We start from the raw sequence: 136,397 nt of genomic DNA, 5'->3' as shown, positions 1-136,397 counted from the left end.
GTATCGGAATTCCGATACTGAATTCCGATACTTCCCGCGTATCGGATACCGGAATCGGAAGTTCCCAGAATTCAAATTGAACGCAGCAGCCAATGAGGAATGAATGAAAGTGTGGGCACATCCTGTTTAGCATGGTGGGCATGTAAGTACTGGCAAGGCTTGGATTGGCTGCTGAAATGATGTCACTCTGCACTATAAAAAAGCGCTGCCGCCATTTTGCGCTCACTCTGCTGTGATTTCAGTTAGGGACAGGACGCTGTGTTCTAACTGAGGGCCAGTTGAGCTAGCTAATTGCTTTATTTTCCTTTCCAAAGGCTAATTTAGCAAAACGCTGTGTGTTCTTCACTGTTCACCTTGCTCTTGCCTTGCAGCGCTGTTTTAACAGCGTTCTGCAAGGTCTCTGTGTGTGTGTGTGTGCAGCTCACTCTGTAGTCTGTGTGCAGCCATATACCCGGTTGTATTCAGCTCAGGGGGGGTTCACACTGCCTCACACAGTTGTTCTTTTTTGCTCTTAGTGCAGCCTGCTGCACATTTTTTCTCAAATTTCCTATTAGTGTTTTTCCACCAGTCTCCAGCTCTATTGTGGAAAAACACTACATAGGATAACCTAGAGGGGGGTTTTTGGGCCTTGCAGCGCCGTTTACGGCTGTCTGCACGGTCTCCGTGTGAGCCCAGCTCGCCCTGTAGTCTGTGTGCAGCCATAGCCGGTTGGATTCAGCTCAGGGTTCGTTACTGGCTCATACCTTGAGAAAAATTTTCCTTTTTTTCAAATAGTGCAGCCTGTTTAAAATTTGAAAAAAAAAATTCCTATTAGTGTCTTTCCACTCGTATCCAGCTAAATAGTGGAAAAACACTATATAGGATAACCTAGAGGAGGGTTTTTTGGCCTTGCAGCGCCGTTTACGGCTGTCTGCACGGTCTCCGTGTGAGCCCAGCTCGCCCTGTAGTCTGTGTGCAGCCATAGCCGGTTGGATTCAGCTCAGGGTTCGTTACTGGCTCATACCTTGAGAAAAATTTTCCTTTTTTTCAAATAGTGCAGCCTGTTTAAAATTTGAAAAAAAAAATTCCTATTAGTGTCTTTCCACTCGTATCCAGCTAAATAGTGGAAAAACACTATATAGGATAACCTAGAGGAGGGTTTTTTGGCCTTGCAGCGCCGTTTACGGCTGTCTGCACGGTCTCCGTGTGAGCCCAGCTCGCCCTGTAGTCTGTGTGCAGCCATAGCCGGTTGGATTCAGCTCAGGGTGCGTTACTGCCTCATACCTTGAAAAACAATTTCCTTTTTTTCAAATAGTGCAGCCAGTTTAAAATTTGAAAAAAAAAATTCCTATTAGTGTCTTTCCACTTGTATCCAGCTAAATAGTGGAAAAACACTATATAGGATAACCTAGAGGAGGGTTTCTTGGCCTTGCAGCGCCGTTTACGGCTGTCTGCACGGTCTCCGTGTGATTTAAACTAGCTCTGTAGCCCGATCTGCACCAAAAAAAAGGTTAAGTTCACCAAACACAACTTACACTTGTGTAGGCCACATTTGAAAAATAATAAAGTTTAGTCCACAATTTACAACATTAGTGTTTCTTACACCTGTTAGGAGGAGCATTACAGGAATAAGCACACTAAGGCCTTAGTACTTTTCTGCTTATCTTTATCTGTCAACCAAGATGAAGAGGGCAGGGAGTAAGGCACGTGGGCGTGGGCGCGGAGCAGGGAGAGGAGCAGGGAGAGGACGTGGTGATTCTGTGCCTGCTGCGGGCGCCGGTGACTCGTCGTCACTCAGTTTCAGCAGGGAACAGTCCTTCATGCGCAGCTTTGTCGGAGAGCGCCGTGCACCGCTGCTGCGTGAAGACCAAATTGAAGCCGTTGTCGGGTGGATGGCAGCTAACGCCTCGGCATCGACTTCAGTTAGTGCCACATCCTCTCAGGCACAGAGCACTGGAGAGCAGCCATCTGTCTCTTCACCACCTGCCAAATTGGCCAGGCAGTCAGAGAGCCCAGGACAGGAGCCGTCTCTACTTCTGTTCTCTGAATCTCTTGGCTTGGAAACAGGGGGCCAGCCAAGCAGCATTGGAGAAATGGAAGAAGAGGCAGTGTGCAGTGATGCCCAACACCTTTTTCTCTCTGACTCTGAAGAGGCAGGTGGGCCAGTGCCTCCGGTGACCACAGCGCAGTACGCATCTGATGATGAAACTCAGGTGCCGCTTTCTCGTGCGTACTGTGCTGCTGAGACTACCCAGGAGGAGCAGTTGGTGGCAGAGGGTAGTGGAGATGATGAGGTCCTTGACCCATCGTGGCGTGAGGAACAGGAAGGTGGTGGGAGCAGCTCAGAGGAAGAGCTTCCTCTTACGGGCCAAAGAGGGAGAGGGAGGGGGAAGACTGCGGAGCCTGTAGCCTCCACTTTGGCACCCGTTAGGAGCCTGTCTCTTTCCAAAGCCAAAAAGGGCGCTCCCAAGACTTGCAGTGCCTGGTCCTTTTTTGACACAGTTGCAGATGACATTTGTTTTGTCAAATGCAAGCTGTGTCATCATAAAGTAAAAAGAGGGAAAAATGTCAGCAACCTCAATACCACAAATATGTGGAAACATGTGCGGACCAGGCACGCGGTGGAGTTACAGAAACACACTGAAGATGTAGGCCAACCAACAGCGGCAGCTACCACCTCTTCAGCTCGTGTTGCCTCTTCCTCCAGCTCACGCACAGCTGGTTTGGCTTCCTCCCAGAGACCTTGTGTAATTCCACCCACAGCACCACCTTCCCAGTCATCCTCACACTCCCAGTCTACTCTACAGCCATCGGTAGTACAGGCATGGGAGAAAAGGCGGGCATTCTCGGCCAACCACCCCCGAGCACAGGCTCTGAATGCAGGCATTGCCAAACTGTTGTCCCTGGAAATGCTCTCGTTCAGGCTGGTGGAGACTGACAGCTTCCGTGACTTGATGGCATTGGCAGTCCCACAGTACAAGGTGCCCAGCCGCTTTTACTTCAGCAGGCAGGCTGTCCCTGCCCTGCACAGGCATGTTGAGGCAAACATAAAACATGCGCTACTGAACGCCGTCAGTAGCAAGGTCCACCTCACCACCGATGCGTGGACCAGTCAGCATGGACAGGGGCGATATGTTTCCCTCACTGCCCATTGGGTTAATGTTGTTGAGCCAGGTACAGATCGTGCGAGTGGCGCAGGACGTGTCCTGCCCACTCCAAGGATTGCAGGAATCCAGTCTGTACGCATCGACTCCTCCTCTTACACCAGTTCCTCTGATTCCTCTCTGCAGGATCCGTCACAGTCCACCCCCACATGGACCCGTGAACGTTTACCTATGACCGACATGAGCACAGCCGTGGCCAAACGTCAGCAGGCCGTCTTGAAACTAGTTTCATTGGGGCATCGAAGCCACACAGCGCAGGAGCTCTGGAATGCCATAAAGCAGGAGAGCGATGTGTGGTTACTGCCAGCGAATCTCCAGCCAGGCATGGTAGTGTGTGACAATGGCCGAAATCTGGTGGCAGCTTTGGCCCTTGGCAACCTCACTCACATCCCATGTCTGGCACATGTGCTCAATTTGGTTGTGCAGAGTTTTCTGAGGGACTATCCGGATCTTGATGCCCTGCTGCACAAGGTCCGCCTAGAGTGTGCTCACTTGCGGCGTTCCAGCTTGGCCAGATCCCGCATTGCTGCTCTGCAGCGCCGATTCCGCCTTCCGGAACACCGCATCATATGTGACCTACCTACCCGGTGGAATTCCACGTTACATATGTTGGAGCGGTTGTGTGAGCAGCAGCAAGCAGTTATGGAGTACCAGCTGCATCAGGCGCAAAGAAGTCGCAGTCAGCGCCGATCAGACTTCACAACCACAGAGTGGGCCACTATGAAGGACGTCTGCCAGGTTTTGCGTCCTTTTGATTATTCCACGCGGATGGCAAGTGCAGATGATGCACTAGTCAGCATGACTGTCCCCCTTATCTGCCTGCTTCAGCAAACTTTGCAAGGGTTAAGGGATGATGTGGTGGAAGAGGTGGAGGATGAGGAGTCACCTTTTCCATCAGCTTCTGGAGAGTCAGCGCCACGTGGTTCCTCACAAAGGGGTACGCAGGGGCCAATTTGTGAGGAGGATGAGGAGGAGTCAATGGAGGAGGAAGAGCTCCGTCCAGAGGAGGGAGCGACACAATTGTCCAGTGGTCAGTGTGTACAGCGAGGGTGGGGTGATGACGAGCGGGCAGAGATCATGTCTCAAGCAGGGGACAGCGTTTCTGGGCCGGTTGGCACTCTGCAGCACATGGTGGATTTCATGCTGCAGTGCCTGAGAAACGACCGCCGCATCGACCACATTCTCAACATGCCTGATTATTGGGTGTTCACCCTCCTCGATCCTCGCTACCGGGACAACGTCCAAAACCTCATCCCTGCGTTGACCCGGGAGCGTAAATTGCGGGAGTACCACGACACACTGGTGAATTCCATCATCTTCTCCTGTCCAACTGAGAGGAGTGCTGCTAGTGCTTTACAAAGCAGCTCAGTGCGTCGAGGCAGTGGGGGAGGCTCTGCCCAAAGAGGGAGCAGAAGCAGTGCCTCTGCCCAAGGCAAGCCCAGTATGGCACAACTCTGGCACACTTTTGTGTGCCCGCCCCAAATGTCTACACCATCACCGGCGGCTCCAGTCAGCAGGAGGCAACGGTTCCGTCAGATGGTGACAGACTACATGGCTTGCCCTCTTACTGTACTCCCAGACGGCTCTTCCCCGTTCAAGTTTTGGGTCTCTAAGCTGGATACATGGCCAGAGCTAAGCCAGTATGCATTGGAGGTGCTGGCTTGCCCTGCGGCTAGTGTCTTATCGGAACGTGTCTTTAGTGCCGCAGGTGGTGTACTAACAGACCGTCGCATGCGACTATCCTCCGATAACGTTGACCGGCTTACTTTCCTGAAAATGAACCAGGCCTGGATCTCGCAGGAATTTGCCACTCCTCTGCCTGATTAAGTAATTGGGTGTCATCCAGGTCTCCTGCTGTGTTCATCTTTCTACCACCTGAACTGCTATTCCTGGGCTCCAACACCGCCAGTTGCGGCTCAGAAGTGCAGGCTGCACAGTAAAAACATACGACCCAGTGTTATTGGGTTTCAGTAACGTCAGCTGATCCCCAGCTGTGTAGCCGGCAATGTGTCCTGCGACCGCCACGCTGGCACAACAACCTAAATGTAAGGGAACCTGTCCCCCCCCCCCCCCCCCCGTCGTTTGTTACTGAAAGAGCCATCTTGTGCAGCAGTAATGCTGCACAAGGAAAAGGTAGCTCTTTTTTTTTAGCTCTTTGCACACGCAGAACTTAACACTTATAAAATGTGTTCACTGATACCGTTATACCGTCCCGGAGCTGGGACTTTCCTTCGTAATGTGACGCAGCACAGCCGTCATTCCTACCCCCTTGGTGCCATGCGCTGCCTCCTCAGCGTTGTTTTAAGCTGTCACGGAGCCTGCGCTGTTCTGTTATCCCTTGGGCATGCCCTATTTGCGCTGCCTGTCTTCTGACATAATTTGGTGTCAGGCTGGCTGCGCCTGTGCGGCCGCGGTGCCCGAGATCCCGCCTCGCAGTGTCTTCTGATTGAGTCACACTGCGGGCCTGGGATCCATGGGCATGCGCAGTGCATATCTTCCCCTCGGGCTCTCGCTCATTTCCCTCCGCCTTCTTTAGACTGTGCGCCGTCAGCTGATCCCTAGCATGCCACGGCCGTGACACCGCACAGTCTGAAGAAGAGGGAAGGAGGGGAGTGAGAGTCGAGGTTATGCACTGTGCATGCCCATGGTTCCAAGGCCCGCAGTGGGATTACGTTAGATGAGACTGCGAGGTGGGATCTGGAGCAGCGTGGACGCACAGGCACTGACAGCCTGACACCAAATTATGTCAGAAGACAGGCAGCGCTAATTGGGCATGGCCAAGGGCTAACAGAACAGCGCAGGCTCCGTGGCAGCTTAAAACAACGCTGAGGAGGCAGCGCACGGCATCAAGGGGATAGGAATGACAGCTGTGCTGTGTCCCATTACGAAGGAAATTCGCACCTCCGGAACGGTTTAACGGTATAAAGGGACACATTTTTAGTGTTTACTTCGGTGTTTGCAAGGAGCATAATTAAAAGAGCAACCTTTTCCTTTTGCATCCTTAGTGCTGCACAACATGGCTCTTTCAGCTACAAACGTCTTGGGGGGGGGGGTTAAAGGTTTCCTTTCAACTTGCTCCAATCAGGCTTCGGCCTACACTCTGTTCCTCTGCTCCTCCTGCTGTCCCTGGGCTCTAACACCGCCAGTTGGTGCCTGGAAGTGCTGTGTGCACAGTCAACAGTCGCTCCTCTGTTATTGGGGTTCAGTAACGTCAGCTGATCCCCAGCTGTGTGTGCGGCAATACCTCCAATCTGCTCCTCCTGCTGTCCCTGGGCTCTAACACCGCCAGTTGGTGCCTGGAAGTGCTGTGTGCACAGTCAACAGTCGCTCCTCTGTTATTGGGGTTCAGTAACGTCAGCTGATCCCCAGCTGTGTATCCGGCAACGTGTCATGCGACCGCCACGCTGGCACAACTAAAATGTAAGGGGACCTGTCCCCCCCCCCCCCTAGGCGTTTGTTACTGAAAGAGCCACCATGTGCAGCACTAATACTGCACAAGGGAAAGGTCGCTCTTGAAATTATGCTCCTTGCAAACGCTGAACTACACACTCATGTAATGTGTCCCCTCACACCGTCCAACCGTCCCGGAGGTGGGACTTTCCTTTGTAATGTGACACAGCACAGCCGTCATTGCTACCCCCTTGGCACCGTGCGCTGCCTCCTTAGCGTTGTTTGATTCCGTCATGGACCCTGCGCTGTTATGTTATCCCTTGGCCATGCACAGTTTGCGCTGCCCGTCCTCTGACATCATTTGTTGTCGTCCTGGCTGCGCCTGTGCGTCCACGCTGCCCGAAATCACACCTCGCAGTGTCGTCTAATGTGATCCCACAGTGGGCCTGGTATCCATGGCCATGCGCAGTGCATATACTAGCCTCTCACTCCCCTTCTTCACGCTTCTTCAGACTAGGCGGCGTCAGCTGATCCCTAATAGCATGCCACGGCCGTGACGCCGCACAGTCTGAAGAAGCAGGAAGGAGGTGAGTGAGAGGCGATGATATGCACTGCGCATGCCCATGGATCCCTGGCCCGCAGTGGGACTACATTAGATGACACTGCAAGGTTGGATCTCGGGCAGCTTGGACGCACAGGCACTGCCAGCCTGACACCTACATGATGTCAGAAGACGGGCACCGCTAACTGTGCATGGCCAAGGGATAACATTACAGTGCGGGCTCCGTGACAGAACCAAACAACGTTGAGGAGGTGGTGCCCGGCACCAAGGGGGTTGGAATGACGGCTGTGCTGTGTCACATTACAAAGGAAAGTCCCACTTCCGGGATGGTTTGACGGTGTGAGGGGACACATTATATGAGTGTGTACTTCAGCGTTTGCAAGGAGCATAATTTTCGGAGCCACCATTTTCCATGTGCAGTATTACTGCTGTACAAGATGGCTCTTTCAGCAACAAATGCCTGGGGGGGGGGTTAAAGGTTCCCTTTCAACTTGCTCCACTGCAGGCTTCGGCCTACACTCTGCTCCTCTTTGATTCCCTGGGTTTCAACACTGTCAGTTGCCACCTGGAAGTGTTGTCTACACAGAAAAAAACACTAGGTGATGTGTCAGTGGGGTTCAGCACCGCCAGCTGTTCCCCTGCTGTGTAGTCGGCAACGTGTCCAGCACAAGCCACGCTGGCACAACAGAACAAAAGCTGCCACCAGTGCAGGCTTCGGCCTACACTCTGCTCCTCTCCTCCTCCTGCTGACCCTGGGCTCAAACACCGCTAGTTTTTGCCCGGAAGTGCTAGCTGCACAGAGAAAAACACCAGCCAATGTGTTAGTGGGGTTCAGCAACGCCAGCTGTTCCCCTGCTGTGTAGCCGGCAACGTGACCTGCAAACGCCATGCAGGCACAGGAACTGAAATTAAAAGGGAACCTGGCCCCACCCCCCCAGGTGTTTCTATGTATAACAGCCACCTAGTACAGCAGTACTGCTGCATTTGTACAAGGTGGCTGACTTTTTCTCCTTGCCCACGTGGAACTCAACACGTACAAAATGTGTCTCATTGAGACCATTCCACTGTCCCTGAGGTGTGACTTTCCTTTGTAATGATACGCAGCACCCCCCTTGGTAGCGTTTCCCGTCTTTTGTCATCATGGTTAGCTGGCTGCGCCTGTGCATCCGCCCTGCTAGAAACAACGCCCCTCGTTGTCATATTTATTTTGTCAGCGAGGGTGTGGTTTATGGGCACGAGCAGTGCATATGTTCGCCTGTCTTAACTCATCTCCTTCCGCCTTCTTCAGACTGTGCGGCCTCCTGGCCGTGGTAGGCGATAAGGGATCAGCTGAGGCCGCCCAGTCTGGAGCCGGTGTAAGGACATGTGTAAGCGGCAAACCTATTTACTGCACAAGGCCACGAATCCCAGCCACGTAGTGTGATTGTTTGAAAACACACTGTGGGTCTGGGATTCATGTCCATCGCTAACCGCAACGGCCGACATGAAATGAGGTCAGAAGACAGGAAGCGCTCACAGCGCATGGCCAAGGGATCACAATAGCGCAGACTCCTGTACAGCAAATAACAACGCTCAGGAATCTGCGCCCAGTACCTAGGTGCAAATTTTGACACCTGTGCTGCGTCTCGTTAAAAAGACAAGTCACGCCTCCACAACTGTTTGACAGTATAATGGGCTAAATAGTGTACGTGTTTTAGTCAGCGTGTGCAAGGAGCAAAACAAATAGAGCAACCTTTTACTTGTGCAGCATTAATGCTGCACAAGGTGTGGCTCTTGTACCTTGCAACACCTGAGGGGGGGGTTAAAGGTAACCTTTGAAATTGGTTCAACTAGGCTTCGGCCTACACTCTGCTCCTCTACTCCTCCTGCTGACCCTGGGCTCAAACACCGCTAGTTTTTGCCCGGAAATGCTAGCTGCACAGAGAAAAACACCAGCCAATGTGTTAGTGGGGTTCAGCACCGCCTGCTGTTCCCCCGCTGTGTAGCCGGCATCGTGTCCAGCACAAGCCACGCTGGCACAACCGACCAAAAGCTGCCACCAGTGCAGGCTTCGGCCTACACTTTGCTCCTCTCCTCCTCCTCCTGCTGACCCTGGGCTCTAACACCGCTAGTTTTTGCCCGGACATGCAATCTGCACAGAGAAAAACACCAGTCAATGTGTCAGTGGGGTTCAGCAACGCCAGCTGTTCCCCTGCTGTGTAGCTTGCAACGTGACCTGCAAACGCCACGCAGGCACATGAACTGAAATTGAAGGGAGCCTGCCCCCCACCCACAGGTGTTTCTATGTATATCAGCCACCTTGTACAGCAGTACTGCTGCATTTGTACGAGGTGGCTGACTTTTTCTCCTTGCCCACGTGGAACTCAACACGTACAAAATGTGTCTCATTAGAGACCATTACAATGTCCCTGAGGTGTGACTTTCCTTTGTAATGACACGCAGCACCACCCTTGTTAGCGCTGCCCGTCTTTTGACATCATTGGTTAGCTGGCTGCGCCTGTGCATCTCCCCTGCTCGAAACAACGGCCCTCGGTGTCTTATTTTTTTGGACAGCGAGGGTGTGATTGATGGGCATGTGCAGTGCATATGTTTGCCTGTGTTCACTCATCTCCTTCCGCCTTCTTCAGACTGGGTGTCCTCATGGCCGCGGCAGGCGATAAGGGATCAGATGAGGCCGCCCAGTCTGAAGCAGGTGTAAGGACATGTGTGAGCGGCAAACATATTTAGTGCACCAGGGCACGAATCCCAGCACCGCAGTGTGATTTTTTAAAAACACACTGTGGGTCTGGGATTCATGTCCATCGCTAACCGCAACGGCCGACATGAAATGAGGTCAGAAGACAGGAAGCGCTCACAGCGCATGGCCAAGGGATCACAATAGCGCAGACTCCTGTACAGCAAATAACAACGCTCAGGAATCTGCGCCCAGTACCTAGGTGCAAATTTTGACACCTGTGCTGCGTCTCGTTAAAAAGACAAGTCACGCCTCCACAACTGTTTGACAGTATAATGGGCTAAATAGTGTACGTGTTTTAGTCAGCGTGTGCAAGGAGCAAAACAAATAGAGCAACCTTTTACTTGTGCAGCATTAATGCTGCACAAGGTGTGGCTCTTGTACCTTGCAACACCTGAGGGGGGGGTTAAAGGTAACCTTTGAAATTGGTTCAACTAGGCTTCGGCCTACACTCTGCTCCTCTACTCCTCCTGCTGACCCTGGGCTCAAACACCGCTAGTTTTTGCCCGGAAATGCTAGCTGCACAGAGAAAAACACCAGCCAATGTGTTAGTGGGGTTCAGCACCGCCAGCTGTTCCCCTGCTGTGTAGTCGGCAACGTGTCCAGCACAAGCCACGCTGGCACAACCGACCAAAAGCTGCCACCAGTGCAGGCTTCGGCCTACACTTTGCTCCTCTCCTCCTCCTGCTGACCCTGGGCTCAAACAACGCCAGTTTCTGCCCGGACATGCTAGCTGCACAGAGAAAAACACCAGCCAATGTGTTAGTGGGGTTCAGCACCGCCTGCTGTTCCCCCGCTGTGTAGCCGGCATCGTGTCCAGCACAAGCCACGCTGGCACAACCGACCAAAAGCTGCCACCAGTGCAGGCTTCGGCCTACACTTTGCTCCTCTCCTCCTCCTGCTGACCCTGGGCTCAAACAACGCCAGTTTCTGCCCGGACATGCTAGCTGCACAGAGAAAAACACCAGCCAATGTGTTAGTGGGGTTCAGCAACGCCAGCTGTTCCCCTGCTGTGTAGCTTGCAACGTGACCTGCAAACGCCACGCAGGCACATGAACTGAAATTGAAGGGAGCCTGCCCCCCACCCACAGGTGTTTCTATGTATATCAGCCACCTTGTACAGCAGTACTGCTGCATTTGTACGAGGTGGCTGACTTTTTCTCCTTGCCCACGTGGAACTCAACACGTACAAAATGTGTCTCATTAGAGACCATTACAATGTCCCTGAGGTGTGACTTTCCTTTGTAATGACACGCAGCACCCCCATTGTTAGCGCTGCCCGTCTCCTGACATCATTGGTTGGCTGGCTGTGCCTGTGCGTCCCCCCTGCCCGACACAACGCCCCCCGTTGTCTCATATATTTTGACTGCGAGGGTGTGATTGATGGGCACGAGCAGTGCATATGTTCCCCTGTTTTCACTCCCCTCCTTCCGCCTTCTTCTGACTGTGCGGCCTCATGGCCGCGGCATGCGATAAGGGATCAGCTGAGGCCGCCCAGTCTGAAGCAGGTGTAAGGACATGTGTGAGCGGCGAACATATTTACTGCACAAGGCCACGAATCCCAGCACCGCAGTGTGACTTTAGGAAAAGCCACTGTGGGTCTGGGATTTATGGCCATCGTTAACCGCACCGGCCAACATGAAATGAGGTCATGAGACGGCCTGCACTAACAGGGTATTGCCAAGGGATAACACAAGAGCGCAGACTCCTGTACAGCAAATAACAACGCTCAGGAATCTGCGCCCAGTACCTAGGTGCAAATTTTGACACCTGTGCTGCGTCTCGTTAAAAAGACAAGTCACGCCTCCACAACTGTTTGACAGTATAATGGGCTAAATAGTGTACGTGTTTAATTCAGCGTGTGCAAGGAGCAAAATTAAATAGAGCAACCTTTGACTTGTGCATCATTAATGCTGTTCAAGGTGTGGCTCTTGTACCTTGCAACACCTGAGGGGGGGGTTAAAGGTAACCTTTGAAATTGGTTCAACTAGGCTTCGGCCTACACTCTGCTCCTCTACTCCTCCTGCTGACCCTGGGCTCAAACACCGCTAGTTTTTGCCCGGAAATGCTAGCTGCACAGAGAAAAACACCAGCCAATGTGTTAGTGGGGTTCAGCACCGCCAGCTGTTCCCCTGCTGTGTAGTCGGCAACGTGTCCAGCACAAGCCACGCTGGCACAACAGAACAAAAGCTGCCACCAGTGCAGGCTTCGGCCTACACTTTGCTCCTCTCCTCCTCCTCCTGCTGACCCTGGGCTCTAACACCGCTAGTTTTTGCCCGGACATGCAATCTGCACAGAGAAAAACACCAGTCAATGTGTCAGTGGGGTTCAGCAACGCCAGCTGTTCCCCTGCTGTGTAGCTTGCAACGTGACCTGCAAACGCCACGCAGGCACATGAACTGAAATTGAAGGGAGCCTGCCCCCCACCCCCCCAGGTGTTTCTATGTATAACAGCCACCTTGTACAGCAGTACTGCTGCATTTGTACAAGGTGGCTGACTTTTTCTCCTTGCACACGTGGAACTCAACAAGTACAAAATGTGTCTCATTACAGACCATTACAATGTCCCTGAGGTGTGACTTTCCTTTTTAATGACACGCAGCACCCCCATTGTTAGCGCTGCCCGTCTCCTGACATCATTGGTTGGCTGGCTGTGCCTGTGCGTCCCCCCTGCCCGACACAACGCCCCCCGTTGTCTCATATATTTTGACTGCGAGGGTGTGATTGATGGGCACGAGCAGTGCATATGTTCCCCTGTTTTCACTCCCCTCCTTCCGCCTTCTTCTGACTGTGCGGCCTCATGGCCGCGGCATGCGATAAGGGATCAGCTGAGGCCGCCCAGTCTGAAGCAGGTGTAAGGACATGTGTGAGCGGCGAACATATTTACTGCACAAGGCCACGAATCCCAGCACCGCAGTGTGACTTTAGGAAAAGCCACTGTGGGTCTGGGATTTATGGCCATCGTTAACCGCACCGGCCAACATGAAATGAGGTCATGAGACGGCCTGCACTAACAGGGTATTGCCAAGGGATAACACAAGAGCGCAGTTTCCTGTACTGCAAATAACAACGGTAAGGAATCTGCGCACAGCACCTAGGTGTAAATTTGTACACCTGTGCTGCGTCTCCTTAAAAAGACTAGTAGTCACGCCTCCACTACTGTTTGACAGTATAATGGGCTAAATAGTGTACGTGTTTAATTCAGCGTGTGCAAGGAGCAAAATTAAATAGAGCAACCTTTGACTTGTGCATCATTAATGCTGTTCAAGGTGTGGCTCTTGTACCTTGCAACACCTGAGGGGGGGGGTTAAAGGTAACCTTTGAAATTGGTTCAACTAGGCTTCGGCCTACACTCTGCTCCTCTACTCCTCCTGCTGACCCTGGGCTCAAACACCGCTAGTTTTTGCCCGGAAATGCTAGCTGCACAGAGAAAAACACCAGCCAATGTGTTAGTGGGGTTCAGCACCGCCAGCTGTTCCCCCGCTGTGTAGCCGGCATCGTGTCCAGCACAAGCCACGCTGGCACAACCGACCAAAAGCTGCCACCAGTGCAGGCTTCGGCCTACACTTTGCTCCTCTCCTCCTCCTCCTGCTGACCCTGGGCTCTAACACCGCTAGTTTTTGCCCGGACATGCAATCTGCACAGAGAAAAACACCAGTCAATGTGTCAGTGGGGTTCAGCAACGCCAGCTGTTCCCCTGCTGTGTAGCTTGCAACGTGACCTGCAAACGCCACGCAGGCACATGAACTGAAATTGAAGGGAGCCTGCCCCCCACCCACAGGTGTTTCTATGTATAACAGCCACCTTGTACAGCAGTACTGCTGCATTTGTACGAGGTGGCTGACTTTTTCTCCTTGCCCACGTGGAACTCAACACGTACAAAATGTGTCTCATTAGAGACCATTACAATGTCCCTGAGGTGTGACTTTCCTTTGTAATGACACGCAGCACCACCCGTGTTAGCGCTGCCCGTCTTTTGACATCATTGGTTAGCTGGCTGCGCCTGTGCATCTCCCCTGCTCGAAACAACGCCCCTCGGTGTCTTATTTTTTTGGACAGCGAGGGTGTGATTGATGGGCATGTGCAGTGCATATGTTTGCCTGTGTTCACTCATCTCCTTCCGCCTTCTTCAGACTGGGTGTCCTCATGGCCTCGGCAGGCGATAAGGGATCAGATGAGGCCGTCCAGTCTGAAGCAGGTGTAAGGACATGTGTGAGCGGCAAACATATTTACTGCACCAGGGCACGAATCCCAGCACCGCAGTGTGATTTTTTAAAAACACACTGTGGGTCTGGGATTCATGTCCATCGCTAACCGCAACGGCCAACATGAAATGAGGTCATAAGACAGGAAGCGCTCACAGCGCATGGCCAAAGGATCACAAGAGCGCAGACTCCTGTACAGCAACTAACAACGCTCAGGAAGCTGCGCCCATGCAAAAAGGTGTTTTCGACACCTGTGCTGCTTTTCTTTAAAAAGACAAGTCACGCCTCCACTACTGTTAAACAGTATAATGGGCTAAATAGTCTACGTGTTGCATTCAGCTTGTGCAAGTAGACAAATTAATAGAGCAACCTTTTACTTGTGCAGCATTAATGCTGCAGAAGGAGTGGCTCTTGTTCTTTGTAACACCTGAGGGGGGGTTAAAGGTAACCTTTGAAATTGGTTCAACTAGGCTTCGGCCTACACTCTGCTCCTCTCCTCCTCCTGCTGACCCTGGGCTCTAACAACGCTAGTTTTTGCCCGGAAATGCTAGCTGCACAGAGAAAAACACCAGCCAATGTGTTAGTGGGGTTCAGCAACGCCAGCTGTTCCCCCGCTGTGTAGCCGGCATCGTGTCCAGCACAAGCCACGCTGGCACAACCGACCAAAAGCTGCCACCAGTGCAGGCTTCGGCCTACACTTTGCTCCTCTCCTCCTCCTCCTGCTGACCCTGGGCTCAAACACCGCTAGTTTTTGCCCGGAAATGCTAGCTGCACAGAGAAAAACACCAGCCAATGTGTTAGTGGGGTTCAGCAACGCCAGCTGTTCCCCCGCTGTGTAGCCGGCATCGTGTCCAGCACAAGCCACGCTGGCACAACCGACCAAAAGCTGCCACCAGTGCAGGCTTCGGCCTACACTTTGCTCCTCTCCTCCTCCTCCTGCTGACCCTGGGCTCAAACACCGCTAGTTTTTGCCCGGAAATGCTAGCTGCACAGAGAAAAACACCAGCCAATGTGTTAGTGGGGTTCAGCACCGCCAGCTGTTCCCCTGCTGTGCAGCTTGCAACGTGACCTGCAAACGCCACGCAGGCACATGAACTGAAATTGAAGGGAGCCTGGCCCCCACCCCCAGGTGTTTCTATGTATAACAGCCACCTTGTACAGCAGTACTGCTGCATTTGTACAAGGTGGCTGATGTTTTCTCCTTGCCCACGTGGAACTCAACACGTACAAAATGTGTCTCTTTGAGACCATTCCACTGTCCCTGAGGTGTGACTTTCCTTTCTAATGATACGCAGCACCCCCCTTGGTAGCGCTTCCCGTCTTCTGACATCATTGGTTGGCTACTTGCGCCTGTTCGTCCGCCCTGCCTGAATAAAATGCTCCTCGTTGTCTTAATTATTTTGACTGCGAGGGTGTGATTGATGGGCACGAGCAGTGCATATCTTCGCCTGTCTTAACTCATCTCCTTCAGCCTTCTTCAGACTGTGCAGCCTCATGGCCGCGGCATGCAAGAAGGGATCAGCAGAGGCCGCCCAGTCTGAAGCAGGTGTAAGGACGTGTGTGAGCGGCCAAAATATTTACTGCTCAAGGCCACGAATACCAGCACCGCAGTGTGGCTTTATGAAAAGACACTGTGGGTCTGGGATTTATGGCCATCGTTAACCGCACCGGCCAACATGAAATGATGTCATAAGATGGGCAGCGCTAAGGCTACGTTCACATTAGCGTTGCGCCGCCCTGCGTCGGCGACGCAACGCGCGACGCATGTTAAAACGCGCGCAAACGCGCGCAAAAACGCGCGCGTTTTGCGACGCGTGCGTCGTTTTTGACAAAAATCGGACGCACAGAAAATGCAACTTGTTGCATTTTCTTGCGTCCGACGCTAGCGTCGGAAACGACGCACGTGGCGAAAAACGCCACCCAAAAAACGCACGCGTCCCCTATGTTAAACATAGGGGCGCGTCGCCGCTGCGTCGCCGCTGCGTCGCCGACGCAACAGCGGCGCAACGCTAATGTGAACGTAGCCTAACAGGGCATTGCCAAGGGATAACACAAGAGCGCAGACTCCTGTACAGCAAATAACAACGCTCAGGAAGCTGCTCCAAGCACCAAGGCGTTATTTTGGACACCTGTGCTGCGTCTCATCAAAAAACCAAGTCACGCATCCACTACAGTTTGACTGTAGAATGGGGTAAATTGTGTATGTCTTTCATTCAGCGTGTGCAAGTAGACAAATTAATAGAGCAACCTTTCACTTGTGCAGCATTAATACTGCACAAGGTGTGTCTCTTGTACTTTGTAACACCTGAGGGGGGGGTTAAAGGTTTCCTTTGAAATTGGTTCAACTAAGCTTCGGCCTACACTCTGCTCCTCTCCTCCTCCTCCTGCTTCAACACGGGCTCTAACATCGCTAGTTTTTGCCCGCAAGTGCTAGCTGCACAGAGAAAAACACACGCCATTGTGTTAGTGGGGTTCAGCAACGCCAGCTGTTCCCCCAGTGTGTAGCCGGCAAAGTGTCCTGCAAACGCAACGCAGACACAAAGCTGCCTCCAGTGCAGGCTTCGGCCTACACTCATCTCCCCCTGCTTACCCTTTGCTCCAACACCGCTAGTTGGGGCTCTAGGAAGACAATCTTTAATAGGCAAGGCAACGCATCCGGGTTCCAGCACCGCCAGCTGGTTCTCGGCAGTGTTCTTGTCACAGGTACTCCCTCGTGCCAAGCCTGGTTTCAGCACCGTCAGCTGTTTCCGGGTTGTGTCAACTTCACTGAGACGCCTATGCTTGCCCCGTCGTGGTGCGGTCGAGTTAGCCAACTCCAGGGTGCCTCCAGTTTAGGAGCTTCCTATGTGGGCTGCGTGAACTGGTAGTCAAGGCTGGTTCTGTAGTGCCAGTAGGCCCAGCTCCCCCTGTAGGACTGTTGGGGTTCGGTAACTGCGGCTGCCTCGCGGCCTAGCTGTTCTCTCCTCTCCTGTGGGCCTTGGGGTCCACCACCTGGTTCCAGCACCGTCAGCTGGTTCCGGGCCGAGCCTTTGGCTTAGGTGCCTCCTCCTGGGTATCCGAGTTCCGCCAACGTCAGGCGGTCCTTGGTAGTGCTTTTAAGCGCGGGCACCTACAGCTTAGTAACCGGGTTCCAGCACCGTCAGCTGGTCCTCGGTCGTGCCATTGGCTCTTGCACACTGGGGCAACGCATCCGGGTTCCAGCACCGCCAGCTGGTTCTCGGCAGTGTTTTTGTCACAGGTACTCCCTCGTGCCAAGCCTGGTTTCAGCACCGTCAGCTGTTTCCGGGTTGTGTCAAGCTCACTGAGACACCTATGCTTGCCTCGTCGTGGTGCGGTCGGGTTAGCCAACTCCAGGGTGCCTCCAGTTTAGGAGCTTCCTATGTGGGCTGCGTGAACTGGTAGTCAAGGCTGGTTCTGTAGTGCCAGTAGGCCCAGCTCCCCCTGTAGGACTGTTGGGGTTCGGTAACTGCGGCTGCCTCGCGGCCTAGCTGTTCTCTCCTCTCCTGTGGACCTTCGGGTCCACCACCTGGTTCCAGCACCGTCAGCTGGTTCCGGGCCGAGCCTTTGGCTTAGGTGCCTCCTCCTGGGTATCCGAGTTCCGCCAACGCCAGGCGGTCCTTGGTAGTGCTTTTAAGCGCGGGCACCTACAGCTTAGTAACCGGGTTCCAGCACCGTCAGCTGGTCCTCGGTCGTGCCATTGGCTCTTGCACACTGGGGCAACGCATCCGGGTTCCAGCACCGCCAGCTGGTTCTCGGCAGTGTTTTTGTCACAGGTACTCCCTCGTGCCAAGCCTGGTTTCAGCACCGTCAGCTGTTTCCGGGTTGTGTCAAGCTCACTGAGACACCTATGCTTGCCTCGTCGTGGTGCGGTCGGGTTAGCCAACTCCAGGGTGCCTCCAGTTTAGGAGCTTCCTATGTGGGCTGCGTGAACTGGTAGTCAAGGCTGGTTCTGTAGTGCCAGTAGGCCCAGCTCCCCCTGTAGGACTGTTGGGGTTCGGTAACTGCGGCTGCCTCGCGGCCTAGCTGTTCTCTCCTCTCCTGTGGGCCTTGGGGTCCACCACCTGGTTCCAGCACCGTCAGCTGGTTCCGGGCCGAGCCTTTGGCTTAGGTGCCTCCTCCTGGGTATCCGAGTTCCGCCAACGCCAGGCGGTCCTTGGTAGTGCTTTTAAGCGCGGGCACCTACAGCTTAGTAACCGGGTTCCAGCACCGTCAGCTGGTCCTCGGTCGTGCCATTGGCTCTTGCACACTGGGGCAACGCATCCGGGTTCCAGCACCGCCAGCTGGTTCTCGGCAGTGTTTTTGTCACAGGTACTCCCTCGTGCCAAGCCTGGTTTCAGCACCGTCAGCTGTTTCCGGGTTGTGTCAAGCTCACTGAGACACCTATGCTTGCCTCGTCGTGGTGCGGTCGGGTTAGCCAACTCCAGGGTGCCTCCAGTTTAGGAGCTTCCTATGTGGGCTGCGTGAACTGGTAGTCAAGGCTGGTTCTGTAGTGCCAGTAGGCCCAGCTCCCCCTGTAGGACTGTTGGGGTTCGGTAACTGCGGCTGCCTCGCGGCCTAGCTGTTCTCTCCTCTCCTGTGGACCTTCGGGTCCACCACCTGGTTCCAGCACCGTCAGCTGGTTCCGGGCCGAGCCTTTGGCTTAGGTGCCTCCTCCTGGGTATCCGAGTTCCGCCAACGCCAGGCGGTCCTTGGTAGTGCTTTTAAGCGCGGGCACCTACAGCTTAGTAACCGGGTTCCAGCACCGTCAGCTGGTCCTCGGTCGTGCCATTGGCTCTTGCACACTGGGGCAACGCATCCGGGTTCCAGCACCGCCAGCTGGTTCTCGGCAGTGTTTTTGTCACAGGTACTCCCTCGTGCCAAGCCTGGTTTCAGCACCGTCAGCTGTTTCCGGGTTGTGTCAAGCTCACTGAGACACCTATGCTTGCCTCGTCGTGGTGCGGTCGGGTTAGCCAACTCCAGGGTGCCTCCAGTTTAGGAGCTTCCTATGTGGGCTGCGTGAACTGGTAGTCAAGGCTGGTTCTGTAGTGCCAGTAGGCCCAGCTCCCCCTGTAGGACTGTTGGGGTTCGGTAACTGCGGCTGCCTCGCGGCCTAGCTGTTCTCTCCTCTCCTGTGGGCCTTGGGGTCCACCACCTGGTTCCAGCACCGTCAGCTGGTTCCGGGCCGAGCCTTTGGCTTAGGTGCCTCCTCCTGGGTATCCGAGTTCCGCCAACGCCAGGCGGTCCTTGGTAGTGCTTTTAAGCGCGGGCACCTACAGCTTAGTAACCGGGTTCCAGCACCGTCAGCTGGTCCTCGGTCGTGCCATTGGCTCTTGCACACTGGGGCAACGCATCCGGGTTCCAGCACCGCCAGCTGGTTCTCGGCAGTGTTTTTGTCACAGGTACTCCCTCGTGCCAAGCCTGGTTTCAGCACCGTCAGCTGTTTCCGGGTTGTGTCAAGCTCACTGAGACACCTATGCTTGCCTCGTCGTGGTGCGGTCGGGTTAGCCAACTCCAGGGTGCCTCCAGTTTAGGAGCTTCCTATGTGGGCTGCGTGAACTGGTAGTCAAGGCTGGTTCTGTAGTGCCAGTAGGCCCAGCTCCCCCTGTAGGACTGTTGGGGTTCGGTAACTGCGGCTGCCTCGCGGCCTAGCTGTTCTCTCCTCTCCTGTGGACCTTCGGGTCCACCACCTGGTTCCAGCACCGTCAGCTGGTTCCGGGCCGAGCCTTTGGCTTAGGTGCCTCCTCCTGGGTATCCGAGTTCCGCCAACGCCAGGCGGTCCTTGGTAGTGCTTTTAAGCGCGGGCACCTACAGCTTAGTAACCGGGTTCCAGCACCGTCAGCTGGTCCTCGGTCGTGCCATTGGCTCTTGCACACTGGGGCAACGCATCCGGGTTCCAGCACCGCCAGCTGGTTCTCGGCAGTGTTTTTGTCACAGGTACTCCCTCGTGCCAAGCCTGGTTTCAGCACCGTCAGCTGTTTCCGGGTTGTGTCAAGCTCACTGAGACACCTATGCTTGCCTCGTCGTGGTGCGGTCGGGTTAGCCAACTCCAGGGTGCCTCCAGTTTAGGAGCTTCCTATGTGGGCTGCGTGAACTGGTAGTCAAGGCTGGTTCTGTAGTGCCAGTAGGCCCAGCTCCCCCTGTAGGACTGTTGGGGTTCGGTAACTGCGGCTGCCTCGCGGCCTAGCTGTTCTCTCCTCTCCTGTGGACCTTCGGGTCCACCACCTGGTTCCAGCACCGTCAGCTGGTTCCGGGCCGAGCCTTTGGCTTAGGTGCCTCCTCCTGGGTATCCGAGTTCCGCCAACGCCAGGCGGTCCTTGGTAGTGCTTTTAAGCGCGGGCACCTACAGCTTAGTAACCGGGTTCCAGCACCGTCAGCTGGTCCTCGGTCGTGCCATTGGCTCTTGCACACTGGGGCAACGCATCCGGGTTCCAGCACCGCCAGCTGGTTCTCGGCAGTGTTTTTGTCACAGGTACTCCCTCGTGCCAAGCCTGGTTTCAGCACCGTCAGCTGTTTCCGGGTTGTGTCAAGCTCACTGAGACACCTATGCTTGCCTCGTCGTGGTGCGGTCGGGTTAGCCAACTCCAGGGTGCCTCCAGTTTAGGAGCTTCCTATGTGGGCTGCGTGAACTGGTAGTCAAGGCTGGTTCTGTAGTGCCAGTAGGCCCAGCTCCCCCTGTAGGACTGTTGGGGTTCGGTAACTGCGGCTGCCTCGCGGCCTAGCTGTTCTCTCCTCTCCTGTGGGCCTTGGGGTCCACCACCTGGTTCCAGCACCGTCAGCTGGTTCCGGGCCGAGCCTTTGGCTTAGGTGCCTCCTCCTGGGTATCCGAGTTCCGCCAACGCCAGGCGGTCCTTGGTAGTGCTTTTAAGCGCGGGCACCTACAGCTTAGTAACCGGGTTCCAGCACCGTCAGCTGGTCCTCGGTCGTGCCATTGGCTCTTGCACACTGGGGCAACGCATCCGGGTTCCAGCACCGCCAGCTGGTTCTCGGCAGTGTTTTTGTCACAGGTACTCCCTCGTGCCAAGCCTGGTTTCAGCACCGTCAGCTGTTTCCGGGTTGTGTCAAGCTCACTGAGACACCTATGCTTGCCTCGTCGTGGTGCGGTCGGGTTAGCCAACTCCAGGGTGCCTCCAGTTTAGGAGCTTCCTATGTGGGCTGCGTGAACTGGTAGTCAAGGCTGGTTCTGTAGTGCCAGTAGGCCCAGCTCCCCCTGTAGGACTGTTGGGGTTCGGTAACTGCGGCTGCCTCGCGGCCTAGCTGTTCTCTCCTCTCCTGTGGACCTTCGGGTCCACCACCTGGTTCCAGCACCGTCAGCTGGTTCCGGGCCGAGCCTTTGGCTTAGGTGCCTCCTCCTGGGTATCCGAGTTCCGCCAACGCCAGGCGGTCCTTGGTAGTGCTTTTAAGCGCGGGCACCTACAGCTTAGTAACCGGGTTCCAGCACCGTCAGCTGGTCCTCGGTCGTGCCATTGGCTCTTGCACACTGGGGCAACGCATCCGGGTTCCAGCACCGCCAGCTGGTTCTCGGCAGTGTTTTTGTCACAGGTACTCCCTCGTGCCAAGCCTGGTTTCAGCACCGTCAGCTGTTTCCGGGTTGTGTCAAGCTCACTGAGACACCTATGCTTGCCTCGTCGTGGTGCGGTCGGGTTAGCCAACTCCAGGGTGCCTCCAGTTTAGGAGCTTCCTATGTGGGCTGCGTGAACTGGTAGTCAAGGCTGGTTCTGTAGTGCCAGTAGGCCCAGCTCCCCCTGTAGGACTGTTGGGGTTCGGTAACTGCGGCTGCCTCGCGGCCTAGCTGTTCTCTCCTCTCCTGTGGACCTTCGGGTCCACCACCTGGTTCCAGCACCGTCAGCTGGTTCCGGGCCGAGCCTTTGGCTTAGGTGCCTCCTCCTGGGTATCCGAGTTCCGCCAACGCCAGGCGGTCCTTGGTAGTGCTTTTAAGCGCGGGCACCTACAGCTTAGTAACCGGGTTCCAGCACCGTCAGCTGGTCCTCGGTCGTGCCATTGGCTCTTGCACACTGGGGCAACGCATCCGGGTTCCAGCACCGCCAGCTGGTTCTCGGCAGTGTTTTTGTCACAGGTACTCCCTCGTGCCAAGCCTGGTTTCAGCACCGTCAGCTGTTTCCGGGTTGTGTCAAGCTCACTCAGACACCTATGCTTGCCTCGTCGTGGTGCGGTCGGGTTAGCCAACTCCAGGGTGCCTCCAGTTTAGGAGCTTCCTATGTGGGCTGCGTGAACTGGTAGTCAAGGCTGGTTCTGTAGTGCCAGTAGGCCCAGCTCCCCCTGTAGGACTGTTGGGGTTCGGTAACTGCGGCTGCCTCGCGGCCTAGCTGTTCTCTCCTCTCCTGTGGACCTTCGGGTCCACCACCTGGTTCCAGCACCGTCAGCTGGTTCCGGGCCGAGCCTTTGGCTTAGGTGCCTCCTCCTGGGTATCCGAGTTCCGCCAACGCCAGGCGGTCCTTGGTAGTGCTTTTAAGCGCGGGCACCTACAGCTTAGTAACCGGGTTCCAGCACCGTCAGCTGGTCCTCGGTCGTGCCATTGGCTCTTGCACACTGGGGCAACGCATCCGGGTTCCAGCACCGCCAGCTGGTTCTCGGCAGTGTTTTTGTCACAGGTACTCCCTCGTGCCAAGCCTGGTTTCAGCACCGTCAGCTGTTTCCGGGTTGTGTCAAGCTCACTCAGACACCTATGCTTGCCTCGTCGTGGTGCGGTCGGGTTAGCCAACTCCAGGGTGCCTCCAGTTTAGGAGCTTCCTATGTGGGCTGCGTGAACTGGTAGTCAAGGCTGGTTCTGTAGTGCCAGTAGGCCCAGCTCCCCCTGTAGGACTGTTGGGGTTCGGTAACTGCGGCTGCCTCGCGGCCTAGCTGTTCTCTCCTCTCCTGTGGACCTTCGGGTCCACCACCTGGTTCCAGCACCGTCAGCTGGTTCCGGGCCGAGCCTTTGGCTTAGGTGCCTCCTCCTGGGTATCCGAGTTCCGCCAACGCCAGGCGGTCCTTGGTAGTGCTTTTAAGCGCGGGCACCTACAGCTTAGTAACCGGGTTCCAGCACCGTCAGCTGGTCCTCGGTCGTGCCATTGGCTCTTGCACACTGGGGCAACGCATCCGGGTTCCAGCACCGCCAGCTGGTTCTCGGCAGTGTTTTTGTCACAGGTACTCCCTCGTGCCAAGCCTGGTTTCAGCACCGTCAGCTGTTTCCGGGTTGTGTCAAGCTCACTGAGACACCTATGCTTGCCTCGTCGTGGTGCGGTCGGGTTAGCCAACTCCAGGGTGCCTCCAGTTTAGGAGCTTCCTATGTGGGCTGCGTGAACTGGTAGTCAAGGCTGGTTCTGTAGTGCCAGTAGGCCCAGCTCCCCCTGTAGGACTGTTGGGGTTCGGTAACTGCGGCTGCCTCGCGGCCTAGCTGTTCTCTCCTCTCCTGTGGACCTTCGGGTCCACCACCTGGTTCCAGCACCGTCAGCTGGTTCCGGGCCGAGCCTTTGGCTTAGGTGCCTCCTCCTGGGTATCCGAGTTCCGCCAACGCCAGGCGGTCCTTGGTAGTGCTTTTAAGCGCGGGCACCTACAGCTTAGTAACCGGGTTCCAGCACCGTCAGCTGGTCCTCGGTCGTGCCATTGGCTCTTGCACACTGGGGCAACGCATCCGGGTTCCAGCACCGCCAGCTGGTTCTCGGCAGTGTTCTTGTCACAGGTACTCCCTCGTGCCAAGCCTGGTTTCAGCACCGTCAGCTGTTTCCGGGTTGTGTCAACTTCACTGAGACGCCTATGCTTGCCCCGTCGTGGTGCGGTCGAGTTAGCCAACTCCAGGGTGCCTCCAGTTTAGGAGCTTCCTATGTGGGCTGCGTGAACTGGTAGTCAAGGCTGGTTATGTAGTGCCAGTAGGCCCAGCTCCCCCTGTAGGACTGTTGGGGTTCGGTAACTGCGGCTGCCTCGCGGCCTAGCTGTTCTCTCCTCTCCTGTGGGCCTTCGGGTCCACCACCTGGTTCCAGCACCGTCAGCTGGTTCTCGGCAGTGTCTTTTGCTCTTGTACCTTCTGCTCCCCATCCTGGTTCCAGTACCGTCAGCTGGTTCCGGGCAGAGCCTTTGGCTTAGGTGCCTCCTTCTGGGTATCCAAGTTCCACCAACGTCAGGTGGTCCTTGGTAGTGCTTTCAGGCACGGGTACCTCCTGCTTAGTAACCGGGTTCCAGTAACGTCAGCTGGTCCTCGGTAGTTCCATTGGCTCTTGGACCTTCGGCTACCCATCCGGGTTCCAGTACCGTCAGCTGGTTCTCGGCAGTGTCTTTTGCTCTTGTACCTTCTGCTCCCCATCCTGGTTCCAGTAACGTCAGCTGGTTCCGGGCAGAGCCTTTGGCTTAGGTGCCTCCTTCTGGGTATCCGAGTTCCGTCAACGTCAGGCGGTCCTTGGTAGTGCTTTTTAGCACGGGTACCTCCTGCTTAGTAACCGGGTTCCAGTAACGTCAGCTGGTCCTCGGTAGTTCCATAGGCTCTTGAACCTTCGGGTAGCCATCCGAGTTCCAGTTCCATCAGCTGGTTCTTGGCATTTTCTCAGCCTTCTTGTACCTTCTGCTACATTTCCAAGTTGAAGACCCTAACGTCGACGACCCGGAAGACCACCACGATGACGACGACACGGAAGACCACCCCGATGACGACGACGACGACGGCGGAGATGACGACACTGGAGACGACGACCCTGGAGACGACAACATGGAAGACCGAGAAGCAGAAGAACAAGAGGCTGCAGAACAAAGAGCAGAAGAACATTAAGCATAAGACTTAATATCAGAGCAAAAGATATTATCTAAATTATATGCAGAAGAAGACTAAGCAGTGTATGGGGGTGAGTCCGTTCCTCCTCGTGGTGCCCCTGGATAAAGCCTGATGCTGCAGGCCAAACTGAACGCGGACAAATGTAACTTTTGTGACTGGCAGAACGGAAGGTGTAATCTTCAAACTTTTATAGATAACAACTACGGGAATGCCTGTCACAAATGAGAATATGATGAAGAAGTAGAATAGGAAGAATAATAACAGTGGAATAAAAAGAATATGTAGAATAAGAAGAATAATAATAGTTGAATAAAATGAATATGAAGAATGTAATAAAAAAAAAAAAATAGGTAGAAGATGAAGAAGAAGATGAATAAGGTGAAGAAGTTGATGTCAAAGATGCTGATGATGATGAAGATGAAAGTGTGGGAAAAGAAAAAAAAAAAGAAAAAAAAGAAGGGGAAGGGCGTGGAATAGTGAAACATCAATATCTGACAAAATAAAAAAAAAATTTACATAGTCAATATCTTTGTCACTCCGAACGTCTTAAAAAAAAACAAAAAACATGCTATTCTATTTGATTGGGATAAACCTCTATGACTTTAATGTCTCCGCCACCTCCCCAAATACATCCGGCATTATTCTTAGTTGTTTTCCTTCATGTAGAATGAACCTACAAGGAAAGAAAGGGTTTATTTTAATTCCGATATTTTGGTCCCATTGACTTGCATTGGGATCGGGTATCGGTATCGGCGATATCCGATATTTTTTGAATATCGGCCGATCCAAACCGATACCGATACTTTCCGATATCGGAAGGTATCGCTCAACACTAGTTATAAGTATAACAGGCTGTGCTGAAGGCGTCCCGGCTCTCACTGCTGCCACCCTGTGGTTATAAGTATAACAGGCAGTGTTGAATGTGTCCCGGCTCTCACTGCTGCCACCCTGTGGTTATAAGTATAACGGGCTGTGCAGAAGATGTCCCGGCGCTCACTGCTGCCACCCTGTGGTTATAAGTATAACAGGCTGTGCTGAAGATGTCCCGGCGCTCACTGCTGCCACCCTGTGGTTATAAGTATAACGGGCTGTGCTGAATGTGTCCCGGCGCTCACTGCTGCCACCGTGTGGTTATTAGTATAACAGGCTGTGCTGAAGGCGTCCCGGCGCTCACTGCTGCCACCCTGTGGTTATTAGTATAACAGGCTGTGCTGAAGATGTCCCGGCGCTCACTGCTGCCACCCTGTGGTTATAAGTATAACGGGCTGTGCTGAATGTGTCCCGGTGCTCACTGCTGCCACCCTGTGGTTATAAGTATAACGGGCTGTGCTGAAGACGTCCCGGCGCTCACTGCTGCCACCCTGTGGTTATAAGTATAACGGGCTGTGCTGAAGGTGTCCCGGCGCTCACTGCTGCCACCCTGTGGTTATAAGTATAACGGGCTGTGCTGAAGGTGTCCCGGCGCTCACTGCTGCCACCCTGTGGTTATAAGTATAACGGGCTGTGCTGAAGACGTCCCGGTGCTCACTGCTGCCACCCTGTGGTTATAAGTATAACAGGCTGTGCTGAAGATGTCCCGACTCTCAGTGCTGCCACCCTGTGGTTATAAGTATAACAGGCTGTGCTGAAGACGTCCCGGCGCTCACTGCTGCCACCCTGTGGTTATAAGTATAACAGGCTGTGCTGAAGGTGTCCCGGTGCTCACTGCTGCCGTCCTGTGGTTATAAGTATAACAGGCTGTGCTGAAGGTGTCCCGGTGCTCACTGCTGCCACCCTGTGGTTATAAGTATAACAGGCTGTGCTGAAGGTGTCCCGGTGCTCACTGCTGCCGTCCTGTGGTTATAAGTATAACAGGCTGTGCTGAATGTGTCCCGACTCTCACTGCTGCCACCCTGTGGTTATAAGTATAACGGGCTGTGCTGAAGATGTCCCGACTCTCACTGCTGCCATCCTGTGGTTATAAGTATAACAGGCTGTGCTGAAGATGTCCCGGCGCTCACTGCTGCCACCCTGTGGTTATAAGTATAACAGGCTGTGCTGAAGACGTCCCGGTGCTCACTGCTGCCACCCTGTGGTTATAAGTATAACGGGCTGTGCTGAAGACGTCCCGGTGCTCACTGCTGCCACCCTGTGGTTATAAGTATAACAGGCTGTGCTGAAGATGTCCCGACTCTCAGTGCTGCCACCCTGTGGTTATAAGTATAACAGGCAGTGCTGAAGACGTCCCGGCGCTCACTGCTGCCATCCTGTGGTTATAAGTATAACAGGCTGTGCTGAAGGTGTCCCGGTGCTCACTGCTGCCGTCCTGTGGTTATAAGTATAACAGGCTGTGCTGAATGTGTCCCGACTCTCACTGCTGCCACCCTGTGGTTATAAGTATAACGGGCTGTGCAGAAGACGTCCCGGCGCTCACTGCTGCCACCCTGTGGTTATAAGTATAACGGGCTGTGCAGAAGATGTCCCGGCGCTCACTGCTGCCACCCTGTGGTTATAAGTATAACAGGCTGTGCTGAAGATGTCCCGACTCTCACTGCTGCCTCCCTGTGGTTATAAGTATAACAGGCTGTGCAGAAGACGTCCCGGCGCTCACTGCTGCCACCCTGTGGTTATAAGTATAACGGGCTGTGCTGAATGTGTCCCGGTGCTCACTGCTGCCACCCTGTGGTTATAAGTATAACGGGCTGTGCTGAAGACGTCCCGGCGCTCACTGCTGCCACCCTGTGGTTATAAGTATAACGGGCTGTGCTGAAGGTGTCCCGGCGCTCACTGCTGCCACCCTGTGGTTATAAGTATAACGGGCTGTGCTGAAGGTGTCCCGGCGCTCACTGCTGCCACCCTGTGGTTATAAGTATAACGGGCTGTGCTGAAGACGTCCCGGCGCTCACTGCTGCCACCCTGTGGTTATAAGTATAACGGGCTGTGCTGAAGGTGTCCCGGCGCTCACTGCTGCCACCCTGTGGTTATAAGTATAACGGGCTGTGCTGAAGACGTCCCGGTGCTCACTGCTGCCACCCTGTGGTTATAAGTATAACAGGCTGTGCTGAAGATGTCCCGACTCTCAGTGCTGCCACCCTGTGGTTATAAGTATAACAGGCAGTGCTGAAGACGTCCCGGCGCTCACTGCTGCCATCCTGTGGTTATAAGTATAACAGGCTGTGCTGAATGTGTCCCGACTCTCACTGCTGCCACCCTGTGGTTATAAGTATAACGGGCTGTGCTGAAGATGTCCCGACTCTCACTGCTGCCATCCTGTGGTTATAAGTATAACAGGCTGTGCTGAATGTGTCCCGGCGCTCACTGCTGCCACCCTGTGGTTATAAGTATAACAGGCTGTGCTGAAGACGTCCCGGTGCTCACTGCTGCAACCCTGTGGTTATAAGTATAACGGGCTGTGCTGACGGTGTCCCGGTGCTCACTGCTGCCACCCTGTGGTTATAAGTATAACGGGCTGTGCTGAAGATGTCCCGGCTCTCACTGCTGCCACCCTGTGGTTATAAGTATAACAGGCTGTGCTGAAGATGTCCCGACTCTCACTGCTGCCACCCTGTGGTTATAAGTATAACAGGCTGTGCTGAAGATGTCCCGACTCTCACTGCTGCCACCCTGTGGTTATAAGTATAACAGGCTGTGTTGAAGGTGTCCCGGCTCTCACTGCTGCCACCCTGTGGTTATAAGTATAACAGGCTGTGCTGAAGATGTCCCGACTCTCACTGCTGCCACCCTGTGGTTATAAGTATAACAGGCTGTGCTGAAGATGTCCCGGCTCTCACTGCTGCCACCCTGTGGTTATAAGTATAACAGGCTGTGCTGAAGATGTCCCGACTCTCAGTGCTGCCACCCTGTGGTTATAAGTATAACAGGCTGTGCTGAATGTGTCCCGGCTCTCACTGCTGCCACCCTGTGGTTATAAGTATAACGGGCTGTGCTGAAGACGTCCCGGTGCTCACTGCTGCCACCCTGTGGTTATAAGTATAACAGGCTGTGCTGAAGATGTCCCGACTCTCACTGCTGCCACCCTGTGGTTATAAGTATAACAGGCTGTGCTGAAGACGTCCCGGTGCTCACTGCTGCCACCCTGTGGTTATAAGTATAACGGGATGTGCTGAATGTGTCCCGGTGCTCACTGCTGCCACCCTGTGGTTATAAGTATAACAGGCTGTGCTGAATGTGTCCCGGTGCTCACTGCTGCCACCCTGTGGTTATAAGTGCTGCCATCCTGTGGTTATAAGTATAACAGGCAGTGCTGAAGACGTCCCGGCGCTCACTGCTGCCACCCTGTGGTTATAAGTATAACAGGCTGTGCTGAAGACGTCCCGGTGCTCACTGCTGCCACCCTGTGGTTATAAGTATAACAGGCTGTGCTGAATGTGTCCCGGTGCTCACTGCTGCCACCCTGTGGTTATAAGTATAACGGGCTGTGCTGACGGTGTCCCGGTGCTCACTGCTGCCACCCTGTGGTTATAAGTATAACAGGCTGTGCTGAATGTGTCCCGGTGCTCACTGCTGCCACCCTGTGGTTATAAGTATAACGGGCTGTGCTGACGGTGTCCCGGTGCTCACTGCTGCCACCCTGTGGTTATAAGTATAACGGGCTGTGCTGACGGTGTCCCGGTGCTCACTGCTGCCACCCTGTGGTTATAAGTATAACGGGCTGTGCTGACGGTGTCCCGGTGCTCACTGCTGCCACCCTGTGGTTATAAGTATAACGGGCTGTGCTGACGGTGTCCCGGTGCTCACTGCTGCCACCCTGTGGTTATAAGTATAACAAGCTGTGCTGAAAGTGTCCCGGCTCTCACTGCTGCCACCCTGTGGTGATAAATATAACAGGCTGTGGTGAAGACGTCGCGGCGCTCACTGCTGCCACCCAGTGGTGAGAAGCAGAACAGGCTGTGCGGAAGATGTCCGGGGTTCACTGCTGCCACCTTGTGGTTAGATAGAAACGGAACAGGCTGTATTGAAAACATCTGGGGTTCACTGCTGCCACCCTGTGGTTAGAAACAGAATAGGTTTTGCTGAAGACGTCCGGGGTTCACTGCTGCCACCCTCTGGTTAGAAACGGAGCAGGCTGTTCTGAAGACGTCCTGGGGTCATTTTCTTTGTAAAATAAGAGTTTTTACATCTATATTGAGCTATTCCTTTTATGTTGTTTTTTTCATGTCTGGTTGTGGGTATAAAATACATGGTGGGAGCGCCCCTTAGTGGAGGCTTCAGAAAGTCAGAATTGTATCGTTTAACCCCTTCATTACTGGGCCTTTTTTTTTTTCTTTTCTTCATTTTTGTGCTTTTATTTTTTCCTCTCTTTCTTCCAAGAGTCATAACTTTTTATTTTTCCGACTCCATAGCTCTATATGAGGTTTAGGTTTTTTTTTCAGGATTAATTGTAGCTCCAAATGACACCATTAATTTTATCAAATAATAATTAACTGAAAATTAGTTAAAAAAATGTGATTTTGCTTTTACAGTATTCACTTTATGGTAAAAATGAGCTGGTCACTTTCTTCTATAAGTTGGTACATTTATGGCGATACTAAATTCATGTTTTAGAGGTCTGTTTTAATTTTTTTTTTTTAAATAAAAAAAGATATTGCAAATATGCCAGCCGCTGCCATAAATATATATTTGAGGTCAACACAATTATATCAGGAGATATTTTTTGTGATACCAGCTGTAGTTTTTATCAGCACTGTTTTAGGGTCCATACTGTTTCTGGTCTCCTTTTAATTTATTGCTTTTTTTGGGGGGGGGGGAATCACCATTGCAATCTATTTTTATGGTTCGATGCTCACTGTATGGGATAAATATTAACAATAATAGTTTATTAGTTCAGGCAAAGACTTACGCAGAAATACTTACGTTTTGTTTTTTTCTGACTATTTACAATTGGGGAGAAGGGCGGTGATTTAAACGTTTATACATTTTTTACAAATATTATTGATGGTTTCTACATGTAATTAGTCCTTTTATGGGATATGATCCTGTGATCACTTATTCAATACATATAAAGCAGGGGCGGACATATCATGGTGCAAACTGTGAAGCCGCACAGGGGCCCAAGAGGTAATGGGGCCCAACTCCACCTCAAAAACGTGGAATTGTTCCTTATGATGAGCTACTGGACTACAAAGGGCCCTTTTTACTGTTCTTGCTCAGGGGCCCTTTTCTGTCTGTGTCCGCCAATAATGTAAAGTATCGGTAAACTGACGATCTCCTATGAAGCTCAGCCGCAGATATGGGGGTCTTCAGTGGGCCTCCAGCTACCATGATAACCCATCAGCATCCGATCATTCCTTCACAGCAAGAAGGGGGCAATGGGCATCTGAATCGACCCCCCACCTTCCCTCCTGCTTTCTTAACCTCAATCTTAATTTACAGTAGTATCTAAGAGGTTAAACTACTGCGATCAAAGCTAAATCAACCACAATAATTATTCTCGGGGGCCGGCTGTGAGCCATCGCCATATAGCGAGTCCACACTTCCATACGTGGATGGAGAGCATCACGAGAGGGTCAATCAAGCCATTTATTTCAGGGGGATTTTCCACTTTTCTTTGCCTGTATAAGTCCGTGCTCACACAACACTTTCCCAATGGAGTTTTTTTTTTCGCCCACAATTTTCTAAAACTGCGCTAAAATCAACACAATTTTACTGCTTTCTTCAAAGTCGCAGCAATAAAAACTCCTCGCGAGAACAAGGCCTAATAATAAATAAATAATAACATTCTGTGTTTGAGTCTTTTCCACGGATAGCAGACAAAATCGCGCAACACACTGTAGTATTTCGTGAGGACACCATGACAAACCCAGACAGACCCCATTATAGTCAATGAGGTCCATCCGTTGCTGCGGGGGCCTGGCGCTTCTATGGTACATTGGAATTAGGAAAGAAAGGCGTGAAAAGAGCAATGGACATGTTAAACAAGTTGGTGTGAAAGGGTTAATAACTATGGCCTTCTAAGATCTGGGCTGATGAAGCTGGGGGGAGTTGTGGCGCTAGCGGCAAGTGGACAGGTGTCGGGATCTCGCCACGCCTGGCCGCATCCATAATTGTTCCACACACCAGATTTGTTTCCCACCATGTAAGGAATGGGACCATTAAGATGTGGAAAGTACCTAAGTCTTTGACATTTTGGGTTTTGCGATATTGTCATCTCATGTATCACGAGGCGTTGTCCATGCCATGACCACAGGATCATCAATCTTCATTCCCGCTGACAGGTTAGACGCTGGTGAAGCGATGATTACGGGGCAGATGGAGCGGCACTGCCGAAACCCATTTTATCCTTGTAATTAAGCATGTGGCGGCTCAGCAAGGTGGCACTTTATCAATTTTATAGAAAATGTAAATCTTCAACGAAACAGGATTTCAGTTTTGGCCAAATGTTTGGATCCTGCAGTACAAACCCCAATATTTTTCAGTGTTCGGTGACTGTGAAACTGGGCGATGGCATAATAAAGAGACAATTGTGCCCCCTTACACTACTTTGAGAGACATTTGGATATGTGTTGCCCGTTGGCGCAGGTTAAAGAGCCTGGAGATCCACTGTTATGACCCCTTCATAGTTTAGCCTCCATTGTGATAAAGTTGCCATCATGGTTGATCTAGTTTTGGGGGGACATCCCTGCCAGTCCATCTTACAAGATCATCCGTGATGACCCAGTGATTCATTGAAAATAATTTAAATTGATGTTTTATTCACCACCCCTAGAGATCTAGTGGTCACTACTGGTGATCAATTAGTTGGGTGATCTTCCCCGAAGGACAGCGTCATTGTGCGAGATCTTCAAGTCCAGTAATTTACTGAAACGTCAGCGATTATTATTTCGGTTTATTCACAATCCCTAAAGATCTAGTGGTCATTCCTGGTGATCATTCCTGGTTTGGTGATCAACAATGATGGTTCGTGGCCACGTCAGGAGATGGGATTTGTGAAGGTGGCAAATAGTCAACTCATCATAGATAAATACGGTCAACAAATTTATATTAAAATGTCTTCAACGCTTTATTCCAAATTGTTTAAAGTAGGTAAAGCAAACTGATAAGAAATCCGTACGACCAACGCGTTTCCAGCATCACCCTGATGATCTACTGACCATCATGTCCTTGACAAACTGTAAAAAGTTTTGTTCTTGTCCACCCAAAGACCAAGCATTCATAGTGGTTCAGTTGCCATTCCGGGTGATCTAGTGACCTTCCCTGGTGGTCTCCTGGTTTGGTGAGAGAGAAGGGCCTCCTGTGAAGTCCAATGATCATCTCAGATCACAGTTTAGTGACCTTCCCTGCAGATATTGTCATCTTTGATTCCTGGTTTATTGGCAGTCACTAGTAATCCGGTGGTCATCCTATAATTCCCTGATTCCAAGGGCAAAATATAAACAAATATAAGATATAACCTACAGCAACCGCACGGCTCCACAAAGCAATGGATGTAGAGTCACATGCATAATGAAGATGAAAAAAAACATGGCCTCCTTCTTCTCCATACAGCGCTACCTCTGTCCATAGAGGGAGTCTGGTATTGGAGCTCAGCTTCATAGAACTGAATAGGGTTAGGTTGCAATACCACAAACAACCTGTGGACTATTGTGGCGCTCTATGTGAACGTGAACATGGGTTTTATTCTGGGAAAACCCTTGGTGACAACCTATGTGACAGCTAATGGTGGTCATATTAGTTGTCATCCAGGTTTCCATCAAGGAAATAGAACTTAGAAATGGTTGGACACAATCTTCAGAGGATGAATATTTACCAGGAATTTATAATTTTAGAGTGAACTTCACTTGCCATAAATATCTATATATTCTGTGACCTAAATGCCGCTGGTCTCCTGAATCCGGCGGTGTTTTTCTTTTGCTCCTGCGACTCTCTATTCCTGAGATACAGCCCCTTTCTTTTTTTACATAAATCTGGTCATTTTATCCAAGTGGCTGTCCATCAAAATTTATCTGTGGGCGTGTTCTAGGGGACCACACCCACTTGGTCAACAAGACTAAATTTATACACAAGGAAAAACAGGCCATATCTCAGGAACGGAGAGGCGCAGGAAGAAACGGAAAACAACGCCGGATTCAGGAGAACAGCGGCATTTACACCAGGGGGAAGAAAAAAAATTACATGTTTATGGGACGTGACAGGTCCTCGTTAAAGGGGCTAACCATCAGTACTGTAAGCGCCAGATATGGTGAGGAAGTAGTTAAGAAAATCTCCTGGTTTGTTTTCCTGGGAATGAGGATAATGAGAGTGTCGGTTACAGGGGCCATCTGTGATGTATCCGCCCTCCCCGAACAATACACCAACAATCAGACGTGTCACCAGCTTGGGGACATCTTCTCTCCCAGAGTGGCCACCGCCATCCTGCACAGGCTGCTGTTGTTTTCTTCTGTAGACGGGTGTAATTGTAGCCTGCGCCCGCTCTCCTGATTAATAGGCATCGCCTTGGAGGTAATTAAATAGTCACAAAGACTAGGAGACAGGTGCGCAGGAGTGGAGGCGTTTTTGGGAAAATCTCACAAACCTGCAAGTCAATAGGATAGTTGGGTTTTAGGAAAGCCGGGGAGGACCAATATGGCGGCCATTGCAGCCCCTATAAGTGGTCCCTATATTATTGAACATCACGTCCCTTTACTCCAGCACCATTCTCCGCTGTGATCGTTTGGCACAGTTACCGCCAAGATAGTAAAACGGAAATATCTGTGACAGTTTGATGGTATCTGTGCTCCGCACTATGGTCTGAAGTCCAACAGACGGCCTGCGACGCGATAGCTTTCATCAGATACAGGGGTGCTTATGAATAATTGCACTCCAGCAGCGGTCTCCAACAGGGGGATGGAGAACTACAACACCCAGCATGCTTAGGAGCTGATGTTTTGCAATAGCTGGAGGTTGGAGTGAAGAGCCGCAGAGTCCGTGAAGTGGCTGATACCGCGTCACCTTGTAATGACAACGTCCCCCACTAGGTGGCGACATTCACTTACATAATATTCCCTAGTTATGATTGGCTGATTCACGTCATCAGCTTCGGTTATGGGGAAATTGATGTACAGTGGGGGAAAAATAGTATTTAGTCAGCCAGTAATTGTGCAAGTTTTCTCACTTATAAAGATGAGAGGCGTCTGTAATTGACATCATAGGTAGACCACAACTATGAGTGTCAAAGTGAGAAAACAAATCCTGAAAATCACCATGTATGATTTGGGAAGATTTATTTTGCAAATTATGGTGGAAAATAAGTATTTGGTCACCTAAAAACATGCAAGATTTCTGGCTCTCACAGACCTGTAACTTCTTCTTTAAGAGGCTCCTCTGTCCTCCACTCATTATCTGTAGTAATGGCTCCTGTTTGACCTTGGTATCAGTATAAAAGAGACTCCAAACTCCACTATGGTGAAGACCAAAGAGTGATCAAAGGACACCAGAAACAAAATTGTAGCCCTGCACCAGGCTGGGAACACTGAATCTGCAATAGGCAAGCAGCTTGGCGTGATGAAATCAACTGTGGGAGCAATAATAAGAAAATGGAAGACATATAAGACCACTGATAATCTCCCTCCATCTGGGGCTCCACGCAAGATCTCACCCCGTGGTGTCAGAATGATCACAAGAACGGTGAGCAAAAATCCCAGAACCACACGGGGGGACCTAGTGAATGAACTGCAGAGAGCTGGGACCAATGTAACAAGGCCTACCATAAGTAACACACTACGCCACCATGGACTCAGATCCTGCAGTGCGAGACGTGTCCCACTGCTTAAGCCAGTACATGTCTGGGCCCATCTGAAGTTTGCTAGAGAGCATTTAGATTATCCAGGAGAGTATTGGGAGAATGTCATATGGTCTGATGAAACCAAAGTAGAATTGTTTGGTAGGAACAACACTCGTCGTGTTTGGAGGAGACTGAATGCTGAGTTGCATCCAAAGAACACCATACCTACTGTGAAGCATGGGGGTGGCAACATCATGCTTTGGGGCTGTTTTTCTGCAAAGGGAGCAGGATGACTGATCCATGTACATGAAAGAATGAATGGGGCCATGTATCGTGAGATTTTGAGTGCAAGCCTCAATCCATCAGCAACGACATTGAAGATGAAACGTGGATGGTTTTTCAGCATGATAATGATCCCAAGCACACCGCCAGGGCAATGAAGGAGTGGCTTCGTAAGAAGCATATGAAGGTCCTGGAGGGGCCTAGCCAGTCTCCTGAAATCAACCCCATAGAAAACCTTTGGAGCCAGCTGAAAGATGGGAGAACTTGCACAATTGGTCGCTGACTAAATACTTTGTTCCCCACTGTAAATGCTATGACTGTATTAGATCATAATAGATAACTAGAGTATAATGAGACAATCCTTTAATAGATAATGCTAATAAGTCATCCTTGTGTCAAAAACTTTACTCCACTTTTGGGATACAGATTCACAGTTTTTCTTTAATAAGTGGCGTTTTGTGACATTTGCATTTCTCCGATTAATATAAAACAACAAAAGAAACAACCTTAGAAATGGTCCTGATTAAAAAAAAAAAAAATCTCCCCCCTCGTTTTTTGTATACAGCTACAATGCAGAGTAATGCGTTATCATAGTTACAGTGCTGGGTGTAATGTGAAGCATTCGCACATCCTGCGGTCATACAGTAAGCCTCGTGTCGGCGTTTCCTAATGTAATTGTTGTGACTGAAGTGCAGGACAACAAAAGTTACATCAGCGTCGGACTCCAGGTTACATCATGCTTCCAGGCTAGAGAAGCTGACCCCTTGATACTGTGTTTGTCCTCTGCCTGTGTACTCTGCTCCTGTGACTTCCCTTTCCTGCCTTCTCACTTTGTCTTAGTGTTCGCTCCCTGTTCTTGGACCCCTTGGTATGTGACCCGGCTTGGCTTCTGACCTGTTTTACTGTTCCACCTCTCGGTTATATCTGCTCCTATCTGGCTCTGACTTCTGGCTTGTATTTCACATGTATTGCTCTGACCTCTGATACTTTTTGTCCTGACGGTTTCTGACTCGGCTCGTCTGACCACTCTTTCGCCACTCGGTGGTGCTTGTGCTGCTGCTCAGTGGTGTTACGCTGTGTGTGCACCCTCTCTTCCTTCACCAGCATCCCCTGGTGGAGGTTGCGCTATACTGCACTGCAGCAGCATTACACTGACACTGTTTATGGAGACATCACTCGCTAGCTCCGACAATGGGGGCACTCTCTACCTGGCACAGTTTATGAGGCCACACTCTACCTGATGCTGTTTATGGAGACATTACTCGCTGGCTCCGATTATGGGGACACTCTCTAGCTGGCTCTGATTATGGGGGCACTCTAGCTGGCATTCCTTATCTGGACACTATTTATGACAACACCGTCTTGTTCTGTAGGTGGGCACGCTCTTTTTGGCACGGATTATGGGGGAACTCTCTAGCTGGCATTCTTTATGTGAACACTATGTATGACAACACTGTCTTGTACTGTAGTTGGGCACTCTCTGCCTGGCTCTGATTATGGGGGCACTCTCTAGCTGGCATTCTTTATGTGGGCACTATTTATGTCTTGTTCTGTAGGTGGGCACTCTCTTTCTGGCTCTGATTATGGGGGCACTCTCTGGCACTGATTATGTGGGCACTCTCTTTCTGGCACTGTTTATGGGGACACTTTGAATGGTACGGAGACACTTTTCGCTGGCACTGCTTATAGGGACACTGGTTAGCATCATTCATGGTCACTCTTAGAGGCCACGCTGCCGGAGCTTTGCTGCAAAACTACAGATCCCCCCAGGATGTGAGGACATGCTGGGGGTTGTAGTTCTCTTTGGGGAGAGTGACATGCACTGCATCACTGATGTGAGAATGGCACGGGGATTGTAATTCCGCCATTATACCGCCAGTCTGCAGAGTCCTCACCCACTTCTACAAGTCATTCCAACTTTCCTGCCTTGAAAGAAAAAGTGATTTTTTTTTGTGTCACCACAGAGTAAAAGGGGAAGTAGACATGAGCGTGATTGGACGATGATAAATTTGTAGAGGGCAGGAGGGGTGGGAGGAGGGGTGTGGGTGACAGGCAATATATAGACACAATGCGTCCCAACAGGTATCAGACGGAGCCCCGGACGGGTGAGTAGAGATTATCGTTTTTTTTCCTTTATTGCACAACGCATTTAACCCTTCCACGCCCGGCCATGTGCAGCGTTGTAACCGCTGCAAACTAACGCTGACTTTACCTGCCCGTTATTGGCAGATCGGTTCAGTTTAGGAATTGATTGCTGCGTTTTGCCATTTTTAGGCCGGGTTCATAAATTGGCGTCAGAGTCCAATGTGGTGTACAACGTGCAAACATTGCACATAGAGTGAATTCCAATATCAGGGGTCAATGGGTGTAAATATGCAGCAAAAGTGCCCCAGAAATGTCTGGCGGGGATTGGTCCTTACCTTGCAAAATAAATGCCCACCTTGTGGTACATACAAAATAATTAGAACTGTTCAATGATTATAGAACCACAAGCTTCAGCATGCCATATGTTGGCACCAGGCCAGGCCTGGTACAGTAGCTCCAGTAGCCCCTTTCTTGCAGTATATTTTGGCAGTGCCCTGTGCACAGAAAGGTGGCACCTGAGATGTGCAGACAATGGGCAGGAGGTGAACAGGTGGGACAGACAGGTCTTATCTACTAGCGAAAGCTGCAATAAAGGGCAGGTGCAGACCTGAGCATTGTTAACCCTTTGTGAAGGGCTTCTACGATACAGTGCTGGGGTATAGGAATAGTGTGTGGCGGCGATTACTCCAGAGGACCTTTGGTTGGGTGGATAGACAGACCGATGGGTGGGATACTGCAGCCTGTGGGAATTCTATAGAGGAAGGCCGGGTCTTTGCAGCCCCCTCTCCTCCCCCATAAGCCAGGTTAATTGCAGAGAGGTGTTTTGCTTTGTGTGGGAAGATCATGTAAGGTGAAACCCGGGGACAATCCCACGGCATTGTCACCAGCGAACGCTCACGATAACCCAGGTGTTTTCACTGAGAAGTTATCCAGTGTCCGGGATTCCGTTTGAAAAAGGAATAATCATGGCTGGCAGTGCCATGTGCGGGCAGAAGGAAGCAGGCTTGTTACAGGGGTGTGGCAGGGGAACAAAGCTCTATGCCCGGTACTTCTCAAAACTACCGCTGAGGGCAGGCCTGTATTACCAGGAGGGAAACTGAAAATACTGACAGACGAAAAGGGAACTTACTAACGAACTGTTCTGAATGGAAATCACAAAAAAACATCATCGATATACCAACCACAGAATCTACAAGGCTGTCATCTCGCCCCTATGTATCTATGTAGCCATGTATCAAGATCAGATCTAACTATCAATCTGTCCGGAAAACTAAATGCAGCACAGACTCCTGTAGTGGCTGCAAAATGATCGCTGCTAAATCCAGATACAATATAACCAAAAGACAGAGGCAGAACTCCAATAATAGGGAAGACACCATTATCAATGGAGTGCTCCCCCTCCTTAGATAGGTAGATAGATAGATACTAGATAGATGATAGGTAGATAATAGATAGATGATGGGTAGATAATAGATAGGTAGATAGATAGATAGATGATAGATAAAGATAATAGATAGATATAGATAAAAGATAGATAGATAATAAATAATAGATAGATAATAGATAGATAGATAGATAGATAGATAGATAGATATAATAGATAATGAATAATAGATAGATATTAGATTGATAGATAATAGCTAGATATAGATAATAGATAGATAGATAGATAGATAATAAATAATATATAGATAATAGATAGATAGATGATAGATAGATAGATAGATAGATAGATAGATAGATAGATAGATAGGCTGTAAGAGTTTAACACAAATTTCCCTTATTGAGCACATTTGTTTATCTGTCTTCATTTTCTACAAATTTACATCTGGAGGTTTGGGAACAAATATTCACTTCAAAAATTGTAAATTCCATATATTTTCCATTATTGTTGGCAGCAAATCTCCCGTTTAGTTTACACTAGAGAACGTTCTACCCGTCAGTAATGAAATATGATTTATTATTGTATCTCTGGACACCTTTATACGGAGCCATAATGGGGAGCAAGTGTTCCAAAGATTATCAGCCCATGTAATATGCCTGTAACTCATATCTATTAGTGAATAGTGAGGTGTTATCCGAGTGTCTTCGGCAAGCTTAAAAATTATGTTGGATCCCCGCTCCTGCCTGTCACCCGGCTGTTCGACAGCTGCACCACATGCATGGGTTACCTGTTTGTTAGGCGCGGGGACTCAAACATATTTTTCAAGCTTGCCATAGACACTCGGTTAGCACACAAGCATGCTCATCACTAATATCTCTCATGATATACAAACTGCATTACCGCTATATAGAATATCTATAAAATGAATGTACTTAACTCACAAATTGGCCAATTCGTCCACCAGCCACAACAAGGCGACCTTTCTTTGACGAGACCTTAACCTTTTTATCATATTAACCTCTCTTGAGCCAAGGAGAACAAATTTAAAGGGCCAGTAGGATCCAGTACTAATTAAAACCAGTCATAAGGGGAATTTACACTGAAGATACTGTAATTGTCACACAATGAACGAGTGAAACGCTTGTTCACTGGGTGAAATCATCTTTCATGCAGCATAAAATATCATCATTCTCAGCGGTGCATCATCTATCTAAAAGCTTTTTTTTGGTGTACGGTCTACAGTTTTGCTTTTTTCTCTGGATGGTTTGGTATGTGCCAAAGGGAGGCTTTGCACCCTCATTTTCTTTTTAAAGTGCTGCTTTATTTTTCTATGCATTGTATCTATCAAATTGTGTTGTTCCTTATTTTTACAACAAAAGTCCATTGTTATGAGCAGCAAAAATAACTAAATTGTCAGTGAGCTTAGGACACAGAGGTCTCATAGATGCTGGTCAATATTCATTCCAGGGCAGTTAGTCTTTGTCCTAGATTTTTGTTGAATTTAAAGGGATAGTCCATGATTGCTAAAAACAGCGACACCTCGGGCAACAGGTTGTGTGTGGTATTGCAACTTATCCTCAGTCATCTCAGAACAGCAGATGTAAGCCATGCGCAGGTGTGGAACGGTTCCTTAAAAATCAGCTATATTTTTCTAATTTATAGTGACCTATCACTGCAATGCAAATTTTCTCAAATCCTGTCATTTCCTCTATGGAAAAAGGGCCATAATTTGGAGTGCAGAGCTATTTTAATGACATGATTTGCTGCCGCTGAACACGGGAGGGTTAATGAAACGTTCTGGTTGAACACTTCAGTACGTCTTAGTTAAACTTTCATCTCAAGAATTCTGAAAGAATTTGTCGCGGTGAAGAGGTTTGAAAAAGGCATCGATCCCAAGGGTGAACATCGAGGCCATTGTGTCTTCTTCTTCTTCTTCTCGACATTTCAATGGGACATTTAACGACTATCATATCTAATAGATAATACATGAATCTGCCTGACTGATGAGTGAATCAGGTCAACAATCCAGGGGCTTTGGTGACACTATCAGGGGCTGTCACAGAAGTGAATTTGTGGTTTGGGCACTGGGTGACAACAGCTCGGTTTATTTGCAGTACTCATCGTTGCCGTTTACATACGCCATCTTGTCCTGCTCACATGTCTCCTCCATATATACCCCGGGATGTTGTCTACAGAACACAAGCCTCCAGCTATGTGATGTGGAGGAGCGATAAAACTGCAGAACTCGTACCTCTGCCTCACACAGGGCCGGATCAGGACTGAGAAGGCCCCTTAGTGACTCAATATGGGACGGGATAAAAAAAAAAAATATCTGAGAAAGATTATATAATACCATTCTACCCATGTAGATTTTTCCAAATAATACTGCCATACAGTGCACTGAAAATGAACAATCATTTCTTGTTCAAATGGTTTTTATCAAACATTTTGAAATCTTTTGAAGTTTAACCTTGGGTTAAACTTGAGCAAAGGCAAGATTGTACATATATCATAGTAAATTTAACATATAACCTTGAGTTAATCTTGAGTAAAAGCAAGATTGTATATATGAACCATCATTTCTAACCAACAGTGCTGTGAACTTATAATACTGCCGTACAGTGATACAGCCATCGAGCTCATCGTGTCCCATACGGTAATCACATAAAACTGTCATCTAGTGTCCAGATAATACTACCGTTTACTGATGAAAACAAAGCTGTACACCTAAATGGAACAATACTGCCATATATACAGGATTGATGGAGTAAGCCACCAAGCTTGTATGTCTATCCTGCGACATCCACGTCTGACGTCCAACCCCCACGTTCACCACTTTTCCCCTATTTTAGTATTTCAAGTGTCCAGATACCTGTAGACTTGTCTATACGGTAAGTGACTAGTAATTGTATGCTGGGAAAAAGGAAGTTGGGGTGTTTCTCCTTTTTTTCCGCTATATCTCATATACACATACTGTAAATCAATCTCATATAGAACTGTGCAGATACGTGGATACAGGTTCCTCATATGATATTATACCCAGCACCGGGGAGCGGTATAGCAGATAAAGGGATCACTCACCAACCTAGATGGGGGCAAAGAGACCAAATGCAAAGCAATATTTAGGCATTTAAAGGGGACCTGTCACTTGCCAGAAATATGTGCATTTTTTAACTGGTGTAAACGCCGCTGTTCTCCAGAATCCGGCAATGTTCTTTTTCTTGTTCCTAAGATTTGACCCCCTCTTTCCGGTTAGCAAATCTAGTCTTTTTTGTTGTTGTTGTTATTGTTAGCCAACTGGGTGTGTTTCTGAATAAAACTCCCACAAATAAGGCCACGCCCACTTGGTAATAATACTAGATTAATTTGCGGAGAAGAGGGGGCCATACCTCAGGAACAAAAGAAAAAACAATGCTTTATCAGAATTTACACCAGTGTACATCTTTATGGCAAGTGACGGGTTTAAAGGGTGACTCCATCTAATGACAACCACAGCTGTAACGTTCCTTCAAGCAATAAAAGTAATGTTGGCTGAACAATCTGTGTCGAAAGTAGATTTAATTTTAATAGAATGAAAAGATAATCGGCCTCCAGATACCACAGACGCCGCTGATCTGTGAGGAATAAGAGCGAAGACATTAGAAGTTCAGGCCATAGGGGCTCACTGCATTTATATAACACTAGATGGTGGCCCGATTCTAACGCATCAGGTATTCTAGAATATGCATGTCCACGTAGTATATTGCCCAGCCACGTAGTATATTGCCCAGCCACGTAATATATTGCCCAGCCACGTAGTATATTGCCCAACCACGTAGTATATTGCCCAGCCACGTAGTATATTGCCCAACCACGTAGTATATTGCCCAGCCACGTAGTATATTGCCCAACCACGTAGTATATTGCCCAGTCACGTAGTATATTGCCCAACCACGTAGTATATTGCCCAGTCACGTAGTATATTGCCCAGCCACGTAGTATATTGCCCAGCCACGTAATATATTGCCCAGCCACGTAGTATATTGCCCAACCACGTAGTATATTGCCCAGTCACGTAGTATATTGCCCAGCCACGTAATATATTGCCCAGTCACGTAGTATATTGCCCAGCCACGTAGTATATTGCCCAGCCACGTAGTATATTGCCCAACCACGTAGTATATTGCCCAGCCACGTAGTATATTGCCCAACCACGTAGTATATTGCCCAGTCACGTAGTATATTGCCCAACCACGTAGTATATTGCCCAGTCACGTAGTATATTGCCCAGCCACGTAGTATATTGCCCAGCCACGTAATATATTGCCCAGCCACGTAGTATATTGCCCAACCACGTAGTATATTGCCCAGTCACGTAGTATATTGCTCAACCACGTAGTATATTGCCCAGTCACGTAGTATATTGCCCAGCCACGTAGTATATTGCCCAGCCACGTAGTATATTGCCCAGCCACGTAGTATATTGCCCAGCCACGTAGTATATTGCCCAGCCACGTAGTATATTGCACAGCCACGTAGTATATTGCCCAGCCACGTAGTATATTGCACAGCCACGTAGTATATTGCCCAGTCAAGTAGTATATTGCACAGCCCACGTAGTATATTGCCTAAATACGTAGTATATTGCCCAGCCATGTAGTATATTGCACAGCCCACGTAGTATATTGCCCAACCACGTAGTATATTGCCCAGCCACGTAGTATATTGCCCAGCCACGTAGTATATTGCACAGCCCACGTAGTACATTGCCCTGCCACATAGTATATTGCCCAGCCACGTAGTATATTGCCCAGCCACGTAGTATATTGCCCAGCCACGTAGTATATTGCCCAGTCATGTACTATACTGCCCAGTAACGTAGTATATTGCCCAGCCACATAGTATATTGCCCAGCCACGTACTATATTGCCCAGTCACATAGTATATTGCACAACCCCCGTAGTATATTGCACAGCCCGGGTAGTATATTGCACAGCCCGCGTAGTATATTGCACAGCTTGCGTAGTATATTGCCCAGTCACGTAGTATATTGCACAGCCCGTGTAGTATATTGCCCAGTCACATAGTATATTGCCCAGTCACATAGTATATTGCACAGCCCGCGTAGTATATTGCCCAGTGTGCGTAGTACATTGCCCAGCCCGCGTGGTATATTGCCCAGTCACGTAGTATATTGCACAGCCCGCGTAGTATATTGCCCAGCGTGCGTAGTATATTGCCCAGCCCGCGTAGTATATTGCCCAGTCAAGTAGTATATTGCACAGCCCGCGTAGTATATTGCACAGCCCACATAGTATATTGCACAGCCCGTGTAGTATATTGCCCAGCCTGTGTAGTATATTGCACAGCCCGCGTAGTATATTGCACAGCCCGCGTAGTATATTGCACGGCCCTCGTAGTATATTGCCCAGTCAAGTAGTATATTGCCCAGCCACGTACTATATTGCCCAGTCACGTAGTATATTGCCCAGTCACGTACTATATTGCCCAGTCACGTAGTATATTGCACAGCCACGTAGTATATTGCCCAGCCACGTAGTATATTGCACAGCCACGTAGTATATTGCCCAGTCACGTAGTATATTGCACATCCCACGTAGTATATTGCCCAACCACGTAGTATATTGCCCAGCCACGTAGTATATTGCCCAGCCACGTAGTATATTGCACAGCCCACGTAGTACATTGCCCTGCCACGTAGTATATTGCCCAGCCATGTAGTATATTGCCCAGTCATGTACTATACTGCCCAGTAACGTAGTATATTGCCCAGCCACATAGTATATTGCCCAGCCACGTACTATATTGCCCAGTCACATAGTATATTGCACAACCCCCGTAGTATATTGCACAGCCCGCGTAGTATATTGCACAGCCCGCGTAGTATATTGCACAGCTTGCGTAGTATATTGCCCAGTCACGTAGTATATTGCACAGCCCGTGTAGTATATTGCCCAGTCACATAGTATATTGCCTAGTCACATAGTATATTGCACAGCCCGCGTAGTATATTGCCCAGCCCGCATGGTATATTGCCCAGTCACGTAGTATATTGCACAGCCCGCGTAGTATATTGCCCAGCGTGCGTAGTATATTGCCCAGCCCGCGTAGTATATTGCCCAGTCACGTAGTATATTGCACAGCCCGCGTAGTATATTGCACAGCCCGCGTAGTATATTGCACAGCCCGCGTAGTATATTGCCCAGTCACGTAGTATATTGCACAGCCCGCGTAGTATATTGCCCAGCGCGCGTAGTATATTGCACAGCCTGTGTAGTATGTTGCCCAGTCACATAGTATATTGCCCAGTCACATAGTATATTGCCCAGCCCGCGTAGTATATTGCCCAGTCACATAGTATATTGCACAGCCTGCATAGTATATTGCCCAGCGTGCGTAGTATATTGCCCAGCCCGCCTAGTATATTGCCCAGTCACGTAGTATATTGCACAGCCCGCGTAGTATATTGCCCAGCCACGCAGTATATTGCACAGCCCGTGTAGTATATTGCCCAGTCACATAGTATATTGCCCAGTCACGTAGTATATTGCACAGCCCGCGTAGTATATTGCACAGCTCGTGTACTATATTGCACAGCCCGCGTAGTATATTGCCCAGCCCGCGTAGTATATTGCCCAGTCACGTGGTATATTGCACAGCCCGCGTAGTATATTGCCCAGCGCGCGTAGTATATTGCCCAGTCACGTGGTATATTGCACAGCCCGCGTAGTATATTGCACAGCTCGTGTACTATATTGCCCAGTCATTTTGTATACTGCCCAGTCACGTAGTATATTGCCCAGCCACATAGTATATTGCCCAGCCACGTACTATATTGCACAGCCCGCGTAGTATATTGCCCAGCCCGCGTAGTATATTGCCCAGTCACGTAGTATATTGCCCAGCCACGTACTATATTGCACAGCCCGCATAGTATATTGCCCAGCCACATAGTATATTGCCCAGCCACGTACTATATTGCACAGCCCGCGTAGTATATTGCCCAGCCCGCGTAGTATATTGCCCAGTCACATAGTATATTGCCCAGCGCGCGTAGTATATTGCCCAGCCCGCATAGTATATTGCCCAGTCACGTAGTATATTGCACAGCCCGCGTAGTACATTGCCCAGTCACGTAGTATATTGCACAGCCCGCGTAGTATATTGCCCAGCCACGTAGTATATTGCCCAGTCACGTAGTATATTGCCCAGTCACGTAGTATATTGCCCAGTCACGTAGTATATTGCACAGCCCGCGTAGTACATTGCCCAGTCACGTAGTATATTGCCCAGCCACGTAGTATATTGCCCAGCCACGTAGTATATTGCCCAGTCACGTAGTATATTGCCCAGTCACGTAGTATATTGCCCAGTCACGTAGTATATTGCCCAGTCACGTAGTATATTGCACAGCCCGTGTAGTATATTGCCCAGCCCGTGTAGTATATTGCCCAGTCACGTAGTATATTGCCCAGTCACGTAGTATATTGCCCAGTCACGTAGTATATTGCCCAGTCACGTAGTATATTGCCCAGCCACGTAGTATATTGCCCAGTCACGTAGTATATTGCCCAGTCACGTAGTATATTGCCCAGTCACGTAGTATATTGCCCAGTCACGTAGTATATTGCACAGCCCGTGTAGTATATTGCCCAGCCCGTGTAGTATATTGCCCAGTCACGTAGTATATTGCCCAGTCACGTAGTATATTGCCCAGTCACGTAGTATATTGCCCAGTCACGTAGTATATTGCACAGCCCGTGTAGTATATTGCCCAGCCCGTGTAGTATATTGCCCAGTCACGTAGTATATTGCCCAGTCACGTAGTATATTGCCCAGTCACGTAGTATATTGCCCAGTCACGTAGTATATTGCCCAGTCACGTAGTATATTGCCCAGCCCGTGTAGTATATTGTCCAGCCACGTAGTATATTGCACAGTCACGTAATATATTGCACAGCCCACGTAGTATATAGCAATGTGGGCACCATATCCCTGTTAAAAAAAATTAAAATAAAAAATAGTTATATACTCACCTTCCGTTGGCCCCTGGATCCAGGAAGCATTTACCGACGCTCCTCGCGCGCTCCGGTCTCAAGAGTGCATTGCGGTCTCGCGAGATGATGACGTAGCGGTCTCGCGAGATCGCAATGCATGGACCGGTCACCGGAGCGTCGCGAGGAGCGGGAAAGGCGCCGGAAGGTGAGTATATGATGATTTTTTATTTTTTTTTTATTTTTAACATTAGATCTTTTTACTATTGATGGTGCATAGGCAGCATCAATAGTAAAAAAGTTGGTCACACAGGGTTAATAGCAGCGTTAATGGAGTGCGTTACACCACGGCATAACGCAGTCCATTAGCGCTGCCATTAACCCTGTGTGAGCGCTGACTGGAGGGGAGTATGGAGCGGGCACTGACTGCGGGGAGGAAGGAGCGGCCATGTTGCCGCCGGACTGTGCCCGTCGCTGATTGATCGTGGCAATGGTCGTGGGCGTTTTGCCACGACCAATCAGCGACTTGTATTTCCATGACAGACAGAGGCCATGACCAATGAATATCCGTGACAGAAAGACAGACAGACGGAAGTGACCCTTAGACAATTATATAGCAGATTGTGTGCGCCCTCTAGTGGTGGCAACAGGCACAGAGAACTGCAATGTCTGACTGCTGGGTCCATAACAGGAATAGAAATCATTTTTAGTGAACTTTATCCAAATCTCTGAACTTTAGTTGTTGCTGTTTCTTTTTCCTGCACGTGCTTGGGCAAAATCATCTTGCTCAACCTACCCGGTGACTCACATATATTACAAAATGCACAAAATGCAGTCATCTCCACAATTGATATAATTAGCATGTAAAGAGCTTATTTATAAGAAAGTATTTTTTAGGGGGAAAAAAAAGGCATGAACAGAATACGTCACCTGCTTGAATCCTATTTACTCTGGGTGCTTTGTTATAATTATACTATATAAAGTATCTGCGGTTATGGACTAGTAGCTCTGTGAACTGTTCAACACATTTTCCCATTAAGGTAATTGTGTCAACACAGAATTACTTTTTGTTTAAATCACATTTTTATTTTAAATTACTTTTTCTTACTTCTTGATCGTCTATATTTCCATTTTTCCATAGCACTATAACAAAAAATAGAATCTTGCCAATTTCACGCTGGTCTGGTGAAATATACTAGACTCATACTTCCAGTTCTGTACGGATGACTTTTCAGCAGTCTCATTATCATCACAGACCATATATAATATATAATCTGATAGTGTATATATATATATATATATATATATATATATATATATATATATATATATATATATATACACACACATATATCTATATCAGAAAACACAGGATCCACCATTCACAATAGTAATGGTCACAGCTCACCTCTTCCCCTCCCTGCACAATGACCTTTGCCCAGATTTAAGGATTCTAAGGAAAAGCTTCTATGCAAATACTACTGACTAATGCAGCAAATATCCATGGGTCCAACAGGAAGCAGGAGTCTAATATTAGGCCTGAACATAAAAACCTCAAGTGAACATTTTCTGAGGACAGAATGAGGCCTAAGGCTAAGTGGCGCCCATCTTTTCTATGGTCCTAAATAACCAATGCAGTAATATGGGACAATATTGGGCAGATTTGCCATTCTGGATTTTAGAAAAGCTTGGTGATACCAATGGAGGGAGGTCTGATGGTGACCATACTGGATGTAACTCAGAAAGCACAGGACACAATCTTTAATGAACAGGACCGAAGAGGAATACTCAGCTTTTAGGGGGACCGGTTATGTCCTGCTGTATGTAATTTCACCCCACAGGTGAGGAACAAAGCTGAGAACGAGGGACGGGGCACATTACCTCCCTCATTATACCAGCTGATGGTGTCCGATTTCCCCCTTTTATGACGGTTTTGTTCTGCATTATTAACCACTTCACTGAACCCATTAGAAGCTCTAAGAAATAAGGATCCCAGAAGAGTATGGCGGTCGCGCAACCTCTAATATTAACCCTATTGTTCCCCAATGGCCTTAGCGCCACCATGAACAGCTGCCGCCTCTGAGAGGCAATTAGCAGGGGGATGTGCACAATATTCACTTATGGTCTGAGAAGTTTTCCTGCCATTTCTTTTACAATGTGGATCTGTCCTTTATAGCAACTAATCAGATCATTTTCACCTCCCTTCTGGCAGATAAGAGCTGAGCTTTGACTTGTCTCCATAGCCAAATGCTTCACACCTCTCCACAACACTTTTCATGAACCTTACACATGGAAATCCATACACAAAAGTATATTACAGCTCAGTGACACCATTACGGTAATTACATTTTAATTCCCCTCTAACAAAGAAGTTAAAGAGGAAATCTCAATGTCACAACAACTACACGTCTATATAACTACATGATATATATAACTGCTATAATACTGCCCTCTATGTACAAGAATATAACTACTATAATACTGCCCCTATGTACAAGAATATAATTACTATAATACTGCCCCTATGTACAAGAATATAACTACTATAATACTGCCCCTATGTACAAGAATATAACTACTATAATACTGCCCCTATGTACAAGAATATAACTACTATAATACTGCCCCCTGTATACAAGAATATAACTACTATTATACTGCCCCTATGTACAAGAATATAACTACTATAATACTGCCCCCTATGTACAAGAATATAACTACTATAATACTGCTCCTATGTACAAGGATATAACTACTATAATACTGCTCCTATATACAAGAATATAATTACTATAATACTGCCTCTATGTACAAGAATACAACTACTATAATACTGCCCCTATGTACAAGAATATAATTACTATAATACTGCTCCTATGTACAAGAATATAACTACTATAATACTGCTCCTATGTACAAGAATATAACTACTATAATACTGCTCCTATGTACAAGAATATAATTACTATAATAGGAAAAAAAGTATAAATAGAGACCGCGCATAAGGGAGTACAATAGAACAAGAATAAATATGCGATACCGCGGCACTTAATGGTATATAATAGAACTAAAAGGTCCCTTAGTTGCTGTGGACCAATACAATCAACAAACAGCGATCCATAAAGAGGCCAGGGCAAAAACACTAAAACCAAAATAAATACATATATAGTAACACACCAAAGAGATGGGCTATGTCCCTCGGCATATATGGTGATCGTACCTGTAAGCGCCGGTGTGTTTAGTATCATATAGATATAATTACTATAATACTGCTCCCTATGTACAAGAATATAACTACTATAATACTGCCCCTTATGTACAAGAATATAACTACTATAATACTGCTCCTATGTAGAAGAATATAACTACTATAATACTGCTCCTATGTACAAGAATATAACTACTATAATACTGCTCCTATGTACAAGAATATAACTACTATAATACTGCCCCTATGTACAAGAATATAACTACTATAATACTGCTCCTATGTACAGGAATATAACTACTATAATACTGCCCCTATGTACAAGAATATAACTACTATAATACTGCTCCTATGTACAAGAATATAACTACTATAATACTGCCCCTATGTACAAGAATATAACTACTATAATACTGCTCCTATGTACAGGAATATAACTACTATAATACTGCTCCTATGTACATGAATATAACTACTATAATACTGCCCCTATGTACAAGAATATAACTACTATAATACGGCTCCTATGTACAAGAATATAACTACTATAATACTGCCCCTATGTACAATAATAGAACTACTATAATGCTGCCCCTATGTACAAGAATATAACTACTATAATACTGCTCCTATATACAAGAATATAACTACTATAATACTGCCCCTATGTACAATAATAGAACTACTATAATGCTGCCCCTATGTACAAGAATATAACTACTATAATACTGCTCCTATGTACAGGAATATAACTACTATAATACTGCTCCTATGTACAAGAATATAACTACTATAATACTGCCCCTATGTACAAGAATATAACTACTATAATACTGCCCCTATGTACAATAATAGAACTACTATAATGCTGCCCCTATGTACAAGAATATAACTACTATAATACGGCTCCTATGTACAAGAATATAACTACTATAATACTGCCCCTATGTACAAGAATATAACTACTATAATACTGCCCCTATGTACAATAATAGAACTACTATAATACTGCCCCTATGTACAATAATAGAACTACTATAATTTATCAAAAGAAAATTTAGCTTTAATGATGGAGAAAACTAATAACATAGTGTGTTGTTGTTTTTAGAAGAAAGTAGCCATCTATATATATAATTGTCTAAGGGTCACTACCGTCTGTCTGCCCTTCTTTCACGGTTATTCATTCGCTGATTGGTCTCGGCAGCTGCCTGTCATGGCTGCCGCGACCAATCAGCGACGGGCACAGTCCGGAAGAAAATGGCCGCTCCTTACTCCCCGCAGTCAGTGCCTGTCGCCCGCATACTCCCCTCCGATCACCGCTAACACAGGGTTAATGCCGACGGTAACGGACCGCGTTATGCCGCGGGTAACGCACACCGCTACCGCCGCTATTAACCCTGTGTGTACCCAAGTTTTTACTATTGACGCTGCCTATGCGGAATCAATAGTAAAAAATGTCATGTTAAAAATAATTTTTAAAAAAACCTGCTATACTCACCCTCCGTTGCAGCTCGCGCCGGCCGCCATTTTCCGTTGCAGGTTCCGGTGGCAGAAGGACCTGCCATGACGTCACGGTCATGTGACCGCGACGTCATCACAGGTCCTGCGCTAATACCAACCCTAGGACCGGAACCTGCCGTGGATTACAAGGGCTCCCTCGGAAAGGTGAGTATATGATTATTTTTTATTTTTTCACCTGTGACAAACCTGGCTGGGCAATATACTACGTAGCTCTGTGCTGTATACTACTTCGCTGTGCAATATACTACGTGGCTGGGCAATATAGTACGTCACTGGGCAATATACTACGTCACTGGGCAATATACTACGTGACTGGGCAATATAGTACGTCACTGGGCAATATACTACGTCACTGGGCAATATACTACGTGGCTGGGCAATATACTACGTGGCTGGGCAATATACTACGTGGCTGGGCAATATACTACGTGACTGGGCAATATAGTACGTCACTGGGCAATATACTATGTCACTGGGCAATATACTACGTCACTGGGCAATATACTACGTCACTGGGCAATATACTACGTGACTGGGCAATATACTACGTAACTGGGCAATATACTACGTGACTGCGCAATATACTACGTGGCTGGGCAATATACTACTTGGCTGGGCAATATACTATGTGGCTGGGTAATATACTACGTGGCTGCGCAATATACTACGTGACTGGGCAATATACTACGTAAATGGGCAATATACTATGTGGCTGGGTAATATACTACGTGGCTGTGCAATATACTATGTGACTGCGAAATATACTACGTGGCTGGGCAATATACTACGTGACTGGGCAATATACTATGTAAGTGGGCAATATACTACGTGGCTGGCCAATATACTACGTCACTGGGCAATATACTACGTGGCTGGGCAATATACTACGTGGCTGGGCAATATACTACCTCACTGGGCAATATACTACGTGGCTGGCCAATATACTACGTCACTGGCCAATATACTACGTGGCTGGCCAATATACTACGTCACTGGGCAATATACCACGTAACTGGGCAATATACTACGTGACTGCGCAATATACTACGTGGCTGGGCAATATACTACGTGCCTGGGCAATATACTATGTAAGTGGGCAATATACTACGTGGCTGGCCAATATACTACGTCACTGGGCAATATACTACGTGGCTGGGCAATATACTACCTCACTGGGCAATATACTACGTGGCTGGGCAATATACTACATGCCTGGGCAATATACTATGTGGCTGGGCAATATACTATGTGGCTGGGCAATATACTACGTCACTCGGCAATATATTACGTGGCTGGGCAATATACTACGTGGCTGGGCAATATACTACATGCCTGGGCAATATATTACGTGGCTGGGCAATATACTACGTGGCTGGGCAATATACAACGTGGACATGCATATTCTAGAATACCCGATGCGTTAGAATCGGGCCACCATCTAGTGTCTTTATAATTTTGGAACATACATGTAACAGATATACGGACCATGTTCCGAGGTGCATCTGTAGATACCGTAATGAGTACATTACATTATATTGGAGCACTCTTGACTGATCTCTGGGAACAAACTTCCTGACTTTCTGTTCTATTTTGCAGGACCCTCTGGACTTCCTCTTGTATTTAAATTCCCTAAAAGAAGCGAGAGATTGAACAACGGAATCCCAAAAGCAGCTGTGGTGAACAATTCAGCTGCAGTTGGGATCCGTTAGCTGATCTCCTGCAAGTTCGTCAAATCTGTAGTTTAAAAAAAAACAAAAGTCTTCCAGCCAGCGGACGAGGCACGATTTCAGTCTTGCAAAATGATCTTGAAATAACGCACCGTCCAGAACTTCTCTAGCTCTTATGTTTTAATGATCATTGATCAACTAAGAATGTGGCACAGAAGAGCCCTCGTCACTGTGTAAGGAGGAAGAACGGAAAAAGTTCTGCACAGAGAAGGCGAAAAGGACTGTCTGCAAAACGTCTGCCATAGGAAGGTACAGAACAATCGTGGGTCCATAGGGTGCAAGTCCCAAAGACTATTCTTACACATAATAGTGCTATAAATGGTATGTGATAGTTGGGGGAATATTTTACAGATTTTGAATCAGATTCTAGATTATTAATACAGTGCTGTCAGTAACAGAAATCTCTGCAAGCTAAAAAAGACAATATATATTACCAAAATTAAACAAAGAACGCAAGAAGGCTAGGTAAGCAAGGGGATAGTATGGGTGACCTATGTTTTTGCCAGTGCTCTTTAAGATGCTTGTATAGCTTCTTTATACATGATCCTCTGTACTTTGTAACACTCTGTATCAGCTATAACCAGAGCCCCTATCGTGAAATATTTATATATCCTCCATCCTGGCATACATGTCCCTTATCCTGGCCCCATCCTGGTATATGTCCCCATTCTTTAATGTATAGAAAATAATAAACCATTATACTCACCAGGAGCGTATATAAAAATCATGGGGCCCCATAGCAGAAGTATAATGCACTTCCCATAGTCCTCCACATACAGTGACATGTAAAAGTTTGGGCACCCCTGGTCAAAATTACTGTTACTGTGAAAAGTTAAGCAAGTTGAAGATTAAATGATCTCTAAAAGGGTTAAAGGTAAAGAGCAGGGGTGTCAAACTGCATTCCTCGAGGGCTGCAAACAGGTCATGTTTTCAGGATTTCCTTGTACTGCACAGGTGATAATTTAATCACCAACACAAATAATGAGTTGGTGATTAAATTATCACCTGTGCAGTACAAGGAAATCCTGAAAACATGACCTGTTTGCAGCCCTCGAGGAATGCAGGTCGACACCCCTGGTAAAGAGGACACATTTCCTCAGAATTTTAGGCAAAAAAAAAATTGGCTTTTTTTTAATTCTAAAAATTATAAAAAGAAAATGGGCCAATGCAAAAGTTTGGTTATCCTTGGAGATTTGTATGTTCAGATAACTTTGACCAAAGTTTCAGATCTTAATTAGCCTGTTAGGATTATGGCTTGTTCACCATCATCGTTATGGAAGGTGAGGTGATGTAAATTTCCCAGCTTTATAAAAACCCAGCCTCCTCCAACCTCGTGCCAAAAAGAAGCAGCCATGGGTTTTTCTAAGAGGCTGCCTAGCACTCTGAAAGTGGAGGTGATGAAGGCCCACAAAGCTTTCAAGTTGTCCTTTCCTCAGTTTGAAATATAATTAAGAAAAGACAGTTACCAAGAACAGTGGAGGTCAAGATAAGGTCTGGAAGACCAAGAAAAGTTTCAGTGAGAGCTGCTCGCAGGATTGCTAGAGAGGCAAATCAGAACTCTTGCTTGACTACAAAAGACCTTTAGAAAGATTTAGCTGACTCTGAAGTTGTAATACATTATTCTACTGTTCAGAGACATCTGCACAAATATGGCCTTCATGGAAGAGTCATCAGAAGAAAATCTCTCTTGCATCCTCACCATAAAAGTCAGCATCAGAAGTCTGCAAAAGAACATCTAAACAAGCCTGATGCTTTTTGGAAACAAGTTCTGTGGACCGATGAGGTTAAAATAGAACTCTTTGGCCACAGTGATCAAAGGTACAGTATGTGTGGAGAAAAAAGGGCACAACATTTCAAGAATAGAACATCTTGCCAACCATTAACCCCTTTGCAACATGCGCTGTACATGTACAGCGCATGTCGTGTCTCCCCCTTTAATGTGGGCTCAGGCGCTGAGCCCACATCTTTCCTGGCACATGTCAGCTGTTTTGAACAGCTGACAATAATGTTGTTGTTTTTTTTTTTACTAAAATACAAAGGAAATGTGTCATCTTTAACTTTAACCCTTTTAGAGATAATTTAATCTTCAACTTGCTTTACTATTCACAATGACAGTAATTTTGACCAGAGGTGCCCAAACTTTTACATGCCACTGTAGTAGAATGCATACAACATCCCTCCAAATAATATATTGCAAGTCCTCCATATAGTATAATTCACCTCCTTAATGGTATAATGCACAGCCTATGTCCTTCGTATAGTATAATCCACTCCCCATAGTCCTCTATAGAGCATAATGCACCCCTATAGTACAATACACAGCCTATAGTCCTCTATAGAGTATAATGCACCTCACAGTCATCCATAAATCACACCAAAACAAACCTAATATTAAGTATAACAAAAATTTGATTAAATAAGTTACAAATCTTTATTTTAATGTGCCACCACAAATAACTAATTTAATTATTTATTTAGCCATAATCTAATTAAATATTTTTTCCTTTTCATGTGTAGTGTGATAAATCTAAAGATAATTACTGACTTCCTGCATGAAACCACATTTGCCGTTACAAAAAAGCCCCAAAACAATACACATGGCAGTGCCATACCTCACCCTGCATCAGGCGACATCAGGCGATGTTTGTAAATGGGCCTCTGTGTAACTTAGAGAGGAAGATGTTGGGTCAGATAGGATTGTGGTTACAGCGGTGTGGGCCGCCATTCCTTTATCAGTCTTCAGCTCAATGAAGGACATGGAGCCACCAACCATTAGACTGTTTTGCAAAAACGCGTGACCAAAGTGCAACCAGTTCCCCTTTCATTTTGTAACAACTCTGCTGGCATCACGACATGGCCTCTCATCTCTCACACTATCTTACCCACTGCTCCAGGTCATGTTGCAGTTTCTGTTTCTAGCCAGTGCCATATTCTGTGCCTCTGCCCTCTGCATGCTTCCTGGCTGTGTGTATAGGGGGGCGGCGCCTGAACTCTCTGGTTCTTATAGGAATCAGGTGCATCTGTCTAATCTGTTCCTGACCAATTACCAAGAGGCCTTCAGTATATAGTGCAGCTCCACCCAGTGGTCTGGGCCTGTGCAATGTGTTAGCTCAGTTTGTGTTTAGCTGCTGAGTTTGCCAGGCCTTGCTCTGTGTTACTCCCTCTCTGGAGGCTTATCTCCTTGCCTTGCCTTGATCTTGTTGTCCGCCCTCCGGGAGGCAGAATATTCTGCTACCTGTGTCTTTGTCCTTGTGTCTTATTCCATTGCCTTGTCTGTACTTAGTCTTATCTCGGTCTCCTTGTCTGTGGCTTCCTTCACTGCTGTGTCTTTTCTTGTGTTCTCAGTCTGCTTTTGCTCCGCACTCTTGCGGCTCTGCCTGCTCTGTAGCTTTGTGGCTTTACCTCTGCTCCGCACTCCTGCGGTTCTGCTCCGTTCTGCTCTGCTGCTGCAGAAATCTTTTGCTGCAGCTCCTCTCTGCATTCCTTGCGGTTCTACTCTGCTTAAGCTTCTGCAGTAATCTCTTGCTGCAGCTCCTCTCCACATTCCTTGTGGCTCTGCTCTGCTTAGCTTCTGCGGCTGCAGTAATCTTTTGCTGCAGCTCCTCTCCTCATTCCTTGTGGCTCTGCTCTGCTTCTGCGGCTGCAGTAATCCCTTGCTGCAGCTCCTCTCCGCATTCCTTGCGGTTCTGCTCTGCTTTGCTGCTGCAGAAATCTCTTGCTGCAGCTCCTCTCCATATTCCTTGTGGTTCTGCTCTGCTTAGCTTTTATTGCTGCGCTAACTCTTGCTGCTATACCGCTCCTGTCCGCAGCCTTGCAGTTATCTTCCTGTGTGAACAGGTCCCAACCTGTTCCTTCATTCTCCTTTCCTTCTGGCTTGTTTCCTTTCCTGCACCTCCTGTGTGAACAGGTTCCTACCTGTTCATTCATACTACTTATCCATACCTGCACCTCCTGTGTGAACAGGTCCCTACCTGTTCCTTCATACACCACACCTTCATACACCGTTCCTGCCAGTCCTGTGTTCCTGCCGTCCCTGCCAGTCCTGTGTTCTCTACCGTGTTCCTGCCAGCCCTGTGTTCTCTGCCATGTTCCTGCCAGCCCTGTGTTCTCTGCCGTGTTCCTGCCAGCCCTGTGTTCTCTGCCGTGTTCCTGCGAGCCCTGTGTTCTCTGCCATGTTCCTGCCAGCCCTGTGTTCTCTGCCATGTTCCTGCCAGCCCTGTGTTCTCTGCCGTGTTCCTGCCAGCCCTGTGTTCTCTGCCGTGTTCCTGCCAGCCCTGTGTTTTTGCCGTGCCTGCCAGCCCTGTATTCTCTGCCGTGTCTCTGCCAGCTCTGTGTCTCAGCCGTGCCAGCCTACTCGTCTGAATATCATCCGTGCTTATCTGCTAGTCCTGCCTGATGCCCGCACCAATCCTAGTGTTCCTGTCTCCCAAGTGGGATCAGCATCCACAGCCAGACACCACCCTGGAGTAGCACCTGGCAGCTGCCTACTGCACAAGCCTGTCCTCACCATCAGAGGCTCCAGTGAAAACCCAGGCAGCTGTCATAGTCATGCCCCTTCCAGGGTAGTCTGGTTTGTGGCACAGTGGGGCCACAAACCCCCCGAGCTCACGCCCCCAGTCAGGGCGTGAGCGTGACACATTTCCCATTACATTAAACTGGAATGTGGGTGTAGATGCCAGATCAGAGTCCGATTACAAGGGAAGCGTATAAGGAGCGCGGACATGTGAGGGGCGCCCTGGACACTTGCTAACTTTTATGGGAGTCCAGAATGTCTCCCCTTTTTCTGGACTTTTCTAGATATTTGGCAGCAATGATTTACCTATTGTATTTACATTTCCTAATTTGGGAATTCATGCCCGCTTCTAATTCCGGAATTTGAAAGAACCGCCAATTGCAGAGACTCCATGCAATCTGTATGCAAGCAAGGAATAATGCACATATTCCATAAGATGGGGGCATTTATTTTGCAAGATTCTGATTAATAAGGCAGTAAGAAAACTAGACCCTTGTAGTTTGTGCACACCTCCTCAGCCTTCCTATATCCGCATCCCAGTGCCTACTGGACCATCAGATTAAAGCATGGGTAACAGAATTTGTCCCAATTACTCATCTGGTAAACTAGACACCAAAATGTCACTGCAGCATTTGGTTGGAGTCCAGCTGAAGAGAGAGAAAACCAACATTTTTTTTCCTGAAAATATCCATAACAATGATTGTTTTCTTTCTTTTTCTAGAATCCAAATTGAAGGCCTCTCGTGACTTTATGTCTCAGCATATAATAAACCACAAAGACAGAACCAATGTGTGACTGATATGATCCAGACTCCCCCTGAAGACCTTCGACTCCCTCTTGAGAGAGACCTTGCCCTGGAATGACACGATCACTCCCGTTGAGCCCAAGTACAGACTCGCCATCGGGAATATCGTGTCGCTCCAAAGCGCTCTCTTCCACTCCAGAGACCATGGCTTGAGTGCTTAATAATCCAATATGGTGTAAAAACTATGCAAAATACTGCCGCCTTCATATGATATAATCTCTCTTATTAATTTCAGAATTTTATTTCTTTCACACATTTGTAAAGGACAGTTAAAACCCCCTATGTAAAATAATATAACTGCTTAACTTCTGCAATCAATGGACCAAAATATAACAAGTGTAATACAGCCCCCCTATATACAGGAATATAATTACTATAATACTGCCCCAATGTACAAGAATATAACTACTATAATACTGCCTCCTATGTACAAGAATATAACTACTATAATACTGCCTCCTATGTACAAGATTAAAACTACTATAATACTGCTCCTATGTACAATAATATAACTACTATAATACTGTCCTATGTACAAGAATAGAACTACTATAATACTGTCCCATGTACAAGAATATAACTACTATAATACTGCTCCTATGTACAAGAATATAACTACTATAATACTGCTCCTATGTACAATAATAGAACTACTATAATACTGTCCCATGTATAAGAATATAACTACTATAATACTGCTCCTATGTACAAGACTATAACTACTATATTACTGCCTCCTATGTACTAGAATATAACTACTATAATACTGTCCCATGTACAAGAATATAACTACTATAATACTGTCCCATGTACAAGAATATAACTACTATAATACTGCTCCATGTACAAGAATATAACTACTATAATACTGCCCCTATGTACAAGAATATAACTACTATAATACTGCCCCTATGTACAAGAATATAACTACTATTATACTGCCCCTATGTACAAGAATATAACTACTATAATACTGCTCCTACGTACAAGAATATAACTACTATAATACTGTCCCATGTACAAGAATAGAACTACTATAATACTGCTCCTATGTACAAGAATATAACTACTATAATACTGTCCCATGTATAAGAATATAACTACTATAATACTGCTCCAATGTACAATAATAGAACTACTATAATACTGTCCCATGTATAAGAATATAACTACTATAATACTGCTCCTATGTACAAGACTATAACTACTATATTACTGCCTCCTATGTACAAGAATATAACTACTATAATACTGTCCCATGTACAAGAATATAACTACTATATTACTGCCTCCTATGTACAAGAATATATCTACTATAATACTGTCCCATGTACAAGAATATAACTACTATAATACTGTCCCATGTACAAGAATATAACTACTATAATACTGCTCCTATGTACAAGAATATAACTACTATAATACTGCCCCTATGTACAAGAATATAACTACTATAATACTGCTCCTACGTACAAGAATATAACTACTATAATACTGCCCCTACGTACAAGAATATAACTACTATAATACTGCTCCTATGTACAAGAATATAACTACTATAATACTGCCCCTATGTACAAGAATATAACTACTATAATACTGCTCCTATGTACAAGAATATAACTACTATAATACTGCCCCTATGTACAAGAATATAACTACTATAATACTGCTCCTATGTACAAGAATATAACTACTATATTACTGTCCCTATGTACAAGAATATAACTACTATAATACTGCCCCTATGTACAAGAATATAACTACTATAATACTGCCCCTATGTACAAAAATATAACTACTATAATACTGCCCCTATGTACAAGAATATAACTACTATAATACTGCTCCTATGTACAAGAATATAACTACTATAATACTGCCCCTATGTACAAGAATATAACTCCTATAATACTGCCCCTTATGTACAGGAATAGGAGTAGGAAATGACTGGTTTTGGGTCAACGTAATAACTATCTCTTCTGGACTATTTTACATTTTTTTCTGCTGATGCTTCACACGTGAGTATAACATTTTCATGTATAGATATACAGTAGTAGTTATGTATCTGTTTCTGAAAATCAGAGTCCTGTTGCTGTAGACAGTCAGAAGTTGGTCTGGCGTGATGATAAATTCTCAGATCACCTCTTGGCTGTGCGCTGCATCCAGGGAAGGCATCAACAACCCGCACGATTATCATGGCTCTGATGGTTTTTTTTGGGGGGGGGGTTTTTTCATGCAATCTCAGCCCGCAAATAGCACTATTCTTTTGCTTAAATTTTTGGCAAAAAATAAATAAATTGCATAATGTAGCCAAATTATTGATACCTTTTTTTTTTGTGTTTGTAGCAGATTTTGGAAATAAAGATATTTCATACAATCCCACCGAGTTTATTTTATTGATGTGGTTATGACAATTAGGAAATAGAATATTCACATTATCATAGCTAAAAAGAAAAGATGGCAGCACAGGTATAGAAAAGGCACAGTACAAATCTTTCCAAGAATACTGGCTTTGGGTCTGTTCACAGCATCAATCCAAAGTTGTTTCTGTTAGTAATGATGTGGTCCCAAGACTTTAGGCGCCCCCTGGAGGAGGATGCCTAGAACTTATCAACACACAGTGTAATTTTGTATCTTTATGTATTAACAATTAGAGGGTAAAAACTTAGGGTCTCATTTGTTACATTGAATTCTCCAGAGAAGAGCTGTGGCTGGAATTAGAACACTTTTCCAAAACGCGCAGCGCACTGCCACCCGGTGAGGCTGAGGGATCCTAGATCACCCTTGCTTTACATGCTGCATCTGATGAGTGCAGTATTTTACACATGTGACCTTGGCTTCATTATTGTTACGTTATAATCTGCAGATAGATCGGTAAATAACGCATGGATAATGAAGGGGTTTGGAAACTTCTAACAACTGACTTTTCTCTCAATTGCTCCCAGTTAAATAAATATATTTACCCTTTACCTGCATCACATGAGGAACCAGCAGACGCTATGAGCAAACAAATATAATTATGGGAACTGAATTTTGGTGGTGACTTTAATCTGCAAAGTAAAATATATCCATCATTTCCCTAAATAGCTTCAGGGGGATGAAGGGGGATGGAAAGTTAAATATCAGTGATCTGTACATACCTATGACGATGAAAGAATACAGTGGCATGTAAAAGTTTGGGCACCCTGGTCAAAATTACTGTTATTGCGAATAGTTAAGCAAGTTGAAGATGAAATGATCTCTAAAAGGTATATATATATATATATATATATATATATATATATATATATATATATATATATATATGCGTGTGTGTGTATATATGTGTATATATATACATTTTATGCATTTATTTTTTCCATCTTTTACATTTTAAAGATGACAAAAAAGAAAAACAAGCCAATTGGGAAAGTTTGCCAACCCTGCATGGTTAGTACCTAGTAGCAACATCTTTTGCAAGTATCACAGCTTGTAAACGCTTTTTGTAGCCAGACAAGAGTCTTTAGAGTCTTACATCCTCTGCTATCTTGAGGTCTAGCCACAGACTTTCAATGGTGTTCAGATCAGGGGACTGTGAGGGCCATTGTAAAACCTTCAGCTTGCACCTTTTGAGGTCGTCTATTGTGGATTGTGACGTATGTTTAGGATCATTATCCATTTGTAAAAGCCAGCCTTTTTTCACCTTCAGCTTTTTTACATATGGTGTTATGTTTGCATCAAGAATTTGTTGAAATTTCATTGAATCCATTCTTCCCTCTACAAGTGAAATGTTCCCCGTGCACTGCATAGGCTCAGGTTTAAGCTCAGGTAATACCGCCAAATGGTGCACAGATTTACGCTCACGCAAGCGTCGACCGATCTGAATGGCCAAAGACATAGACTCATTCAAACCAGCAGGCATAGGAAATCCCACCATGACATCCTTAAGGGCTTCAGAGAGACCCTTTCTGAACATAGCTGCCAGCGCAAATTCATTCCATTGAGTGAGCACGGACCACTTTCTAAATTTCTGACAATATACCTCTATCTCATCCTGACCCTGACAAAGAGCCAGCAAATTTTTCTCTGCCTGATCCACTGAATTAGGTTCATCGTACAGCAATCCGAGCGCCAGGAAAAACGCATCGATATTACTCAATGCAGGATCTCCTGGCGCAAGAGAAAATGCCCAGTCCTGAGGGTCGCCGCGCAAAAAAGAAATAACAATCAAAACCTGTTGAACTGGATCACCAGAGGAGCGAGGTTTCAAGGCCAGAAATAATTTACAATTATTTTTGAAACTCAGAAACTTAGTTCTATCTCCAAAAAACAAATCAGGAATAGGAATTCTTGGTTCCAACATAGAATTCTGATCAATAGTGTCTTGAATCTTTTGCACTCTTGCCGAGAGCTGATCCAAAAATGAAGACAGACTTCTAATGTCCATCGCTACACCTGTGTACTGAACCACCCAAATGTCTAGGGGAAAAAAAAGGCAAAACACAGTGCAAAGAAAAAAAAATGGTCTCAGAACTTCTTTTTTCCCTCTATTGAGAATCATTAGTACTTTGGGCTTCCTGTACTGTTATGAAAGGCAATTCAGTACTACAATGGACATAGCGGTCAGAGCACATACAGTGATCCGACAATAACCCAAAATCATAGAACGAGCTCTGAGACGTGGGAACTCTGCAGACCGCAATCCCTAATCCTCTCCAAACAACACTAGAGGCAGCCGTGGATTGCGCCTAACTCTGCCTATGCAACTCGGCACAGCCTGAGAAACTAACTAGCCTGAAGATAGAAAATAAGCCTACCTTGCCTCAGAGAAATACCCCAAAGGAAAAGGCAGCCCCCCACATATAATGACTGTGAGTTAAGATGAAAAGACAAACGTAGAGATGAAATAGATTCAGCAAAGTGAGGCCCAACTTTCTTAACAGATCGAGGATAGAAAAGGTAACTTTGCGGTCTACACAAAACCCTAAAGAAAACCACGCAAAGGGGGCAAAAAGACCCTCCGTACCGAACTAACGGCACGGAGGTACGCCCTTTGCGTCCCAGAGCTTCCAGCAAAAAATAAGTCAAGCTGGACAGAAAAAATAGCAAACAAATAGCAAAGAAGAACTTAGCTATGCAGAGCAGCAGGCCACAGGAATGATCCAGGGAAAAGCAAGTCCAACACTGGAACATTGACAGGAAGCCAGGATCAAAGCATTAGGTGGAGTTAAGTAGAGAAGCACCTAACGACCTCACCAGATCACCTGAGGGAGGAAACTCAGAAGCCGCAGTACCACTTCCCTCCACCAACAGAAGCTCACAGAGAGAATCAGCCGAAGTACCACTTGTGACCACAGGAGGGAGCTCTGCCACAGAATTCACAACACGTGCCATTGGCTGCAACACGACCTCAAAGCATGATTGATCCACCCCCATGCTTAATGGTTGGCGAGATGTTCTGTGTCCTTTTTTTCTCCACACATACCTCTGATCATTGTGGCCATGGAGTTCTATTTTAACCTCGCTGTTCCACAGGACTTGTTTCCAAAATGCATCAAGCTTGTTTAGATGTTCTTTTGCATACTTCTGATGCCGACTTTTATGATGACACAGGAGAGGTTTTCTTCTGATGACTCTTCCATGAAGACCATATTTGTGCTGGTGTCTCTGAACAGTAGAACAGTGTACCACAACTTCAGAGTCTGCAAAATCTTTCTGAAGGTCTTTAGCAGCTAAGCGGAGTTTCTGATTTGTCTCTATAGCAATCCTACGTGCAGCTCTCTCTGAAATTCTGCTTGGTCTTCAGGACTTTATCTTGGCCTCCACAGTTCCTGATAACGGCCATTTGTTAATTACATTTCGAATTGAGGAAAGCGCTTTGTTATCTTCTTATAGTCTTCTCCTGCTTTATACGTACATTGACTATAACTACGTCCGTTTTAGCTTCTTGTTGTATTCGGATTTTCTGCATTGATGACTGTTGTACGTCAAAGCTGCAGAATTATGGTTCATTTGTAATAGAGTGCTAGGCAGCTGCTTAGAAGAAACCATGGCTGCTGGTTTTTGGCACAAGGTTAGAGGAGGCTGTGTTTTTATAAAGCTGGGAAATTTGCATCACCTAACGATCATAGCGAACAAGCCATAATCCTAACAGGATAATTAAGGTCTGACACCTTGGTCAAAGTTATTGAGCACACAAATCCCTAAGGGTGCCCAAACTTTTGCACTGGTCCATTTTCCTTTTTGTAATTTTAAGAATTAAAAATTGTCTTTTTTCCTTTTTGAAATTTAACATGTACAAAACTACTATATTTTTTTTAACTAAAATACATTTTCTTTGTATCACCTTTAACTTTAGCCTTTTATAGAGATAATTTCATCTTCAATTTGCTTAACTGTTCACAATAACAGTGATTTTAACCAGGGTTGCTCAAGGTTTTAAATGCCACTATATATACGTATACACACACACAAAAAAAAAATAATATATGTTTATCTATATCACACACACACACACACACACACACACACACACACACACACACACACACACACACACACACACACACACACACACACACACACTATGTATGGTACATGTTAGTGCCAGCAGGGCTCTGTTCTCTTTTGATTTTTCCTACTTGTTTTCCTAGAGCTAGAGCTCTTTTACTTCTGGTCAGTAGAGTTGTATTAGGGTTTGTTTTTGTTTTTTTGCAGTACAGCCTATAGTTTTTTTCATTACCCTTTTGGGGTCCATATGACTTTCTGATCTCCAATCATTCATTTTTTTGGGAGTCAAACTGAAAAAAAAGTGATTCTGCCATTTCGATTTTTTAAATCCCGTTTCAAATTTCACTGTATAGGATAAATATTATTACTTTGGACAGTTCTGCATGCAGTGATACCAAATAAGATATTTTTATTGACATTATGGGAAAAGGGTAGTAACACATAACAAATACGTATATATCAAGGTAATCAGAACCCCAACATCTTAAATGCTGCTGTCATCATTGATAGTGCCATCTAAAGGGTTAAACTGATGTAATGTGGCCTGGCACTGATCATAGAAGTTAAACTCAGGTGCCATCTGTACAACCCAGGCAGCATTGGCGCTGTATGGAGCAGGCTGAGCCCCTGGGCACAACCTCATACATACAGTGCGCACACGGCGGAGTAAATGACCCGGTTGCACTGGGCCCATTATTTGCCCACGGCTTATTCTGCTCAACAGATCATCAGCTATATGACAGTGTTATTAAAAAACGACCTGATTTTTTTGTGGACCCAGAGTAGATCAAACTGCGAATTCATGGTAGAAAGTGCAGGCCACAGTTTTCGGCAGCAGATTCCTTTGAAAATACGTTTTTGGTGTTTCCCGTGTAAAAACCTCTGTGTGAGCGTACCATTAAATCACAGTCATGTGCTGAGAGATCACTGCTCACAGCCAGGAGTAAAAACAAATTCAATACGACCTACCTGGCAGATGTGAATACGGTTAAACACATTGTCTTTTATTAGGAGCCATCATTATCCTTGATCAGGGGAATCCTGTATATTAAGGGCGTAATTCCCAAGATAGTAAGTTATTCCTTATCCATATGATCGGAGGGAACTTACTTATCACTGGGGATCCTGCTGCATTCTCGAGAATATGGTTCTGAAGACTGGGCTCTGCATCTGCACTATAAGGGTGTGTGCACACGCTGCAGATTTTGCTGCGGATCCGCAGCGTTTCCGCCGCTGCGGGTCTGCAGCAGTTTCCCATGAGTTTACATTACAATGTAAACCTATGGGAAACAAAAAACGCTGTGCACATGCTGCAGAAAAAACCGTGCGGAAACACAGCGGTTTACATTCCGCAGCATGTCACTTCTTTCTGCGGATTCCACAGCGGTTTTACAGCTGCTCCTATGGAAAACCGCAGTTGTAAAACCGCAGTGAAAACCGCAGAAAAACGGCGGTAAATCCGCAATAAATCTGCAGCAAAAACGCAGTGTTTTTGCACTGCAGATTTATCAAATCCACTGCGGAAAAATCCGCAGTGGATAAGAATACGTGTGCACATAGCCTAAAGGAGCAGAGGTGTTCAAACTCCGCTCCATTCATTGTTAGTGGCACTGTCGATGGGACGGTGGAGCATGCGAACCTCCGCTCTATTCGAGACACAGTTCGGTTCCCAGGTTTTATGGTCCCATGATCAAAAATGCTGGAGGTTTCCAGTGATTGCATTCACATCTGATGAATGGTAAGTTTTCCTTGAATATATGCATAAACCATAAATAACTTACTAACTTAGGAATTACCAGTTAAGACTCCAGCTATAAAGAGACGTGAGAATTGTAATGTTACACTGTGACATTGCAACTAACGATTGTGGCAGGAAACATAGGACCATAGTGGGTCTGTCGGCAATAATATAAATCTGATGGATCTTTGGTTGCAGGTGTCTTTGCCTCGTACCGTACAATGTAAATCATGAGAGACTGTGACTTCCTCGTGATCTATTTGGCTGTACATGAACACTTTACATCTTTGTACTTCTCATCTGTGTGCATAAGCCCCTAAGGTGAAGACATATTTGCATTCTGTCCCCACATAACCTCACATGTGAGCACATGACATACAGTGATAAACGTTAAGATACCGGAGGTGCCAAAAATTAAAAAAAAAACCTCTTAAATTAAACGTGTGAGCAAACAGCATGACATTCTCTCAATTAAACTGCTATATTTAAAAAAAAAAAAAAAAAAAATAGAATATATATCACTGGAGGGGGATGGGGATTTTCTATATTTACCAAGTCCCTCCAATATTGGTAATTACTTGGAGTCTAGAGCAATGGCCGATTGCATCAAACTGTAGAGACAACTGTTTTACTAGCTTTTGTGGAATATGGGAAACCTGATCTTAAAAGGGAATCTGTCACCCCCTGGACGTATGTGAGCTATAGTCATCGCTGTGAGCCATGTGTATGTAGTGGTGACTATGCAGAGATGAAGAGGGGAGAGGACATTATCGTCGTGCATGCCGGAGGTCACTGGACCGGAAGCCGCCAGTGCCTGTGCAGAAGATCACCGAATAAAGAGCCAATAAAAGGGAGGAAGAGGTATGGATCTTTGAGGGAGTGCAGGGCGCAGGTGCGGGATTCCGGCGCCATAAATGACGTGCATGGGAGGGGGTTAGTATTACAATGAAGACAGGAGGCAGGGATTTATTCCAGGCACCGCACGCCCCGGAGCCTGGAAGAAATCATTAGCATACAGAAAGAATATAATAGTATGAGAATATAAGAATATAATAATATGAGGCATACAGGTTGGACTAGTGTAACATTTCTATTACCTGTAAGTCCAAATTAATAGGTCATATATATCCCAGGGGGTAACAGATTCTCTTTAACCCCTTACCGACCTCCGCCGTACTATTACTGCGGAGGTCGGTACCCCTCCGCTTTGATGCGGGCTGCGGCGGTGAGCCCGCATCAAAGCCGGGACATGTCAGCTGTTTTGAACAGTTGACATGTGTCCGCAATAGTGGCGGGTGGAATTGCGATTCACCCGCCACTGTTAACTAGTTAAATACCGCTGTCAAACGCTGACAGCGGCATTTAACTACTGCTTCCGGCCATCAGGCCGGAAATGAGCGCATCGCCGACCCCCGTCACATGATTGGGGGTCAGCGATGCGTCAGCATAACAACCAGAGGTCTCCTTGAGACCTATATAGTTGTTGATGCCGGCTTGCTGTGAGCGCCAACCTGTGGTCTGCGCTCATAGGAAGCCTGTAATTCAGCTACATAGGAGCGATCAATGCATCGCTCCAACGTAGCTGAGCCGATCGAGTTGTGCCAGCTTCTAGCCTCCCATGTAAACTATTGAAGCATGGCAAAAGTAAAAAATAAAAAGTTTTAAAAAAAAATTATGAAAAAATAAAAAAAAATATAAAAGTTTAAATCATCCCCCTTTCACCGCATTCAAAATAAAACAATTAAAAAAAAAATCAAACCCACACATATTTGGTATCGCCGCATTCAGAATTGCCCGATCTATCAATAAAAGAAAAAGCATTAACCGGATCGCTAAACAGCGTAGGGAGAAAAAAAATTTGAAACGCCAAAATTACGTTTTTTTTAATCAACGCAACATTGCATTAAAATGCAATAACGGGCGATCAAAAGAACGTATCTACACCAAAATGGTATCATTAAAAACGTCAGCTCGGCACGCAAAAAATAAGCCCCCACCTGACCCCAGAACATGAAAAATGGAGACGCTACGGGTATTGGAAAATTGCGCAATTTTTTTTTAACCAAAATTTGGAATTTTTTTTTACCACTTAGATAAAACGTAACCTAGACATGTTTGGTGTCTACGAACTCGTAATGACCTGGAGAATCAAAATAGCAGGGCAGTTTTAGCATTTAGTGAACCTAGCAAAAAAGCCAAACAAAAAACAAGTGTGGGATTGCACTTTTTTTTGCAATTTCACTGCACTTGGAATTTTTTTTTCCGTTTTCTAGTACAAAACATGCAAAAACCAATGATGTCGTTCAAAAGTCCAACTTGTCCCGCAAAAAACAAGCCCTCACATGGCCATATTGACGGAAAAATAAAAAAGTTATGGCTCTCGGATGGAGGGGAGTGAAAAACGAGAACGCAAAAATTGAAAAAGGGCAAGGTCTTGAAGGGGTTAAGAATAAAGGGGACGCCGCACTTGTCAATTTTCGTTTTATTTTCTATAGCAGCATGGCCACATTCTAGGGAATAAGGTTAATTTCATAAAATAAAAACACCAGCGCTTCCCCTACAAAAAAGGTTCTACTCTATAAAACAAAGCCGCACCAACTAAAGGCACAATCTGCCCCTGTGCTTGTGATACTGTAAGAATGAAAAAACTTGCATAGTCTCGTGCTATGGAATCGATATGAATCTAGGTTAAAAGTAAAAAACTGAATTGAAGATATGTGGCAAAACGATCCTGTTCCACTTTGAAGATGAGATTTATTTCTATGCAGTAAAGTTCTTGAATTCAACGGTGGTAGGTGGTGATCACTAGGTCCCTTTGCCTCCCCAAAATATGAGATCAGAAAGTCACACGGACCCCAAAATGGTGATGATAAAAACAAAATATCCTGATGCAACTATTGACTTAAAAAAGGAAAAGTTATAGCTCTTTGATGATTAGGAAAAAGCAAAAAAAGGGGCCCTTTGGACTCTCACCCAGGGGCCACATAAACCTGGAGCCAGCCCTGCTCTCACCCAGGGGCCACATAGACCTGGAGTCGGCCCTGTTCTCACCCAAGGGCCTCATAGACCTGGAGCCGGCCCTGCTCTCACCCAGGGGCCACATAGACCTGGAGCCGGCCCTGTTCTCACCCAAGGGCCTCATAGACCTGGAGCCGGCCCTGCTCTCACCCAGGGGCCACATAGACCTGGAGCCGGCCCTGCTCTCACCCAGGGGCCACATAGACCTGGAGCCGACCCTGCTGTCACCCAAGGGCCACATAGACCTGGAGCCGGCCCTGCGTTCACCCAGGGGCCACATAAACCTGGAGCCAGCCCTGCTCTCACCCAGGGGCCACATAGACCTGGAGCCGGCCCTGCGTTCACCCAGGGGCCACATAGACCTGGAGCCGGCCCTGCTCTCACCCAGGGGCCACATAGACCTGGAGCCGGCCCTGTTCTCACCCAAGGGCCTCATAGACCTGGAGCCGGCTCTGCTCTCACCCAAGGGCCACATAGACCTGGAGCCGGCCCTGCGTTCACCCAGGGGCCACATAGACCTGGAGCCGGCCCTGCTCTCACCCAGGGGCCACATAGACCTGGAGCCGGCCCTGCTCTCACCCAAGGGCCACATAGACCTGGAGCCGGCCCTGCTCTCACCCAGGGGCCACATAGACCTGGAGCCGGCCCTGCTCTCACCCAGGGGCCACATAGACCTGGAGCCGGCCCTGCTGTCACCCAAGGGCCACATAGACCTGGAGCCGGCCCTGCGTTCACCCAGGGGCCACATAAACCTGGAGCCAGCCCTGCTCTCACCCAGGGGCCACATAGACCTGGAGCCGGCCCTGCTCTCACCCAGGGGCCACATAGACCTGGAGCCGGCCCTGCTCTCACCCAGGAGCCACATAGACCTGGAGCCGGCCCTGTTCTCACCCAAGGGCCTCATAGACCTGGAGCCGGCTCTGCTCTCACCCAAGGGCCACATAGACCTGGAGCCGGCCCTGCGTTCACCCAGGGGCCACATAGACCTGGAGCCGGCCCTGCTCTCACCCAGGGGCCACATAGACCTGGAGCCGGCCCTGCTCTCACCCAAGGGCCACATAGACCTGGAGCCGGCCCTGCTCTCACCCAGGGGCCACATAGCCCTGAAGTGAAGTGGCCTTTGTTCAAGAAGTGGATAACACATCATGCCTGAAAAATAACTGGGGGCTAAACACATCCCCCCATCCCAGGGATATGTCCCCATGCTTCGTACACAGTGTTTCCAATTCAATTTCTCAATAGCACAAGGAGCAGCAATAATAGTGAATGAATTCACTTGGTCCGCCACCATATTTTCACAATTAGTGGGGTCAAATTTAGTGGAACCCCTCCAATCAGACATTAATGGGGTGTACTAATTCCTAAGCAGCCTCTCTCTACACGCTCTCTGGCTGACATGCGCACTGTGGAGTCCGAATATGCAAAGTAAACACAAACAGATTTGATAGCAAAAAAAAACAAAAAACGCCACAACCAAAATGGCTTCTTAAACAGCAGCCTATCTACTGACGTCACATCCTGCCACAGGCCTTTGGTTCTACACATATTTTGTTCCGTCTGACAAATAGGTAAGGAATAAAGGGTTCCGCTATCTTACATTCCGACATGGAGGCTGAGACCTGCGGTTCCGGACCAGTGTGGGTATCAGAGGCCCTGCGGATCCTGGGTGACGCGCTGGTGGGCTCCTGTGCGCCCTCAACTGTATGGTTCAAAGAAAGCAGCCAGAAGAACCTGAGGAGCAGAGACTTCCTAGTGCCCAGGGGAGCGCTGAAGAGAAGCTTCCCGGATGGAGAGGTGCATGCAGGGCGCAGGTCACATGGCCGTAGTCGGCTCGCAGCTGCTGCTTGTTTTTCAGTGTCACATGAGGAGACATTTGTGTGATCAGAGCTGCACTTTGCACCGAAAGTCGTGAAACGTTTTGGAATTTAAAATTAACTTCAATGGAGGGGAAAGACCTGCGACTTCATCAGATTGTGTGACCCCGTGCAGATCTGACCCCACCTTATTGTAATGTGCTGTCTGCGGAGTCTGTCGGTGTACCTAAACCCAGCATATGTGATACCGCTGCACCAGTGTATCTAAGCCTATCCTATATAATATAGCTGCACCAGTGTATCTAAGCCTAGCCTATATGATACCGCTGCACCAGTGTATCTAAGCCTATCCTATATAATATAGCTGCACCAGCGTATCTAAGCCTAGCCTATATGATACCGCTGCACCAGTGTATCTAAAAGCCTATCATATGATAACGCTGCACCAGTGTATCTAGGCCTATCCTATATGATACCACTGCACCAGTGTATCTAAGCCTATCCTATATAATATAGCTGCACCAGTGTATCTAAGCCTAGCCTATATGATACCGCTGCACCAGTGTATCTAAGCCTATCCTATATAATATAGCTGCACCAGTGTATCTAAGCCTATCCTATATAATATAGCTGCACCAGTGTATCTAAGCCTATTCTATATGATATTGCTGCACCAGTGTATCTAAGCCTATCCTATATAATATAGCTGCACCAGTGTATCTAATCCTATTCTATATGATATTGCTGCACCAGTGTATCTAAGCCTATCCTATATAATATAGCTGCACCAGTGTATCTAAGCCTATTCTATATGATATTGCTGCACCAGTGTATCTAAGCCTATCATATGATAACGCTGCACCAGTGTATCTAGGCCTATCCTATATGATACCGCTGCACCAGTGTATCTAAGCCTATCCTATATAATATAGCTGCACCAGTGTATCTAAGCCTATTCTATATGATATTGCTGCACCAGTGTATCTAAGCCTATCCTATATGATATTGCTGCACCAGTGTATCTAAGCCTATTCTATATGATATTGCTGCACCAGTGTATCTAAGCCTATCCTATATGATATAGCTGCACCAGTGTATCTAAGCCTATTCTATATGATATTGCTGCACCAGTGTATCTAAGCCTATCCTATATGATATAGCTGCACCAGTGTATCTAAGCCTATCCTATATGATATTGCTGCACCAGTGTATCTAAGCCTATCCTATATGATATTGCTGCACCAGTGTATCTAAGCCTATCCTATATAATATAGCTGCACCAGTGTATCTAAGCCTATCCTATATGATATTGCTGCACCAGTGTATCTAAGCCTATCCTATATAATATAGCTGCACCAGTGTATCTAAGCCTATTCTATATGATATTGCTGCACCAGTGTATCTAAGCCTATCCTATATAATATAGCTGCACCAGTGTATCTAAGCCTATCCTATATGATATTGCTGCACCAGTGTATCTAAGCCTATTCTATATGATATTGCTGCACCAGTGTATCTAAGCCTATCCTATATAATATAGCTGCACCAGTGTATCTAAGCCTATCCTATATGATATTGCTGCACCAGTGTATCTAAGCCTATCCTATATAATATAGCTGCACCAGTGTATCTAAGCCTATCCTATATGATATTGCTGCACCAGTGTATCTAAGCCTATCCTATATGATACCGCTGTACCAGTGTATCTAAGCCTATCCTATATGATATTGCTGCACCAGTGTATCTAAGGCTACTTTCACACTAGCGTTTTCTGCAATCCGTCACAATGCGTCGTTTTGCAGAAAAAACGCATCCTGCAAAAGTGCTTGCAGGATGCGTTTTTTCCCCATAGACTTGTATTGACGACGCATTTGCGACGGATTGCCACACGTCGCATCCGTTGAGCGACGGATGCGTCGTGCTTTTGCGGACCGTCAGGAGCAAAAAACGCTACATGGACCGCTTTTTCCGACCGCGCATGCGCGGCCGGAACTCCGCCCCCACCTCCCCGCACCTTACAACGGGGCAGCGGATGCGCCGGAGAAATGCATCCGCTGCCTCCATTGTGCAATGCGTTAAACACTAGCGTCGGAATCTCTCCCCGAGGCATTGCGACGGGGAGATTCCGACGCTAGTGTGAAAGTAGCCTAAGCCTATTCTATATGATACTGCTGCACCAGTGTATCTAAGCCTATCCTATATGATACCAGTGTATATAAGCCTATCTAATGTGATACTTCGAAGTCTGTGTATCTAAGCCCATCCAATGCTGTGTATCTGGCAGTTCTTGTAATGACGTGTCCTTCTTTTCTTGGCTTTTCCAGGTGCCTGCGGATCTTGTACAGACGCTGATGTCTCTGGCCGCCCCGGGTCTCCCCCCGGTGAAGACATGTCTGCAGTCTGAGGCCGGACTCATCGTCCAGTTGGACAGACCTGCAGTTTTCCGTCGCGTTCTCCAAGACTTCTCTCCGTATCTCCAACCTCTTCCCTCTGTAGATGATGGACAGGACATTGTGATCCTGAACTGTGCCCCGCTGCACGGCTGTAGGAGCCTGGACACGCTGCGGCTGAGCCACCTGAGAGCTGTCCTAGTCGCCGATCACCTGGCCAAAGTCCTCACCTTAAAGGGGTCAGTTAATCCCTTATACTCCATTCCCATCTGGAGCTGAATTCAGCACTGGGTTTCCACCTGCAGGAGCTCATAACCTGCAATTTTTTTTATTTTTTTTTCAGAAAACAAGTATCCCTGGTCCCTGCCAGGCTTTGTAAGGAGGTGGATGAATTCTTGAGTCATCTGGGAATCTCCTGGCCTCGTTCAGGCGATGCAGCATCTCTAGAAGATACTGTTTCAAGTTTTAAGGACTTCTTAAGGGACTATATCCAAGATAGTAGACATGTGGACTCTGCACCTGGTGTACTCTGTGTGCTACTCAAAACCTTTGCAGAGAAGCACAACATATGCCTGCGAGGATATGACCCGAATCTAGACTTCTTTACTGGTAAATCAGAATCAGATTAGAGCTTCATAAAGGGGACTTCACTGCTTTATTAAAATGTGGTCCATATTGCTTTATCACCTAATATAACAATGATTTGTTTAGCTGTGATTGCAGTACCAGGCACTACCAGTAGGAGTCTCCCTTTTTAATTCAGCTCATATTGAACTTTATGCTGTTGTGACATCTGCTGGTCGTACGGAGTACTGCAACCGCAACCAACAAAGTAATAAGCACCATTGTGTGTGTAATAAATAAATATATATATGCGCACGCACGCACACACACACACATAGATACACATAATATAATCTCTTAGAACCCAGTATGTCTGCCAAACCTCTCACAATAATTTCCTTATGTAGTGGATGAAGGTGATCTAGAGCATGTGGCAAGGTTGCAGAGATCAGTCTTGGAGGCAATGGTAAGTAATGATACAAGCTTCCTCTAAATGCCCTGTTTTTACCATTCTGAATATTCTCATAATTAAGATTTTTGCACATTTTCAGCAGATGTCCCCTGGTATGGTGTTACACATCGTCAGTAGCGAGGAAGAGTTCCATCAGCAGAAACTGGACCTTCTCTGGAGGTTGATAGTACCCAGCAATGGAGATGTCACTCAGGTACTCAAATATCAAAGATTATTACCCTCTATAAGATGAACAACATGGATGCCGCAGCAGACTTATCACTTGCACCCCAAGAGGCCCCATATATTCAGCCACAGTGACTTTGAGTCCCGGGTACAATGCCCCCATAAGTGCCAGCACAACTTTATCCAAGATTTTCCTATGTGTGATATGTTGATGCCCGATTCTCACACATATTGGCTGAAAGTAATAAAGAGTCTAGATTATCAAGGTGGCATTCGCCTGAGCACCCAATGAGGGCTGTTAGGTAGTGCGGAATATAAAACACTACACAAGTGCCCCTTTTGTAATTTATTTTCCATCCAGATGAAATACAGAAAAAAATGAAACTGGCTGTTGTGCTGGGAGTTGTAGTTCAGCTACAGCTTGCAAAGAACAGACGTGAGCAATACTTGTGTTCTGGCTATATAGAAATGTCTATTCTGGAGGCACGGGGTTAATTTGAGCTGGGGGATGAGACACTTCCTGCAGTTACAGCTCCTGATCCTGCTCTGAGATTACAGGGGCTCAGTTTCCGGAGCCAAGTCAGCACTGTATAATACTGTAGTAGAGCAGACCAGGAAATGTGTATTGTAAGGATGTGTACAGATGTTCCCACATATTACCAGGACCTGGTATACAGGGAATGCCCATAGAGAGGGAAAGCATGCACTAGTAGGGGGTCTCGCTGTTCACCAGTCACTGCTGTTTGCACAGCTGCAATGTCTACGGTTATGCTGAGGCCGTGTGAAGTAACCCTTAGTGTCTCAGACTGTACTGTCCATCCCTCATGCTTTACACTGCAGCTCTGCTCTGCAAATTAGGACAAACTCAATAAAAGGGATTAGGGTTCAGTTGCTCCTGTGTATGATAGATCTGATGTTACTGTTGCTTATTTTCCAGAAGCATCTGATATGTGGTCCTGTAAAAGCGCTCAACTCTGCAACACCCATCGGCTGCTCTCAGTACTTTCAGTAAGTTCTTCTCATGTGATGTGTTGAGGACACACTATCATTACAGATCAGTGCAAAAAGTAGTTCAGACTTTCACAGGTTAATTATATGGAGAAAAGCATATGACGCACGCACGCACGCACGCTTCGGCAGACATATAACAGCTCCGCTCTTCTGGGAAGGCTTTCCACAAGATTTTGGAGGCGTCTATGGGAATTTTTGCTCATTCACCCAGATGAGAATTCATGAGGTCAAACCCCGATTTTGAGGAGAGGCCGGTCTCACAATCTCTGGTCTAATTAATCCCAAAGGTGTTGGATGGGGCTGAGGTCAGGGCCCTGTGCTGCCGCTCATGTTCTTCCACCAAACCCCCTATGTCTGTGGGCACAGTCATTGGGAGCAAAAAAAGGGTCTTCCCGAACTGTTCCCACAAAGCTGGAAGCTACAATTGTCCACAATGTCTTGTGCTGAAGCATTAAGATTTTCCCTTCCCCCATGACGGCACACCTGAGAGAGGGGATCCGCCCAGCCAGGACAGGAAACCCTACTGAAAATAAAAGGGCGGTACCTCTCCCTCGCTTCAGTTGGGTTTCCTGTCCTGACAGGGACCCTCTTACTGAACACGGCGGTTCACTTACCCAGGTCCCGTCCCGGCGTGGAAGAATCAGGCAGCGCCTGTGCGTCGGGTTCGGGAGTCTGGACGCGCCGTCCGCAGGTCCCCCGGGTCTCTGCGTCCGAGCGGGCGTTGAGCAGCATGGTCAGAGGGCTGTGTTCCCTTCCATGGCTGCCACGCCGCCCTCCCCTCTCTGCCGGCGTCCAGGTGCGGTGGCCGCTTCCGGGTCGCTCGTCTGACGTCACGCGCAAGGCACGCTGGGAATGGGCGTGCCCGCGTGACGTCGGGGGCGGGCGCCGGATCCAAGATGGCGGCGCCCATGATGAGAACGCCGGCCGGTGAAAGGGAACTCCGGCGGCACGGCAGAGAGTGGGAGGGGGTTAATTTGGGCACCGAAGGAGGCGGGGAGTGCAGTGGTCCCCCCCATAAAAGGGGGTTAGACCACAGAAAACGCGCTCATGTCCATAAACTTCACCATGGAAATAGGACAACAGGAGCAGCAGCAGCAGCAGCAACCGCCTTCACAGCAGCAGCAGCAGCAGCAAATGGAGCTCTCACCAGATGCCTTGCCGAGCCACCAGCATACCAAGAGCAGCCGCTCAAGTGGTAGGAACAGCAGTCGTTCTGTCTGGCAGGATTCGTCGGCTTCCAGGAGGGACGCTTCACGTGCATCTGTCCAGCCTCCAAAATCGGCACCCTTGATTGTCGGTAGTGGTGAGTGATCTACGTGAATGTCACCCTTATGGTAACAGGGTCCATTTTTGTCTGTTTTGATCACTAGGGGTCCAGGAAAGCGGTTGGTAAAACAAAGAACCGAGAGTGTGCCCTTTGTAGAAACCCGCTTGCAGTTCAGTGGCAGAAGGATCTCTGTGCTGACTGCATTACTAAAACCATGCAAGAAGAGACCCCTAATTTTGCCACTAGCCTAAAAGCCATAATACAGGCTGAAATAAAAGACTCCTTAAAATTGGCCCTTAGCGAACCAAGAAGGAGAAGCCGTAAGGCGTCCACAGACTCAGATGCCTCTCAGAGACAGGGGAGTCATAAAACATCCCGGTCTCCCTCTACCTCCTCGGCCTCTGTCCAGTCTTCAGATTCCTCCTCGGACAGTGATTCAGGAGGTCGTCCATGTTTCCAAACTGAGGACGTAGATAAACTGGTCAAAGCAGTTAGATCTGCAATGGGGCTTAAAGAGGAGAAAACACCTAGGTCACTAGAAGATGTCATGTTTGGTGGCCTAGAAGAAAAAAGGAAACGCACGTTTCCGGTTAATGCAAAAATAAAAGCATTAATTGACAAAGAGTGGAAAAAGCCCGAAAAAATGGGTTCCTTGCCCTCTTCATCCAAAAGGAGATATCCTTTTGAGGATAAAGACTCTGAGTCCTGGGAAAAAATCCCTAAGATTGACGGGGCAGTAGCCAAATGTTTAAAAAGATCATCCCTTCCGTTAGAGGACTCTGGTGTTCTCAAAGACCCGCTTGATAAAAAAGCAGATAGTTTCCTGAGACACATCTGGGAAGCCTCAGCGGGGGGCCTTAAGCCGGCGATTGCGGGAACATGTACGGCCCGTGCCCTAATGGTCTGGCTACATCAGGTAGAAGATCAGCTGAAAAACAAAGTACCCAGAACTGACATCCTTGCAAATATTTCTTTGCTACAAGGAGCAGCAGCTTTTTTGGCAGACTCTTCTGCGGATTCCGCAAGACTAACAGCTAGAGCCGCGGGTTTGTCCAACGCGGCAAGAAGAGCCCTCTGGCTCAAAGGTTGCCCGGGGGATTTGCCATCTAAACACAAACTGTGTTCTATTCCATGTGACGGCCAACTTCTCTTCGGGAAAAAACTTGAAGACATCCTGGAACATGCAGGAGATAAAAAGAAAGGTTTTCCCAACATCCCTAAAGATCCTAAAAAACCTTTTTTTCGGAGAAGATATAATAGAGGTCGCCCCCCAGGGGAGAGGAAAAATTGGGATTTTAGAGATAAAAGAGGATCGGGCTATATGTTTAAAGGCCCCTCCACATCGGCAAAAAAATCCCCCCAATGACATTACGCCAGAAGTGGGAGGAAGACTCTCCCTCTTCTTTCCGGCCTGGGTAAATATCTCCCCCAGTATCTGGGTCACGAACATCATCAGAGACGGCCTAAAAATAAAATTCGTCTGTCCTCCCAGACGAAACTTCATAATAACTCCCCGACGGAAGTCTCAGCAGGAACAATCTGCCCTAGAAACCGAGATCTTGGGACTTGTCCACAAAAAGGTTCTTCAGGAGGTCCCGGTTCAGGAAGAAGGAGAGGGGTTTTACTCCCCCCTCTTCTTGATCCAAAAACCGGATGGTTCTTGGAGAACTATTATAAATCTAAGAAAGCTCAACCAATCCATAGAGAACTACACTTTCAAGATGGAGTCTATAAACACGACCATAAAACTTCTCTTCCAGCACTGCTTCATGGCAGTAATAGACTTAAAGGATGCTTACTACCATATACCAATACATCAGGAATATCGGAAATACTTGAGGGTAGCTCTCTATATTCAAAATCAGGTAAAGCATTTTCAATATACAGCTCTTCCATTCGGCCTGTCTACAGCCCCCAGAGTTTTCACCAAAGTGATGGTGGAAGTGATGTCATACCTCCGGTCCCGGGATGTAGTAATTGTCCCATATCTGGACGATTTCCTGGTAATAGGGAGGTCAGAGTCCCACTGCACTCATCAAATATCAGTGGTAACATCAACTCTAATGGAGCTGGGTTGGATAATAAACATCCCCAAATCCAGACTACTGCCAGTAAAAATACAGTCCTTCCTGGGGTTAATACTGGACTCCGAGCGTCAGCTCTGCCTCCTTCCACAAAACAAAGTGGACAAGATAATAAACCTGACCAGTACAGCAATACGTCAACCCGCAATGACTCTCAGAAAGGCGATGTCCCTTCTAGGCTCGTTAACATCGTGTATACCGGCAGTAGAATGGGCACAATTCCACCTAAGACATCTACAGTGGGAAGTTCTCTCAGCTCAAAGACTGTTAAGAGGGCATTTAGAAGGAAATCTATGTCTCTCCCTGAGCGTAAGGGATTCCCTAGCTTGGTGGACTGTAGAACACCACCTGACAAAGGGGGTCCGGTGGAAAAATCCGGTCATAGACATCATCACGACCGACGCAAGCGGTACAGGTTGGGGAGCTCATCTGAGATCTCACTCTGTACAAGGTACCTGGTCCATACGAGAAAAAAACTATGGATCAAACGAAAAAGAGCTATGGGCAGTGGAGAAAGCCCTAAGACATTTTCTCCCTTTACTCCAGGGTCGCCATACTCGAATCCTGACAGACAATCGAGCAGTGGTGGCGTATGTCAATCATCAGGGAGGAACGAGGTCCAAAGGCCTCATGAATGCGTCAAAACTTCTCTTCCAACTGGCGGAACAACACCTGTTATCTCTGTCGGCACTACACATCAGGGGCATAGAAAACACTCAAGCAGACTTCCTGAGTCGCAGAGGCTTAAGACAGGGGGAATGGTCCTTAAACCCCCAGATATTTCAACAAATAGTCCAAGCCTGGGGCTCACCAGAAATAGACTTGTTTGCCAATTCTCACAACAAAAAAGTCAGAAAATTCTGCTCCTTGAATCCAAGAGAACATCCCTTCGCAGTAGATGCCCTACTAATACCTTGGAAGTTTTCTCTGGCCTACGCATTCCCCCCGATAGTGATGATCCCAGCTGTGATCCGGAAGATCAGAGAGGATCAGGCGAGGATTATCCTCATAGCTCCTTTTTGGCCAAGGAGACCATGGTTCTCCCTTCTAAGACAGATGTCGGTAACAGATCCATGGATTTTGCCAGAAATTCCGGACCTACTAACCCAGGGCCCAGTAACCCACTCTCAGGTGAAGGGCTTCCATCTGGCAGCCTGGAATTTGAGAGGGCGTTACTAAGTCGCCATGGATTCTCACCAGGTTTAATCTCCACCCTGTTGAAAAGCAGAAAACCCATAACTTCTAGAATCTATGGTAGGACATGGAAAAAATTTCTTGACTTCCTGGGTGAACCATTGGGGGAGGTGGCTCCAGTGGGTCCTATCCTATAATTTCTGCAAGCAGGATTACATCTTGGGTTAGCAACCAGCACCCTTAAAGTTCAGGTTTCAGCCTTGGGGGCCCTGTATAACTGTAATCTTGCCTCAAATAGATGGGTTTCACGATTCATAAAATCTTGCAGTAGATCTCGGCCGGTCGTTATCCCAAAAATCCCTCCTTGGGATCTAAATTTGGTCTTAGAAGCTCTAACTAAACACCCTTTCGAGCCCTTACAGGAGTTATCACCTAAGTTACTTACCCTTAAAACAGTTCTTCTAGTAGCCCTAACATCGGCACATAGGGTAAGTGATTTGCAAGCCCTGTCAATATCCCCTCCTTATACTCAGGTTTTTGATGACAGGATCGTTCTAAGACCAGACCCAGCTTATCTCCCCAAGGTGGTTCAAAAGTTCCATAGGAGTCAAGAGATTACCTTACCATCTTTCTGTAGTAATCCCAAAAATCAAGGGGAACAAAAGTTCCACATGCTAGATGTGAGAAGATCTATGTTACAGTACATATCTATGACTAGTCAGTGGAGGAAAGACCAAACCCTATTCATAGCCTTTCAGGGTAGCAAAAGAGGGTGTGGGGTAGCTAAAAGTACTATTGCTAGATGGATTAGGGAGGCCATTAGTTTATCCTACTCTGCGGGTGGCACTCCGGTTCCTGAAGGCATCAAGGCTCACTCTACCAGAGCCATGGCTACCTCCTGGGCGGAAAAGGCTGAGGTATCAATTGATCAAATTTGCAAGGCTGCTACCTGGTCCTCACCCTCAACTTTTTTCAAGCACTACCGGCTAGACCTTTCCTCTTCTGCTGACCTAACCTTTGGTAGAAGGGTACTCCAAGCGGTGGTCCCTCCCTAAGGTTTCATTCTACAAAAGTCTCTCAGGTGTGCCGTCATGGGGGAAGGGAAAACACCAGGGTTACTTACTGGTAACAGGTTTTTCCGGAACCCATGACGGCACCTGTATATTCCCCCCCCCCTTTATCACCTTTTCGGTGTGCACTATTGTTTTGGGTGCTTTTTTAGTTAATATGATGTGGTGTTGGATTGCCATGTGTACTAACCAGGGGGGCCTCTCCTGCTCTGAAAACCAACTGAAGCGAGGGAGAGGTACCGCCCTTTTATTTTCAGTAGGGTTTCCTGTCCTGGCTGGGCGGATCCCCTCTCTCAGGTGTGCCGTCATGGGTTCCGGAAAAACCTGTTACCAGTAAGTAACCCTGGTGTTTCCCTTCACTGGAACTAAGAGGCTGAGGCTGCCCCCTGATAACAGCCCATAGCATTATCCCCCTCCGCCATCTGTACAGGGGGCACAGTGCAGTCAGGGGGTAACGTCCTCCTGGAACCACTAAACCCAGACTCCTCCACCAGACGCAGAGAAGTGCGATCCGTCACTGCACAGAACACGTCTCCTCCAGAGTCCAGTGGTGCCGTCTTTACACCACTCCATCCGACGCTCAGCATTGTGCTTGGTGATGTACGGCTGCCTGCAGCTCCCGGCGCGGCGCAGTATTTGTGCTGATGTTGAAAACTGATTTCAGTGGTCAATACGTGTGGTTGGGGAACAGAAGGATGGACGCTCTGCAGCTTGTTAAGAGAGTGCTGCACATTATTTAAAATGCTATTTTTTTCCAGATATATATTATTAACATGGCCAGTCTTTGTTGTATCTTATGGTCATTCTTTCCAATTGTCTTCCCCAGGCTGCGGAAATCTCAGATGCTGGAAGCATCAGTCATGAAATATGGAGAACGTGTTCAAGGTTGTAAACGATGCATTTTTCCTCTTTGTAAGCCCGCATTCACACATCCATTTATTTTCTTAAATCCATCAAAAACAGAGTTTATCTCTCGTGTCAACAGTCTTCCATCCATTTTTCTCTTATTTTTTAAAAAATTGAAGGAGGTGTAAACTATGTGAACTTTCATTTATTCATTGGATCAGTTATGTCGGATGAAACACCGATGCGTCACTGTTGTACAAAGCTTAATTAGTTTTACACTGAGCATCATAGACTTTAGTGGCTGAGTATGATTCACAAAACCGATGAGAATAGGACACGCTCCAAGTCTCACGGATTGGAAATATGGATCCGTGTTTAAAACTGGGGAAAGTATGAATGAGTGACTCTCTCCGGGTCACTGTCCTGTCTGTTTATAGAATGGATGTGTGAATGCAGCCGAACGTTTAGTTATCACATCTGTATCTTACGTAGAGACATTTGTGCAACATTAGCTCTGCAGACGACGGCTTGTAACGTCCAGCAATCAGAGATGTTTACTGATGATGTCATCTGTCGATGTGTGATGTCACGGCTCATGTCCTTGCTTTATGTCTAGGTGAGAGCTGGGAGGAAATTATCAACTCTCTGACCTCCGCTGCAATCAAGTTTGAGTTAATGGCAACTCCTCATCGCTCTCGGGTAATATAGTCCTGGAAAGCATTATATGTATGTGTGCGTGTGTAATAAATCTACTATATAATTGTCTAAGGTCCACTTCTGTCTGTCCTTCTTTCGTTCTGTCACGGAAATCCCAAGTCGCTGATTGGTCGCAGCAAAACGGCCACGACCAATCAGCGATGGGCACAGTCCAGTGGCAAAATGGCCGCTCCTTAGTCCCCTTCAGTCAGTGCTCACACAGGGTTAATGGCAGCGTTAGCGGACCACGTTATGCCGCGGTGTAACGCAGTCCGTTAAAGCTGCTATTAACCCTGTGTGACCAACTTTTTACTATTGATGCTGCCTATGCGGCATCAATAGTAAAAAGATCTAATGTTAAAAATAATAAAAAATGATTATGTACTCACCTTCCGTGGGCCCCCGGATCCAGCCGAGGCCTTTTCCGCTCCTCGCAACGCTCCGGTGACCGATCCATGCATTGGTCTCGCGAGATGAGGATCTGGGGGGCTGACTGAGGGTGAGTATATAACTATTTTTTTATTTTAATTCTTTTTTTTTAACAGGGATATGGTGCCCACATTGCTATATACTGCGTGGGCTGTGTTAGATACTGCGTGGGCTGTGTTAGATACTATATGGGCTGGGCAATATACTACATCGCTGTGCTCTATACTACGTGGCCTGTGTTATATACTGCATGGGCAGTGTTATATACTACGTCTCTGTGCTATATACTACGTGGCTGTGCAATATACTACGTGTCTGTGCTATATACTATGTGGGCTGTGTTATACACTACTTGGCTGTGCTATATTTCTCTACTGTATCTGTGCATCATGAATCGTGGTATGTGTTAAAGAGGGGGGACCCACTGAGACTTTTTTTTCGCCCGGGGCCCTCAAAAACCTGGAGCCGGCCCTGGCTTCACTGATTGGTCACGCCCGGCCGCAAACAATCAGCGACAGGCATAGTACACCCGCGAATTGGAGCGGAATTTGAACCACGCTTCGCTAATTGGTCACAGCCGGCTGAATCCTGTGTATAAATTGCATTCTGAAAACTTCATAAATAAACTACATGCATATTCTAGAATACCCGATGCGTTACAATCGGGCCACCATCTAGTATATAATAAGCTACAGTGCCTTGCAAAAGTATTCAGCTCCCTGGAACTTTTCAACCCTTTCCCACATATAATGCTTCAAACATAAAGATACCAAATGTAAATTTTTGGTGAAGAATCAACAACAAGTGGAACACAATTGTGAAGTTGAACGAAATTTATTGGTTATTTAAATTTTTTGTGGAAATTCAAAAACTGAATAGTTGGGCGTGCAATATTATTCGGCCCCTGTAACTTAATACTTTGTTGCGCCACCTTTTCCTGCGATTACAAGTCGCTTGGGGGGATGTCTCTATCAGCTTTGTACATCGAGAGACTGAAATTCTCACCCGTTCTTCCTGGCAAACAGCTCGGGCTCAGTGAGGTTTGATGGAGATCGTTTGTGAACAGCAGTTTTCAGCCCTTTCCACAGATTCTCGATTGGATTGAGGTCTGGACTCTGACTTGGCCATTCTAACACCTGGATACATTTATTTGTGAACCATTCCATTGTAGATTTTGCTTTATGGTTGGGATCCAATAGGTTTTCTTCAAGAATGGTCCTGTATTTGGCTCCATCCATCTTCCCATCAATTTTAACCTTCTTCCCTGTCCCTGCTGAAGAAAAGCAGGCCCAAAACCATGATGCTGCCACCACCATGTTTGACAGTGGGGATGGTGTGTTCAGGGTGATGAGCTGTGTTGCCTTTACGCCAAACATATTATTTGGCATTGTTGCCAAAAAGTTCGATTTTGGTTTCATCTGACCAGAGCACCTTCTTCCACATGTTTGGTGTTTCCCAGGTGGCTTGTTGCAAACTTTAAACGACACTTTTTATGGATATTTTTGAGAAATGGCTTTCTTCTTGCCACTCTTCCATAAAGGCCAGATTTGTGCAGTGTACGACTGATTGTTGTCCTATGGACAGACTGTCCCACCTCAGCTGTAGATCTCTGCAGTTCATCCAGAGGGATCATGGGCCTCTTGGCTGCATCTCTGATCAGTCATCTCCTTGTTTGAGATGAAAGTTTAGAGGGACGGCCGGGTCTTGGTAGATTTCCAATGGTGTGATACCATTTCAATATGATCGCTTGCACAGTGCTCCTTGGGATGTTTAAAGTTTTGCAAATCATTTTGTATCCAAATCCGGCTTTAAACTTCTCCACAACAGTATCACGGACCTGCCTGTTGTGTTCCTTGGTCTTCATGATGCTCTCTGTGCTTCAAACAGAACCCTGAGACTATCACAGAGCAGGTGCATTTATACGGAGACTTGATTACACACAGGTGGATTATATTTATCATCATTGGGCATTTAGGACGACATTGGATCATTCAGAGATCCACAATGAACTTCTGGAGTGAGTTTGCTGCACTGAAAGTAAAGGGGCCGAATAATATTGCACCCCCCACTTTTCAGTTTTTGAATTTCCACAAAAATTTAATATAAGCAATAAATTTTGTTCCACTTGTTGTTGATTCTTCACCAAAAAGTAACATTTGGTATCTTCATGTTTGAAGCATGATATGTGGGAAAAGGTTGAAAAGTTCCAGGGAGCCGAATACTTTCGCAAGGCACTGTACGCCAGTGGAGAGTTCTGCTCTGCCCACTATTCTGCTGCTGTCAGGGCATCCTTGGAGTTGTCCCTGGAAAGCCACAGTTTTGACATAGGAGGAGTAAGGGAAGATGGATCAGGATCGGACCACAGTGTTTGTTTGTAGTCTATATCTATGGAGACGCATAGCTCTGGAGCTGTATTCCCAAAATGCAAGACTATTTGCAAAGTTGCTTCATTTTTTTATTTTAGAGGCATTAGGAAATATTAAAAGGGTTTGTGAAAGTGTTTATTTTTTTTCATGAAAAGAGAGCAGGGGTTGCTCTTCATAATGAGGTCTGTATTAAATTTCAGCACTTGGGACTTTTTAGGGACTGCAAAAATGGTGACTACAGCTACATACAGTGCATCCATGGCGGAGGAATACCTCCATAGTGGTGTATGTGGACATTCCTCACCCATGAGCCCTCTCTAGGTACATGCTTGGGGGTGAACAGAAATAAGTGGGACAAGCGGAAAGAAAAACCTAATTCCAGTCTGGTATGTTACCCGTTCTGTAGTCATAAATTACAATTGCATTTTTTTTTTTTATTATTATTATTTCTCATGAAGGTGAACCTGAACTTGGAGGAGGCCAACATCACAACCAAGGGAACAAAAAGTGGCGCATTTGTGATGTATAACTGCGCCCGTCTGGCCACCATGTTTGACAGCTATAAAGGGGCTGTCAGTCAAGGTACTGTATCTGTCAGCTACTTGTGGGCAGCAGGTGAGTGACAGTTCAGGCTATAAAAGTGATCCGTCTTTTGTCAGGCACCTATCCAGAGTTCCCACCAGCCGCAGATCTCAACTACTCCAGTCTACGGGAACAGGTGAGAGAGCGCTACTCCATGTGCCATCAAAGAGCGTGGCGCCCCCTGGTGTTTATTATTTGTCTGACAAATCATTTATAGGGAGCAGAAGTTGTAAAGCAAAGATCATGTTCTGTTTTGGACGGTTGCCTGTTAGGGCTGGAACACAACTTCTGTTTCATCACACAGGGAGAATGGCTCCTTCTCTTTAATTATGTCATGATGTTCCCAGAGGTGCTCAGCCAGTCGGCACAGATGTCAGCGAGCTCCCCCGGGATCCGGGTCACAGCCAACACCGAGTCGGTAAGATATCTCCTGGCCTTGCTTACTATGAAAGCAACCAGGACCCTGACAAATGCAGAGATGTAGTAGGGCTGAATTATGAATCTGGCTCTGCTATATCTGGGACTTATGGTAACACCTAAATTACTTTCACAAAAGAATTTCAAACATATTCTTTAATGTAACTTTAGATTTGATGCTTTATTGGTGCTCCTGCAAGGGGCGGCCATAGGTACAAAGTCATCAGCACAGGGAAGCGGTGGTTCACACTTACCGCCGAGCCCCCACTGTGCCGGGTCACTTGGAAGCACGAGGACCTGATGAGCGAGAGGCAAGTGGAGGCCACCAGGCAGAGTGACTATCCATGATAAATGCACGGTCACTTTTCAGGGTTTTTTTTTTCTCTACAGCATACACTGTAAATGTCATAATAAATGCAGTGCCCACCTCTGGTACCCGCACCTATCACCAGAATGTGAGGCCCCCCACAGGGATTCAGGCAGAGGAAGATGTGTCTGCAATGCTTTACTGTAATAGCAATTATGGAAACAGCCACGCATGCTTAAAGGTTAATTCCCCCAAACTGTATGTTACCCCCTATATATAGGATAGGGGATTAATTACTGGTTGCTGCAGCTCTGACCTGTGGGACCCCCCTGAATGGGGCTGTGGATCCCACAATAGCATTCTGCAGATCCCTGTCTTGAATGGATCTAAGGTGCGTATGGTCAGCTAGGGCTGCTGGGAAAGTGGAATACAGCTCTTTGCTTGTTTTCTGGAAGTCCCATAGACAGTGAATAGAGCGGAGGTCAAGAATGCACCATCCTCACTCCATTCTCAAAGTCTGGTTCCTGCAATTTAGATCCCCGTTCTTGTAATCTTTGGGGGGCCCTGAAGTTGGATCCCCAAATCCATAGAACAGGGGGATAACTTACAATTTTGGGAATGATCCTTTAATTACCGTACATGTTTCAATATCTTCCATAGAAGTGAATGGAGATAGCTGCATACATACAGTCACCTCCTAAGGGCTCATGCAGATGTTTGTGAAATTTGGGCCTAGCATGGACTGTCTGTGGGTCTCCCGACCTGTGTGTGTCCGCCTCATAGGCAGCTATCGGGAGATCTGCACACAGTCCATGCTTGGATCGAGCGTCACAGACGTCTGGACGAGCCTCGTTACTGGGACTGTCGCATCATCAGGGCGTGATGGAAGGTTTAGATTATTGCAATAGCTGCTAAGCCCTGAATTGGGCCTGACTACATCAGAGCATCTCTACAGCTGCACAACATCCCACTTCTGGCCTCCCAGTTATCAGGGCCGATGTAGTAGACATTGACTATTGGCTTTATTTCAGGTGTGTAAATTCCTTGTCCGCCTCAGTATGGACTTCAGCTGTTACTACAACAGGGTGCACATTTTAGGGGTGAGTGATATCACACTGCTTTGTCTACAGATTGCTTTTTTTTTTTTAGTTTGCAGCTCAATAAAACAAGTTTCATGATTTTTGCAGGAGCCGCTACCTCATCTCTTCAGTCAGATGTTTGCTCGCTTGCAGCTGATGAAAGCCGTTCAGAGTGTTCTGCATTCAGCATTAAAGACGCTTCACATTTTACCACTAACCCAGATATAGGACTGAAGATCAGACAACATGGGGCTGATGCATTCATGGACTAGCTATGGTTATGGCTTTAGCCTGTACACCTGGGGTACAAGTGGTCTTACGAGGAGGAATGATAAGACACAGACATTGAAAGAAATGTTGTAACCATCACCAGCAAATGGGGTCGGGGGTGACGCCATAATACTCATCCAATTTTCCCATGGAAATAAGCAGCGTCCAATAAGTTTGCCAGATACTTATCTTACTCTTCTCAACCTGAAATATTCCAGAAATCTATCCAATGTGGAGCGTAATGAGACTATGGCTGATTCGGGAGAAATATGTAAATATTGTCAATATCCCAGATTTAACATTTATTGTGAGTTATCATCCATGATAACTATTAATGGCAAAAGCTGGTAAAATGCACTTTACATCGAAGATAATAAAGTGCTTTTATTTAAGAAAGATGTGGTCTTACTTTATTTGTGTAGCTGATAAATGTTCTGTATGTATGAGGTATACATCATAGTGGACTACTAACGTCTAAGGAATAGGAATCAAGTTATTCAACAATATAACTACTATAATGTACAAGAATATAACTACTATAATACTGCTCCTATGTACAAGAATATAACTACTATAATACTGCTCCTATGTACAAGAATATAACTACTATAATACTGCTCCTATGTACAAGAATATAACTACTATAATACTGCTCTTATATACAAGAATATAATTACTATAATACTGCCCCCTATGTTGAAGAATAACTACTATAATACTGCCCCTATGTACAAGAATATAACTACTATAATACTGCTCCTATGTACAAGAATATAACTACTATAATACTGCCCCTTATATACAAGAATATAACTACTATAATACTGCCCCCTATGTTCAAGAATATAACTACTATAATACTGCTCTTATGTACAAGAATATAACTACTATAATACTGCTCCTATGTACAAGAATATAACTACTATAATACTGCTCCTATGTACAAGAATATAACTACTAATACTGCCCCTATGTACAAGAATATAACTACTATAATACTGCTCTTATATACAAGAATATAACTACTATAAATACTGCCCCCATGTATAAGAATATAACTACTATAATACTGCTCCTATGTACAAGAATATAACTACTATAATACTGCCCCTATGTACAAGAATATAACTACTATAATACTGCCCCATTACATGAAGTGACATTGTGCATGAATTCACCGCAGGACACATTTATAGCCGGTTTATTGCAGTTGTCTCATTACCATATACACGTATTTCTGCCGCTGGAGCCAGTGTTGAGGACCCTGATATTGAGGTAACTCAAAGAATGAAAAGCTGAAGTTGCGGCTGAAGTTGAGCTCGGTGACGGCAGGGACCGGAGGTAATTTTAGATGATGGAATTTATTAAAGGACCGTCTCTTGGTCACTCCGTTTCGGCCCCGGAGTTTAGCTCTGCCATTACCCTTGTCTTTGGATGGTGGCTGTTCAGAAGGGCTTGCTTTGGGGCTCCAGTTGTCCTTGTTGGCAGACTCCTTCTGGCTTTGCGGGCAGTCAGCCATGTTGTCAGGGCACGTCTTTGGAGACGGGATGCTGTGAAGGAGACATGTCAGCGAGGTCTCTGAAGGAGACGCTCTGACCCATGGTGACATATCACTGGCAAGGATGGGCTGAGGTTTCGGCTTCCGGCTGGTTGGTGACGCCTTCACAATGGGGGTGAGGATCGTATTCTTGCCAGTATCTCGGACACATACAGCTGGAGAATAGAGTAATATTAGGTCTAAGAACAAGAAATAACATTCAGATTTATAAGTTTATATCCGCCATTATATAAGATCCCATAATAGATGGACTCTGTCCTGTGGCGCACAGCAGAGGACCTAGATCAATTTCTTTAAAAATAACCTTAGAGAAATCAATTCCTCCACGCCGGCCACAGGAAGGTAATCTGTCTGTAACCGCAGGATTACAGGTAGTGGGGGGTATTTATCGCTGCAGGAAGAGGAGATGGATCTTTTATCTGTGTACATGAAGTATAGGGGGTCTTTCCCTGCTCCTGCGTTCTTGTCTACAGGTATAACAGGCAAGGATTTAGTTTCGGACAGGCAAACCAGTTGATAAAGGCAGGAGCAGTGTATGAGGGGAACGGAATTTACAGCACCCATGGTGCTGGCAGAATGCTGATGAAAAGAAACTGGAAAGTTAGAGCAGCAAGACCATGCTGAACTACAGAATCATGTTAATGCAACAGCCTTCATAAGAGACTTCTAAGAGCATGGTGAAACATTCAGGATATTCTAAGGATTTCTGTGAAGTTTCTATGCAAAAACAAACCTTAAAGACAGGGAGGGGATTAAATGATCGAGGATAGACAACTAAATGTAATGGAGGTAAATGGTAACAGGCAAAAGAGATGTCTTTTTTTTTTTTTCTACACAACTCTGAAACTACAACACCAAGAAGGAAAAGGTGTGGGGTTATGGAAGTCACAAAATGGACAGAGAGGATACTGATTGGCAAGTGATAAGAAAGCGACTCGTGCAGAAATCCCGGCACTTCCAGCCTCGGCTGCGATCTGTCAGGTTATGAAGGATTGAGGGATGTTCTGTGCTGAAGGCACTAAGACAAATCATCCAGATCCGTGTACATGCCTCCTGACGGTTTACTGTCTGAAACCTTAGTCTTGGCAATATAGAATAGATCAATTGTGGAACCAGTGGTGCGGCCATTTCTCCAGAGTCCCAGGAGCTGATTCTCAACACGTCACCATGCCACATGTTGCTGGTGCTACTGTGAGCAGCCTGCATGGCCTAAACGTGGTACCATGGCTGCAACGTTTCCAGACTTGTCTCGTAACAATCACATCCAGGACGTGACTTGTTGGCAATTTTAATGGGCGCTGCCAGCAGTGGATTTTGATGGTTCCACAACATTTCCTTCTTTGTGTTGCAGTTTCAATGTTGAGGACTGTAATTAGGGTAGTAAATCAATGAGATTAGTGAGAGTCCAACACCCTCACTGCAGACTGAAATACAGAGTGTACAGCCCCAGAGAAGCACAACGCCATACACATAATGTAGTGCTTGTTCTCAGGTGCTACAGTTTACATCACATTCACTTCAATAGCAAGTGAGCTGCAGCACCTGACAACGGCCACTACCCCATGTACGTCGGTCTGGTGTTCTGGCTCTATACACTTTGTATTTCAGGATACTACAGGACCTGCAGTTTATCGTGGGGGTGCCAAGTGTGTGACACCCATGGATCTCATATTGACCTATTTTAAGGATAGGCCATCAGTATGAATGTCCTAGGCATCCCCTTTAATAACAAGGTAAAAAAATATAGTTATAGCTTAATGGTTTATTTCCAGTCATAGTCGTAGACCTGAAAAAATGTGCAATTCTAAACTGCGACCACTGTAACAAAAAAGAAAAAAATGTAATTGTCAAAAATGGGGTTATATTAGGCAGTATTGTGAGAAAAAATAAAGTTTCTTCTACTCGTCACTATTAATAAGGACGGTAACTTATATTTTCTAGTTTAACCTTCATTCATTTCCTAGTCTTAGAATACAGAACTCTATCAGATACCTGACACCGGCAGCAGCCACGAGATCAGTGAAGCCTCCACCATTACGGCCGGTATAAAAGAGCAGGTGGCTAAACGTGGATTTAATGTGCGTAAATTAGACTATAAATCTGGCATCGGGCGTAGGCACCTTTCATGTATTTCTCGTAGATTGCCCTATAATGAGAGGGGCAGCGCGATTACCGCCCCCTGACATATAATATGTAAACCATCGCACCAAGGGGCGACACTGACACCCACCATAACGTGCCAAGTGCAGTGGAAGCCCCCTTCATTACCTGAACTTGCCATTTACAGACATTGGCAAGTGTCAGTGCTTTTCTTATGCGGCAGATGGAAGATCACAGCTGGCGGTACCCGGCCCACCCTAATGAGGGCGCAATTGTGGTCGGAGCCAGACAAACCTCTGAGAGTGGCGTAAAGTCACGCTTGACTGGTTACATTTCCATGCCCCCAACAGCTGCATTTAAAAGCCCAACATCTCCCCACGGGAGCGTGTCATAGGCAAAGATGCCCGCCCGACCCATATGCCGCCTGCACAGCCCATACCTGTGACCTTTCCTGCTCCTTTCTTGATTAACGGCAAAGCAGATAGTCTTCCTCTGTCAGCCGCACGTTCATTTAATGCAATATCCGGGCATTTGGCATCGGCTGGTATCTGGGATAGAAAATAATACTACGAGTGTGACATGGTCCATGTAACTCATCACATTGCAACTTCTTATAGGGGGTGTCTCATCTTATTTAATGGGTACATTCGCAAAGTGCTTGTAACAACAAACAACTTTGCGGTTTACCTCTTTAGGTTACTGCTCATTGCTGAGGTATTCTAAACAAGGTGCGTGCTCTTGCAAGCTGTTTGTTAGATGGAGCTTGCAAACACTGCTCTGAAGCTGGATAGATGGCGGGATCCTGCCAGTGTCGTTACCAAACACTACTCCCATGCAGCAGAGGTAACGTTGCCTCTGCTAGCAGCATCAGCGCAGTTTGGACTAGCCCCTCATCCATGCCACTGCTCTGAACGGTCAATCATCAGAAGGACACTGCCCCTTGGCGAGCAGCAATCCAGGAGGCAGGGTAAGTGCATTTATGAAAATAGAACCTGGAGAACACCCCTATAAAAGACTATGCCCCCCAAATATTAGGGAAATGTGAGTCAGACCTACTTGGGCAATGATAAGCGTGGATCCAGGATTACCTCCAACAAAGAGAACTAGGAAACAGCATGATAGTAGAGGGCGACTCCACCACCACCCGTCTCTCCTCCATTAGAGGGGACTACCACCAATCAAGATTAATATAAAATTACACATGAAAAATGTATTTACCTTTTGTAGCGAGTTCTCCCGCCGAGCTCCTTTGTTGTTCTTGCAATCACCCAGGCTTCTTGGAGACGAAGCTGGAGAATGTTCGGTCTTTAGACAAAGCCTGGGGGTCAACGGTGCCACACGTGTACCACCTTCAGCTTCATGACCCGGCACCATCACTGTCACTCTCTTAGGGTTTCCTCTATCGGACCTCCATTTCTTGGAGATATTATTTTGGTGCATTGCAGAAGGTGGATTCAGGTCTGTTTTGGTCTTCAGAAGACGCAAGCAAATAGTTCAGCATTTTGGGGTCATTGCTAAGAAAAGTGTGTCCAATGCTCTGCATGGACAACTATCCAAGTTCAATCTCCAAGTGTCACTGGTGAACCATGGAGGATTCTGCTGAGGGCTCGTATCAACAGACATGAATTATTCATTAAGCCTCTTGGGTTGGGAGTAGATCAGCCTTTCATGGGTGGCAAATACTTAATAATTCAGGCTGACATTGACAATGCACATTTGTATCCATTATAAAAGCTGTCAAGAGAGCAACAGCCAGTCAATGAGAACCCGGGGATCGGATTCAGGTCCACATACAAAGACAAGCTCAGGGTTCCTGCTGTAAAGGTCACGTACCTGTTTCCATGAAATCCCCAGAATATGGAAAGTACTATAGAATTCTGACAATCCAGACATTTCTTTAGTACCAAAGGCAGCATTATATAAAATAATATAACTTTATAATACTAGCCCTATGTACAAGAATATAACTACTATAATACTGCTCCTATGTACAAGAATATAACTACTATAATACTGCCCCTATGTACAAGAATATAACTACTATAATACTGCCCCTATGTACAAGAATATAACTACTATAATACTGCCCCTATGTACAAGAATATAACTACTATAATACTGCCCCTATGTACAAGAATATAACTACTAGAATACTGCCCCTATGTACAAGAATATAACTACTAGAATACTGCCCCTATGTACAAGAATATAACTACTATAATACTGCTCCTATATACAAGAATATAACTACTATAATACTGCCCCTATGTAGAAGAATATAACTACTATAATACTGCTCCTATGTAGAAGAATATAACTACTATAATACTGCTCCTATGTAGAAGAATATAACTACTATAATACTGCTCCTATGTAGAAGAATATAACTACTATAATACTGCTCCTATATACAAGAATATAACTACTATAATACTGCCCCTATGTAGAAGAATATAACTACTATAATACTGCTCCTATGTAGAAGAATATAACTACTATAATACTGCCCCTATGTAGAAGAATATAACTACTATAATACTGCTCCTATGTAGAAGAATATAACTACTATAATACTGCTCCTATGTACAAGAATATAACTACTATAATGCTGCTCCTATGTAGAAGAATATAACTACTATAATGCTGCTCCTATGTAGAAGAATATAACTACTATAATGCTGCCCCTATGTACAAGAATATAACTACTATAATGCTGCCCCTATGTACAAGAATATAACTACTATAATGCTGCCCCTATGTACAAGAATATAACTACTATAATACTGCTCCTATATACAAGAATATAACTACTATAATACTGCCCCTATGTACAAGAATATAACTACTATAATGCTGCCCCTATGTACAAGAATATAACTACTATAATGCTGCCCCTATGTACAAGAATATAACTACTATAATGCTGCCCCTATGTACAAGAATATAACTACTATAATACTGCCCCTATGTACAAGAATATAACTACTATAATGCTGCCCCTATGTACAAGAATATAACTACTATAATGCTGCCCCTATGTACAAGAATATAACTACTATAATGCTGCCCCTATGTACAAGAATATAACTACTATAATACTGCTCCTATGTACAAGAATATAACTACTATAATGCTGCCCCTATGTACAAGAATATAACTACTATAATGCTGCCCCTATGTACAAGAATATAACTACTATAATACTGCTCCTATGTACAAGAATATAACTACTATAATAATGCCCCTATGTACAAGAATATAACTACTATAATACTGCTCCTATGTAGAAGAATATAACTACTATAATACTGCTCCTATGTAGAAGAATATAACTACTATAATACTACTATAATACTGCTCCTATGTACAAGAATATAACTACTATAATACTGCTCCTATGTACAAGAATAACTACTATAATACTGCTCCTATGTACAAGAATATAACTACTATAATAATGCCCCTATGTACAAGAATATAACTACAATAATACTGCTCCTATGTACAAGAATATAACTACTATAATACTGCCCCCTATGTACAAGGATATAACTACTATAATACTGCTCCCTATGTACAAGAATATAACTACTATAATACTGCTCCTATGTACAGGAATATAACTACTATAATACTGCCCCTATGTACAAGAATATAACTACTATAATACTGCCTCCTATGTACAAGAATATAACTACTATAATTCTGCCCCTATGTACAAGAATATGACTACTATAATACTGCCCCTATGTACAAGAATAACTACTATAATACTGCTCCTATGTACAAGAATATAACTACTAGAATACTGCCCCCTATGTACAAGAATATAACTATTATACCATTACCCCCTGTGCAGAATATGGATGAAGATTGCTAATAATATTTCATGTTAATAGCTTTTCTCGTGAAAACTATTTTTATTAAAACTTTACAGAAAATTCATAAAAATATAGATGTTTTATCTTTCCCCTCACGCTGTCTTTCTTTAGTACATATGTCAGCGATATCTAGTGTTCACATTTCACAATCTCCAGGCCTTGCCCGCAGAGAACACATAGATGCCTTTCATCACGTGTCCAGAAGTCTAATTCTGAAACGTCGGCCACGTGACAGAATCTGGTGGCCACATGTCTAAGATCAGTGTCCCCAATATTCCATAGAGTCAGCCGCTGATCCACAGACACTGACACCAGGAGGTCATCTCGGAGGAGGCGCAGTCCGGTGACATGTGCAGCATGAGCAGAGTTGGCAGAGACTGACCGGAGAAGTTGTGCACCTCGTCCTCTGGGACCTTCGTGATTCAATAATAACCAACACACATGGATAGAATTGTCATCTCCGCCGCTGGCGACCAGATAGTGTCCATCTTTAGTCGTCTGGACACAGAGACTGTTGATCCCACACTGGTGAGCGGAGAAGATAAAGAAAACAGATCCCAAATCTGTAAGAAACAGAGGTTTTTGTTAGGTTTCATTATCAACTACCTCAATTGTGTGCGTCTCTCCGCTGACATCCTATAGGACGGTCATATATACGGTGGGGAAAACAAGTATTTGATATTCTGCTGATTTTGCAGTTTTCCCACCTACAAACAATGGGGAGGTCTGTAATTTTTATCGTCGGTACAGTTCAACTGTGAGATACAGAATCTAACAAAATTCAGAAAATCACATTGTATGATTGTTACATAATTAATTTGCATTGTATTGCATGAAATAAGTATTTGATACAATAGAAAAACAGAACTTAATATTTGGTGCAGAAACCTTTGTTTGTTATTACAGAGGTCAGACGTTTCCTGTAGATCTTGACCAGGTTTGCACACACTGCAGCAGGGATATTGGCCCCTTCCTCCACACAGATCTTATCCAGAACTTTCAGGTTTTGGGGCTGTCGCTGGGCAACATTGAGTTTCAGCTCCTCCAGAGATTTCCTATTGGGTTCAGGTCTGGAGACTGGTTAGGCCACTCCAGGACCTTGACATGCTTCTTACAGAGCCGCTCGTTAGTTGCCCTGACTGTGTGTTTTGGGTTGTTATCATGCTGGAAGACCCAGCCACGACCCATCTTCAATGCTCTTACTGAGGGAAAAAGGTTGTTGGACAGAATATTGAAATACGTGACCCCATCCATCCTCCCTTCAGTGTGGTGCAGCTGTCCTGTCCCATCTGCAGAAAAGCACCCCCAAAATATGAAGTTTCCCCCACCATGCTTCACAGCAGGGACAGTGCTCTTGGGGTTGTACTCATCCTTCTTCCTTCAAACATGGCGAGTGAAGGTGATATGAAAAAGTTCTACTTTGGTCTCAGCTGACCACATGACGTAAGATGGTCATTGGCGAATATGAAACGGGCCTGGACATGGGCTGGGTGATCAGGGGGACCTTGTGTGCCCTGCAGGATTGTAATCCATGATGACATAGTGTGTTACTAACAATGTTCGAGACTGTGGTCCCAGCTCTCTTCAGGTCATTAACCAGCTCCTCCCATATAGTTCTGGGCTGATTCCTGACCTTTCTCAGAATCATCCTTACCCCACGAGGCGAGATCTCGAATGGAGCCCCAGACCAAGGAAGGTTGACAGTCATCTTGTGTTTCTTCCATTTTCTAATAATTGTGCCAACAGTTGTTACCTTCTCACCAAGCTGCTTGTCTATTGTCCTTTAGCCCATCCCAGCCTTGTGCAGGTCTACGGTTTTATCCCTGGTGTCCTTAGACAGCTCTTTGGTCTTGGCCATGGTGGAGAGGTTGGAGTGTGATTGAGAGTGTGGACAGGTGTCTTTTATACAGGTAACGACGTCAGACAGGTGCAATTAATACAAGTAATGAGTGCAGAGTAGGAGGCTTCTTAAAGAAAAACTAACAGGTCTGTGAGAGCAGAATTCCTGCTGGTTGGAAGGTGATCAAATACTTATTTCAAGCAATGAAATGAAATTTAATTATTTACAAATCATACAATGTGATTTTCTGTTTTGCAGTCGCACAATTTAAGTTTGCCTACAATAAAAACTACAGACCTCTCCATTCTTTGTAGGTGGGAAAACTTGCAAAATCAGCAGCGTATCAAATCCTTATGTTCCCCACTGTAGCTGAGCGTTGTACTCGGGGATCTAGCAGCCTCAAAAACAATGTACAAAATGGCGGTGCCACAGCCCTATCCCAACAAGGCATTTCAAACTCACAACATTCTCTTTTGTTGTGTTGGAGCTTTATTTTTTTTAATTTATACTGGCATTTACCATGCAGAATAATGTTTATGTTGTGCTGTACTTTCCGGATGCAGAGAGGATTTTTTTCCCTTTTTTTGTTGACTTGAACATTCAATCCTCTGATTGCTTCTGTAATATATTGTGATACCTTTGTATTGCAGTATTTTATACCTGGCAGTGTCACACCTCGATTTATTCTACAGTCCTTATTCAAAGTGCCATCTTAGAAATTAAACAGACAGGATTTTGGCTGTCGTTCCTTAGCCATATGTTGTTTATGTATCATGGATCAAATGATCTCTGGGGAAATCAGTCAGCACTTAATAAATGTATAATGAGCCTGGTTAGTGCATGCTAGTACTAATGCGCTCTCACTACCTCTTCTATGAGAATCAGTGGGCACCAGACATCAATAAATGCATAATGTTTCACGGTGACTTATTTTAAAATTAAGCCATGGAGACCTTTGACATGGCAGAAAAGGAGTTTTACCTATGTATAATAAAATGACGCTACTTTTAAGTTTGCAATCTTCATTTCTTCATTCATTCTCAAACCCCCTGTTATGCAGTTTATAGTCTGATCCAAGTTTCAGCTTTTTATCTTATGGGAGTGTCTCTCCCAGTAGTATAGGCTGGATTCAAGTTCTGTATTTCCCCTTCAGTATTATAAGCTGGATGCAAGGTCTAGGTGTATCTTTCTGTAGTAAAGGTTGGATGCGAGGTCTGTACATTCCACCAAGTAATGTAGGCTGGATTTGGGCTGAATGTTTCTATGAGTAATGTAGGCTGGAAGCAAGGTCTGCATTTTCTTCCCAGTAATATAGGTTGAATGTGAACTCTGTGTGTGTCTCTCCTAGTAATATAGGCTGGATACAAGATCTGTATTTTTCTCCCAGTAATATAAGCAAAACGTGAGGTCTATGTGTCTCACCAAGTATATAGACTGGTTGTGAGGTCTGTGTGTCTCTCTCAATAACATAAGGCCGGATGTGACCTGTGTGTTTATCCAGGGTGCTGATGTTTTTATTCGCATGTTAACACATCTTCTATCCTGCACCTTTCCCTCTTTAGCTGTAGCCTGTTTTCTCAACCCTCCCTGGCACTGTACATGCTTCCTCCCCTCCCCACTGCAGCTCCCTGTACAACCTCATTCTCTGTTGCTATCACTAACCCTGAAATAAGGGTAGAACAGATAGTCAGGAGGAGAAGGAGGTCTGATCGATTTGGAGCAGGAAGACTGATGGATTTGTAACACTTCTGCCGAACAATAAGATGAATTAAGGCTATGTGCACACGTGGCGGATTGGGGTGCAGAATTTTCCGCACAAAATCCGCATCTCCTGGCAGAAAATGCAGGTGTGGATTTGCCATGGGTTTTGTGCATTTTTGTTGCGGAATTGATGCGGATTTTCTGCGTTTTTTTTACCCCTGTGGATTTCTACAATGGAAGGGGTCAGAAATGCTGCAGTTCCGCACAAAAGAAGTAGCATGCTACTTCTTTTGATCCGCAGCGGTTTTCAAGCGGATTTTTTTTTCCAATTGATTTACATTGTACTGTAAATCACTGTGCGAAACTGTGGAAAAATCCGCTGCAGATCCGCACTAAATCCGCATCGTGTGCACACAGACTAAAGGAGTTACAGACACTTTGCAACAGCAAAATGGTGGCAAATTTTTAAGGAACACTATTTAAAAAGTGGCTTAACTTTTAATTTAAGAAACAAATATACAGTATAGAAAATATCTGTAAAGATTTCAGCATTTGTACATTAATGCTAGCGGCAGCCACAAATGAAGCACCATACTGCATAAGATACACAGACTCACCCTGCAGAGGACAATCTATTTCCCCCTTATCCAGCATCATGTCAGCACGGGATATCATGCCAGATACATCCCATAATGCAATGCGACCATCAGTAGCGCCACTGCATAGCATGACTCTAAGATAAAGAAAAAACATATTTATCTAGTGCCAGGCTATAATGAAGATACAACATGAATTAATGGGGAATAATGCGCATATTGCGCATATGGGCAGCACGGTGGCGCAGTGGTTAGCACAGCAGCCTTGCAGCGCTGGGGTCCTGGGTTCTAATCCCATCCAGGACAACATCTGCAAAGAGTTTGTATGTTCTCCCCGTGTTTGCGTGGGTTTCCTCCGGGCACTCCGGTTTCCTCCCACATTCCAAAGACATACTGATAGGGATTCTAGATTGTGAGCCCCATCGGGGACAGCGATGATAATGTGTGCAAAACTGTAAAGCGCTGCGGAATATGTTAGCGCTATATAAAAATAAAGATTATTATTATCCCGACATCCTCAGGTGTCCACATGCATCAGTGAGGACAGCCCTAAAAGGGACATAATAAACGATGACCCATGCTGGAACCTCATCTATTAGCCACAGTCAGGACCATCCGAATTCCAAATCTAGAGGACTCCACTACAAATGTGTCACATGGTCGCTAATTCATTTCAATGGGGGCCATGTAATACTACATTTCTCCTGTAGAGGTCGCTGCAGGGTTGGATATTTGAGTGTCCACAGCTTTGGCAGTTGATCACCGGGGATTTCATCTGCCAGAAAGGGTAAAAAAAAGCAAAAAACAGTTATTGATGTAAGACATACATCATCTTTTTCTGGAATTTTACCTTAAATCGTTGCCAGAAGTATGGACGAACGTCTCTACTTTCAGTACACAGCGCTGGTGGTAAAAGGACTCGGCTATCAATGACATCTGTCGAGATCTCTCGCTCATCACAAAGAATCTACAGAAACATAACATAAAGTGAACTAAATGACATCACATTAGACCCTGGGTCCAAAGGAAGCAAGATGGTGGGCACAAGATAAAGCCACGTGACCGCTTTATTATGTGGGTCCTCTTCTTTGCAGGTGCAGATCCGCAGTCTAGCGTGTCCAGCGAATGTGCCGATACCTGTCTGTCAGTCACAGTTCTGCACAGGAGAGAATGAAGCCGAAAAGCGACCATATGGGCAAATCTAGTGACTGCATCCAAGCTGACCGCTATGAATGCGGGGAGGGCAACGTCTACATAGTCTTTACCTAGGAATCCTGGTAGATGACGTATCAGGACCTTTATCAATGTATATGCATAGACAGCACACTTTAGGGCCATTTAGGAAATATGATGTTAAAGTGGCCGACCCTTTAAACCGCTTTCATTGAACTCAGTGTCTTCAGTGAGCTCCCTCTAGTGGTGGCCGAAGGTAAAGCATGTTAAGGATCATTCACAAATAAATGAGACCCATCATGATACTCTGAGGATCGCTGGGGTCTGGAAAATGACACTGACACCCACCAATACCTAGAATAGGATAAAAAAAGCACATGCATGTGCGCCACTGAAGGTCTATGGGACGGCTAATGTTGTACTCTCTAGCAGGTCCACAAAGAACGAGTGCCCCACATGTGCAGCCGTCGCTCCAATCCTTTATACCATTTTCATGCCTCTTTCTAGGCTTGCTGCACCCCCATATTCACAAATAACTACCTATCCTTTGATAGGTGATGACTTTTAATGATGAAAATAACCCTTTAAATACTCATCAATTAATGGGAACATCATTAATTCACTTTAGCTCATATGCTCACACCTGACAGATCCATCACTGCAGGCAGCGGCCAGATACACGTAGGGCACAGGTTTCATGATTTCTGGAATCTGGTCCACTGTTGCGACTGACATGTATCTGACAAAAAGAAAAGAGGAAAATATGGATATTAATAATAGTGGACAATCTGCACATACACTGCAGGAAACAGTGAAATGCTGTGCAGTATTAAATGCTATCAGTCCCATAGAAGTCATATAAAGCAGAGGTGCACATGCTCGCCCTTTACTGCATTATTAGAATTGGAAGGTTTTACAGCATTTCGTAAGTTATCATTTGTCCTATTAATAGGGGATAGTTTTCAATCTTGGAAAATCCCTTTAAATTCACAGTAAGTATAACCAATAGCTCCCACCATTCCCCCTGGTACAAGAGCAATACCTCGTTTCCGGATCCATCTTCAGCCTCCGGTGTTTATTCTTGATTCTATCCCAGTGTTCGTCCAGTCGGTGGGAAGCTAAGTGGATGACTTGACAAGAAATGCTGCCATTAATCTCCTTCGCTTGAATCAACAACCGATAAACCTCAATCTGAGCTCTGCCCCCGGCGGTGAACAGGAGAGTAGAGAGGACGCCATCTTTATATTCAGTCCCTGCTAAAGCTAAAGTTTTCACACTGGAGAGATGGTCATGTATGGTTGAAAGGCAATAAAAGTGTTTGGAACAGAAGGCCCAGATATTAACGGTGGTGTCTTCACTGCTTGTGATAAGGATGTCAACACAATCCTCGCTACAATTATTAACACTCCCAACATATTTAACACTTGTCAGTTCTCTGCCATGTAAGGGTTCCTTCACTACATTCTGGATTCTTTCAACCTGTTGACTATGGTGGGCGAACACATCACCAGATTTGATGTAGGCGAAAACTTCCTTTGTACGGTCCTTCTTGTAGCTCCAAGACCTGTGTCCTCCACCGCAAGGAACGCAAAGCAGCTTCTCATTAGTTCTTGTGCTCCACACCACAAAGTCTGTGGAGTGGAAACCAAGGATGTGTAAATCTCCGTCGAGGGCGAAGGACACGCTTTCGATCCACTCCATCCCTTTACATGACTTGAATTTTCGGAGCAGGACCAGCTGGTGTCCTTCCACCTTCAACTGGCGACAAAAGCCGTCTCGACCACTGCTATACACAAAGCCATTATGGTACGCCACCGATGTGACACCCAATTTGCCATGAAGGCCAAATAGAACATGGACCGGTTCTTTTTCATGTCCTTGTGGAGGGTTGTGGGCGCTTTGCAAAACTTGAAAAAGCATTAATGATCCTCTACGGTCTCCACAGACAATCAAACTTTCTTCAGGTACAAGTGCAATGCTGGTGTGCCACCTTTGCTTGCAGGTGGGTAGAAGAAACCTACAGTTCTCCGTGACAGATGTGATAACTCCAGACACACAGGTGACCTCCAGCCAAACCATTATTCCATTAGGACCAGAAGAAAACAGGCTGCAAGTGTCTAAAGATGGAGATGGGGCAACCCATGTAAGACTGTGCACTTTACCTTCGTGGTGCTTGAACTCCTGGCAAGTCCGAGCAGATGAAAGTGAGAAGATCTTAACACTGCCGGTTATGTTACCTATGGCACATAAGGTGGAATCACCCAATCTGACTACGTCTAGAAGACCGTACGATTTATAGTTCCTATCCTCCAGTACCAAGGTCCATTGCTTGCTGATGAAATCATATGTGTATATAAAACCCAAGTCCGTCATGATCAAAAGACAATTGATATCCGCCAACATGACTGCCTTGGGGGTCCCAACATATTTGGAGGCACCAAAATTTAAATTTAATAGGTTGCAAGAGGGGGAAGATTTTTCTTTAATTTGCCAAAGACGGATACCACAGTCTGCTCCACCAGTTGCCACCAAACTTAGCTGATCTTGGATGGCGACAGCTCTTATGCCTCGACCTCTGTGACCTTTGAAGTGATGGATGATATCACCACTGTAGCTCCACACGATACAAGCCGAGTCTTCTCCGATGCTGATTATATTGTCTGAGAGGAGTCTGACTGACCACACTCGAGCTTGGTGCCCGTACAATACGAGAAGACACTGGACTTCTGGATCGCAGCTAGTAAGGCTGCCCACTTTCCACACCCTGAGGCTGCGGTCATCAGAGGCCGAAGCCAAAATGCCCCTTTGTGCTTCATAATAAATGCTGAAAATTACACCATTGTGCCCACTTATTCTCCTCCGAGGTTCTACTCTTCCCTCTTCATTGGTTTGGTCACACATTCCCCATACGACAAGCTGGTTGAACACAGTCCCAGAGATCAACGTAAGCTCATTCCAGGTTCTTCCCACAAAATGAGCAGAATACAAGATACATTTTTCCGAACAGTGAATTTCTTTCAGGACTTTTCCTTTCCTGTAGTCATAATAAGCTACAGAGTTGTGACCTAAGGCTATGCCGAGATAAGAGGTGGACTGCAAGTCATCTCCAAGCCACTGAATGTCCCAGATCCAATCATGCAGCTCTCGGAGCTCACAGACTCTGGACAGGCTTATTTCCTGTTCTCTGCTGCAAAAATTCAGGACAATAAGACCCTTGCTTCCAAAAACACCCAAGATGGCACAGTTTGAGTCTTCTGTACTGAATGTCTTAATTCCATGAATGATGTAACCATTGAGTACGGTCTCCTTAAGCTTCCAAGGGGTCAAACTGCTGTTTCTCAAGCTATAAACAGTCAAATTAGGACCTTCACCTAGGAAATAAAACACACAAACTCTATTGTAATACAGTTTTATATTAGATGATCGTTATTATGACTTGCACAGGCCCCTAAACATCAAACCGCTCTGGTTATCAGGACTGTGGAGTCGGTAAGCCAAACCCACGACTCAACAGCACTGCCTCACTGCTGAGCAAAGACATAAAGTGCAGCACAAATTCATCTCAACTAAAAGCAGAAATCCTTAGACGAGGAATAAAACATTTAATAACTTTATCAAATTTTTATGAAAAAATTTACAGCACATCCTGCACTGAACTACTGAACTCAATTTATTACATATTTTAGGAGTCAGTCCATTTTGTACCTATTCCAACTCCACCAAAATGGACAACGACTCCGACTCCACAGCCCTGCTGGTTATACATCAATAATGGATCAAAATCCAAAGTATCCGATGCATCAGAAACTTCACGTAGGGATAAAATACAATTTTTATTCTATCTTTAAAAGCATTTGGCAGTGGTTACAAATGAGGTAGATGGAAAAAAAGGTGATGTTTTGGACATAATAGGCCGCTTGCAAGCCAAAATATTTTTAAAGTTTCAAAAGAACAAGTTATGTTATGGCTGTTTTTTGAAACTTGTAATTTTGGCTTGAAAAAGGCCTATTATGGCCAAACCATCGCTTTTTCCATCTACCTCATTTGTAACCACTGCAATATGCTTTTAAAGACAGAATAATAGAAGTTATATTTTATCCCTACTAGAGGTTTCTGGTGCTTTGGATACTTTGGGTTTTGATGCGGCTTTGGACCTTGTGCACAAAGGGATCTTTGGTGCGTGAGAAACATCCACTGGACTCTATACATCAATAATGGAGTTGGATTGAATGGTTACAAATTAAGACTCTGGGAAAGATATGTGATAAGATGTTTCAGAGAAAGGGGAGTGATAACATAGATGGCTGTCATTTAAGCTTACACAGTAAGCTGGGGCATTTCAGAGAAAAAAAATACATGAATGCAACTGTGCAGCCAAACTATGATTAATGCAGCCAGCAGTGGGGGCAGCATAAATCATAAACCAGGTTCCCTTTAAAGATGTTTAGCTATTGAATGTAATAGTTTCTGAGTCTTTGATAACAGCATAACTATGTTACCACTTGTGATTGACCTTTGTACACTGTCTTATGCGTTTGTTATTTATGTGACTTGACATTTTCATGTTTGCTAATAATTACCAAATGTGCATTTAAAGTGCTATTGTACTTGATCCTAGTGTCTAACATACTCCTGGTATAACTGTATAATGTGCTGACACTGCTGCTTTGTATGCTGCATTGTCATTTACATGTTCAGAATAAAACATTAGTTATATTTCTGTTTAGTTGAAAACATATTGCATTCATTGGGCTCTTGAAAGCTGAAACGTCACTGGCAGCCATATTTGTCACAAAGGCTTCCTAAAGCCAAGATGTGGCTAAAGTCAAACTAATATATCGTGGGGAAAATAAGTTATTTGATACACTGTCGATATTGCAAGTTTTCCCACCTACAAAGAATGGAGAGGTCTGAAATTTTTACCATAAGTAAACTTCAACTGTGAGAGACAGAATCTTTATATATATCACATTGTATGATAATTACATAACTAAATTTCATTTTAATGCATGAAATAAGTATTTGATCACCTGCCAACTAGCAAGAATTCTGGCTCTCACAGACCTGTTAGCCCTGATAATCTGCACTCATTACCTCTATTAATTGCACGTGTTTTAACTCGTCACCTATATAAAAAGACACCTGTCCACACACTCAATCACACTCCAAACTCTCCACCATGGCCAAGACCAAAGAGCTGTCCATGGACAAAATTGTAGACCTGCACAAGGCTGGGATGGGATACAGGACAATAGGCTAGCAGCTTGGTGAAAAAAGGCAACAACTGTTGGCACAATTATTAGAAAATGGAAGAAACACAAGATGACTGTCGATCTTCTTCGGTCTGGATGAGGGAAAGATAATTGTGAGAAAAGTCAAGAATCAGCTCAAAACTACACAGGAAGACCTGGTCAATGACCTGAAGAGAGCTAGGACCACAGTCTCAAATATTACAGTTAGTAACACTACGCCGCCATGGATTAAAATCCTGAAGAGCACACAAGGTCCCCTTGATCACGCCAGCACATATCCAGGCCTGCTTGAGGCTCACTAATGAACATCTGGATGACCCAGAAGAGGCATGGGAGAAGGTTATGTGGTCAGATGAGCTAAAAATAGAACTTTTTCGTATTAACTCCACTCGCCGTATTTGGAGGATGGAGGAGTACAACCCCAAGAACACGGTCCCAACCGTGAAGCATGGTGGGGAAAACTTTATACTTTGGGGCTGCACCGTATTGAAGGGAGGATGGATGGGGTTATGCATCGTGATATTTTGGCCAACAACCTCCTTCCCTCAATAAGACCATTGAAGATGGTTTGTGGCTGGGTCTTCCAGCAAAATAATGACCTGAAACACACAGCCAGGGCAACTAAGGAGTGGCCCCATAAGAAGCATTTCAAGGTCCTGGAGTGGCCTAACCAGTCTCCAGACCTCAGCCCAATAAGAAATCTTTGGAGGAAGCTGAAACTCAATGTTGCCCAGCGACAGCCCTGAAACCTGAAGGATCTGGAGAAGATTTATATGGAGGAGGGGGCCAAAATCCCTGCTGCAGTGTGTGCGAACCTGGTCAAGAACTACAGGAAACATCTGACCTCTGCAATTGCAAACAAAGGTTTCTGTATCAAATATTAAGTTCTGTTTTTCTATTGTATCAAATACTGATTTCACGCAATAAAATGCTAATTAATTATGTAACAATCGTACAATGTGATTGTTTTTTTTGGTTTTTTTACGATTCTGTCTCTCACAGGTGAAGTGTATCTATGATAAGAATTGCAGAGCTCTTCATTCTTTGTACATGGGGGGAAGACTTGCAAAAGCGCCAGTGTATCAAATACTTATTTTCCTGTGTGCGTGTAAACTTATTGTATACACTCAAATGCCATTAATTCCACAGCACTTTACAGACATCACCGATGTCACCATTGGGGCTCATCTTTGGAGTGTGGGAGGAAACCCATGTAAATAAGGGGAGATCATACAAACTCCCTGCAGATGTTCTCATTGGTGGGATGTGAATTTGTGGTGTGTGTGTGTGTATATATAACCACTGATCCATCGTGTTGTATGTGTGTGTATAACAACTGTTCCGCCATGCTTCATGTATGTATACACACAGCATGTATCATGCAAACCTTATCCTCTAGAACTTACCAGCCAGGAGATGGTGACCCACAAATTCCAGTGTGGTAATGGGAGCCACCAGCAGCTGTGACTCCATCTTGGTGTTACCGTGAAGCCTCATCCGGAGAAGTCTCCCCCAGATGCCTCCATTAGTCTAGAAGAAAAAAAAAATCTTAACCTGATTCCCTACATGCCACAATCAAGGGGATCAATGCACCGTTCACAGATGCAATATTGTATCTATAATCAGATGAGCGTTGCTCAGAGACCGTGAGTTGTGTAGCTCAGCTCTATGGAAGTGAATGGAGCTGAGCTGTAATGCCACACTCATGCTGTGTACCGAGGTGGCGCTGTTTAGACAAGCCGTCGTGCTGTTATTAATTTAGAATATGTAACTGTTGATCGTTAACTTGAGCCTCTTTGCAAACAATACAATTCCAACCCTGTCCTGCTGGGAGTTGTAGTTTTGTGGCTACATTGTCCACTACTGCATCCACAACATGCAAACCTTCATTATAACTTTATGGGTATTGTGTGGCCATTAGGAAAGTTAGATCAGGTGGAGAACCATAAGTCACAGCATGCCTTGCACAGTCATGAGCTGCCCACTGCTCTGTGCTGCTACTAATGGTCCTTTCCGCTTCTCTTCTACAGTGACACAATTACGGTCCGAGGTGTCACTGTCACATTCTGATCACTGAGCCGCTGCCAGGCTTGTCATACTCACACGTTGTTTTCTCTACAGCTGCACTTCCGGGTCTGGCACGTGTTTCCGCTCAATCCTTCCAGCCTACCACAAAACAGAATACTTCAGCCTCCAGGAATGTAAGCTGAATGCTGATTGGATGATTGGTGACCGAGCCGGAAGGAATGCCCAGAAGCAGTTGCTAGGTGATGATGAGACGCTGGGAGCACGTGGCTTGCAGAACCCTAGTTGTAATGTGTGTACAATAGTGGGAAATCACCCGTGACCGTGATTATTGAGGCTCCTTCCCTGATTGACTATGTGGCGTGTTATACCTGATTAGTCCCCACTACTAAAGTGAGCAGTCAGTGCTGCAGTGTAAAGCATGGGGGCAAATGACAGATTCAGCAGCCTGATCTCTGAGGACAAGCTCCGCAGTTACTGATCACAGCTGGGGTTTCATGCCTGCATTATAATAGAACTTTATTGGCGGCCATCATTTATTTAACCCTTTCTTGATGGGGAAATTATCAGTTTCATTTTCCTTTTTCGTGTTTTTTTTTTTTTTTTTTTAATCCTCTTCTCAAAAAAGCCGGTTCGATTTTTATTTTTTCCCTCCACGTCACCACATGAGGGACATTTGTTTTGTTCGGGACGAGTTGTGGTTTGAGTGACACCATTGACTTTACCATATAAATGTACTGGGAAATAGGGAAAAGAGAATTCAAATGGGGCGAAATGATGAAATCGCGATTCCACCGTTGTATTTGTATATTTTTATGGCATTTTGTGCGGTAAAACGACCTGAAACGCGTCGGGCCGATCGTGGCGATGTTACACTTTTTAAATAGAAATTTTGTGGTTTAAACATTTTTTCGAACTCTGTAGAAAAAAAAAATTGTCGCCATATTTTTATGACCCGTAACTTTTCCATCGATGGAGCGGTGTGAGGGCTTTGGGGGCTATTTTTGCGCGCAGAGCCAATCATATTATTTATTGGATTTTGGGATGGTGGAATTGTGGTGATTTTTCGTTTTAGTGTTTAACGTACTGGTGAAATATACATTGATACAGTGGACTTACAAATATAGGTTGTAGACTTTCTACAGGATCTCTGCACCTATTTGCTATTTTTTTTTTCCTTGCTTTTTTATTGTATTTTTGACGCTGTGTTTTGTTGTTTTTTTTTTGCCTCTTTTTGGTTATTCATGTTCTAAATGAAGCTGCTTTGTTTTTTATGCTTCCTTGGATTTGGCTTTGATAACTTTATTGATATAGTTGTGTAATTATTACATACGGTTTTGTTACCTGCAGATTTTCCACAATCAATGCAAATCAATGGGGAAAATTTTTGCAACTCAGCATGAGAGAATGACATATTGCGGTGTCAAAAACGCTCCACAGGTCAGTTTACACAGTATAAAAAATCACTGCAGATATGAGATTTCTATACATTCCATCTACTTTTTTGTGCAGCGTCAAAAACTCATCATTGGAAGGTAACATAAGTGTCCAGTACATTCATACTGAATAAACACACATTGAATATATATATGTATATGTATATGTGTATATATATATATATATATATATATATATATATATATATATATATATATATTTGGGGTTGCTATCCACCACAGTTTTTGGGACACATCCAACCATTGATATGCCACTTAGGCTACGTTCAGATTAGCGTTGCGCGCCGCTGCGTCGGCGACGCACGAAAAAACGCGCGCAAACGCATGCAAAAACGCTGCGTTTTGCGACGCGTGCGTCGTTTTTTTGCCGAAATCGGACGCAAGAAAAATGCAACTTGTTGCATTTTCTTGCGTCCGACGCTAGCGTCAAAAACGACGCACGTGTCGGAAAACGCAACAAGAAAAACGCATGCGTCCCCCATGTAAAACATAGGGGCGCATGACGCGTGCGTCGTCGCTGCGTTTCCCGACGCAGAGTCGGGAAACGCTAATCTGAACGTAGCCTTATCGAAGCAGTTTTGGACATTGTTCCTGCCAGGAAAAAAAAACGTAACGCAAAATGCCAAACTGAAAAATATAGAACCAGTTTTAAAAGTGTGCAAAAAAAAGAATGGAGAAACCCTCTTGTGTAAAGATTTGTCATCACATCCTACTAGGAGGGTCAGCCAGCCTTGCACTTCTGTGTATGGGCACATATCCTTAAAGGGGTTGTCCAGTCAAAACAGATAATCCTGCAGTCACTCTTTTTCAGACCTGAGATCGGAGGGTATGTATGTGTTATACCTCACAGCTCGTGGGTGCGGCCTCGCTCTCCATACACTTGTATGGAGTAAGGCCACGCCCTTTATTCGACCACTTCTACTAGACATCCACATTACTAGATGGGGCGCAGCCTTGGCTCAATAGAAGTGTATGGAGCTAGGCCACACCCATAACTCATACATACCCTAGGGTCCTGGGTCTGAAACTGGCAAATCCCCACAGTGCATGCGCTGGGGGGAGATTCATAACTCTGTAGTCACATAGCGTGACTGCAGACCTATCGGTTTTGACTGGACAACCCCTTTAACTGTATCAGCATGCACAGCGTTGATACAGTATACTGTATGGAGGCCTATGGGGAGTGCAGTATACCATGTGGGAGACTACGGGAAGTCCAGTATGCTGTATGGAGGACTATGGGGAGTCCAGTATACTGTATGGAGGACTATGGGGAGTGCAGCATACTGTATGGAGGACTATGGGGAGTGCAGCATACTGTATGGAGGACTATGGGGAGTGCAGCATACTGTATGGAGGACTATGGGGAGTGCAGCATACTGTATGGAGGACTAGGGGAGTGCAGCATACTGTATGGAGGACTATGGGGAGTGCAGCATACTGTATGGAGGACTATGGGGAGTGCAGCATACTGTATGGAGGACTATGGGGAGTGCAGCATACTGTATGGAGGACTATGGGGAGTGCAGCATACTGTATGGAGGACTATGGGGAGTGCAGCATACTGTATGGAGGACTATGGGGAGTGCAGTATACTGTATGGAGGACTATGGGGAGTGCAGTATACTGTATGGAGGACTATGGGGAGTGCAGTATACTGTATGGAGGAATATGGGGAGTGCAGCATACTGTATGGAGGACTATGGGGAGTGCAGTATACCGTGTGGGAGACAACGGGGAGTCCAGTATATATGGGGAGTGCAGTATACTGTATTGCGGAGTATGGGAAGTGGAAACAGGAACACATGGGCTACTTGCACAGTGAACAAGTCTGTATGATCATGTTCACACACCACCAAGAAACCTGAAGACACAAAAGAGAATAGTAAAACCAAAAACACTCAGTTTGACCAGATATAACCAGATATACAGATGATCAGGTTTTTAAATACATCAGATAGGGATTGCATACATTAGTTAGGACTGCTCTGATAAGGGTATACCGTGAAGATTGGTAGAGCAGCTTAGTATACATTTTTTGCAAAAAACGTATCAACCAAATACCCTGTTTTTTACATCTTTTACTAGCACTTGCGGATTACTGCAACATTTTTTCAAACTGAGTGTTTTTGGTTTTACTATTCTCTTTTGTGTCTTCAGGACTATGGGGAGTTCAGTATACTGTATGGAGGACTATGGAGAGTGCAGCATACTGTATGGAGGACTATGGGGAGTGCAGTATACCGTGTGGGAGACAACGGGGAGTCTAGTATATATGGGAAGTAGAAACAAAGTTGTTAACACTTAAAGGGTAGGATAATTTTCATGTACCATCACCCACATGTACATATGTATATACACATATATGTACACATACACGCACATAAACGTGTATGTACCTTTTAAGGTGAACCCCAGTGATAACAAAAGGATTGAGTGGAAGCCACTCACATAGATAGAAGAATACCAACCACCAGAGACATAGACCGCCTACCAAGAAATTAGTGGCACGGATATACGTTATGTAGAATATTACTTTATTAATTTGAAAATGGTAACAACATAATAGTTACATGTGCACATGTTGGACGATAAAAACAATAATACAGTAGGTGACAAATATGTATATAAAATGATCACCAATATATAAAAGCCAGGATTGGCATGGGGTGTAGCATAAAAGGGAGAATCAATCTCAAGGCTCCTAAAGGGACTTCACATAAAGTACTAAGTAACTACAGTGAAAAATAAACTGAGTAACACAGGTGAATAAATAAAAGGACTGTGTAACTATAAAAAATAGGGGTTAAAGCAGTATATATTACCCAAAATGCAGGTGCAAACAGTGCAATGTGCAATATGCAAAGGAGAGCCAAAAAAGTGCTATGTGCTAATGATACAAAGTACAATGGTACTTTAGGAGGAATAGAGGGAATGCCAATACCTTAAATGGTGCCACCGATCCAAACAATGCGCACCCCGACGCGTGTTTCGGATTTCCAAATCCTTCGTCAGGGGGAAGGATTTGGAAATCCGAAACGCGCGTCAGGGTGCGCATTGTTTGGATCGGTGGCACCATTTAAGGTATTGGCATTCCCTCTATTCCTCCTAAAGTACCATTGTACTTTGTATCATTAGCACATAGCACTTTTTTGGCTCTCCTATGCATATTGCACATTGCACTGTTTGCACCTGCATTTTGGGTAATATATACTGCTTTAACCCCTATTTTTTATAGTTACACAGTCCTTTTATTTATTCACCTGTGTTACTCAGTTTATTTTTCACTGTAGTTACTTAGTACTTTATGTGAAGTCCCTTTAGGAGCCTTGAGATTGATTTGTATATCCGTGCCACTAATTTCTTGGTAGGCGGTCTATGTCTCTGGTGGTCGGTATTCTTCTATATATGGGAAGTGTAGAATACTGTATGGAGGCCTATGGGGAGTGTAATATACTGTAAGGAGGACAATAGGCGTGCAGAATACTGGATTACTAGTTAGGGGCCCACTCAGATGTTTCTCCTCCTGAGCTGCCCGCTAGCAAAGCCTTTGATGGGCACCAATTCAATCTTATATTTTTAAGCTTAATACAAAGCCATAAATACTCATAATGGAAGAGAAGCTCCTGTTAAGTCGTAATGTTGGTGGCGAGGCCCCAGATCTTCTAACTGCAGCATCAGAAAATTAGAACATAAAACAGTAACCGGGAGTAAGAATGAAAGAACAGACTTTATTTACAGATCTATACATTTCATCATCATGACATACGACCATATACTGTACATACACGCCCAATATACACAATAGTCTTGTCCAGCGATATCACAAACATGTATTAATGAACAATTATTATCTGTAGAAGACTGAACCATTGTGGATTGTAGGCTGAAAACACACAGTGCTCGCTTCATTCATCAGGCGTATGGATTATAGTCTTGTATCTGGAGCTCTCTGTAAGAAAGAGGGTGATTAATAACAATAATTATGATATTAATCGTTAGACCCCACAGGGTGAGCGCACATGATTCTAACAAACAGGGTATGTAGACTTTTGTAACCATTACATTCAGAATTTAAACAAAGAAGCAATTTGGCCAATATCACTACTGTTTTGTGCATACAGGTCCTATGTAGACCTATGTGTCGTTATGGTAACAGACAACAGACACTCTGTGCAGTCTATGTTGGCGCTATATAAATAAAATTATTATTATGTACAGACCAGTTGAAGCCCCCTTCCCTCACTCACGTTTTCTTCATGAATGGAAATCTGATTGTGGTCCATCGTGAGATAAGTAACGGCGTCGTGGATAGAGGGGAAGATTTGAAACTTGGTGAAATTTTCATTAAATAGGTTCCCGTCCTCCAGTCCCTTCATCACCGTCGCTGATGGAATAAACATTTAATTTAGAAATAGGAACCATAAAGATTTCCTCCCGACTTTTCCAGACCCCCAAATTACTTATCTGTACAGTTTCTCAGTGATGCATCCCCTCCATCACTGACACCCATGACCACCACATCATCAGATTTGTAAAGTGCAAATTAAATTATTATTATTATTATTATTATTATGCCTTTACCATTGCAGCAGGCCAGGTAGACGTCCACTTCAATCTCTGCAAAGTTTTTGAAGATCTGAAAAAGATATAAATTAAATCTATATATTTATGGAAGTTGAAAGATGATTTTCTAAATCATTAACATAAATCTACTTTGTTCATCTCCCAAAGTAGTGGGGATTAAGGGTCTGTAATATGGCTGAGGGTTAGGTGGTCAGTGATTCTGCTTGTGTTAATAAAGTTTCCAGTTTTATCTTTATACTGAATTCTGTGAGTAGAGTTGTCAGGATGATGTGAATATGGTCATGTCCTGCTCTGGGCCATGTAGATCAGGTTGTCAGGTCCTGCTCTGGGCCATGTAGATAAGGTTGCCCGGTCCTGCTCTAGGCCATGTAGATAAAGTTGTCAGGTCCTGCTCTGGGCCATGTAGATAAGGTTGTCAGGTCCTGCTCTGGGCCATGTAGATAAGGTTGCCAGGTCCTGCTCTGGGCCATGTAGATAAAGTTGTCAGGTCCTGCTCTGGGCCATGTAGATAAGGTTGTCAGGTCCTGCTCTGGGCCATGTAGATAAAGTTGTCAGGTCCTGCTCTGGGCCATGTAGATAAGGTTGCCAGATCCTGCTCTGGGCCATGTAGATAAGGTTGCCAGGTCCTGCTCTGGGCCATGTAGATCAGGTTGTCAGGTCCTGCTCTGGGCCATGTAGATAAAGTTGTCAGGTCCTGCTCTGGGCCATGTAGATAAGGTTGCCAGGTCCTGCTCTGGGCCATGTAGATCAGGTTGTCAGGTCCTGCTCTGGGCCATGTAGATAAAGTTGTCAGGTCCTGCTCTGGGCCATGTAGATAAGGTTGTCAGGTCCTGCTCTGGGCCTTGTAGATCAGGTTGTCAGATCCTGCTCTGGGCCTTGTAGATCAGGTTGTCAGGTCCTGCTCTGGGCCATGTAGATCAGGTTGTCAGGTCCTGCTCTGGGCCTTGTAGATCAGGTTGTCAGGTCCTGCTCTGGGCCATGTAGATAAGGTTGTCAGGTCCTGCTCTGGGCCATGTAGATAAGGTTGTCAGGTCCTGCTCTGGGCCATGTAGATAAAGTTGTCAGGTCCTGCTCTGGGCCATGTAGATAAGGTTGTCAGGTCCTGCTCTGGGCCATGTAGATAAGGTTGTCAGGTCCTGCTCTGGGCCATGTAGATAAGGTTGTCAGGTCCTGCTCTGGGCCATGTAGATAAGGTTGTCAGATCCTGCTCTGGGCCATGTAGATAAAGTTGTCAGGTCCTGCTCTGGGCCATGTAGATCAGGTTGTCAGATCCTGCTCTGGGCCATGTAGATAAGGTTGTCAGGTCCTGCTCTGGGCCATGTAGATAAAGTTGTCAGGTCCTGCTCTGGGCCATGTAGATAAGGTTGTCAGGTCCTGCTCTGGGCCATGTAGATAAGGTTGTCAGGTCCTGCTCTGGGCCATGTAGATAAAGTTGTCAGGTCCTGCTCTGGGCCATGTAGATCAGGTTGTCAGGTCCTGCTCTGGGCCATGTAGATAAGGTTGTCAGGTCCTGCTCTGGGCCATGTAGATAAGGTTGTCAGGTCCTGCTCTGGGCCATGTAGATAAGGTTGTCAGGTCCTGCTCTGGGCCATGTAGATAAGGTTGTCAGATCCTGCTCTGGGCCATGTAGATAAAGTTGTCAGGTCCTGCTCTGGGCCATGTAGATCAGGTTGTCAGATCCTGCTCTGGGCCATGTAGATAAGGTTGTCAGGTCCTGCTCTGGGCCATGTAGATAAAGTTGTCAGGTCCTGCTCTGGGCCATGTAGATAAGGTTGTCAGGTCCTGCTCTGGGCCATGTAGATAAAGTTGTCAGGTCCTGCTCTGGGCCATGTAGATCAGGTTGTCAGATCCTGCTCTGGGCCATGTAGATCAGGTTGTCAGGTCCTGCTCTGGGCCATGTAGATAAGGTTGTCAGGTCCTGCTCTGGGCCATGTAGATAAGGTTGTCAGGTCCTGCTCTGGGCCATGTAGATAAGGTTGTCAGGTCCTGCTCTGGGCCATGTAGATAAAGTTGTCAGATCCTGCTCTGGGCCATGTAGATAAAGTTGTCAGGTCCTGCTCTGGGCCATGTAGATAAGGTTGTCAGGTCCTGCTCTGGGCCATGTAGATAAAGTTGTCAGGTCCTGCTCTGGGCCATGTAGATCAGGTTGTCAGATCCTGCTCTGGGCCATGTAGATCAGGTTGTCAGATCCTGCTCTGGGCCATGTAGATCAGGTTGTCAGATCCTGCTCTGGGCCATGTAGATCAGGTTGTCAGATCCTGCTCTGGGCCATGTAGATCAGGTTGTCAGGTCTTATGCCAATTCTGGACTGTATTAATACAGTTTTCAGGTTTTATTTTTATGTTTATCAGAACCTTATTCTATTTGCTACATTTTTTTCAGGACTCTCCTGGATCCTACAGGACTTACCGTACATATTGTTAGAAAGGGATTGAGATGACATCGGACAACTCTTTGCTCTCATTGAGATAGAAAAGACCACCACCAACCCCGGCAGCCCCTCTCACTGTATAGTAAAACCCAATTTAAAAAAAATAAATAAATTCAATAAACATACTTTTCTTAAAATGCTGACACAGACGGTGTCCACAAAATTAACCGAAGATAAATCCAATATTAATGAGTCAAAATCGGGTTTCTCCAGCCCCAGCGACTTCAGGGTGTTCTTTGCAGAGGTCTCTTCATTGGAAGCATGGCCCGGTACAACTATGATGGATCCCTCAGTCATATCCTGCTCCTTGTGCTATTGAGAGATACAATCACTGATTTATTCTAAGACGTTGCTGACCTTATTTACATCATTGTAAAACTACAACTCCCAGCATGCAGCTGTGCAAAGTGCGACATTTTACTTTGCATTATAATGAGCGTAAATGAAAGCAAAATTAACAAAGTTACCTTTTCTATCTCATATTCCAGTTTTCCAAGATCCAGGCGGTCAAAGGCGATGTTGTCATGTCCTGTGATCTACGAGACAGACGATGTAACAGGTTTATGGTAAGAGAAGATGTCATATTTACCAGAAAATAGAAATTTGCAGTTTTTAGTGAATTTTATGCAGCTGTCGTGCAGCAATAGTGCCACTGCATGGGTAAACTGGTCAGATTCTTGCCGAAGACACCCCCTTAAAGGGGCATTCCATCTCTCAATGTGACGGCATATCTGTATATCTCATTGATACTGGGAGTGAAAGGAACGCCCTGCGGGAATAGTCACATCCTCACCTCCTTGCTGGCCGCATTCTCCTTCTTGACTTTTTTCATTGCTTTAAGTGCCCTTTTAATTTTTTTCTTTATCGCTTTTCTCTTCTTCTCGATCATCTTTTCCACGTCTACTCCGCACTATATAGGAGATATGGACACAGAGATCAGCCGTGTGCCTCACCTATTCATTAGCCCATTCATTAGTACATGCTACAATATACAGTGTCCATACACAAAGAGGTAGTGCGCCAATCAGCCAGTTCTGCAGCAATGTATATAGCGCCCGGGCACCTAGCAGCAATGTATATAGCGACCGGGCACCTAGCAGCAATGTATATAGCGCCCGTGCACCTAGCAGCAATGTATATAGCGCCCGTGCACCTAGCAGCAATGTATATAGTGCCCGGGCACCTAGCAGCAATGTATATAGCGCCCGGGCACCTAGCAGCAATGTATATAGCGCCCGGGCACCTAGCAGCAATGTATATAGCGCCCGGGCACCTAGCAGCAATGTATATAGCGCCCGGGCACCTAGCAGCAATGTATATAGCGCCCGGGCACCTAGCAGCAATGTATATAGCGCCCGGGCACCTAGCAGCAATGTATATAGCGCCCGGGCACCTAGCAGCAATGTATATAGTGCCCGTGCTCCTAGCAGCAATGTATATAGCGCCCGGGCACCTAGCAGCAATGTATATAGCGCCCGTGCACCTAGCAGCAATGTATATAGCGCCCGTGCACCTAGCAGCAATGTATATAGTGCCCGGGCACCTAGCAGCAATGTATATAGTGCCCGGGCACCTAGCAGCAATGTATATAGTGCCCGTGCTCCTAGCAGCAATGTATATAGGGCCCGGGCACCTAGCAGCAATGTATATAGCGCCCGTGCACCTAGCAGCAATGTATATAGCGCCCGTGCACCTAGCAGCAATGTATATAGTGCCCGGGCACCTAGCAGCAATGTATATAGTGCCCGGGCACCTAGCAGCAATGTATATAGTGCCCGTGCTCCTAGCAGCAATGTATATAGTGCCCGTGCACCTAGCAGCAATGTATATAGCGCCCGTGCACCTAGCAGCAATGTATATAGCGCCCGTGCACCTAGCAGCAATGTATATAGCGCCCGGGCACCTAGCAGCAATGTATATAGCGCCCGGGCACCTAGCAGCAATGTATATAGTGCCCGGGCACCTAGCAGCAATGTATATAGTGCCCGTGCTCCTAGCAGCAATGTATATAGCGCCCGGGCACCTAGCAGCAATGTATATAGCGCCCGGGCACCTAGCAGCAATGTATATAGTGCCCCTGCACCTAGCAGCAATGTATATAGTGCCCGTGCACCTAGCAGCAATGTATATAGTGCCCGTGCACCTAGCAGCAATGTATATAGCGCCCGGGCACCTAGTAGCAATGTGCTACACTCTGATTTTCCACATGGACCTGCATTAATCTCATCCATTTTTAGCAGCTGCTGCCCCCACGGTGTCGATGAGGACATAGAGCTACACGCACCCAATTACACACAACTGAACGTTCATCTGATCATTTCCAATGGACGATTCACACGAGCAGGTAATGTGCCGCAGGTTTTGGCCATGTGGTTTATAGAGGTGTAAAACATTATTTCATGGCGTTTTGCTTGTACACGCCGTTTGCATAAAACCACAACGCTGTATTGCGCCATTTTTGACCACGTGACAAGTCCTGCACCTGCGTCAATTGGACAGGGCAGGGATACCATTCACTGGATGTAAGTAGTGTTGCCATTCACTGACAGCAAATACATATTATATAACAAAAGGAAAATTCAAACAAAAGTTTATTATAAAGTTGCAAAAGTTTTTGATCCGTTTTATGGACATTAAACTTGAAAATGTCCCTGTACTTTTACCTTCTGGCAGAGCGTCTCTAGATACTGGTCTGCGTTGGCATAATAGACCGTGGAGGACGAGTGGAAGATTTTTATCCTTGGTATCTCCTTGGCCTGGAATATGGAAATGTATAAATAATAACAGTCTACAGACGGCCGTGCTATATATGTATGAAATCAAGATCCCTCACTAATTACCAGTGACTGGAATCTCCCTTTGCTGCAAGGAAAGGGTTAACAAGCCTCTGTTGACGGATCTCGGTACTGGGAGGCTGCTGTAAATGGACTGTGGGGGTGATTGACATATATGGGGGGTCGCTTCTTAAGTTTGGTCAAAGATTGCAAAATTCTTGTAAAAATAAGCAACTTTGCTTATTAAAAATCCTCCCTGTTCTCTTGAATGGAGGCATTTTTAATTCTATAGTTTACAACTTGTTTCCAAGGTCCAGTGCCCAGAAGGAGCCCGTGCTTGTAAGTTGGTCTCTTTAGTACAGCCTGGCACACCAGAAATCCATGTAAAAAAGGACATAACTTTATGATCCATCATCATTTGCTGTAACATCTGATCGTACGCGGACACCGTCAGTAAGCAGGAAAGCAAAGAGTATTGTTAGTATTTTATACCTGATGACATCTCGACACATCTCTGTAAACACTCGTTTCATATACTTGGCCCAGGACCGAATAATTGGATCTGAAATGGCAAAGATTTCACCTCTGATGAGAGATCAATAACAGACCGACCATGTAGCAAAACGTCGAATGGTCTCTGCTCCTCCTACTGAGCATTTCACACAAAGCTTTTATCCAGCATTTATTTATTTCATTTTATTATACATCTCTATAGGGGGAACTCTGTTTTCTCATGCTATCATTCTTTCTGTATGCAGCCACCACTAGGGGGCGCTCACTGCATATGCAGCCACCACTAGAGGGAGCACACTACATACAGATTTATACAGCCACCAATAGGGGGAGCTCACTACATACAGATTTATACAGCCACCAATAGGGGGAGCTCACTACATACAGATTTATACAGCCACCAATAGGGGGAGCTCACTACATACAGATTTATACAGCCACCAATAGGGGGAGCTCATTGCACATAATTTATGCATATTTATACAGCTCAGTGCATGCAGATAAATGCAGCCACCACTAGGGAGAGCTCACTCCATATGATTTATACAGCAACCATGAGGGGAAGCTCATTGCATACATACAGATATATACATCCACCACGAGAGGGAATTAATTCCATATTATTTATACAGCCACCAGTAAGGGGAGCTTAGTGTATACAGATGTATAAAGCTTCAACTAGGGAGAGCTCACAACATAGGGATTTATACTACCACTACTATGAGGATCTCACTAAATACAGATTTATACAGCCACCACTAAGGGGCGCTCAACATACAGATTTATACAGACAACACTAGGGGAGTTCATTACATGTTATTTATACTGCCACCACTAAGGGGGGGGAATCATTACATATTTTTACAGCCACCACTAGGGGGAGCTTATTACATATTATTTATACAACCACCACCATGGGAGGGAGTCACTACATATTTATACAGCCGCCACTAAAGGAAACTCATTACATATTATTTATACAGCCACCACTAGGTGGAGCTCACTACATATTATTTATACAGCCACCACTAGGGGGAGCTCACTACATGTTATTTATACAGCTAGCATAGAACTGACTGGAAGCTATATAACTGCACACACTGAGGAGATCCCCCTGGTGGTGGCCACGGGCAGCGGTTATGACAGTATTACGGCAAGCATACAGGCACCATGTGGGCACTGAGGCTTATTATAGACTACTCACAGCTGCGTCCTGAAAATAACAGTCAGCAAGGAAAATGCGACAGAGATGGCCAGACCAATGTCCATATTGAACAGGATTGTGGCAGCAAATGTCACCAACCAGGTCAGCTAAACAGAATACAAGAAATCAGTAAGTGAACAAACAGAAACCAATGTATGAGAGTAAACAGCATCCTACCCACCGGCATCCTACTTCCTGACAGCAAACTGCATCCTACCCACCGGCAACCTACCTACTGACAGCAAACCGCATCCTACCCACCGGCATCCTACCTGCTTACAGCAAACAGCATCTTACCCACCGGCATCCTACCTGCTGACCGCAAACAGCATCCTACCCACCGGCAACCTACCCACCGGCATCCTACCTACTGACAGCAAACAGCATCCTACCCACCGGCATCCTACCTACTGACAGCAAACAGCATCCTACCCACCGGCATCCTACCTGCTGACAGCAAACTGCATCCTACCCACCGGCAACCTACCCACCGGCATCCTACCTACTGACAGCAAACAGCATCCTACCCACCGGCATCCTACCTGCTTACAGCAAACAGCATCTTACCCACCGGCATCCTACCTGCTTACAGCAAACAGCATCTTACCCACCGGCATCCTACCTGCTTACAGCAAACAGCATCCTACCCACCGGCATCCTACCTGCTTACAGCAAACAGCATCTTACCCACCGGCATCCTACCTGCTGACCGCAAACAGCATCCTACCCACCGGCAACCTACCCACCGGCATCCTACCTACTGACAGCAAACAGCATCTTACCCACCGGCATCCTACCTGCTGACAGCAAACAGCATCCTACCCACCGGCATCCTACCTGCTGACAGCAAACAGCATCCTACCCACCCGCATCCTACCTGCTTACAGCAAACAGCATCCTACCCACCGGCAACCTACCCACCGAAATCCTACCTACTGACAGCAAACAGCTTCCTACCCACTGACAGCAAACAGTATCCTACCCACCGGCATCCTACCCACTGGCATCCTACCTGCTGACAGCAAACAGCATCCTACCCATCGGCATCCTACCTGCTGACAGCAAACAGCATCCTACCCACCGGCATCCTACCTGCTGACAGCAAACAGCATCCTACCCACCGGCATCCTACCTGCAGACAGCAAACAACATCCTACCCACCGGCATCCTACCCACCGGCATCCTACCCACCGGCATCCTACCTGCTGACAGCAAACAGCATCCTACCCACCGGCATCCTACCTGCTGACAGCAAACAGCATCCTACCCACCGGCATCCTACCTGCTAGCAGCAAACAGCATTCTACCCACCGGCATCCTACCCGCTGACAGCAAACAGCCTCCTACCCACCAGCATCCTACCTGCTGACAGCAAACATCATCTCACCCACTGGCAACCTACCCACTGGCATCCTACCTACTGACAGCAAACAGCATCCTACCCACCGGCATCCTACCTGCAGACAGCAAACAACATCCTACCCACCGGCATCCTACCCACCGGCATCCTACCTGCTGACAGCAAACAGCATCCTACCCACCGGCATCCTACCTGCTGACAGCAAACAGCATCCTACCCACCGGCATCCTACCTGCTAGCAGCAAACAGCATCCTACCCACCGGCATCCTACCCGCTGACAGCAAACAGCCTCCTACCCACCAGCATCCTACCTGCTGACAGCAAACAGCATCTTACCCACTGGCAACCTACCCACTGGCATCCTACCTGCTGACAGCAAACAGCATCCTACCCATCGGCATCCTACCCACCAGCATCCTACCCACCGGCATTCTACCTGCAGACATCCCCGGCTTCTCTCTTTATTAGCTGGCCTGCATAACGTCCTCTTTAATCTACGTTCACACGTTCAGTATTTGGTCAGTATTTTACATCAGTATTTGTAAGCCAAAACCAGGCGTGGGTGAAAAATACAGAAGTGGTGATGTGTTTCTATTCTACTTTTCCTCCGATTGTTCCACTCCTCATTTTGACTTACAAACACTGATGTAAAAATACTGACCAAATACTAAACGTGTGAACGTGGCCTTAGTTTGATGCACACACTGCTTTGTTTTAAGGACAGCACCACACCTGTTTCAGGTTATCTGCGGTATTGCAGTTCACCTCCAATTGAATTTGGCTAACCTGTGGACAGATGTGGCACTGTTTTTTTTGCAAGAAAGACATGTTGTTTTTTTATTATTATTATTTGTAAACCCTTTTAAGTTTTGCTATCAATTTTCAGTGGTGATAATAGTATGTAGGGATTTCTATAGTGCACTTGTAGGGTGAGGATTGCCTATCGATGGAGACTCATCACTCACCAGGTCAACTCTGTTGCTTTTCCACAAGACTCGAACTTCTGAGAACTGTTTAAACATTCCCTTCAAATTGACTATGATGATTGAAGCCAAAATGGCCTAAAATAAAGGAAAAATGTTATATTAGGCGATTGCTATTTGAGTGATTTCAATCCCTACAATCTATATATCTAATCACACAAAAATGGGAAATTGCTATTTAAGCATTTGCAAAGCCCTATGTTACTAACAGATGTCACCTGGTGGAAGGGATTTTGGGGACACCTGTAGGTTCGGACTGGTGGGCCCTAGTGCAGTGTGGGCCCCCACCCCATACATGAGAATTGTTTCTTCACTATCCACATATTTCCATCATGCTCCTTGAACACAGAGGTAAGCCGGCGCTGCATTTACCTTCGGCAAGTCCTGGAAAAGTTCCCCAGCTCGCAATATGATGATGAAGACGACAAAAGATGCTACAGCACTGGCCACCTACACATAGAAAATAGAAGATGCAGAAGAAATATAATGAGGCCGTACAGTGTTGATGTGCAAGTATTGATCTCCAACATGCGGCTCATCATCTGGAGTACAATGATCACTCCCAACATCCGCTGACGACATCAATCTCTCAGAACTTGCTATGAGTTGCATAATGTGTGGAGCCATATTGGTTGTCGTCACCCAGCTTTCCCAGGGAGTGGGACGGATACAAGTAGATCACACACCTGAGTATTTCCTCCAGAACTTTCCTGGACAAGAGACCTGGACACAGAGGCGCTAATGGCGAAACACTGGAAAAAGCTGCCAACGAAGTTACTGAAGCCAATAGCGATGAGCTCCTGTAATAAAACACAGGGGTGTCATGGGGACAAGCCATGTTATTTGTGTGTGGTCACCCCCAAAAATATAACGTGAAGCTCCAATCTTTGTAGGACTGCTCCCAGAAGGAGCAACGTTTGCATTCATTTGTATGAAAGGGGCGAAACCTGAATGGAGGCAGAGCGTAAAATGTACCACAATTTGGGGTACTAATATGTAAAGACCTGAAATAATTGCTGCTTATAGATCATCAGCAATAACGTGATCACCCGAGACTTAGATGGGGTTAAGTAACAACTGCAGGATCACATTGTCCAGTGCCGGTGGACCACATGGACACTACAAGGGCTATGAGTTGAGTGGGGGGGTTGACAGTGTAGAATGGCTCCACCACTTGCTGTTGTCCTCCCACTTTTACCATATTCAATATATGTGTATGGAACAGGCTCACGTACCCGGCGTAGGCTCTGATCACGGCATTTAAACCCCTTGGATGCAGTGATGAACAGTCACTTTTGCATCTAAGCGGTTTGGGCCTTAGCTATGGAAGTGCAGGTTTTCCATGTGCTCCCCGATGTAATCCTCCAATATATCCCCCAAATCCATGTCTGAGACCTCACATTTCATCTATGAACAACTCCCACCGGGTTTGTCTTCTAGAGGATTCTCGCCCTGTCGACAGACAGCTCCAACCTGCAGCTGCATCCCCCTATAATTCAGCCCCCATCACTCAGGAGGTGACTTCTACGGTGCGTTATAACTGGCAATATTGGCTCACCTGGTTACTGTCCACTTTATAACCATGCTTGGAGGCAAATACTTTCCCCAAAGAGATGGTTATAGCATAGCCCACCACAGCAATGGTGAAGGCGTTTCCAACAATATCTCCCAACAGGCTGAAATCGGGTAACATTGGGATCTTTAATCTAAAAAATTATAATGTGAGTCAGTGCGGTTTATCTAAAGTGATTAACAATTACCAAATAGTAATATTATTCCGTTACTTTTTTCACCTACATAGACAGGTAAAGGATAAAAACCTGTTTACCTGCAGCCACCACTAGAGGGAGCATGTAAGTTTAATGGGAGTTGTATACATTCTTGTACAGTGAGCTCCCTCTAGTGGTAGTTGCAGGTAGACAGAAATTAAAGGTTTTTTTAATTAAATATTTGAACGATGATTAGCGGTCATATTTCTGTTACTCACCCCACAGGGATGTGCCCAACATTCTCTATCCCAAATTTGTTATGTAGCCCAACAGCATATGATATTCCAGTGGAGACAATGAGCTGAAAATAGTAAGATTTACTAGTTAGTTACAAGGATGTGTAAACCTTCAAGCAGACATTTTTTTAAACTATTTATTTTCTTTCGAAATGTAAAGTCAAAAGGATCATTCTAATCTTCTGTCTTCAGGAGCACACTGCTTTCCAGCCTCCCTGATTGCCAGGGGGTGGTGTGGTTCTGAAGATTGATAGTTTGGACCAGTGGCATGGTCGTCCCATGCTGCTAGCAGAGGCAGCTTTGCCAGGGGGTCTAATTATCTGGCCAGCTTTCAGAGCTGCGCTCGCAGACTGTAAACCATAGAGACTGCAAGCAGCGCATGCTCTTTGCCTAGGTGACTGGCCCCTCAGACTACAGAGGCGGCAGGTAACCCAGGCAACAAGATGTAAAATAGAAAAGTAGAACAGACAGGACTTGTAATTAAGTAAATTGCAAATTTGCTTGATTTTGGAAGCATTTTGCAATTTTATCCATTTAAGAACATGAGACGACCATTTTACGCAATCTTCTAAATAGAATTTTTTTTAATGAACACTATCGATTTGGTGCTGCAGAGTGCCTACAAGTCTTTTATCTAACTTAGTGCTCTGATTCTGACTCTAACTGCTTTCCCCAACAGATCTCAAGAGTGGGGAAAGGGAAAAAGCATGTACAATCTGAGAGGGCAGAGAAAACATTTGTAGATGAGAAGGAAAGTACATGAAGAGGAAATAATAGAAGGATAGAAGCTGTGCTGATATGAGTTAATGCTAACTGCAGCACCCTAGATACACACACACCAGATATCCAACCTATATTACTGGGAGAGTCACTCCCGCAAGAGAAAAATCTGAAAGTTGGATCAGGCTGAAAACTGCATATCAGCACGGTGGCTCAGTGGTTAGCACTGCAGCCTTGCAGCGCTGGGGTCCTGGGTTCTAATCCCACCTTGGACAACATCTGCAAGGAGTTTGTATGTTCTCCCCGTGTTTGCGTGGGTTTCCTCCGGGTACTCCGGTTTCCTCCCACATTCCAAAGACATACTGATAGGGAATCTAGATTGTGAGCCCCATCGGGGACAGCGATGATAATGTGTGCAACCTGTAAAGCGCTGCGGAATATGTTAGCGCTATATAAAAATAAAGATTATTATTTATTATTATCAGGAGGTCTAAAAATTAATAAATTAACAAATGAAGATTGCAGTCTTAAACTCAGTGCTATTTTATTAACTATTAACATATGTAAAAATTATTTTACCTTGTCAAGAGAAAGCATTCTACAGTTCTTTCTGAAGGAAAATGTTCATAATATGATGGAAGGGTTAAAGGGCATAGTAGGCTATACAAACATTTTTTGGCTGAGAAGCTACTGACCAGTGGTGGGACCCCTAGTATTTGGAATGTTATCACCAATCCATCAATATACTGTATGTATATATATATATATATATATTTTTTTTTTAAATCTTGACTGATTTCTTCCTGAGAGAGCGCCACACCTGTCAAGAGGCTGTGTCAGGTATTGCAACCAAGCTCTACTTCAATAGCGCTGAGCTGCAATACTGGACGTAACCCTTGGACAGTTAAGACGCTACATGTGGGAGAACACAGTCATGTTTTTGTCACTTTGTGCCATCTAATTATTATTCTGGAATATTACTTGTCACCCTACTTTCTCAAAACCAGATAAACATGAACAAATGCAGATCTAGAGAACTTAGTAGATGAGATTTACCATGATCAGCTCAATGGGAACTGGAATAAGCAGTTTGGAAGTAAACTTCTCATTCAGAAATTTCATTAGCAGGAGGACGACGATGGCGATGATGCTGGTGACCAACGAGCCGATATTGGTTTTTGTAATTCTCGAGAAGATCTTAACGATGGTCTAAATACAAGGGAAGAAAACAGAGAAATCTCAAAGATTCAATATCATGGTCGTCTTCTTTGAATCAAATCGAGAGGTTGTCTCCAAAGTAGATGTATAAAGCAGAATCACTCCCGACAATGGAACTTACATATATTAATGACAGCGGCTCCGTCTTCTGGCTCAATCTAATACCGAAGAGGTATTTCAGTTGTGACACCAGAACGTGGACAGCCGATGCCGTTGTGTAGCCACTTATTAGGGGGTCCGAGAGGTAGGTGACCACAAATCCAAACTGAATGACGCCCAGAGCTATCTATTGATGGAGGAAAGGGTTAATAAAGATCAGCACCAACTATAGATATAAAAGACATCAATACACCAAACCTTACTTATCCCGTACTCCTGAATTACCAGGATCAGTAATGTAATGTATGTACACAGTGACTGCACCAGCAGAATAGTGAGTGCAGCTCTGGAGGATAATACAGGATGTAACTCAGGATCAGTAATGTAATGTCTGTACACAGTGACTGCACCAGCAGAATAGTGAGTGCAGCTCTGGAGTATAATACAGGATGTAACTCAGGATCAGTAATGTATGTACACAGTGAATGCACCAGCAGAATAGAGAGTGCAGCTCTGGAGTATAATACAGGATGTAACTCAGGATCAGTAATGTAATGTGTGTACACAGTGACTGCACCAGCAGAATAGTGAGTGCAGATCTGGGGTATAATACAGGATGTAACTCAGGATCAGTAATGTAATGTATGTACACAGTGACTGCACCAGCAGAATAGTGAGTGCAGCTCTGAAGTATAATACAGGATGTAACTCAGGATCAGTAATGTAATGTATGTACACAGTGACTCCACCAGCAGAATAGTGAGTGCAGCTCTGAGGTATAATACAGGATGTAACTCAGGATCAGTAATGTATGTACACAGTGAATGCACCAGCAGAATAGTGAGTGCAGCTCTGGGGTATAATACAGGATGTAACTCAGGATCAGTAATGTAATGTATGTACACAGTGACTGCACCAGCAGAATAGTGAGTGCAGCTCTGAAGTATAATACAGGATGTAACTCAGGATCAGTAATGTATGTACACAGTGACTCCACCAGCAGAATAGTGAGTGCAGCTCTGGGGTATAATACAGGATGTAACTCAGGATCAGTAATGTAATGTATGTACACAGTGACTGCACCAGCAGAATAGTGAGTGCAGCTCTGAGGTATAATACAGGATGTAACTCAGGATCAGTAATGTATGTACACAGTGAATGCACCAGCAGAATAGTGAGTGCAGCTCTGGGGTATAATACAGGATGTAACTCAGGATCAGTAATGTAATGTATGTACACAGTGACTGCACCAGCAGAATAGTGAGTGCAGCTCTGAAGTATAATACAGGAAGTAACTCAGGATCAGTAATGTAATGCATGTACACAGTGACTGCACCAGCAGAATAGTGAGTGCAGCTCTGGAGTATAATACAGGATGTAACTCAGGATCAGTAATGTATGTACACAGTGACTGCACCAGCAGAATAGTGAGTGCAGCTCTGGAGTATAATACAGGATGTAACTCAGGATCAGTAATGTAATGTATGTACACAGTGACTGCACCAGCAGAATAGTGAGTGCAGCTCTGGGGTATAATACAGGATGTAACTCAGGATCAGTAATGTAATGTATGTACACAATGACTGCACCAGCAGAATAGTGAGTGCAGCTCTGAAGTATAATACAGGATGTAACTCAGGATCAGTAATGTAATGTATGTACACAGTGACTGCACCAGCAGAATAGTGAGTGCAGCTCTGAAGTATAATACAGGATGTAACTCAGGATCAGTAATGTAATGTATGTACACAATGACTGCACCAGCAGAATAGTGAGTGCAGCTCTGAAGTATAATACAGGATGTAACTCAGGATCAGTAATGTAATGTATGTACACAGTGACTGCACCAGCAGAATAGTGAGTGCAGCTCTGGAGTATAATACAGGATGTAACTCAGGATCAGTAATGTATGTACACAGTGACTGCACCAGCAGAATAGTGAGTGCAGCTCTGGAGTATAATACAGGATGTAACTCAGGATCAGTAATGTATGTACACAGTGACTGCACCAGCAGAATAGTGAGTGCAGATCTGGGGTATAATATAGGATGTAACTCAAGATCTAATGTAATGTATATACACAGTGACCACACCAGCAGAATAGTGAGTGCAGCTCTGGGGTATAATACAGGATGTAACTCAGGATCAGTAATGTATGTACACAGTGTCTGCTCCAGCAGAATAGTGAGTGCAGCTCTGGGGTATAATACAGGAGGTAACTCAGGATCAGTAATGTATGTACACAGTGTCTGCTCCAGCAGAATAGTGAGTGCAGCTCTGGGGTATAATACAGGAGGTAACTCAGGATCAGTAATGTATGTACACAGTGACTGCACCAGCAGAATAGTGAGTGCAGATCTGGGGTATAATATAGGATGTAACTCAAGATCTAATGTAATGTATATACACAGTGACCACACCAGCAGAATAGTGAGTGCAGCTCTGGGGTATAATACAGGATGTAACTCAGGATCAGTAATGTATGTACACAGTGTCTGCTCCAGCAGAATAGTGAGTGCAGCTCTGGGGTATAATACAGGAGGTAACTCAGGATCAGTAATGTATGTACACAGTGTCTGCTCCAGCAGAATAGTGAGTGCAGCTCTGGGGTATAATACAGGAGGTAACTCAGGATCAGTAATGTAATGCATTTACAAACATTTTGGTGCTTGGCAATTAAACATTAAAATTACAAATTAATCTTATTTCGTAAACCAAAAGTGCACATGAAAATAAAATCTTTGTAATATATCCGCTCCTTTGTCCTCCTGTACTAATTTTTCACTCTTAATTCATGGGTAAAATCTGTATTCAGTGAAGATGGATTTTCCTATTGCTGACACAGGAGACGGCAGCTTCTGCTCATAGGAATCTACGCTGAGGGAAGGAGGCGCTCGGGGCAGACACGTATACAGTACTTCTGCTAGTTCACCTGAAGGGACAGTTGCACTTTGACAGTGGTCTCTGGTGACTTTACAGCACAATGTCTGTTTGCCTCTAGCGCCGCCTTCCCTCTGCATAGGATCTTATGAGCACAAACTGACGTCTCCTCTCTCAATAATGGGAAAATCTGTCTTTGCAGAATACAGATTTTGTCCATGAATTGAGGGTGAAAGATCAGTCCAGTAGGAAAAAGAAGCAGATTGCCTTTATGAGATATATTACAAAGTTTCCCATTTTCATCTTTAGTATTGACTTATGGAGAAAATAAGTACATTAAGAGATACTCTTTAAGTTCAAATGTATAATTGGAAATTTAGCCTGTACATTATTAGAGTTATTATATAATAACATCTTACTTGAAAAAGTCCTACAAGAAAAGCCAGAGCCATAGAGAGCTCCACTCTCATCAGGTCTCGGGCAGCCACGTCTATATTTGTTGAATTGTCTCCAAGTAGGAAGTTTTCATTGGGCGCCAAAGATTCAGTCACACTGGCGATCATGACACACACCACCGCAAATGAACCTGAGCGACATAAAAATAAAATTATATAATACCCATAATTAAATGGCCACTAAGTCTAAAGTTATTACATTATAAAAGTGCAGCTGGATTATAAGTGACATATATACACCCCCTGATAAACAGCACAGAACCCACCTACAGATATATGTCTAGAAGTCCCGAGAAGGAAGTATATAAAGACCGGATAGAAGGACGTATAGAGGCCAAAGACGGGGGGCAGGCCAGCCAGGAGCGAGTACGCCAAACCTGAAATAAAGCATGAAGATGTTACACACGGTAATTACAGCAATTAACAATTATGATCAGGATTTAGAGATTAATTACCTTGCGGTAACTGGATTATACCAACGCTAATCCCAGAAATGAGGTCCCCCAATATCCAGTCACGGATCGGATACCGCGGAAGCCACCGAAGGACAGGGACATATTTTAGCAGCAGGGACTTTGCCGTGGTCTGAGAACATCTGGAAATAGAAGGGATATTAACATTAGAAGAGCCGGAGTGACCACCATGACAGCGCCCGGGAGGGTCCTTCCCAGGCCCGCGAATAGGCCATCAATAAAGGTTGCTATCCTGAAACATGTAAGCTTATGGATCCCTAATCTTTTTTTTATTTTTGTTTTTAATTGCACAGTAAAAGTCATGTTTTCACATTTTGCCATTACTGCTGGAGCCCAGTCATTATGGACCCTTCTTCCATTTCTGACCCTGGATACCAGCATGGTGGGTTCCTACACTTATATGAAAAAGACGAAGAATCCGGCTCCTGAATAAGATTGAGAAAATGTATTTCAACATTCTAAAATTGGAGAGCTGCTTACAGATGACCAGCTGTTCTCTTTCAATAATCTGCTGGTCATCTGTAAGCAGCTTTCCAATTTTAGAATGTTGAAATACATTTTCTCAATCTTATTCCTGAGCTGGATCTTCTTCTTTTTTTATATAAGTTTCAGCGTTGGGCAGAGAGGTCTTCCGTGCTCTGATTTTTCTTGAACTATGAGGATTCTTTCTACAAGTGTAAGATGAAACACTAACTTTTTTACTTACAAAGGGTTCCTACACTTCTTGACCAAACAAGGTCTACCAGGGTTCCTATGTGGATACAAGTGGTTTTCACACTGATGTCCTCCCTGGAAGGTGCGTGGATTACCTCCTTCCCTATATCCGGCCATACTTGCTATATGGGATTCTGGGATGCAGGTCTATGAAGGCTGTGCAAGGGGTCATTTTCCCCAAAAATGGATAGAACTAGGAAAATCTGAATGCTCCACTCACCGTATCCGGCTCTTACATCTTCTCCAGAAGGACGGTCTTGCATCGCTGGTCCTTGGAGCTATTCTGTCCAGATCGGCCTCACTCATGGCTTGCTGCCTCCGGGGGTGGCATTGCCGGTGCACCAAGCCCTGCTTCTCCATTATTATAGATCTCTATTGGGAAAACGATCGGCCAAGATCGGCATTACTGTCAAGAAAAGAATTTCTCATTATTGCGTTTACACGTCAAGAATTGTTGTCCAAGAAAAATCTGGATTTTTTTTGCAGCCAATTACTTTTATTGCCTATATTAAGAAAAAGAAAATCGAATTGGTTTTGGTGTACAGCTCTCATGCAGACCTTTATGTTTCCAAGGTACCAGGCAAACAAGCTTTACGCAGTCTGAGCCGCCACTCACCCACCACTTTTCCCCTTACTTTCTTATCTCATCATCTAAAAATAATAAATAAATAAAAAACTGCATCTAAGTAGCTACTTCTAAGGGTTAATAATAAAATCAGATCTCTACAAAAATACAAGATCTATCTATATAGTCACATGCAGATGTCAGGGTGCGTTCACATTGCATTTTGGTACCCGCTCAGCGCCGACCCCCCTGCAAAACAGGATTAGGACCATAGACTATAATGGTGCTGACTGTGAACGTGCGCTCCGCCGTGCATCATTCTCAGGCTTGTAAGTCTACGGGAGGCGGACAGTCAAACATAGTAGCCTGCATCCGCGTTCCTGCCTCCGGTAGGTGTATACGCCTGAAAATGATGCGCGGCAGAGCGCACGTTCACCATTGTAGTCTATGGCCCCATCAGCACATATGTCCCGCTTAGCTGGGGGTTCAGACGTAGGCCCCGATGGGGCCACTGAACAGACGCCTAAACGCAATCTGAAAGCACCGTAAGTCAATGGTTTGCTACCTCCATCATGTCCTGACTGACTGGGCATACTGGGAGTTGTGGTCTTGCACAATGGCTGCAGATCACTGATGTGACTGCAGTAAGTACAGGTCACCCCCCAGGGGTCTAGGATGCTGAGATATTGCAAGTTCATAGAGTCCTCTTAACAGATTAATACAATGTTACGGGAACTACAAGTAACAGCAAGATGAAAAAGTTACTTACCATCAAATATGATCCAAGTATTGAGCTTTCTGGCTGCAGTTCAGTAATGACCGGCACTGTGTATATGTGATTTTCTATCAATCGTACCCTGTATTTATACGACGTCGCCCTTATTATTGCTCAATCGTATTTACTCTGCCTTCCCGTACCTCCTGCACCACAACAAAGGTGGCCCAGTGCGCAGACAGAAACGCCAACACTTGTAAAGCAATTATTTCACTGTGACCTTGGCGATGCCAGTCACATGACCCTCCGAAAAAAACAAAGGGTTCATCAAAAGTCCCTATTGTTTGGCCACTTTGGCTGCTCCATTTCTTTTTTTATTATGTAGATCATTGTAAACATCCAGGTCACAAATTTACGACTGTGTCGACTACAAGCAGGAGAGCCGAAATCTGACACAAGCGCCACCGTCACAGCACCGCGCCCGCCACCCGCACAATGGGCGATTATATAAAACGCAGCGTCAGGTGTCGTCATTTGTTATATTGTGCGACACTTGTTATTTCATATACAGCAGTAAAAGGATCTGTCAGTTACGGAGTTTTTTTTGCCTTATATAAATGCCGCTGTTCTCCTGAATCCAACGTTGCTTTTGCTCCTCTCCATTCCCGCGATATGGCTTTCTCTTCCCTTTATATAAATCAATCTTTTTACCAAGTGGGCGTTGTCCTTAAGTGGATGCACACGAATTGAGGTTCATGATCACACCCACTTGGAAAACAAGGCTGGATGGAAGAAGGCAAAATGACACAAAAATACATAATAAAAATCAAGGAATTTTATTGAAATAATTTAAAATCAAAAATATAAAAGAAACAAAATAAATTAATTAAACTGTATGTGGGGGCCAGGGTATGTCAGGCCAATTGGTAAAAATAAAATATATATAGAGAGAGAGAATATAGAAAAAATATACTGTATATATTAAATATAAAGAATTCTCTTATTTATTTTAGATAGCGACTGGTATAAAAAAATGAATAAATATGTGAATGTAAACCCTAATAATTAATGCTCAAATAAAGTTCAATGTTAGCCTATTAGCCATAAACAATTCATTTAAAAAGAAAGTACTTAGAGTAACATATTAATAAAAAATAGGGGTATACGTGCATAAAAATACATACAGTGGGGCAAAAAAGTATTTAGTCAGTCAGCAATAGTGCAAGTTCCACCACTTAAAAAGATGAGAGGCGTCTGTAATTTACATCATAGGTAGACCTCAACTATGGGAGACAAACTGAGAAAAAAAAATCCAGAAAATCACATTGTCTGTTTTTTTATCATTTTTTTTGCATATTATGGTGGAAAATAAGTATTTGGTCAGAAACAAACAATCAAGATTTCTGGCTCTCACAGACCTGTAACTTCTTCTTTAAGAGTCTCCTCTTTCCTCCACTCATTACCTGTAGTAATGGCACCTGTTTAAACTTGTTATCAGTATAAAAAGACACCTGTGCACACCCTCAAACAGTCTGACTCCAAACTCCACTATGGTGAAGACCAAAGAGCTGTCAAAGGACACCAGAAACAAAATTGTAGCCCTGCACCAGGCTGGGAAGACTGAATCTGCAATAGCCAACCAGCTTGGAGTGAAGAAATCAACAGTGGGAGCAATAATTAGAAAATGGAAGACATACAAGACCACTGATAATCTCCCTCGATCTGGGGCTCCACGCAAAATCCCACCCCGTGGGGTCAGAATGATCACAAGAACGGTGAGCAAAAATCCCAGAACCACGCGGGGGGACCTAGTGAATGAACTGCAGAGAGCTGGGACCAATGTAACAAGGCCTACCATAAGTAACACACTACGCCACCATGGACTCAGATCCTGCAGTGCCAGACGTGTCCCACTG

At 45.8% G+C, this 136,397-nt stretch overlaps 4 protein-coding genes across 11 annotated transcripts; 1 reads left to right on the top strand and 3 right to left on the bottom strand.

Annotated features, from left to right (window-relative positions):
* The first annotated feature begins 53,668 nt into the window (after positions 1-53,668).
* Positions 53,669-89,597, top strand: DALRD3 (DALR anticodon binding domain containing 3). 8 transcript variants are annotated; one of them, XM_069736354.1, is made up of 13 exons: positions 53,669-53,921; positions 74,377-74,681; positions 74,786-75,051; positions 75,414-75,472; positions 75,558-75,671; positions 76,581-76,651; positions 83,036-83,094; positions 83,672-83,754; positions 87,005-87,128; positions 87,206-87,264; positions 87,346-87,546; positions 88,884-88,952; positions 89,040-89,597. In XM_069736354.1, exons 2-13 carry the CDS (start codon positions 74,404-74,406, stop codon positions 89,157-89,159), a joined length of 1,503 nt encoding a protein of 500 aa, XP_069592455.1. In that variant the 5' UTR covers positions 53,669-53,921; positions 74,377-74,403; the 3' UTR covers positions 89,160-89,597. The 8 variants fall into 8 exon arrangements, with proteins under 8 accessions (XP_069592455.1, XP_069592452.1, XP_069592454.1 ...); XM_069736351.1 differs by lacking the exon at positions 53,669-53,921 and adding an exon at positions 71,824-72,032 and having other exon boundaries at positions 75,561-75,671; positions 76,584-76,651; XM_069736353.1 differs by lacking the exon at positions 53,669-53,921 and adding an exon at positions 71,824-72,032 and having other exon boundaries at positions 75,561-75,671; positions 87,433-87,546.
* Positions 89,598-90,370: 773 nt separating this feature from the next.
* Positions 90,371-94,937, bottom strand: LOC138647388 (uncharacterized). The gene is made up of 3 exons (XM_069736346.1): positions 94,078-94,937; positions 93,299-93,407; positions 90,371-90,914 (listed from the first exon to the last, which is right to left on the bottom strand). Exons 1-3 carry the CDS (start codon positions 94,297-94,299, stop codon positions 90,403-90,405), a joined length of 843 nt encoding a protein of 280 aa, XP_069592447.1. The 5' UTR covers positions 94,300-94,937; the 3' UTR covers positions 90,371-90,402.
* A 1,813-nt stretch (positions 94,938-96,750) lies between these two features.
* Positions 96,751-109,446, bottom strand: WDR6 (WD repeat domain 6). Its single transcript, XM_069736344.1, has 7 exons — positions 109,406-109,446; positions 108,709-108,832; positions 103,093-105,421; positions 102,694-102,789; positions 101,728-101,844; positions 100,899-101,014; positions 96,751-97,303 (listed from the first exon to the last, which is right to left on the bottom strand). The coding sequence occupies exons 2-7, from the start codon at positions 108,797-108,799 to the stop codon at positions 96,870-96,872; spliced, it is 3,183 nt and encodes a 1,060-aa protein (XP_069592445.1). The 5' UTR covers positions 108,800-108,832; positions 109,406-109,446; the 3' UTR covers positions 96,751-96,869.
* A 5,049-nt stretch (positions 109,447-114,495) lies between these two features.
* Positions 114,496-134,761, bottom strand: LOC138647383 (solute carrier family 26 member 6-like). Its single transcript, XM_069736339.1, has 21 exons — positions 134,536-134,761; positions 133,422-133,607; positions 132,470-132,609; positions 132,281-132,391; positions 131,979-132,145; positions 128,702-128,866; positions 128,419-128,571; positions 126,625-126,707; positions 126,196-126,343; positions 125,324-125,437; positions 125,010-125,087; positions 124,620-124,715; positions 122,294-122,400; positions 121,069-121,138; positions 120,466-120,558; positions 118,596-118,712; positions 118,270-118,338; positions 117,929-118,114; positions 115,369-115,423; positions 115,035-115,171; positions 114,496-114,736 (listed from the first exon to the last, which is right to left on the bottom strand). The coding sequence occupies exons 2-21, from the start codon at positions 133,559-133,561 to the stop codon at positions 114,713-114,715; spliced, it is 2,253 nt and encodes a 750-aa protein (XP_069592440.1). The 5' UTR covers positions 133,562-133,607; positions 134,536-134,761; the 3' UTR covers positions 114,496-114,712.
* Positions 134,762-136,397: the final 1,636 nt, after the last annotated feature.

Source organism: Ranitomeya imitator, chromosome 8, assembly GCF_032444005.1.
Source record: "Ranitomeya imitator isolate aRanImi1 chromosome 8, aRanImi1.pri, whole genome shotgun sequence".
NCBI lineage: Eukaryota > Metazoa > Chordata > Amphibia > Anura > Dendrobatidae > Ranitomeya > Ranitomeya imitator.
Note: the sequence above shows the minus strand (reverse complement) of the source record. Positions and strands in the feature narration are given on the sequence as shown.

Bases quoted from the DNA above. Each gene is read 5' to 3' on its own strand.
- DALRD3 (XM_069736347.1), top strand. From the start codon at position 71,844: ATGGAGGCTGAGACCTGCGGTTCCGGACCAGTGTGGGTATCAGAGGCC. The intron at 72,033-74,376 runs GTGCATGCAGGG...TGGCTTTTCCAG, and splicing joins GAAGCTTCCCGGATGGAGAG to GTGCCTGCGGATCTTGTACA. The intron at 75,672-76,580 runs GTACTCAAATAT...CTTATTTTCCAG, and splicing joins GCAATGGAGATGTCACTCAG to AAGCATCTGATATGTGGTCC.
- LOC138647388 (XM_069736346.1), bottom strand. From the start codon at position 94,299: ATGCACCAAAATAATATCTCCAAGAAATGGAGGTCCGATAGAGGAAAC. The intron at 93,408-94,077 runs GTAAATACATTT...TTTCTATCCCAG, and splicing joins GGGAGAACTCGCTACAAAAG to ATACCAGCCGATGCCAAATG. The intron at 90,915-93,298 runs GTATGGGCTGTG...TCTATTCTCCAG, and splicing joins AGGAGCAGGAAAGGTCACAG to CTGTATGTGTCCGAGATACT.
- WDR6 (XM_069736344.1), bottom strand. From the start codon at position 108,799: ATGAGGCTTCACGGTAACACCAAGATGGAGTCACAGCTGCTGGTGGCT. The intron at 105,422-108,708 runs GTAAGTTCTAGA...TTTATTTCCTAG, and splicing joins GGGTCACCATCTCCTGGCTG to GTGAAGGTCCTAATTTGACT. The intron at 97,304-100,898 runs GTGAGTCTGTGT...TGTTTCTTACAG, and splicing joins AATAGATTGTCCTCTGCAGG to ATTTGGGATCTGTTTTCTTT.
- LOC138647383 (XM_069736339.1), bottom strand. From the start codon at position 133,561: ATGGAGAAGCAGGGCTTGGTGCACCGGCAATGCCACCCCCGGAGGCAG. The intron at 132,392-132,469 runs GTAATTAATCTC...GCTTTATTTCAG, and splicing joins TATAATCCAGTTACCGCAAG to GTTTGGCGTACTCGCTCCTG. The intron at 122,401-124,619 runs GTGAGTGATGAG...TATTCTGTTTAG, and splicing joins AAAGCAACAGAGTTGACCTG to CTGACCTGGTTGGTGACATT.